Raw genomic sequence first — 144,179 nt, forward strand, 5'->3', positions numbered from 1 at the left:
AACAGATTTTGGCAAAACAAAATGGAATAAATATATTTAAAAAAAACAAGCTGCTTCCTCGTGCCTCCATCCAAACTGGTCCAATGTTTCTACAATTGGTTTTTTGTTATGAAGACTTGAAACCATGGATTGTGCCCTTATTATAAATTTTAAAAGAAACAAGGAACATACAAAACACACAACTAAGTGGAAACAATGAATTGCTGCTTATTTGACATACTTCACAATATTATGCATTAGACAAAGAAAGTGAGCACTTTGACATAAGGTATCAAGTCAATTAATCCAAAGATGCGTAGTGTGTGTGCAACTATACAACTGCAGTAGTAAAACAAGTTTTGTCATCTTAAAAAATTGACATTATCCCATTTCACGATAACAAGTGGAGTTTATATAGCTAAAACAGCATTTTACATAAAAGATCACACAAGTTTATGTAGTGTAAATATAGTGTAGAAAAATTCACAAATTACACATCTAATGCCAGTAACCCCAAAATTGATCAGTTTTATTAATCTCACTTATTAGTGTCAACAACCTGCTACATATTATGGTGAGAATTAAATATTTATTGTTTACTTGAAACAAGCATAAGGGCGCAAGAAACAAGCATAATGTGAATGGCACAGCTGGGTGCACAGGTAACATTGCCAAACATTCAACCTCATACATTACGGACACCTGATTTCCATCGATTCAAAAAAAGTGTACTCTCCATTAGCTGCAAATTACAGACCAAAATTTGCTATACTGTTATTTCTACAATCTTACCATTGTAGTCTAGTAAGTTAAGTGTTAGCAGTTCCATTAGTGTACTCTTTACATAAAATTAAAAAAGTTTATATATCAGAATACAGTATAGATTACTTCTAGATTCTAGGAAATCTCATTAACTACTTGGTAAGCAAAGGTTTTACTGCCACATTTGTTATATCTACTTTTCTCTTAATTAGCTGTAGCTTCAGTGCATTTAAACTGTGCCCAATGTCTTTGTCAAAAGGAAAATAATTAGTGAGCATTTTAACTGGATTATTTAACACTGCATTTTCATGGACAATATTCCCCAATGATCCATATTTTCTAGCTAATTAAATGTACATTGAGGAAATTCTAGCCCAAGCGAATGCTAAAGTGATCACTGAGAAAGAGGTTCAACCTAACCTTTGGAAGGCAACGCAAATTTAATGAAAGTAAAGACATACAGGCAAATTAACATAAAAAACAGACAAAATATAAAGAAAAAAATAATTAAAGACATAACGGAGCAACAAATCCATAAAGAGAACTAAGAAAGTATCAGGATCTTATTTCTGCTCTGCATAATTGTTCAGATCTAAGGCTTTTCTCCTTGTCAAACCTGGTCATTTCCAGGTATGTAGCCTGCATCACTGCAAGGGTTTGATTAGATACAACTTCTCTCCATGTTCACTTGTGAAGATAGGTGCCTTTTTGTAGTGTTCTACCAATTCATCCATGGTGTTAAATCGGCGTTGCCCAATACAGTACACTCCATCTATTAGCTGGACCTTGAAATGTTTGTTCTTCCCTGATGCTTTTAGTGATATTGAGAGGTCACTTGGCTGAAAGAAAAATAATTGGCTATGATCATATTGTTAACAGGAATATCAATCTTAAAATATTTACTCCAGTAAAAATATCCACCCATACTTTCACAATTACACTATTTAATCAGAATAAATTTACGTACAATCTAGGGGGTAGAAATTCATCTCAGGTAGTGGCATATGTTTCTCTGTTTCTATAACAGGTAGTATTAGATTGGCCACCCGTTAAATGCAGCACCTGAGATTCAGTTACATTGCAGCTTTTTACTCAATAGTAAATAATCTCGATTTCCCCTCCACCCCAAGTAGGATTGATGGTTATATTTTATAAAAATGACAAGTCAATACACCCTTTTTAAGCCTTGGCCTCTGTTGGCATAGCACTGATCTTTATCTTTTGAGAAGCACAATTACACTTTCAGATTAAAGAATGCTATGAATGCTTTATTTGGTTCTGCATATCATTAATTCTAGAGATCAGAATCTTACAGAAATCATTTTTGCATGTGTTTTTAAAGAAGCAACATGTATATTTGGGAAGCTGATCAAGCCTTTGGATATTCAAAGGTAGGTTGTAAGTGTGACAGCTGTGGTTAGACAGTCAAAATTCTGGGAAATGGCTCTGAATTTTATATATATTTAGATAAAGTTAAGCAAATATAATGAGCACGTTGTACTTTAAAAGTTAAATACCAAGAAACACTAAATGAAATATTGAATAGTCATAAAATAAACATGTGAAGGATTGGAAAAAAATGAAATTTAGGAAAGAGTCTACTTCAAAACAAAAATATTTGAACAGAAATTCAGCATATAAAATCACTGATACTTTTATGATCCAGCCCAAGGGAAAACCTTCCCCTCACAAAGCCTGCTGCTTCATGTGTGCCTGAGCCTTTGTTGGATCATACAATTCCTGCTGCTCATTCTAATTTTGTTCCTTCGCAATCCTCAGTAAGATAAAGTAAGGGAGTGCAGTGAGAAGTGAATTATTCTAACCTCTAATGAAGAAAGTGATATGGCTCTATCAAAACTATGTGACCTCTTCCATAGGCTCAAAGATCAGCTCTGCCGATAGTGAGCAGCATTTTAAATCATAGTGCCTGATTTTAGTTGAACAAGTTATTCATTAAAGCCCTCACTCTGGTGACAAGTGTTTGAATTTAATTCTAATAACACAATCCATATAGTTTTACTGATGTATAAAGAGTATGTACAAGATACACTGCAGGAACTCACCAAGGATCCTTAGACTGCACCTTCCAAACTATAACTGCTACCACTAGGAGGACAAGGGCAGCAGACACATGGAAACACCATCGCCTGGAAATTCCCCTCCAAGACACTCACCACCCTGACTTGGAAATATATCACCGTTCCTTCACTGTCACTGGGTCAAAATCCTGGAACTCCCTCCTTAACAGCACTGTGGGTGTACCTACACCACATGGACTGCAGTGGTTCAAGACAGCAGCTCACCACCTCCTCAAGAGCAATTGGGGATGGGCAATAAATGCTGGCCTAGTTGGCGATGCCCACATCCCATAAGTGAATTTAAAAAATCACAAAGGTGCTACAGAATAATGGTGAAATGTACAGAATCTGGCATAAACATTCAAACAACATACCACGCTCAAGTAAACCAAAGTTAAAAGCTGCAGGTAATATATGTACATGAAAATTAAATGTTTGCCATTGAATTAATTCTTTAGATAAACAAAGTTTGCAACAAAGATACATTCGCTTAAGGAGTAAAAATGCAACAGGAAACGTGGTCCAGTCGAGGTCAACAAGAGGAGTTAAATGAAATAGGCTTATAACGTTGCCAAAAGAGTGGTAAACCTAATGATTGGGAGGATTTTAGAATTCCGCAAGGGATAACCAAAAAATTGATAAAAGAGAATATGACAGTAAACCAGCAAGAGATATAAAAACAGATTGTCAAAGCTTCTACAAAGATGTAAAAAGGAAGAGATTAGCAAAAATAAACATGGCTTCCTGGCAGAGACAGGAAAAACTATGACAGACAGAAGACACAACAAATATTTTCAAAATAGTGGATATAGCAAGAATGAGAACTTAAAAGAAATTATAAGTAAAAAGATAATACTAGAGAAATTAATAGAACTAGAAGTTGACAAATTTTTGGACCGGATGGTCTACTTGAGGATTTTACAAGTAGTAGCTACAGAGATATTGGATACACTGGTTTTGATCTTTCAGAATTCCCGAGATTCTCAAGCAGTCATGGTGGATTCCAGGGTAGCAAACAACACCGCTATTCAAAAGAGAAGGGAGAGAGAAAACAGGGAACTATAGGTCAGTTAGCTTGTCAGCAGTAGTAATGAAAATGCTATCATCTATTATTACAGGCACTTAGAAAATAATCATCTGATTAAGCAGAGTCCAGATGGATTTATGAAAGGGAAAATCATGATTGACAAACTATTAAGCATTTTTTGAGGTTGCAATCAGCAGGGTAGATAATGGGGAGTCAGTGGCTGCATAGTGTAATTGGATTTTCGAAAAGGCATTCAATAAGGTGCCATGCAAGTCCTTATTGCACAAACTAGGGTTCGTGCAATTTGGGTAAAATATTAGCATGAATTGAGAGTAGGTTAGCAGACAAAAATAGAGTGGGAGTAAACAGGTCATTTTTGGGTTGGCAGGCCACTGCTAGTGGGTTACTGCAAAGATCAGTACTTGGGCCTCAGCTATTTACAATCTATATAAATGACTTAGATGGCAGAACTGAATGTAACATATCCAAGTTTATTGACAATACAAAGTTATGTGGGAAAGTAAGCTCTGAGTAGGATCCCAGGAGGCTTTAAAGGAATATTATCAGATAAAGTGAGTGGGCAAGAACATGGCACAATGAATATAGTGCGGAAAATTGTGAAGTTATCTACTTTGGTAGCAAAAAAGAAAAGCAGAATTTTTTTAGTAGAGAGAAATTGGGAAATGCTGACATTCACGGGGACTTAGGTGGCCTTGTACACAAATTACAGAAAGTTAACACGTAGGTACAACAAGGAATTATGAAACTAAATGTATGCTATGCTCCAATCCCTTTGAGTAAAGGTTAAGAATGAAGAAAAATAAAAGCAAAATACTGCGGATGCTGGAATTCTGAAACAAAAACAGAAAATGCTGGGGAAACTCAGCAGGTCTAGCGGCATCTGTGGAGAGAGAAACAGTTAATGTTTTAAGTCCATGTGATATAGACTCAAAATATTAACTCTGTTTCTCTCTCCACAGAAGCTGCTAGACCTGCTGAGTTTTTCCAGCATTTTCTGTTTTTGCCTAAGAATAAAGAAGTCTTATTACAATTAAAAATGGGCCTTGGTGAGATAAAACTTGGGAGAACTGTGTACAATTTTGTTCTCCTTATCCAAGGAAAAACGTAATCATTTTCGAGGAGTGCCATGAAGTTTCACTAGACTGATTCCTGGGATGAGGGAATTCTCCTAAGAGGAAGGATTGAGTAGACTAGGACTATATTTCCTAGGGTTTAGAAGAATGAGAGGTAAACAATTGCCCTTGAGAAGGTGGTGGTGAGCTGCTTTCTTGAACCGCTGCAGTCCATGTGATTTAGGTATATCCATTAGGTATATGTTAGGGAGGAAGTTCCAGGGTTTCCCTGACCCAGCAACAGCGAAGGAATGGCGATATATTTCCAAGTCAGGTTGGTGAGCGGCTTGGAGGGAACTTCCAGGTGGTGGTGATCCCACTAATACCTCCCGTGTTCTGTACTAATCCTTCCTGAAAATCAAATGCTTCCTTTTTCAAATTGTTAGGAAAATTACTTGTTCACATCCAAGCTTCAATTCATTAATGGTAGGAGTAAGGCTTCATCGTATATCATTTATATTAGGAAATTTTATCAGTTTAGGGAATCAAGGAAGATGGGATAGTGTGGGTATGTTGAGTTGAAGATCAGATAGGCGTGCTCTTGCTCTTATTTCTTATGTTCTATGGAAATATTTGGCAACAAGAACAAAATTCACTTAAGGGAGAGAGACAGAATTATCTTGATTAATTCTCTTTAAATCACTATGAAATTAAACAGTAAAATAGATTGGTAAATGATATACCCTGTACTAATATAGGATAATGGATTACTATAACCATTGATGAAAGGAGATGTGGAATTTGACAATGAAACTTCCTAACAATTTGAAAAAGGAAAAAAGGAAGCAAAGAATCAAAGCAAAGCAGTATTGGCTAAACAACTAGATTCAGGTATTAGCTTCTGATGGGCTTAAATTTAGGTTTTGTAATGGCAAGCTATGCATTTTAAAGCAGCTGTCTCCAAGTCAGAATGAATTAGAACTATAGGTACAAATAACCAATGTAATCTCAGAAGCTTAGGCACATGTAAATGTGCGTTGCTGACTGTGGTACCCATGTAAACAAAAAAATAACTGATGTGGCCTGAAAAGCCTCAGTACAGTGAAGAGCAAGGCTAAGAAGCAACAGCAATATTAGACCTCAACTTTTCTACAGCGAACAGAGAGAGGAGGGGGGTAACTGGTTGTAACTCATGGATTCAAATTCTTAGTTAATTTGGAATGGCAAAGTTCTAATCCACTTCTGTAGCTTTTGCAAAAACTGTAAAATTCTTAAAGGGGAATATTTGCAGTGGTTATGGGAAAAGAGCAAGGATATGGTACAAATTAAATTTCAAATAGCTGGTAAAGGAATGATGGACTGAATGGTCTCCTTCTGTGCTGTTTAATTTTATATCAAGAGACTAGGGAAAATCTTAAAAGTGATAAGTTTTCCTGTGACCAGGTGAAAGATGATGTTTGAAAACAAAAGAGAAGCAGATGCCAATATTTGCTTTGTAAGTGGAACGAAGAAAGAAAGTTGCTGATAAAAGCAAACCAATGAGATTTTTCTTTAAGCTAGGACATTTTACTCTCTGGAATACATTCTTTAAGGTGAAGCACAAGTTCCTACCTCTTTTAGTGGATGGAGACTAAGAGAAAAACATTTCATTTAAGCAAGCAATAGTAAAAATGCACGTTATAAAAAATCATGCAAACATTTGAGTGTAGGGAAATAGTAATGGACTTTTGTGTATACACACAAGAGTTACACAATGCAACAATGCCATCTGTTGGCAGATACTGGCTGAATATTCAAAAAGCAGAATACTGCAGATGCTGGAAATCTGAAATAAAAACAAAAAATGCTGGAAATACTCAGCAGGTTATGGCAGCATCTGTGGAGGGAAACAGAGTTAGCATTTCAGATCTGCAATCTTCATTCACCTTTTAAAAAAACATACAAAGTTTTGATCTCAAAATAAAAGAATTTTATTGGTAGGGGAAACCAGGAGCCACATTCACATGGGAAGCAAAGCTTTGGCATATAGTACATTTGTGTGCAGTCCAAATACCCAAATCATGAAAATGCCATGTGAATGCAATAGTCTAAGTCTGATGGTACTGTAAGGAGAAATCCAGGTTTGTCATGCAGTTGTACAACAAAGCATGAATGCATTTTAAGTTGGAAATGAATACCTCCTGCCTTTTTATGCCAATATATTTAGTGGTCACTTACTAACGACATCTCTGTGTTTGTAATTCGTGCTTGGTCAATGCACAAAGCTGAGCTAGTGACCTTAACGTACAAATATAAAATCCACAAATTTCTTTTACATAGCTTTCATTGTTTGAGAATTTATAATGGTTAATAATCATCAGTAGTAAATTATGGCAAGTAAATTTCAAATTAAAAATTGTCAAAGGCAAACATTACATTATATATGCTTATTATGATGGCTGAAGCATCACTACCAATCAACATCAAATATTAAAAACATTTTCAAATGCATGATCTATTAAACACTAGACAACAGAATTGTTATGGGAATGCAAATCAAAAAGTGGAATTGTTTGCCAAGCTGACAATCACTTAATAAAACAGAGAGAAGTGTTTGGTAAAATGGGATTTTTTTGTTTTTCACAATAGCAATTAACCATGGTATTAGTGCCCATTTCTTACCTATAAACTCCTTCAGCTCTACGTATCTACACCAATCACCACAGTTGCATACGATATGAATTTGCTCCTTAGCAATGGTAAAGGCGACACCAAAAAAGTTAAATTGCTGACTAGTAGTGCAACCTGATACTTACCGATGATTCACTATCTCTGACAAGAAAGTCACCGTCAATTCCTCTCTCGTTTAGAACCATTTCAGCCTGATGTCGGGTGACACTACCATAATACCATTCTTTTCCAGCAAATTTTCCTGTAGATGATGGGCCAGTATAGCTTATTTGAGGAGCATGTGAACTGTTCACAGCATGTGCATCATTTAAGATTACTACATAGTTTTTGGGAACAAGGCCAATTTGCCCTTTAGAATTTTGACACTTCCACCATTCTGGGTCATTCTCCGGTTTCTCAATGACATCCATAATTTCCCCTTTTTCGAAATTTAGTTCTTCCTCTGTGACAGAGCTGAATGGGTAAAGAGTTTGCACCATATGAAGGACTTTTGTGGTTTGCCCATTACTCACTGCTGCTCCAAGTCTGGAAGTGAAGAAGCCAGGTGAATCTGCGGTTGCCTCGTCAACTTCCTCCACCACATAATTAGATGGAAACCAACCAACTTGTCCATTGTAGCCACCTCTCCACCAACCATCACTACATTTTTCCATAACAGTAACACGTGACCCCTTCACTAGAGACAGTTCATCATCTCTCTCTGCCACGTATGCAAATTTAACATATGCTGGAATATTTAAATCATATATACGGTCAGAGCTTCCACCATTTGATGAGAATTCTGCATCTGTGCTTGGTGTAGGGGAAGCATCTCTTGCACAGGTTTTCCTTTTCGTTTTACCCAAACCTACGTAAAAATAGAAGGAATAAAAAAGATAAACTGCAACATGTAACAATGTGATAAACAATATTCTATTAAAAGAGCAATGCAACACCAGGATTTAAAAAAAGTCAAAGTTTACATTTAACAGAAATCATTTGAACATTTGATTGGCAACCACTGAATTCTCAGAGGCTTCTCAGATATAGAAGCACTCAAAATTAATGGTACTGCTCACTGAGGACTATATTGTGAAAAAGGTCAATACAGAATGCGATGTGCTGCTCACATTGCTTCCACAGACTTCAGAAATAATTTTTGGTTTTCAGATGTTTAATCAGCATAGAATTATAGTTCTTCATTAGCAAGTAGCAATTCAACAAATACTTAAGAATCCATTTAATGTCAGGATCCGAATATTAAAAATTGACTCATTGAAATGGTAATCATTTTAAAGTGTCATTTATCAGGCGTTCCTTAAAAGGCCATTGCCTTCCTCCAAAGCATTTGGCAAACTTAGTTTCTTCCAGCCCCAGTAACAAAACTGACTTTCCTTCCATATCCCTTTGTTAAATGAAATATCCTACATACTGTTTATTTGCATCTCTAACTATTTTTGCAAGGTCATTGAAAAATTAGTCAAAATATACTCTGTATTGACGTGGTTAATTTATAATGTTTGTGGACTAGTTCCAGCAGCCAACCAATTTACTTTTAACAGTACAACAATGTACATAAAATACAGAACAATACTAGAGGGCTCCAGACTTCTAGATTCAAATGTTAAATGTGAGATGTAGATTCCTCTCTCTAACCAAACAAGCATCGCACATTTTCTTGTGGTTATTCTGTAAAATGTTGTGCTTAAGTGGGAGGGCAGTGGTTGAATTTCTTAAAATACAATATTTTGCAAACAACAAATCTTTCCCAGGGAAAAGGCAATGCTGAAGTTTGGTATTTCAGCAACATGAATTTGTTTCTTAAATATCCTATAGATTAAGCAATAACTTTGACTCCCTAATCCCCAGAAAAGCCATCACCATCTCTCATCCCTGTTATTCTTTGTGGTACAGCCAAACCCAACCACTGCCCTAGGATCTCCCAGGCTCTTTTTCTCTATTATTGACTGGCTCCCTCCATCTCTCCCTCTCCATCCCCTTATCTCAATGTGATGTGCTCATAGAATCTTCAGCCTCTGGAACAAAGAAACAATCTGTTCAGCAGCCTTCCCTCCTTTTTCCCAACCAGTAAAAATTTCCCAAGTTTCCTCTACTACTTTGCTCTGAATGGCAGCACCCCTACCCATCTCCCAGACACCTGGCTTAAACTGAATGGGAAAGAGACTTTGCTAACTTTGTTCAATGCACAGTGCACCATATTCCAAGTTGTTAGTTACCAGCCTCAAACACATTCAATATTTTAGAATACTATATGAAAATATTCTGGTGTTAACAATCCCTGCAATAAAATCCTGCAAAGACAGAAACAGGAAGAATTTCTAAACAACCTACAAACGTCAGTGAAAGGGCTCACAATGTTCAAGTACAAACAGATTTATTATAATCCTGGAGTTAATTGTGAATGTTAAGAACTTCACAGAAATTCTATCTTGATATCCAAGCTTTCGCAAAGCAGTGCAGTTAATTGCGTCAGTTAGCATTCTGCTGTTTCCGCATACGAATCCTTGAAAGCGAATGTTTTTGTGATTGCGACTGACTGCTGGTTAGCATAAAAACACTGCTATTGTTGCTTCTGGAACAATCGTCGGAAACAGCTATAAATATCTTTGAACACATTCTCAAAGGAAGCCAGCAGAAATTCAATTATTTGACGGTGAGGAGAGAAAGTTCGAAAATCAAAAAGTAAAATAGTTATTTTTTTTTAAATTTACACAGAATGCTACAACTATGTTTGTGTCTTATCTTTCATAAGATAAGACACAAACATAGTTGTAGCATTCTGCTTAAGTAAATGACATTAGTTTCAGTCATTCATACCTATGGAATTTATGAAATTTACCACCAAAAACATTAAGTTAAAATATTAGCCACTGTCTGGTAATTTCAAAAAGAGTTGTGAAGTTGTTCAAGCTTTGAACATATCTCTCAGCCTCAATGTTGTCTTTCTGCTTTTTCACACCATTTTATTATCTGATCTAATTATATATTTCTCATGAATAATCAAGACAGTTACATTACTTTGTATTTTCATTGTACTTTAAATACAAATATGTTAATCCATATCAATGCAGATTCCAAAACGTATAACAGGAAAGGTAATGTTAATTAAAAGTGTTATAATCTATGTTGGTGCAAATTACCTTAGAATGATGTTTATGCAGAAGGTCTGCATTTTGTGCTCCAAGCATTAGCGAAGGAAATGTTCTCAGTTCTTATCTTCCAGACTCTTAGGGCAGGTACAGCACATGTTTAAGGCCCTACAACTTGCTTAATCCCAATGACAGGCTAAACATCTACCACATAGTTGGCCTTCTTAAATCTCGCACCAACCACTCTTTTTGCAAAAATGGCATCAACTGGCACTAAACTGTGCTGGTATAGATAGCTAACACTTGAACCCACTGAAAATTAAATTGAGTCTGCCCAACTACATTTCATAAAGAACCCTTACACCGTGCAGAGGCATCTTCAGTTCATCAATCTGGTCTAGGATTCAAACTCAGATCCTAAAAGGTGAGTGGGCAGCATTCTAATGCATGATGCCACCTCTGACATTTTTAATTGCTGACCTTGAATTTTAATATGGTCCCTTGAATTTTTCCAGTCATTTTACTGCTATATAGAATCTATACTATTCTTTTGTACTTATGTTCACAGGTGGTAGTAATAATCTTCACAATGCCTACATCCTATGTGGATAAGTCCACATCTGAGAAAATGAATAGTGCATATTTCATTATGAGTGAGCCGTACAACAAAGACTAGAGTACAAAAAGCAGCACGCTATAAAGAGAGATTATGGCAGTAGGCTCAGAGCTTTATGAAATTAAAGATTGATTTCCCGATAGGAGGGACAATTTTGGTTAACATCTAGTTGCATAGATTACAAGTAATCTGCCGTTTCTATATGGAATAACTATCTTGCATCAGAGAGATGATTTGGCTGGATGCAATATACTGCCATTATGTAGACTCAGCACTCTAAGAATTCACTCCTGGGACTTCTACATCCATTTTAAAAGCTTCCTGTTCATAGTCCCTTTTACAAGCCTTGATTTAAAGATTGCCTTTTTTGAGGAATGACAGATAAACACTTGACCTCTAAACAGAGAAGGACAGGGTGCCCCATTTCTTTGTCTGCTCAAATGTGTTTCATGTCATACTCCAACAGTCCATTAACGGGCATGGATAGAACATCTTTGGTGTCCCATTTTATTGGCAGTCACACTGTGCTACAAGTACAATGAACCTGTAGGGACACATCTATTTCAAAACCCAAACGGTCAATCGAAGAGTTCAACTCCGAGGCAACCCTAATCACCACCCAAAGAGACAGCACCAGATGCTGGGTGAGGGTTTTGAAGGGTTACATTAATCACCATAATTATAAACTTATTTTGAAGGAGGTCAAATATGAAATTCCAAAATCCATCATCTTTAATACTAGTGGAAGACTTTGTTCCTTTGGTGGGGTAATTAATGATTCTGTTCTATCCTTAATTTAACAAAGTTGGTGAGCTCCAGTAATATATAAATGTGTTTTTGAGCAAAAATGTTAATACAGAAATAATGTGAGCAATTTCAGCCTATCTGCCCCACACCTACCAGCAACAGCCATGGGCGGATCAACAGAAATTATTACACATATTACACTGTACTTCCAATGGAGCTAACTAGCCTCTGATACCAGTTGTGATGAAGCACCACACACAAAAATGCGACCTTTATCTTTCAAATGTTGGTCAACCCATGCGCCTTTCCAACATTCTTGTCCTTATTTTATTACTTGAGCAACTCTGGTACGATTTTAGTAAAACCAATGTCCTTAACATTTCTACACTCCCAAGCAAACATCAGATTCAATTGTATAGTTTGTTGTTACTAACAATTGACATCAAAAATTTAATGATATCTTACATTACATACATACCAATTAAAAGGAGTAGGCCATTCAATCCTTTGAACCTGCTCTGCTATTTGATATGATCATGGCTGATCTAAACTTGGCCTCGACTCCACTTTCCTGACCACCCCCCTATATCCTTTGACTGTCTCTCGTCAAGAATCTAACTCTGCCTTAAAAATATTCAATGAACCTGCCTCCACCGCTCTCTGGGGAAGAGAATTCCACAAACTCATGACTCCCAAGAGAAATTTTTTTTCCTCATCTCTGCCTTAAATGGGAGGGCCCTTATTTTTAAACTGTGTCCCCTGGTTCTAGTCTTTCCCACAAGTTAAAATATCCTTTCAGCATCCACCCTGTCAAGTCTCCTTATTATGTTTCAATAAAGTCACCTCTCAATCTTCTAAACTTCAATGGATACAGGCCCAGCCTGTCCAACCTTTCCTCATAAAATAACCCCTTCATCCCAGGGATCAGTCGAATGAACCTTCTCTGAGCTGCTTCTAATGCAATTATGTCCTTTAAATAAGGAGGCCAAAACTGTACACAGTACTCCAGGTATGCTCTCACCAATGCGCTGCACAACTATAGCAAAGCTTTCCCACTTTTCTGTTCCATTCCCCTTGCAATAAACAACATTACATTTGCCTTCTTAATCACTTGCTGTACCTGCATATTAACTTTCTGTGGTTCATGTACCTGGACACCTAGATCCCTCTGTAGCACAGTTTTGCATCTCTCGCCATTTAAATAATACTCTGCTTTTTTAATATTATTTATACATAATATATATTTTACATGTACACCTACTGTGAAATAGTGATATACACAATACACAAAAGGTTACAATATACTTTTTTGGCAAGGATAAAAGTGAAGATTTTTAAAGTGTTGCTTTCAATTCAAAATAAAAATGACTGGACTGAGAAAATGACAATAATCTCGATCTTAACTTGAAGTACAGACTTTAACATGATAATTGCACGTTATTTACTAAAAGAAACTTGTAATAAGAAATATATTTGCAAATGTTTGCTAATGAAAATGTAATGTAGGTTGTAACTGATACTGAAGTGCAAATGTCTGCAAACGGAATACTTTCAAACTTTAGTGATTTCTTTTCAGATACATACTTATTTTGTCACTATGAAAGTGGGTGATGCAGCAAAACACCCTTTTGTGACAGCAATTTTAGTGCTCTGGTGGTGATCAACTAGGTGAACAATATTTATTCATGAAATGTTTATCCTTGCTATTGGTAGAACAATTAAAACATTGATCCACTCATTTTTCCTTGGAGAAACCAAGGTGATATTGTGCAACATTTTGTTTCCTTTCTCTTAATTTCACAAAGCCAGAGCACAGGTACTAATTGTGCTTGAATTTTATATTGGTGGCTCAGTATTCAAGAAGCTATTGGATATCTATTGTACTGTTGGGGAACTTCAGTATCAAACTTTTTATAATCAGTTTTCAGCTTAGGCTGATAAGTGGCATGTAACATTCACGCCACACAAGTGCTGGGCAATGACCATCTCCAACAAAAGAGAATCTAAGCATCTCCCCATGATATTCAATGGCATTACCATTGCTGAATCCCCCGCTATCAACATCCTGGGGTTACCATTTACTAGAAACCGAACTGGAACAGCCATATAAATATTATGGCTACAAGGGAGGTCAAAGGCTAGGAATTCTGCACCCAGTAACTCACCTCCTGACTTCCCAAAGCCTGTCCACCATCTACAAGAGCTGAATGGCCTACTCTTGCTCCTAATTCATATGCACATATGTACAAGGCACAAGTCAGGAGTGTGATGGAATACTCCCCACTTGCCTGGATAAGTGCAGCTCCAACAACACTCAAGGGGTACAACTCCACCCAGGACAAAGCAGTCTGCTTGATTGGCACCCTATCCACCATCTTAAACATTCACTCCCTCCACCACCAACACACAGCGGCAGCAGTGTGTACCATCTACAAGATGCATGGCAGCAACTCAGCAAGGCTCCTTTTACATCATCTTCCAAACCTGTGAACTCTTTCACCTAGAAGGACAAAAGCAACAGATTCATGGGAACACCACCATCTGCAGATTCCTCTCCAAGCCATTCACCATCCTGACTTGGAACTATATCACCGTTCCTTCACTGTCACAGAGTCAAAATCCTGGAGCTCCTTTCCCCAACAGTACTGTGGGTGTACCTAAACTACATAGCCTGCAGCGGTTCAAGAAGGTGGCTCACCTTCACCCTCACCAAGGCAATTAGAGATAGATAATAAATGCTGGCCTAGCTAGTGATGCCCACATCTCATGAAAGAATAAAACAATCCTTTTTCTTTAACCACACCCAAACAATTAAGTGTTTGACTGTAATCACGTTTTACAGTAAGTTTTAAAAAAATAAAGAGTGTATTCCTATCAAACGTTTAACGATTCAGGCCACACGTAACAGTCAGTGGAGAGGGGCAAACCGAACTCCTTAATTTTTTTCGCCGTCTGTCCATACTTCTTGTAATAGTCCATCGTGTATTTCCTCAAACCCTCTGGTTGTGAAGTCAACTTTAAAGTAACTCACAGAAAACTCTCTTTAGGGTTAAATCAGAAGTATTATTTTGTTACAATCCCAGCTGAGGTTACCCCTGGGCAAGCCCGATCCCAGAGTGGAACCCTGCTTGATAGATCCTGGCTTTTATTTGCTTGTTTAGATACATGGAGAGGGGCTACTAAATAGAGCAGAGTCAGTTAATGAACTTTTAACAAAAGCATACAACATTTACTAAACAAGAAAAGATTAACTATATTACAATACTCCTTCACTCACAACTATATCTTTACAGGTAGATACAGATTTGTAAGGGTAACACAAGTTACAAAGGCTATCTTATATTCTAATGTTTCCAGTAGGTACACTGTCCATGTAAATCTATGGCACCCTGTGGTCAGACACACCACACTCTGAAACCAAGTGACAGGTGCCGCCTCAACTAGATGCTATGGATCTCTCATCAACTCCCCCCAGAAGCTTGTCACACCATGAACCAACCAGTCTCACTGAACTCCATCTTTCACATAAGGGTTTCCAATTGCCACTCTCAAAGAACTCGCCTTGGAATCTTCTCCCAAACTGACGCTTTCTCTCAGACACCTTCCGCAAGGGTTCCTCTCCAGGGTTTTGAACTCTCCTTCTGATGTTCCTCTTCCATGGGTCACCACATGCATTCAAGCTGTCTTTCATACAGACTCTCGCACTGACTCAGCCGTCAACAGTACCACTGCTTCACATAGCAGTGTGTCCATAGCAAAGAGTTGCAGACCTTCAGTTGTCTCTTGCAAGCTGCTCTCGCCTTAAATCGGTTTTCTGAAGCTTTTGTCTCTTTAAATCTAAAGCTTGGAGCCTTTCTTTCTGCCCCTTGCTCTTAACTTAACAGGACCCTTTCCAGGTTCCTGACCTTCCTTTGACTAGAAGGTCTGCTTGGGACTTCCTCCTGTTCCATTCCCCTGACTTTTAGGGTCTTTTCTTTAGCTTGGGACTGGCTATCTGTCCCCTTTTGCTCCAGTCTCTCCTGGCAGGTACTTTCAAAACCAACTGAACTCAAACAGCTTCCAAAATCTTGTGTGTGTGTATCTATGGGAGGGACCTGCCTCTCTGGACACCTGTTGCTAGGCAACAGCCCAATTCTTCTACTCTTTGTTTCAAATTGAGTTTTAGCTTCACTTTAAAAGGTGCTTGCATTTCTTATGAGGTTTTTAGCATTTGTAAAAACCTCATTGGAAACGTAAGTACCTTTTAAAGTGAAACTAAAGTTCAATTTAACCTTTCTTAATACACAGATACAGAAATACAAATCAAACAAACATTAAAGCCAAAACTCATTCTTAAAACCTACAAATACCAATATAACTTACTTAAGCTATCTCTATTTCCTAACAGTTTATTCAAACATTCAAACCCAGGGAATGGTCGCTGCAACTATATACACACACACGCACAAAAAAAGGAGGTAGGAAAGAAACGTTTTACAACTAGAAATAACAAAAAAACAAAGACATGGATATTAATTCACGTGAATGTTAGAGTCCAGAACGTCAGCGTTCAGTGAGGGTTCCTTCACGTAGCAGCTATAGTTCAGGCGGATTCAGCAGGAATTGCAGAATTCCTTCAAAATTGGTGATAGCGCAGCAAGATGAGGTTGGTCTTCAGAGATTTGGTTCACTCTACAGAGAATGATAGGAATCTTCTAGAGAACCAGACTTCGATGAGGTTTAGACTTGAGGCAGGCTTTGTTGTCAGCCTGGAGTTCAGCTTTAGTGTTGGCAGGTTGAATATTTTACAGCAGACTGCCCTGGGAGTTCAGGAATGTAACATTAAGACTTTCCAAAGGCCAAAGGAGCTTAGGTTATGTGGTTTTGCCTATAAATGAGTCAGTTTCAGGTAAACAATCAGATTCTAAGTCCCTGGTCAAAATCCATGGTTTTCCTTAGGAGATAGATGGTGGCTCTTAGCACCTCTGCAGGTACAACCAGTTTTGACGGCTCCCCCTTTGTTATTAGCCCAGGCTGAGGAGAGTCAGACCGTCAGCTGCTTCCTTGTTTTGTTGACCATAATGGGTCCGCACAATGATAGGTGAGAGTCTCTATAAGGATGAGGGTTGAGCTTTGTCCTGTAATTACTTCTGGAAGTTTCCAGAACTGTAGCCAACTTGCAAATCATGTGATCTGTAGCAGCCATGTTTTTGGTCCAGCAAAGTTAATTTTTTAAATAAGCAGAAAGTAAGGTTTGAGCTGAACAGTTTATGATCTCTTTCATGTCTTATGGGCATGACACATGTAACAGGTGTTTGGGTACAGTACAGATAAGCTTTAAGATTGCTTACTAGTTGCCATTTCAGCAGCAAAATAAGGAATGAAATAAATGTGTACAGCAACTTGTATTTGATTGGATGACTAGTAAGATATTCCATTACAAAGATGGCTAGTTCACTAGTAGTCAATTGTATTGATGTATGGTGAACAGAGACCTACCGAAATTTAATCTCCAAATCAACACATAAATGCCCCATCTTTTGCATTGACCCAGACTTAACTCTACAAGTCTTGTACCCACCTGGGAGACCAGATCCAAAGACAGCATTGGCTACTAATATTGTCTGACACTAAACTGGGCAAACATTCTGTTTGTCATTAACAGAGTTAACATTTAGAGTCCGTATGACTCTTCTTTAGAGCTCTGAAGAGTCATATGGATTTGAAATGTTAATGCTGTCTTCCTCTCCACAGATGCTGCCAGACCTGCTGAGTTTTTCCAGCATTTTTTTGTTTTTTAGATTTCCAACATCCGCAGTATTTTGCTTTCATCCACATTTCTAAAACTGTGTGGAGAAGCATTTTCTAACTTCTCTCCTGAATAACCTGACACTAATTTAAAGGTTATTCTTCCCAAAATCCTAAAAGCCTCAATCAAATTACCCCATTACCTTCTATATTGCAGGAAACACGAGCATAGTTTATGTATCTAACCATTGAAATTCTGCTAACATTCTGGTGAATCTGCACTGCATTTCTTCTGAGGCCAATATATCCTAAGGTACACTGCACAAAACTATACACAGTACTCTGGCTATGATCTAACCAGGGGTTTTTATAGCTGTAACTAGACACTCTCCCATTAATTTTCTAGCCCTCCATGTATAAAAGTTAGCATTCCATTAGCTCTTTTGGTTACTTTTTGTACCTGCCTACCACATTTTAAATGGTGTACATGAGCCCCCTAAACCTCTTCATAACTCCAGTGTTCATGATTTCAATAATACTAGGATCCATCCTTTTCTGATCCAAAATGGCTGACCTCACATTTACTTGTGTTGAAATCCATCTACCAGCTTTGCCCACTTAATCTATCAGTGTCTTTTTATAATTTGATGTTCCTGACTATATTGTTATGCTGACAATCTTTATGGCATCAGCAAACTTGGATATTTGACTTTTATTGTGTTATCCATATCATTAACAAATATGAAGATTAGCTGAGGCTCCTGGATAGGTCTGTCTGGGACACTACCAGTCAAACTTCATTCCAATTCAAATATATATCCATTAGTCCTGCTCTCTGTATTATACACAAGTCATAATTTACCTTCAATTACATGAGCTTTAATTTTAACGAACGGTTGCTTATGTGGGAACTTAAATACCATATAAACTATATCCATAGATGTACTCCCACCTATTATTTTAGTTACTTTGTCAAAAAATTAGACATGTTGGATATAACATACCTATTATAAAGCCATGTTAGCTCCATCTAATCAGCTCAAATTTTTCAAGTTCTCAGTCACTCTGTCCTTGATGATAGATTCCTATAACTTTCCCACAACAGATGTTAAAACTTTCTAGTTTCTCTCTCTTGCCTTTCTTAAATAGTGGAGTTACATTTGCAATTTTCCATTCTAAAGGTGCAGTTCCTGAATTGAGACAGCTTTCAAAGATTAACATAAGAACATAAGAAATTGGAGTAGGAGTAGACCATTTGGTCCCTTGAGCCTGCTCCGCTACTCAATACAATCATGGTTGATCTTCAGCTTCAAATCTACTTTCTCACCCACCGCCCCCCAATATCCTTTGATTCTGAGAGACTAAAAATCTATCTTAAATATTCTCCATGATGCAGTAGATGGAAAAGACAATGCCAAAGATTCACAATCCTTTGAGTGAAGAAATTTCTCCTTGTCTCAGTCCCAAATGATTGGCCCCTTATCCAGCCCCATGTTTCAATTTCCAAGTAGCTACCTTGTCAAGCCCATTTCAGAATCTTGTATATTTCAATGAGATCACCTCCCATTCTTCTAAATTCCAGAGAGTATAGGCCCAATTTACTCAGTCTCTCACCATAGGACAACCTTCTCATCCCAGGAACCAATCTACTGAACCTTTGCTGTATCACCTCCAAGGCAAATATATTGTGCTTTAAATATGGAGACTAAAACTGCATGTACTCCAGGGGCAGTCTCACCATAGCCCTATACAATTGCAGCAGGACTTCCTCATGTCTTCTACTCCAATCCCCTTGCAATAAAAGCCAACATGCAATTTGTAACTAGAACAACTTTGCACAATATGACTTTACAAAAACATGTTAACTGACTTACGTAGGTTGCTTGTCCATCTAAAATCTCATTAAATGCATGTTTCAAAATAAAAGTTCCCATTATCACCACAAAAAATATTTTAAAATATTCACTATAATATTGAAATTGCTGTACACAATTTCAATGGAATCTGATATTGCTCATTAGCCCTTTTAGCTGCAGCTGCAATTCTGCAACACTATTCAATAATACACAGAAGGCAAGTGTGGTGTATGGAAGAAGGAATAGAACATATGAATTAGGAGCAGGAGTAGGCCACTCAGTCCCTCGAACCTGCTCCGCCATTCAATAAGATCATGGCTGATCTGATTGTAACATAGAAGATAAAACGAGGAGGGAGTGGGATGGACAGCTCAGTGGGCTGCGTCTTTACCTTGGAAATCTTCTCAATGCAAAGGTGTGGGGTGGGGGGTATTACCAATTAATAAAATTCAGCTGGTAGTGGGAATGCTGAGGGAAGAGAATTTAAATCAGTGGACTGTAGGGGAATTGTGGCATAGGACAATCAGCCATTAGGGATGAGAGTGCCTAGTCTGGGGTGGTGGGGGGCAGCTAGAGAGAGTGCATTTGTAAGTGTAGTTTACTCTAAAAAAGAGATTATCGAGGGCAGAGTTAGAGGGAGAGGAAGCTGCAGCCTGTAAAAATCTGAAGGAAGGAATTGGCAGCCAGCAGGTGAATTAGAACAGGAAATCCAATGAGCAAAAACAGAGTTTGGAGGGGGGGGGGAACGACAGGGATACAGAGGTAGGGGAGATGCATCCTACAAGTAATTTGAGCCAACTGGGTGGTGGGTTCCTTTCATTGCAAGCCTTGTGGTTCGTGGAGGGGCCAGTGGCGAGAGAGTGGGGAAAAACAGACATATGGTCCACAATTACTGCTCAGATAGGAGGGAGTCCAATTAAAGGAGGAGTTGCAGTATTAGCTGCTGGCTTTATTCCTCTCTTTACATCAACCCAATGCTGGAAATCCCATTGCTTCTTTAGGATTTCAGCAACCAACATTAATTTATGCTGACTTGCAATTGTTTTCTTTTATCCATTATAGACCACAAACCTTTGGTGGCACTTCTAATTTGTTGGGGTTTGGGAGTCATTGAAAACTTGTTCAGTTGTGGAGGGAGTTCCTTTTTATGAAGTTTAGCTGGAGTTTTGTAGCTACAATGGCTTTTCATATTCAATCCTCTCTGTTCAGTGTTATTTAATATTTATCAACAACTTATATTTATATAGCACCTTTAATGTAATGAAACGTTCCAAGGCACTTCATAGGAGCATTATAAAACAAAGTAGACACCAAGTTGTATAATAGATATTAGGTCAGGTGACCAAAATTTTGGTCAAAGGAGGAGGTTTTAAGGAGTGTCTTAACACAGGAGACCAAGGTAGAGAGGTGTAGCAAGGGTATTTCAGAGCTTGGGTCTGGGCAACTGAAGGCACAACCATCAGCAGCAATTAAAATTGGTGATGCACAAGAGGCCAAAATTAGAGGCATGCCGATATCTCAAGAGCATTGAGTCTGGAGGAGATTACAGAGATAGGGACGGTGATGCTATGGAGGGATGTGAAAACATGATGAAAATTTTAAAATCAAGACGTTGCTTAACTGGGAGCCAATATAGGTCAGCAAGCACAGGGGTGATAGGGGAATGGGACGTGCTGTGAATTTTGGCTGACTTCAAGTTTACGAAGGGTAGAATGTGGGAGTGTGTTAGAATAGTCAAGCCTGGAGATATCAAATGCATGAAAGAGGGGTTCAGCATCAGATGAGCCAAGACAATGTTGGGCAATGTTGCGAAGGTGGAAATGAGTTTGGAAGCTCATATGAGGATCAAAGCTGACACCAAGTTGTGGCTTAATCTCAGACTGTTACCAGTGAGAGGATGGAGTCGACAGCTAGGGAACAGAGTTTGGAATGGGGACTAAAAGCAATGACTTCAGTCTTCTCAATGTTTGAATCTCACCAAAATAAAGTTTCATTCTGCCCCAACTTGTTTTTTTTTTGCCTCAGCAGTGTTTGGGCAGTTCAGTTTTGCCCATTGCTTACTTAGCGATTTTACTCAACATATCAATTGGGCTGTAACTTAAGGTGGTGTCCCATTTATTCCAATTGCTCACATAATGTTGAGAGTAGGACCTACAGGTGTGCTATCTTTGGAACCAGGCAATGTTTTCAAGATATTTTTCCAATAATGCTCCATCTTCATCATTACGTTTCAAGATGTGAAGAGTCCATACACTTCAATATTCCCTCCTAACATATCCATCTCAATCTAGAGATCACTCTGAAACACCTCCAGTACTTCAATGTTTCCCTTGTGTCTCCATAGCCACACAGCATGGACACAGTACTCTGACTTGAGAACTGCAGTTAAATATGATTTCCTCAGATTTGTGTCATACTAATCTAGCCATACAGCTTAATGTTCTATTTGCTTTTGCAGCAACTGGGACACCTCTAATTTCAGCTAAATAAAGCAGAATGTGGCACTGGATGTTAACATGCTAAACATTCCTAAATATCTGTCCATACCCAAATATTGCAACCTTAATCTCAAAACCGTAGCCCAACTTTTGCTGATCAGTCACAGGCACAAGGAACTGTTTCTTGAACATACAAGATAATTCATGTTCTATCACTGCATCGATGATTACCTCAAATCTATTTTTATAACATACAGGCCATCCAAGATAAACATATACCTCTAGTTTGTATGTTTACCATTTAACAGAAGAAAGCAATTTATATTTATACAGCGCTTTTAACAGAATGAAACTTCGAAGGCGTTTTACATGAGCATTCTAAAACAAAATATGACACCGAGCCACATAAGGAGATAATAGGTCAGGTGACCAAAAGCTTGGTCGAAGTCGTAGGTTAAGTGTTTTAAAAGATGAATGTGAAGTAGAGAGGCAGAGAGATGTGAGGAGGGTATTTCAGAGTTTAGGGCCTAGGCAACTGAAAGCATGGCCACCAATGGTGGAGCAATTAAAACCAAGGATGCTCAAGAGGCCAGATTTAGAGGAGCACAGATATATGGGAGGATTGTAGGGCTGAAGGAGATTAGATAATTGGGAGGGGCCAGGCCATGAAAGGATTTGATAACAAGGATCAGAACTTTAAAGTCAAGACATTGCTTGGCCAGGAGACAATGGAGGTAAACGAGAACAGGCGTGATAGGCAGACAGAACTTGGTGCGAGTTAAGAGGTGGACAGCAGAGTTTTGGATAACCTCAAATTTACAGAGGATGAAATGTGGGAGACCAGCCAGGTGTGGATTGGGGTAGTCAAGTCTAGAGGTCACAAATGCATGGATGAGGGTTTCAGTAACAGATGAGCCGAAACTGTATAATGAATGTTATTCTTTCAGTAATGTTGTACTTCTGACAAGCAGTTATAGGTTATGTTAGAAAATGTAAACTGTGGCTCAATGGTAACCAACTTAGGTGGTCACGAATTCAAGCCTCACTCCAGAGTCTTGACCACATAATTTAGGCTAGTTGTAGTACTCCGCTGTAGTACTGAAGGAGTGCTGCACTGCCAGAGGTGCCGTCTTTTGGATGAGGTGTTGATCCAAGGCTTTATCAGCCTCTCAGGAGGATCCTGTAACAATATTTCAAAGATGACCAGTGAGTTCTTCCATAAGTCCGGGACTATATTTATCCTTCAGTCAATAATAGAAGAGGAGATTATCCGGCCATGATTGCATTGCTGTTTGTGGGAGCTTGCTGTTTGCAAACTTGCTGTCACAGTTCCCACATTAGTGATTTTAAAAGTACTGAGTTGGCTTTAAAGTGCTTTGGGATGCCCCAATATCCCAAAAGGCGCTATATAAATGCAAGTCTTTCTCTTTTTACTTTTACGATTATAGTTTATCTGTAATATGGTAACTCTAATAAAGCTGGAGGAAAAATGCAAAACTGAAAATCGTTTCTGTTTGGTAAGGGGGAGGAACAGCCTGCAATAGTTATCGAAATGCATTCTGTTGGTGATGGAAAGGCATGTTTGTTCCCTTTACTCCGCCAACACTTGGAGAGCTTGATTTCAAACAATCAGGCATCACTTTAATGAGGCTGAATAGGGTCAGACCCACAATGCTTTGGTGGATCAGAGCAGGAGAAATGTGTAACTCTCCACCATCCTAGTAAACTAGGTTAAAGAATCCATTGGTTAAGGCTTTGTACTTGCCTAATGTGTCTTTGATGTTCTTTACAAGTGACCCTTTCTTTAAGCTGTTTTTCCTTTCTACATAGTTTGACGGAACATATCCAGTTTTGTTTGATGTATTTCTTACTCTCCACCAAGTTTTAGAGTCATCGAGCAGCCACAATCGCTCATTTTTCTTGATGTCAAGTTCTTGATCCTGCTGTGCTGTGTAATCCCACTTTGCTATTACAATAACTTCTTCTGTCATCTTTCATGGAATCCTTCCTGTCAGAGATAACATAGTTCAGCATTAAACAATGCATTATCCAGCACAATATTTCACCTTTGCCAACTGAACATCGAGGATTCTCTACTTTGCCAAAGTACAAAATGGAAAGAATCACATATGTGCATTTTTAAAAACTCCTTTCTCAATAGTATCCTTTGGAGACACCTGATCCAAATAGACTAGGAAGGTTAAAGTTCACATCAAGACAATAGTACTGATCCAGTCTTGAATCTATTTTCACTATTAGTTGCACATAATTGACTGAGGACAGCTTCTGCAATCATATAACCAACAATACTTTTATGCGACTGCCACATTAGGTTGATACAGTTTTCAAAATCCAAACTGCCCTATTAGCAACCAGTAGCTCTGAAAGACATCACTGTTGACCGTTAGCAACGAGTTCCAAATTGTTGCAATATAGAGAGCTTTGATATTAGATAAACACTTTTCTTTTAATACTTCATTTATTATATGAAAATATATACACTAGCCTCAAATTTTGCATTTTTAGTCACATTTATATTCAGTTAAATTTAGAATGTTGTTATCCAGTCGAATGATACACATGATCTGAGCCAAATGCATCTCGTTGGCAGCTCCAAATGAGGCAACACCACTTCCTACATTTCAGAAATTTTGAATCATCTTTCCATAGAAAAGATTTTTAAAATAAAAATTACTTTGAAATGTTGAGTTTTTAAAAAGCAAACTGTATCCACATAAATTAAAAAAGACAATGGAACCATATATGGTGAAAATGGTAATGCTCTAAACTTTCATATATAGTTTTCCCATAGGCTGTTAGGCGATTCACTAGGCTGTGTGAGCAATTGATAAGCACTCATACCCACTAACTTGGGAGTTTCTGGTCCTTCTGCACTTTGAAGAGAGGGGAAAAAAAGAGACAGACACAGGTAGAAAATTAGGTCCAAAGATGGTTTTGAAGTTGGTCAAGATTTTAAAACAGAAAGGTGTGATGGCAAGCTCTGGCCAGCCAGGAGAATGTGGGTGGTTAATTAATAGTTGTTTTGTTTCAATTAAGAAAGACAGCCCAATGAGAAGCGAGGCTTCCTAAAAAAAAACATGCTTTCTTGGCACTCTGATTATGCTGAGTCCAAGTGTAATACTTACACACCAGAACCGTCTAAAAATGAATACTGACAACATAGACACAACATTTTCCATTTGCTCCAATCTTCTTTCAAGTCTTATTTCCTCTTCCTCTGCCTGCTCCCCATTTCACTAGTTTCTGAAAGGTCCAAAATGAACCAAGAAAATTTCCGAATTGAAACTGAAAATGGAGAGTTCTAACAATTAGACACGCATCGTGTACAACATTATCCTTGCTAACATTGTCCAAAAACATGGGGACAGCTTCCAAGTGTATGCTGACAACACAAAGCTGCACCTCTCGCGGCCCCTCTACAGCCTCTATGCTTGCCTTGACATTCAAACTTGGTTGATCTGAATTTCTTCCAGTTAAACATCATCTTCAGTCCCTTCATCACAACTGATTCCATCCCATTCTCTTGTCATAATCTCAGGTTGAACCAGATTGTATGCACTATTAACATCCTATTCCTCCCCAAGCTGAACTTCCCATTCCATATCCTCTCCATCATATAAACCACCCATTTCCACTTTCATAATTTTGCCTGCCTTCACCTCTGCCTTTGTCTCAGCCCATCTGCTGCTGAAAGTCTCACCCATGCCCTTGTCACTTGCCTATTTCTAGCTAGCCTACCATTCTCCATACTCTGTAAAATTCAGTTCATTAAAAACTCTGCCATTGCACCATGTACACAAGGAGGCAAGAGAAGATAAACGTGGTGGTGGGTAGGACAAGTCCCTTCTTGGCCTCAGTCCTTCCTACATCTATAACTTCTGCCAACCCTACTAATTTTCTGTTTCAGATTTCTGTTTCTCCAACTCAGACTTCTTGCACATCCGTCCCTCTCTCCCTTTGCCCCACCGCTGCCAGATGCATCTTCAGCCACCTAGGCCCCACTGTCAGGAATTTTCTCCTCAAAGCACTCAACCGCCCCACATCCATCTCCCCAATTAAGGCACTCCTCCATTTTTATTTGGTTATACCTGGGTGAAGCACTTTAGGATTTTTTCTATCTTAAGTGCTCAATAAATGCAAGGCATTGTTATGCCTGCCCCAAAATCAGACTGGCCTTCAATTCTATCAAACAGACCAATTTATTTCTGAAGGGAGGCTTCTAAACACCAAGGTTAGCAATGAATATTAATATCTGACATCAATAAATCCTCCTAGAATCCTCTGGCTTTTAAAACCCAAGTTTGGCATTAAGCTAAACATCACTTCCTAGTTTACTTTATTTTCTTTCATTCTTTTCAACCTTGATGATGTACTACAATATGGGCCTTTGCCCATTATTGTGGTTTCTAGCTTTAAAAAGATCTACACCAATAGGAGTTCAGTTTAAGAATGAAACTTTAGATATATATCAATCATTCTAAATTCATATTATTAATAAAAAAAGACTTGCATTTACACAGCACCTTTCACAATCACTGGATGTCCCAAAATGCTTTACAACCAATTGTAGTCTGTTGTATTTCTGCATTTCCTACATGACATGAGATGTTTAGGGTTATCTGAGGGAGTATAAAACAATGTGAGGTAGGAATGAATGAGATGCAACACAACTGTCACCTTATACTGTGGAAGTTGAGGGAAGAACTCAAGAGGTGCTAATAAACCCAAGGACCAGCTTTTGAGGTGTATAGTTTTGCAGAGGCAAGGCAATGTATGTTTAGTTGTTAACCTGATAATGTTTTCAGCAGATTTCCCTCCACTGTTTATTATTTACATTTAGCTACTGCGTAAGTCGGAAGTTATATTTCACTATGATTGATCTATATTTTTGCTAACCAAGAAAGATCAGCGTTTATTTTTAGAAATTCCAAAAGCATTAATTGGAAGTACAGATTGAGTATCCTTTATCCGTAAATCCGAAAACATCCAAAAACCGCACTTTTTTTGAACCTCATCAACTTTTAGCGTGGGAAGTCTAGATGTTTGTCTGCACTGTTTACCTTGTGATTTTTATGGTGATCATGTTAAAAAGAAACTTATGACAGGTACTCTATTTATTATTCAGTGATGCATCTTACTTTTCTATTAATTTTATTTCCTTTAGGCTATTGTAGCCTAGGCTTAGACTAGTATAATATAAGTTTATATGCTGTATCTGAAAATTGAAATTATCCATAATCCAAAATGCAACTAGTCCCAAGGGTTTTGGATAAAGGATACTCGGCCTGTACTTCTGTGCAAACTGCGGTTGTAGCTCAAACTTAATAAGCACTTGGCAGCTTCCATAAATCACAGTCAAATATCTTATCAGAATTTCCAGTGGAATTCTTGGAGTTCAGTGTTAATACTACTTGCCAAGGGACTGCTCAATATTGAGAAACTTTTACAAGCAGAAGACATTACAGTATATGGGGACGTATATAGGCTAAAGACTGTACAAGAATACTAGTAAGTGATTGGATTTTACAAAAAGACACAATATTGCTTTTTCAGGTCAGCTCAGTATCTGACTCAAACAGAAACACATCACCATACAAGAGTCTCCACACCAAGCCACTATGCAATCCATGATTAGAATATCTTCGCTCAATATGAAGTGCATATTTTTTCCCTCCCTACACCCATTCCCCATAGGGACATACTTAATTTATCTAAATCCATACGGAGTCAAGGCCTAGGACCTCCAAGTGTAAGTAGAGGCGTTGCTGAAGTTCAATTGGGAACTACACAGGCCAACAGCACAAGTAAATCTCCTGCTTGTTGTCTAACCAGGACCACTCTACCTGTTATGATATTGGTTCAAAGGCCATCTGCAGAAACGTGGAAAAAATCCAGGCCTCCAGATACAATAAGCCAGGCTGGTTGATCAATCAGAAGCACTCTAGAGCACTGTGAATCAGGCTCGCTCAGATTATCAGATTACTAAATCTACTGCAGAAGGTTGTCTTCTAACACCAGGCATGTAATCTTGGAGTTGCTTCAACCCTCAAAAGACCTCATTATCTCTTCTCCTTCCAAATCTGAAGGAGGTTTGAGCCCTTGCTAAGCAAGCAGCATTTCATAGGAACTCGAGAACAAAATGGGGAGCTGCATAATTCAACATAAGCGCACTGCCTCAGAGCTTCAGCAGTAACAGCTTCTCCCTCTGGAATCAAAGAGCATTGTGCTTGGATATATAAAAGCATGCCCTAATTTCTGACCTGCAGAAAACTTTTCCCAACAGCTGTTACCCAAACTTTAAATAATCTCATCGGCTGTGCAGCAGACATCTGTTTTTAGTGTGCAAGACCTTATTTAAAGCAGATTATGACATGCTAGCAACAATTACATTCTAGATGTCCAATATCAATGCAACATAACAGATTTACTTATCACCAACAGATAATCTACTTTGGCAAAAATATTTGCCCATCTTGAACCTGACTTCCTTTATACAAGAAACTCTACAATCCATTCTGGACCTTAGGAACCAATCTGATTGGACCCTGGAGAGAGTTCACAGGACATCTGCCACTGTATGCGGATCCAAAACACCTCAAGCTAAGTTCTTAATTAGTGAACAAGCAATCTAGCTGTTAAGGGGTCTAAAAAAGTGAAGTAAAGATATTTTGCTTTCGAATTTAACTATATGTTTATTCTGGATGCACTACAAAGCACAGTCTATCTAAAAAGAATCCTAGACTTTGGCTTTATGTTATCATTACTGGGCTAGGGGAGCAGCAAAATGAGTTAGCCTGAGTAAATTAATAGTGAAGTTATCTGATTCATTCATTCATGGTAAAATGCACATCTCTTCCTAGTTAAATTTCTTAATCTATTACAATGGATAGAATACGCTTTGTTCTCCACAGAAACTTAGTGAAGCACCAATGGTTTAATTGCTTGGACATATGGTTTACAAGAAGTAACTGTACTCGTTATTTAACACAATTGTTACTTTTGTGAAATCTCATGAATGGAAACATTAGTTAACAACAATCAAATATATATTTACCTCAAAACAAAGGGCATTTAGTGGCGGAAAATGATGATGATTTTAAAGAACAGTTGGCAGATTTATTATGTATACTTAACATGGACTGGGTCCCCATTTTAGGCTTGGATAAAAACGCAACATTTAATGCAAGTTTATTTGTTTTACAACTGTGCCATTTTGCCTCAGAATTCTACAGCACAGAATTAGCACTACGTAATTCTGAATAATTCTCAAACCCAAAACTTAGAACAAAATAAAGAATACAAGACCCCATTCTAAACATTTCCAGCGGTACTGTGCTGATGTCAAACACTAAAGCTGAAAAACCCAATAGCTCCTTGGTTCAAGTAGGATTCTTTCAATAATACTGCAATTTGAGCACCCTCTCATCTGAAAAGTGTATTTCCATGTGGAACTTCAACAAAAATGGCCTGCACAACAGCATGGTAACTTCCGACGGTTACTTATGGCCCGAAACACTTACATGGCCGATATAATGGGCATAAGAAACTCATAAGTTCAGAGACTGAAATTTAAAAATTTGAATTAGATTATTTATTCTTATCTAACCCAGAATGAAGAAACCTTTTACAATTTGTGGGCAAATCAGATTATTGAGTAAACTTCGACTGTTTTGCTCAAGAGTCAATTCACTGAAACAGGACAGCACTGGCTAGAAGTTAGAAAGAAATGCTGGAAACCAACTTACTATCACTGATGAACAGAGTATCGCTTTTGCATACAAGAAATGAATAAATATCTAATGCACAGACAGCTGTCGATGAACTGTCAAAAATGTTCATAGGCTTCTAGACAATAAGCTTTCAAGCACAGTATTGTTGAGTGAATTACAGCAGAGTAGGTAGGCAAAATAACTAAATTTTAGCTCAATGTTCTAGTATCAAACTGGAATACCATCAATGTCTTAAATACATGGAAATCCTCAGGTTACAAAAAACTTGTAATTTATACAAAGAACGTAGTTTATCACATGGCAGAAAAATTCAAAATTGGAGGCTTACTTGGTACTGTGGCAGCCATTAACTGCTTTGAGGAGATGTGATTAGCAGCCTTTTGTCACAAGATGACGATGGTGGTGTCACACAATTTACAACTCTGGCTGAAATACATGAGAAACTACAAATGTAAACATGGAGGGCTTTTACTTTCAATATAAACTTTGCAAGAATTAAATTAATTAAAGGAAGATTTTTCTGTGTCGCTGTTCATCTTGTTCTCTCCTAAAGCAGCAGGCATGAAAAAGGGTAGAAAATCATAAATACAAAAGCTCGTAGATCTCCACAAATTACAGCAGCTAAACAGTGTAACATCCTTCAAAGACATTAGCCAAAGGATTTGCAGATAATGACCATCAAAAGTTAATTAAACATAAGATTTATAATAAATTCCTACATTCCTAATTTGTACTCTGGTTGACAAGAATTTACAGATATAATTGACAAGCAAATAATTAGGGCATTTCATAAAATACATTGCACAATGCAACATATTCACAGCCAAAATCAGTGATTTTTGCGTGAAATGGTAATCTGTTCCCCCGCTACCCCTTGCATTTCTAATTTACTCTCCTCCTTCAAGATTCTGTTTCACACTAGCTCCACAGGCACAACCCTTTGCACCTGACCCAAGTGTAACTCTTAATGTATGAGCCACCCAACCTGAGCCTGTTGCTGTCCTCAATAGCTCTCCAGACATGCAACTTTTTAATATAAACAGAAGTATAAACCTGGCTGTTCCACCACACCCTCAGTCTTCCTCACTCCCCCCTACCCAAAAGCAACTGATCACTCTCGATCACTCTAACTTAAGACAAGCTATTTCAGCACAGATCAGGGATTGAAACAGGATCATTTCTGATGTGTGAAAAAGCCCACCACCAGGTACATGTATCTATTGAGTTACTGGGATCTTCCAAAAATCCTGTATGGGTTAAAAGAATAATTATGGTAAAGAGCAGTACCAATAGGATTTGCAGTAGTTAAACATGCAATGACAACATAGCATTTAGGGTTGAATAGTAGTCTATAAAGAAAAATCTCAGACTTGGCTGTCAGGTTAAATGACAAACTGACAACTATTTTAATATAATTAAGGCACAGCTCCAATTCTGCATCATGCATCAGTGCATGGTAGCCTAAAAACCTCACCATGTCCATAAACTGACTGATTGCTAATGCAAAACAGCTAGCTACATAAGCAGTTCCAGAACTGCACTAACTACAAGGGTTTTAAAATCTGCATTTCAAAGTATTTTCTCCTGGCATAGAGATGCAAAAATTACTTTCTGCAAGCATCTGGGATCAAGGGAAATCTGGCCAACCTTGTTTTGGGTCAAGGCTAGTTTAGTTGACCTTGCTGAGTGGCAGCTTTAAAAGAATTCTAGCACAGAGTTGAGCTAAAGAAAACAACATATGACCAGCAATGAAGTATAGGTGGGGGGGATTGTTTCTATTGTTAGATTTCATTATTATTTGTTCATCTCAAGGCTGAGTTCTGTACAGGAAAACTAGTGTTGGCACTAACACTGCAGTCTGGCAGCCAACAGTCAGGATGCTACCTTCCAAATCCAAGACCATAGTTTTAGGGCAGCAACTTGCAACACTGAACAGCTAACTGTGGGCCTATTCAGCAAACAGGCTCACCAAATAAATTTTTTCTCTTCCTGAAATAACACACTCCAGTGCTAACCTAGGAGTTAATTTATCTGTTGTCTTCGGTTCCTGCACAAACTCCATTCCCTTGCCGCCAACTTCATCCATCTCCCTGGCAACTGTCTGAGACTGAATCAGAGTGCTCGTAACTTGGTGTTATGTCTCACCTCCTTCCTGCATAAGCTTCCAATCACATATCCATGCCAACACTAAGACCGCCTATTTCTACCTCCATAACATCATCCAACTCCACCTCTGCCTCAGCTGATACTTTCATCCATGCCTTCATTACTCCAGGCTTGATTCTTCTAACAAACTCCAGGCTAGCTTTCCACATTTCAACCTGCATAAACCGGAGGTCATCCAGAATTCTGCTGCCCATGTCCTAACTCAAACCAAGTTCCATTCACCTAACATCCCTATGCCTGCTGACCTAGATTGGCGCCTGGTAAAGCAGTGCCTAGTTTTTTAAAAAACTCATCTTTGTTTTCAAATTCTTCCTTAGCCTTGCCCCTCCCTAGCTCTAATCTTCTCCAGCTGCATAATCCTCCCGAGATATCTGTATTCCCCTAAATTCTGGCTTCTTAACCATTCCCAATTTTAATCACTCCACCATTGGTGGTCGTGCCTTCAGCTGCCCAGGCCTTCAGCTCTGAAATTCCCTTCCTCCACCCTTCTTTCCTCTTCAAAGATGCTCCTTACCACCTACCTCTGACCAAGCTTTTGGTCATCTGCCCTTAATACCTCCCAATGTGGCAGTGTCAAATTTTGTTTGACAACACTCCTGTGAAGTGCCTTGGGACTTTAATATCTTAAAGGTGTTATATATAAATACAGGGTGCTGTTATCAGCATAGCAAAATAAAGTTTTATGAACCCATGTAGGTTTGAACTCACTGCCGTCTGAAGTGTGATCAGGTCCATGTAGAGCTAAATATGCTCAATCTATTATTTTAATTACTCAAGCACCCAAGAACCATTTCAACCTAGAAACACAAGAAAAATAGGTTGAACAGCATGATACAAATCCATGTGGTACAGATCTACATCAAAAATAACCAGCAAACTGTTCTCTCTTTGAAATGGGGTCTGAATTAATATCTGGTTAAGAATTAAAAGACTATAAAGGTGATAAATAAAATAAAATAATAAAATATTTTACAGGGACTACTAGAATAAAAACTAGTGGTGTTAGCAGCACTTGGGTAAATCGAAATGGGCTCCAGTGAGTAACTGCACATGAACTCGCATTGCACTAGCTTTCTTTTCAAACTTTTGCATATTTTGCAAAAAGTTGATAACGCAGCCTCAATTGAAATGGACTTGTCCAGAAGACAACAGCTAAGAAAAGAATCAAAAACCTTGATTTAAATGAGGAAAGCCAGGGAAAGCCCCATCTTAAATTGGCCAACAGAAATCCATATAGAGAGATAAAAAATGTTTCAAAGATAATCTAGTGCATAGCTGAACAAAGCAAACTAGGAAAGTTCCAATCTCAGGCATGATGCTAAATTGGATCAGATAATTAGCCTCATTTCCTATCAGTTACAAAGTGACAAAAAATTCAACTAGGATTCCTGATCTTAACCCAGATATGCTGTGGGAGTCCTCTGAGGACAAGGTCAGACTCATCTTTGATGCTATTGTAATCAAAGAGGCCTTTCATGCCTGGTACCCACTCAACAACCAGCCAGCCATCCAGCCTCTCAATCTGGCTGGGAAACAAACTGAAAAATGATATCCAGGTCCTGCTGTTAAATTCGGTTCTGGTTCTTTCAATTTGCCCAACCTTAAGGGTAGGTGGTGGCATAGAGGCCCAGGCTCTGGGGCCACGGGTTTGAATCCCATCGAGGCAGCTGGTGGAATTTAAATTCAATTAATAAATCTGGAATTTTGAAAACAACTAGGCTCGGTAATAGTGACCAAGAAGCCCTTTTCGATTGTCGTAAAATCCCACCTGGTTCACTAATGTTCTTTAGGGAAGGAAATCTGCCATCCTTACCTAGTCTGGCTGCAGACCCATAGCAACATGGTTGGTTCTTAAATGGCCTCTCAAATGACCAAGCAAGCCACTCAGTTGTATCAAACCACTACAAAGTCTACAAAAAAGAATGAAGCCAGATGGGCCACCTGGCATCGACCTAGGCACCGGAAACGACAATGACAAACCCATCGTTGGTCTGTTAAAGTCTTCCTTACTAACATCTGGGGCCTTGTGCCAAAATTCAGAGAGCTGTCCCACAGGCTAATCAAGAAACAGCCTGACATGGTCATACTCACGGAATCATACCTTACAGATATTGTCCTAGGCACCACCACCACCACCATCCCTGGGTATGTCCTGTCCCACCAACAGGACAGACCCACCAGAGGTGGCAGCACAGCGGTATACAGTCAGGAGGGGTTTGCCCTGGGAGTTCTTAACATCGACTCCGGACTCCATGAAGTCTCATGGCATCAGGTCAAACATGGGCAAGGAAACCTCCTGCTGATTACCATGTACCGCACCCCACCCCCCCCCCTCCCCCCCCCAACAATCAGCTTACGAATTAGTACTCCTCCATGTGAAATGCCACTTGGTGGAAGCAGAGGGTGGCAAGGGTGCAGAAAGTACTCTAGGTGGGGGATTTCAATGTCCATCACCAAGAGTGGCTTGGTAGCAGCACTACTGACCAAGTTGGCCAACTTCTAAAGGACATCGCTGCTAAGCTGGGGCTGGGGAAGGTGGTGATCGAACCCACAAGAGGGAAAAACCCTACTTGACCTCATCCTCATCAACCTGTCTGCCACAGATACATCTGTCCATGACAGTATTGGTAGGAGTGACCACCCTACAGTCCCACCTTCACATTGAGGATACCCTCCATCATGTTGTGTGGTGCTACCACCATGCTAAATGGATAGATTTTGAACAGATCTAGCAACTCAAAAAACTGGGCATCCATAAGGCGTTGTGGGCTATCAGCAACAGCAGAATTGTATACAACAATCTGTAACCTCATGGCCTGGCATATCCCACACTCTACATTACAACCAAACCAGGGGGGGGGTCAACCCTCATTCAATGAAGAGTGCAAGAGGACATGCTAGAAGCAGCCCCCGGCATACCTAAAAATGAGGTATCAACCTGGTGAAGCTACAACATAGGACTAACAGCATGCCAAACAGCAAAAGTAGCATGCAATAGACAGAGCTAAACAATCCCACAACTAACAGATCAGATCTAAGACCTGCAGTCCTGCCATATCCAGTCGTGAAATGTGGTGGAGTATTTAACAAATAATGAGATGAGTAAGTTCCACAAATATTCCCATCCCCAATGATGCGGGAGCCCAGCATATCAGCGCAAAAGACAAGGCTGAAGCATTTGCAACAATCTTCAGCCAGAAATGCTGAATGGATGATCCATCTCTGCCTCCTTCTGAGGTCTTCAGCATCACAGATGCCAGTCTTCAGTCAATTTGATTCACTCCATGTGATATCAAGAAATGGCTGAAGACACTGGATACTGCAAAGGCTATGGGCCCTGACAACACTCCAGCAATAGTACTGAATATTTGTGCTCCAGAACTAGCTGCGCCCTTAGTCAAGCTGTTCCAGTGTAGCAACAACACTGGCATCTACCTGGCAATGTGGAAAACTGCCCAGGTATATCCTGTCCACAAAAAGTAGGGCAAATGCAACCCGGCCAATTACTGTCCCTTCAGTCTACTCTCAATCATCAGCAAAGTAATGGAAGGGGTAGTGGACAGTGCTATCAAGCTGCATTTACTCAGGAACAACCTGCTCATTGGTGCTCAGTTTGGGTTCCGCCAGGGCCACTCAGCTGCTGACCTCATTACAGCCTTAGTCCAAACATGGACAAAAGAGCTGAACTCCAGAGGTAAGGTGAGAGTAACTGCCCTTGACATCAAGGCCGTATTTGACCAAGTGTGGCATAGAGAAGCCCTGGCAAATGGGAGTTGGGGGTGGGGGGGAATGACCCTGCACTGGTTGGAGTCAAACCTTGCACAAACGAAGATGGCTATGGTTCTTGGAGGTCAATCTTCTGCCCCTGAGACCTGTCAATTTAACACCAGATTCCAGTAACTTCCTTGCAACTATCAGTGACAGATTGGCCAAGTTTTTGTACGTGAGATGATCACAGACAGTTTGCATAGATTTGTGATGGGTAGGTCATGTCTAACTAATCTAGTCAGTGGAGTGTCTATGGGTGCTGTCTATATGGACATGTTCAATTGCTCAGATTTCCACTGCTCGACAGCCTGTGCTAACATGTACTACAGCTCTCTACAACGGAAAATTGAAGAGCAGTGGTTACATGCAGAGACATAAAATAAGTGAAAGTCGCCATAGTCCCAGAGGACCATAGGCTGCTCTCTCATTACAGAGAGACGACTGGTGGTGAGTTTAACCTGGAGGGTCACCACACCTCAGGCGAGGGGCAAGGTTGAGAAGGCAGGGCCTTCATGGATGACCTCAGCCGGTACAGGAATTGAACCTGCGCTGTTGGCATCACTCTGCATCACAAACCAGCCAACTGAGCTAACTGACCCCTTAGACATAAAAAGCAGGGCGGTTTGAAGCACTGGTTAAATTTTAAGAGAATGAGAATAATAAAATTGGAGTAAGACAGATAAGGACACAGATTGAAAATCATAAGGTCCATCTTAAGAGCAAGATAAAACTAAAATTGAATTCTAAGACCACAGATTATAAATCAGGTTATCAAGCTTCCATGAATGACAAAAGTCTTGACTTAAAGAATTGAAAACTTGCCAGTTTATCCATATTAGATTCTAATCCCAGTAAATTTAAAAATCCTTGCTAAATTATATATTTAACAGTCATCTGAATATTAGCCTGTATTTCTCTTTGTGCAAAGGGATCACACAATAATGACTATGTATAACATGAAGTAGTCAAAATCAGCTAGCAAAATCAGTTGTGAGACACAACAGATTTTATTTAATATCAATAACTCAAGTGTAAGAGCAGAGTCAATAATGAGCATACCATTCTTCTGCACAGACTGTTATCATAACTCTCAACTATCTTAACAGGGAATAAGGTCAGTCCAAGTGCAGTGAGAATTTTTTTAAGGTCTCTATTCAACAAAGTAAGAATTAAGTTACACAAGGGCAACGTTATGAAAACCATTGAACATAAATTGATTCATAAGTCTATCTGTTTGCAGAGGGTTCCATTCTACTAATCTTTAGTCTACGTATTTTTGTCTATTTTGCTGCGGAATGTGGATTTTCAGAGTCACTTCAACATGTTGGAATGCCAGTCTGTTGACTTCAAATAAGTATAACAGTTGCCTCAAAATATTCAGCAAGACCAAAGGCTGATTTTGGCATGATATTGAACACACTGCCAGGAGCCAAATATTGTAACTGTATGAAAAACTTAGCATCAGAGGGGTGAACTTTTATACCAGCGTGTAACAGTTGTGGCACAGAGATGGATTTACACTGCCAAGTTCACAAAGTGGTGCAATGTGAGATTTGTTTTAGCACAAACTTAACGGTAGACAAAGAACGATAAGTGCCCTGCCAGAAGGAAAGAGAACGGGTTATGATTACTGTCACTTTCTAGTTTGTAGCAGACCCAGGTTTTAATACTCATTCCTCTTAATTCAAGGTTGTTTAACTTAAATTAACAAGATAACTTTGTTGTTAAAAAAAGTTCAAATTACCTGGCATAAGTGCAGACATAATGGCAGTTAAATGCCAGGCCCAAAAAAACCCTTCTTAAGTTGCAATGAGTAGAGAAATTTGGGGACTCTTCAGTATTAGGTATTTGACATGGCTTGTTAGTATTTCAGTTGAAATGGCATACTTATGTTGAATTGAGACAGATTAAAATAGCTTGTTACTAAGGCAGCAGCTATATAGTAAACAAAGAAGGACAACAGAAGGAAAAATGAAAAGATTAAGTAAGTTAAAAAAATTAGAAAGGCAAAGAGAAACTACAAAATTCAATTATCAAGGAATATAAAAAGAAATAGTGAAGTATTTTACAGACAAAAAGAGATGAAGTATCAGGCTAGGGATAGAGCTACTAAGGGATACACACGATAAACTAAATGAAATATTAAACAATTACTTTGCACTGATATTTACCAGGGAGAGTAACATGGTAGACACGATGTAAGAAGAGATTAAAAAAGAAATAGATACATTTAATATACAAAAATAGGGGGAGATCAAACCCATGAGGTAATATTATATATAAAAGATTCATTAGAAAAGGGAATGTCAGAATACTAGCAGACATTAAAATGTGATTCCAATACTGGGAGTGGAGGGATCTAGGGGTACAGATACACAAATCACTGAAGTAGCAACGCAACATAGTAAGGCCCTAAAAGTATCAAAGCACTGGGGAAATTTCAAGCAAGATAGAACTGAAAAACAGAGAAGTTATGCTAAATTTGAAGGGTATCTTGGTTAGACCACACAGAGTACCATTCACAGTTTACCTTAAAAATGTTAAATTTGATTTAAGAACTGATATAGAATGTTAGAACAGAGAAGCACATCCTCTTCCTATTTTCAATCTTTTTTCCTACCACCATCCCATCCTCCCACCCCACCCCCACAAGGGCCATCTTGTTCATGTTGTTCTTTCCAGTGTGCTTACACCCTTGTCCTGCTATTATCACATTCTGCTTTCTTACCTTAATGCCACTATCAGCACTCCTTCAGCCAGTACCACTACCATTAACACCCCTTTGTCCTTTTGTTCATGGCATCTTTGTCAATCTCCCCTTTGCTCCCACCTATCACTGGCCTTCTATCCAGCTTCACCTGCTCCACCCCCCCAATACAGTATAAATATCACATTTTTACTTCTCTTTAGCTCAGAAGAAGTCATATGGACTTGAAACTTTAACTCTGTTTTTGTCGCCACAGATGCTGAGTTTTTCAGCGTTTTCTGTTTTTGTTTATTATCACTGTCTTTCCCTCACCTTCCAGTACAATCTTGCCTGATCCATCTCTTAATAGCCCCAGGCTCCTAACTCTTACAGCTGACATACCACACAGTTTTTGTTGCTCTTTTATTGTTCTTTTTTAATTAATTTTCTCTTACTTCCTTTGCTTTACAAATCTCCCTTTTAAGTTTTCCTATTTATATTTGTTTTGCATTTTCTTTAAAAACATTTGCTTAGTAAGCTCTAAAACAGTTTCTTGGTTTTAAATTTGACCTAACATTCCCATAAAACCATGAATTTCTAGCCTTTGATTTGGGTCCTATCTTCTTTACTGAAATATATGCAACTTCTTCCTCTCTATATTCTTACACTGAAGCCAATTGTATAGTAGGTACTGTTTCCCAAATGTTCCCCTCATTTCAGGTATCTCACTCAATTCAGAAAGGAACTCTGTTCAGCCTACACAGAATCATAGCAGCTTACAGCACGGTATGTTAGATTGGTGCTGGCTCTTTGGATTCTGTGAGTAATCTTAATGGATATAGGAGTACTTGAGCTGGTTAATAGTTATGATGTCAATTGATAGAACAGCTATAGGAACTACATCACTAATAATAGATGTTCAACAAGGTCAGAATGCAGTAAAACATGAGTAAAAATATTCCATACACAAAACTGAAAATATTCGGAAAAAGACTGCTGGGAGATCAATAACAATAATTTATTAGCCATTAAATACATTATATAAATTAAACTTCCAAAAGCAACATAAACTTGGTCTAATTGATTCTGTTTCTACTGCACTCTATTTCACAAAATATAAATCTTAATTTCTCCTTACTTTTCCAGCCTTTGCAACTCTTCCCCATATTAGAGCACTCCACCTTTTTAATGCAATTTTCAAATATTTGCTTGATAACACTAGTATTGTAAATTGATATTTAATAACTTTTACTTGTTGATATGAAACATACTTTAAAACTGTGAAGCATATTTGATTCTCAATGAAATAATATAGGTTCATTCTACAGATTCATGATAAACAATATTTTACATAAACTAAATAATGTAGTTATTAGGAAGCTACAGCAGGATCAAACCAAATAAAATTATTGGGCTGAACAACTTTCAGAATTATAGGACAACAAAGCACAGAAGGCAAGCCAACTCTTTGAAAGAGCTATATAGTTAGTCTCGTTCCTCTGCCTTTTCCCCATAAGTCTGCAATGTTTCCTCTTTCAAGTATTTATCCAATTCAGTTTTGCATCTATCACTCTTTCAGGCAGTGCATTCCAGGTCATAACAATTCGCTTTGTACAAAAAGGTTTCCTTATGATGCATCTGATTCTTCTTCAGATCACCCCTCCTTCGATTTCCTTTTTTTGCTGTCATGCGTTTTTTGTTGCTAACACCACTGAATGCCTTCAGATGTTTTCTACATTAAAAACATTAAGGTAAGTTATACTAAATAGGCAATTTCCGAGAGAATACCCACAGCCACAAACGAAAATGACTCAAAACTCAAAATGGAGCACACAAAATATCAAGAAGGGCTTATCAATATTTTGTTTCTGCTGGGGGAAAAAAAACAAATAGTGGAAAAATACAAAAATCACTTGTATCAGTGAATTCAATTAGATTAGTTCAAAATAGTTATTTTTTTTTGTTTGAAACCACAAAAAGGCATTGCATCTTGAAAGAAGCTATACATATTTTATAATACATGCATTTAACTTGTCAATCTTCATGAAGCTATCTTCTTTTCATAAAAAATCAATTAGGTAATTCATCTGGATTGGCCTCTCTTTAGATCGATTACAGTTATGGTACAATAGCCTGGGTATCATGTTTCCCTCAACAACACATACAGCCTGGTAATTGAACAGGCTGGAAGCAGAGAAACATATGTAGTGGCAGTCTGCTCACAGTACAAATGGTGGTTTGGACGGCTAACAAAATCTCTGCTGTCTTTCAAAATGTTTAGGTTAATACTAACAGTACCTGTAACAAATGGATAAATTGTTAACACAGATAGAAATAAATATATATGTCCTGATAGCCATTACAGAGAAGTGTGCAGAGTGATCAAGGCTGGGACCTGAATTTTGAAAGGTATTGACATTTTGAAAAGATAGGAAACTAGGAAAAGGTGGTGAGATAGCTCTGTTAATTATAGATGTCATTAATAAAGTAATGAGAGCTGACCTTAGCTCAAAGGTCCAAGATGTAGAAACAGTTTGGGTTGAGATAAGAAATAGGTAAGCTAAGAGGTCACCTGTGGGAGTAATTTACAGGCCGTCTAACAGCAACCTCACTGTAGGACAGGGTATACAGGAAGAAATAAAGGGGGCTTGTGAGAAAGGTACAGTGATAATCATGGGTGATTTCAATCTACATGTACATTGGACAGATCGGAGTGGCAGAGGTAGCCTGGAAGATGAGTTCATAGAGTATTTTCAGCACAGTTTGTTACAGCAACAAGTTCTACAGCCAACCAGTCAGGCAATTCTTGACCTGGCATTGTGCAATGAGGCAGGATTAATTAATGACCTCATAGTGAAGGCACCCCAAGGTTGCAGAGATCATAGAACCATAGAAAAGCACATTCAATTTGAGGGAGAGCAGAGTGGATCTAAGACTGGTGTTTTAAAACTTAAAGAAGGGCAATTATAAGATATGAAGACAGAGCTGGCTAAAGTGAACTGGGGAATAAGGTTAAGGGATAGGTCAGTAGAGATGCAGTGGTAGATATTTAAGGAGATGTTTCATAAAACTCAGCAAAGCTGCAACCCAGTGAGAAAGAAAGACATTAGGGGAAGAATGCACGGCCATTCGTGGCTAACTACGCAAGTTAAAGATAGTATCAAATTGAAAGAAAAAGTGTACAATTACACACATTAGTGGCAGGTCAGGAGATTGGTCAGAATATAAAAAGCAGCAAAGAATAACAAAAATAAAATAATGAGGGAGAAATTAGAGTATGAGAGGAAGCTAGCTAAAAGTATAAAAACAGGAAGTAAGAGTTTCTACAGGTATTTAAAAAGATGAGTAAGTAAAGTGAGCTTTGGATCTCTAGAGTGTGAGAATGGGGAATTTAATAATGGAAACAAGGAAATGGCAGATGAATTGAATAGATATTTTGCATCTGACTTCACTGTAGAGAATACAAATAACATCCCAGAAATAATTGCAAACAACAGGTAAAAGAGAGAGAAGAACTTAAAACAAATATAATCATCAGGGTATGAGTACTGAGAAAATTATTAGAACTAAAAGCTGACAAGTCCTCAGATCCCCAGGATGGACTTCATCCTAGGGTCTTAAAAGAAATGACTGCTGATATTGTGGATGCATTGGGTTTAATTTTCCAAAATTCCCTAGATTCTGGAAAGGTCACATAAGATTGGCTATTTTTCAATGTGACGACTCTATCCAAGAAGGGAAGGAGACAGAAAGTAGGAAAGTGCAGGCCAGTTAGCTTAACATCTGTCATGGGGAAAATTATGGAATCTATTATTAAGGAGGTTATAGCAGGGCACTTAGAAAATCTCATTGCAATTAGACAGAGTCAACATGTATTTATTAAAGGGAAATCATGTTTGACTAATTTATTAGAATTCTTTGAGGAAGTAACAAGCAACAAGTAATAAAGAGGAACCAGAGGATGTGCTGTACTTAGATTTCCAGAAGGCATTTGACAAGGTGCCACATCAAAAGTTACTGCACAAAATAAGAGTTCATGGTGTAGGGGTTAAAGTATTAGCATGGGAGGATTGGTTAGCTAGCAGAAACGGAGAGTAAGCATGAATGTGCCATTTTCAGGTTGGCAAGATGTAACAAGTGGAGTACCACAGGGATCAGTGCTGGGACCTGAACTATTTACAATTTGTATCGACAATTTGGATGAAAGGACCGAATGTATGGTTGCTAAATTTGCTGTTGACACAAAGGTACGTAGTAATACAAGTTGTGAAGGGGACATAAGGAGTCTGCAAAGGGATATAGATAGGTTAAGTGAATGGGCAAAATTTTGGCAGGAGTATGATGTGGGAAAATATGAACTTGTCCACTTTGGCAGGAAGAATAGAAAAGCAGCATATTACTTAAATAGAAAGAGATTACAGAACTTAGTGTAGAGGGATCTGGGTGTTCTGGTACATGAATCACAAAAAGTTAGTAAGCAGGTACAGCAATTGATTCAGAAGGCAAATCAACAGCTGTCATTTATTGCAAGGGGAATGGAGTACGCAAGAGGGAAATTTTACTGCACTTGTGCGGGGCATTGGTGAAATCAAATCTAGAGTAGTGTGTACAGTTTTGGTCTCCTTTTTATACGAAACGGCATAACTGCATTAGAAGCAATTCAGAGAAGGTTCACTTGACTGATTCCTGGAATGAAAGGGTTACCTTCTAAAGAAGGTTGTTTAGGTTGGGTCTGTATCCATTGGAATTTAGAAGAATGAGAGGTGATCTTATTGAAACACAAGATCCTGAGGTGTCTCGACAGGGTGGATGGAGAGACTAGAACCAGGGGACACAGTTTAAGTGGTCTCCCATTTAAGACGGTGATGAGAATTTTTTTCTCTCAGAGGGCCGTGAGTCTGTGGAATTCTCTTCCCCAGAGAACGTGAATGCAGGGTCACTGAATATTTTTAAGGCAGTGATAGAATCTTGACTAACAAGGGAGTTGGAGTATGGGGGTAGGCAGGAGAGTGGAGTAGAGGCCATAATCAGATCAACCATGATCTTATCAAATGGCGGAGCAGGCTTGAAGAGCTGATTAGCCGACTCCTACTCCTAATTCGTATGCTCGTATGTAATACTTAATATTTAGCAGTTTTGAATTTCATTTGCCTAATTGCGCACTCAGTTGAAGGGCTTTAATAAATCTTTTGTTGCATCCTATATCTCAACTGCCTTCCAAATTTTATCGTTCCAAATTGGAGACATTGATATTTAGTATCTATATTAGATTTGATCGTTTAAAATCCCAGTGGACCAACAGTCAACATTATTTGACATTCAGAACAGCAGTGGCTCTACTAATTCTATTAGTTATAAAACCATCTCACAAATAGCCCCTGCTTCCTAATTTTTTTTTGAAACAATCTCTGATCAAAACATACACACTACCACAATTTTGATAACTTTTGGAAGAATTTCATGTGCAATTTATGAAATATTCTCATCACCCACATACTCATCTGTAACTAGTTAATGATTAAAGCAGGTTGCATAATTTATCACATGGCTAAAGGGTAAAAATTGATTTTTACTTTTCCAAATATTGATGACTGAATTACAATATGACTAGTAGGAAGTCTTAAAAAAAACACTTCTATTTTAGAAGGCACTGCAGATCCACGTAACAGGGAAAGAACTTCTCAGACCAGTCCTTCCACATATCAGAATCATGACAAGACTTTTGTTGGAATGCTAGCAATCTACAAAGAGTAAAACTGAAAACACATTTACTTTACCAAAGGTTGCTCATGGCATCTCAAACTTTAAAGGTGTGGAGAACAAGCAACATGGGTCTCTTCTGAGGGTCTGATAAGCAATACAAATTTAACATGGATTTTATTATAGAAAACAGAAACTGTGCCAGCATTATTGGTTGAAAACCCTCTCAAATTTCATAGTTTCAGCCTTTCAAATTTCAGCCTTTGCATCCTGACCAACATTTGTCCCTCAACCAGTGCCTAAAAATTGATGAAAACAAAGGCAAAATACAGCAGATGCTGCAAATTGGAAATAAAAAAATTAAAAAGCAGGGACATTCAGCTGATCAGGCAGCATCTCTTTAGAAAGGGAGGTAACATTTTAAGTCAGGAGTTAAGATTTACTGGGAATGGTAACATAGGGGCCATGTTACTGGACTGGTATTCTCAAGGCCTGGACTAATTATTTAGAGATACGAGTTAAAATCCCACCACAACATTATTTCTTTTAGAATAAATACCCTCTAAGCCTTATTGTGCACAATTTGAGTCTGATGCACTCTGTTTTTCTGCTTTGGAAGAGATATACATAAAAACACACATGTTGGCATGCAAGAAAATGGGAGGAGTGAAAAAGAGCAAAAATGTGACTAAGCAAGAAAGAAAAGACGATAAATTGAAATAAACCACCTGTTGCCACGGGAGAGCGGCATGAAAATGAAAGTGATGCATGCAATGAGTACAAGATGCATGTTGTTTTTTTTATCTTTCATAAGATGTGGCTGTCATTGGCCAGGCCAGCATTTGTTGCCCATTTTTAATTTCCCTTGGGAAGGTGGTGGTGCGCTGCCTTCTTGAACCACTGCAGTCCATCTGATGTAATAGCACTATTAGGAGGAGTGTTCCAGGTTTTTCACCCAGCGACAGTGAAGGAATGACAATACACTTACATGTTAGGATGTTATTTGGCTTGGAGGAGGGTTTGCAGGTGGTGGTGTTCCAAAGCACCTGCTGTCCTCGTCCCTATAGAGGTCGCAGATCTGGAAGGTGCTGTTGAAGGAGGCTTGGCGAATTGTTGCTGTACATCTTGTATGTGGTAAACATTGCTGCTACCTTGCGTCGGTGGTGGAGGGAGTGAATGTTTAAGGTGGTGGATAGGATGTCAACCAAGTGGGCCTCTTTGTCCGGGATGGTGTTGAGCTTCTTGAGTGTTTTTGGAGCTGCACCCATCCAGGCAAGTGTAGAATGTTCCATCACACCGCAGACTTGTGCCTTGTAGATGGTGGACAGGCTTTGGGGTGTTAAGTGTTGAGTTATTCACTGCAGAATTTCCAGTCTCTGAACTGCTGTTGTAGCCACAGTATTTATATGGCTGATTCAGTTCAGTTTCTGGTCAATGGTAACCCCCAGGATGTTGACAGCAATGGTAATACAATTGAATGTCAAGGGGAGATGGTTAAATTCTCTTGTTGGAGATGGTCATTGCCTGTCACTTGTGTGGTGTGAATGTTACCTGCCACTTTGCAGCCTAAGCCTGAATGTTGCTGCTGCATGTAAACATGGGTTGCTTCAATATCTGACCACTTACAGCATAACTCACATATCTAGCTGCATCTTCATAGGGAAATTGAAGTGTATAAAGTGCTTGTATTACTAACTACTGCCTCAACAAATAGAATAAGTAATTGTCTCTCCTTATTGTACCAAGAAGCCTGGTACAATAGTCATGGTCCTATATTTACAAGCCTATCTTTTTCTTTTTAAACAATAGATATGTCTCTAACAATGTTGTTTCCACACTGCAAATCTATATCTGTGTGGAGTGTAAAAATTCAATTTCCACAACAAAGCCCATGACATACTGTCACTACCACTGATGCATGACTACTAATTCCATTTAAACCCGAGTATATTGTGGATGAACTGTTTAATTTGTGAATGCACAGGACCACACATCCCAGTGCTACCACACAACTTTCCATCTCAGCACATTAGACCGCAGTCCCCAAATCCAAGTCTAATCCACAGTTCCAGGCAAGAACCTCAGCGCCTCTCAACTGTGGAACACGAGAGGATCAACAAACTGAGCCCTGGTGTATCCCACTAGGCACCAGATCTCTAACAACATGGATAAATGGAGGGAATGACCACCCGGTAGAGCGAAGACAGCAGATGGTTGTATGTGTTTTCTTTGACCATCACCTGAAAGAAACGGAAATGCAACCCAGCTCCATGGAGTTAACTTGCAACTGCCAATGGAAGCAGCAGAAACATTAGTGATCACAGGGTCAAAAGACAATAAAAAAGTAGAGGCAGACCTAATCAAACACACAGTAAATGCTCACTTCAAATTCTTGTTTAAAAATTGTGTCAAAATGTCAACACTCTATTCAGTTATACTGACTCAAAACATTAACTTGGTTTCTTTCTCAGAAATACTGCCAGACCTGCTGAGTTTTTCCAACATTTTCTGTTTTTATCCCCATTCACCTTAGCTGGTAAAGAGCTACAGATTCTGTGTCTATGTTCCCAACAACACCCAAACAATGCAACTTTAACCCGAAGAATCTTAATGGTGCACAAAAATACAGAAAACATTGATATTGTTAACTGTAGAACATCTGTAGGCAAGATACAGGAATTAAGGTACTTTGGAGACAGTGCCAATTGTAAAGTTTAAATAGCACAATGTAGCAGCACCATGATGCATCACCAGCACTGCAGAAACAAACAGTGAAATTAACTCTGCTCAACAGTCCAAGGATGGGAACATCCTTGATGCATCATTCATTAATGGTGGTTTTTTAAAAATTAAACATACACCATAATCAAAAATGTATAGAGTGACACATCCCACCTTTTTATATTTAAAGAATTCACATGAACTGCTTACATGATCTAAATTGGTAGGAGTACTTGGGGGACATGGAAATGCCTGACTGATGCCTTAGTAGCAGAAACGCAAACACATGATCATAGCCTAATAAAACAAACTTTAAATAAAGATTGTAAACTACGGACACTGGAAATGCTTCTAACAGTATCACCAGATTCCCAGCTGTCGTTATTAAAGCACTGTATCTACTTCAGCTTTTATTTCCTCTCCTGAATAGAAAGCTATTAAATTCATTAAGATGTTCCTCTATAACTCAGTGTAAAGTGAGTATTGTGTGGAAGACTAGGTGCATTCTAGCATCCTGAAGTCATAAAAGGCCTTTTCATATATTAAACCCTAAACTTATACTACAAACTGGTCATCTATTTACAATTTTGTGACCATATCCATCACAGCAAGAAATATGAGAGAAAGTACATGCATTAATACAAGGCCGTATGTCCTCAGAACAACCAGCACATGCCAGAAAAACAATTAATTTGTCCATTTCCTGCTGTTGTTCAGACAGGAATGTTGGCCAGCACACACGTGGAACTTTTAAAACCATGGAATCTTTTAGTCCTACTTAAATCACCAGAACGTGCAGAATGAGTTTATTTAATGTTTCATCTGAAAAATAATACTTCCGACAATGTAGCACTCTCAAGGTATTGCACTTCAGTGTTAGTTAGATTGTGTGTTTATTATAAGTTTTGGATCTGCCTAAGATACAGTATTCTCCCAGATACAGCTAGTTGCTCCTGTCAGAGCATCTTACATTCAGGGCTATGACCATAATGTCCAATTTCTAATTACATTATAGCATAACCTGAGGGTGCAAGAATAGAACCCGCTTGCAATCTGAACTATTATTCTGAACTGTTATTATGTCTTTTGCATATGTCCTTCTAACCTTTTCAAAGGTAAACTGAAATACTTGGTGAGATGAGGCCAGATACAAACCGTCAAAGATGTTTTATTTCACAGACAGCAGGCGAATGTACGGAGTGATTGTCAAAGCAAATTATCTTAATACAATCTCACTTCTCAAAAATAATTAAATAATAAACTACACACCTTCTCCGTTTCATGGTCTGTCTGAACTGGTTACTGACATGAACTTTCTGGCAGACGAGTTTAACCGCTAAAACTGATCACCTTACAGTTCAGGGACCCAGATCTATACCTCGCAAATTCTAGTTTAAAGCCATACTGCCCATTTGTCCTTCTATGTTCTCAGATTGGGAGCTGTGATGCTGATTTCCTCCCATCAACTGAAAATGCCTACATCTCCCTTTTTGTGTGCAAGTCCAAAGAAAACAACTCATTCTGTTCTCAAAATGAATGAGGGCTACTGAATTATGAGTAGGGATCAATCATCAGTGCCTACAGGTTTCGTAAGCTTGCACAAATTCTCTTTGTTTTAAAATAAAGAGAGAAAACTAGCTAGAAATATAAAAACAATAAGAGTTTTTACAGGTATTAAAAAAGGAAAAGAGTAAGTAAGGTGAGCATTGGTCCTCTAGAGAGAAAATCTGGGGAATTAATAATGGAAAATAAGGAAATGGCAGGTGAATTGAATAGATATTTTGTCCCTGACTTCACTGTGGAGGATACAAATAACATCCAAGATAAAAGTGTGAATCAGAAGGTGAAAGGGAGGGAGGAACTTAAAACAAATATTATCACCAGGGAATGGGTACTGAGAAAATTATTCGAACTAAAAGCTGACAAGTCCCCAGGTCCCAGGATGGACTTCATCCTAGGGTCTTAAAAGAAGTGGCTGCTGAGATAGTAGAGTCATTGGTACTAATTTTCCAAAATTCCCTAGATTCTGGAAAGGTCCTGTCAGATTTGAAAATAGCGAACGTGACTCTTCTATTCAAGAGAGGGAGCCAGAAAGCAGGAAACTGCAGGCCAGTCAGCTTAACATCTGCCATAGGGAAAATCCTGGAATCCATTATTAAGGAGGTTATAACGGGGCATTTAGGAAATCTCAATGCAATCAGCCAGTCAACATGGTTTTGTGAAAGTGAAATTATGTCTGTCTAATTTATTAGCATTCTTTGAGGAAGTAACAAGCAACGTGGATAAAGGGGAACCAGTGGATGTGCTGTACTTAGATTTCCAGAAAGCAACTGACAAGGTGCCATATCAAAGGTAAATGCAAAATAATAGCTCATGGTGGAGGGGATAACATATTAGCATGGATATAGGATTGGTTAGCTAACAGTAAGCTGAGAATAGACATAAATGGGTCATTTTCGAGTTGGCAAGAGGTGATGAGTGGAGTGCCACAAGGATCAGAGCTGGGGCTTCAACTATTTACAATTGATATCAATGACTTGGATGAAGGAACCGAATATATGGTTGCTAAATTTGCTGATGACAAAAAGATAGGTAGGAAAGTAAGTTGTGAAGAGGACACAAGGCGCCTGCAAAAGGATATAGGTAAGTTAAGTGAATGGGCAAAAATTTAGCAGATGGAGTATATGAGAAAATGTGAACTTGTCCACTTTGGCAGGAAGAATAGAAAAGCAGCATATTATTTAAATGGAGAGACATTGCAGAACTCTGCAGTACAGAGGGATCTGGGTGTCCTGGTGCATGAACCACAAAAAATTAGTATGCAGGTACAGCAAGTGATCAGGAAGGCAAATGGAATGTTATTGTTTATTGCAAGGGGAATGGAATATAAAAGTAGGGATGTGTTGCTACAATTGTACAGGGCATTGGTGAGACCACGTCTGGAGTACTATGCACAGTTTTGGTCTCATTTAAGAAAGGATATAAATGCATTAGCAGGTCAGAGAAGGTTCAATCAACTGGTAATTATGAGGAAAGACTGGACAGGCTGGGTCTGTATCCATTGGAGATAAGAAGAATGAGAGCAGATCTTATTGAAACATTTAAAATCCTGAGGGGATTTGAAAGGGTGGATGCTGAAAGGGTGTTTCCTCTTATGCAAGACACTAGAATTAGGGGACATCAGTTTAAGAATAAGGGGTCTCCTATTTAAGATGAGGAGAATCTTTTTCTCGCAGAGGATCATAAGTCTTTAGAACTCTCTTCCTCCGAGAGCGGTGGAGGCAGGGTTACTGAATAATTTTAAGGCAGAAATAGGTAGATTCTTGACTAACAAAGGTTACTGGGGGTAGGTGGGAATGTGGAGTTTAGGCCACAATCAGATCAGCCACAATCTTATTGAATGGCGGAGCCAGCTCGAGGGGCTGAATGGCCTACTCCTGCTCCTAATTTGCACGTATGTTTGTATGCTTACAATAATTCAAATCTCAAATTCCATTCTGTAAAGGAAAATTACCAAAAGTCCCAAAATATGACAGTGCTCAAGTCCTGCAGTGAAGCTTGAACCTGTAAACTGCCTCCAGTGAAACTGTTTCCAATTGTTACTTTAAAAGTCTGAATTTCATAGCAAGTTTTCCAGCCAGCCAAACTGAAAAACACACATTCACTAATACAGCTGAAAGTTAAGTTCACTGCCATCTGAATATTCAAGGCATACTGTTAGAAACTATACTGTCATTTACTTTGATTTTAGTTCACAGATAAAACTTTCACTTCATGAGGTTAGTTTCAAAAGCCTGGATTTTGCAGTGGTAGTGTCGGCACAACTGTCAACGCGCATCGTGAATACTCCACTGAAACTGACAGGCAATTTCAGGAGTCCACAGAATACGGCAGAAATTCAGAATTTGCTGTCAGTTATTCAACTTCTCCAGAGGATGCATTGTTGAGCCCACCCAACCCCCAAAATATATTGGCAGAAACTTTCGCTCTTAGGCAGTTCATCTCGCTGTAAAAGCCTTAAAAATGTTGTTGAATGAGGTGTAAATGGGTTTTTAGTGACGTACTAGCTCATAATTACTGCTAAGTACCCTCACTAGCACTTAAAAGTCAATATTATATTCATGGAATGTCAACTTTCTCCATAATATAAAAAGCCCAAAATTTAAAAAATATTTCATTTTTAAAAGTTTTATTTAGCTTCTTCCTTAATCTAACCATAATCATTAATTTTGCTATCTGAAAATATCCTTTACTCTTAATTAAGTGCTTTTAACTTTTGTTGTATATGTGTACGAATACTTCGATGCGAGTGTCTACCTGCCTGCTTGCTGACATCCCCTTGACTTGGCGCCAGATTTTAAGTGCCATCGGGGGAAAGGGAAAAACCATGTCACAGAGATCACAATCTTTCTGGGCAGCTTTCTTAGAGGTCAGCAGCAAGTGCCCTTGCTTCACCACTGATCATAAAATTTGAATCAAAATGTCTCAGATGATATGGAAGCAGAACAACAGTGAAAGCATTCACATTTCAGTCAAAACAGCAGTCTGCCTCTGCAGAATACTGGCTAGCTACTTTGATCAGTAATTTGATAATGCTCGATTCAGGCCCTTGGGCTGAGTTAGCCCGAGGGCTTAAGAGCTGTCTACACAAGAAAGCTTTCCTCAAGAATAAGTTGGCTCCATAAATGGATTTGACCCCTTTATTTCTATGGTATTAAATCCCTCATGAGAGCAACATATTCCACTTCTAAACATTTTCTCCCTTCCTCAGTTTCAATGCACAGAGCAGAATGACCTGGAAGTGAAAGCCATCTGAGGGGGAAGATTTTGCCATGTCACATAGTTCATTTATAGCTTACTCCTACATACCAATTCTGGGATTTATTTATAATAGGACATATATTACCTATGAGACATTCCTAACTTGTTATTAAAAAGAAAAAGATCAAATTTCTTGAGGACCTTCAGACAGGCTCAGTCTTGAAAGTATCAGAAAAGGCCTGTTCACTAGACACCACGGCTAAGATTTTCCAGTGTGTGCTTGTCAGCCCACAGTTTCCTGTCCATTAAAATGGATGGAGGGAAAACATGGGCTGGTAAGTACACAAGCCAAAAGCCGCAAGTTATTTCCAGAACCACTGGAAAAGTTTACACAGGAATTATTTGATTTTTTTCAAAAAAGTATGAACTTTTACAGGTTAAAAGGATTAATGACAATGATTATACTGTTATCAGATGATTCCTAATTGAAACATACTAAAACACGCTTCTAGATCAGATTTAATAAAGCGAATTACATCATCAGCACAAAGAACAGGTTCAGCTGGCAAAGTTAAAAGTATTCCCCAAAAGAAGTGTCATTTCTTAAATTTATATCTTCAAAATATATTCATATGCAGGTGATTTCTTAAATTTTAATTTGTCAACTTCAAAGGTTAACCACAAACTACAACAGTGTTTCCCAAGCATTTTCCTCAGTGAGACCCCATTTTAATGCCTTAGGCCTCATATGGCCTGGGGGAGGTTGGGTATGCAGTAGCTTCAGCTGCTAAGCAGATCTGGGGAGGGAGGGGGTGTGGTTTAAGCTCCTCAGCAGGGGGAGGGGGTGGAGAAGTTCAGCGTGATGGGAATTGTTTAAACTGCTGGGTTTTTAAAAAACACCCAGCTTTTTACATGCTTTTTTTGCAGCAGCAACCAGGTATCAAACATCTGTCCATTACAGCAGCTACTGCTGCCTCAGAGTATGCAACCCCACTAGGGCCTCGACCCACAGTTTGGGAAGTCCTGAACTACGATAAGAAAATTCTCTCCTTCACTATTGCTATTATGTTGCTTTATAAACCATTACACATAATTCAATTGGTTTTTCCAGGCTGCAAACTATGGCAAAAATAGAAAAAAGTTGAATGTCCACATAATTCCAGAAAGTCAACTTGAGTGTTTTCAGCCCAAGATGGACTCAGAAATTTAAAACACAAACTTCAGTGAGTTTCCAGGAATGCGTGAAACAGAAAGAGAATTAAGAATTTCTAGAACAAAAATGATGAGTTTCACACAATCCTCTGAACTGATATAAATTCTGTAACTAAAATATATCCTCTGTGACTGCATTTATCTCCCTCCTGCCAGCCCCAATCAGAAGCAGGGTCCCTGGCTGATTGTTTTCCCCTTCCTAGCCGAGATATTGAGCTCAATTTTAAAGTCCAACAGCCTTGCTATAAATACCATTCAGTGCAAATGAATATTAAATAAATCCACAAGTTATTTTATGTAGACTACTTCTGAAGAAATGGCATTACTTGTTTCCAAGTTTTTCCTTGCTTAGGACTCACGTACAATCTAATTTTAAAAGTGCACATTTTCCAATTGTACATAATGAAAAACAATGAATTAAATTACGCACATTCTTATTTTCATAAGTTGTCTGTTAAGCTTTATTTCTCAAAGGTCACAGACCTGAAAGCTTAACTCTGTTTCTCTCTTCACAGATGCTGTCAGATATGCTGAGCATTTCCAACACTTCGGAAGTGGTGGAAAAGAAAGGTGACAACTCCTCTGTTTCTGTCAGATCTGTTCCATTGATGCAACCTTCCACACCAGTGTTTCTGGGATGTCTTCTTTTTTTCCTCAACTGAGGAATCCCCCCACCGTGGTTGACTGGGCCCTCGACCATATCCACCACATTTCCTGCACATCTGCTTTCACCCCTTCCGCTTCCTCCAAGAACTACTATAGGATTCCCCTTGTCTTCACCTTCCACCCCATCAGCCTCCATTTTCAACAGTTCATTTTCCACCATTTCCACCACCTCCAGCACGACGTCATGACTAAACACATCTAACAGCTCCACCTCCCCTTTCAGCATTCCGAAGAGACTGTTCCATCTGTGACACTCTGGTCCACTCCTCAATCACCCCCAACACCCCACCCCCTCCCATGGCACCTTTTCATGCAAACGCAGGAGATCTAACACCTGCCCTTTTACCTTCTCTCTCCTCACCATCCAAGGCCCCAAACACTCCTTCCAGATGAAGCAGTGATTTACATGGCTGCATTCACTACTCACGTGGTCTCCTCTACATTGGGGAGATCAAACTCAGATTGGGTGACTGCTTTGCAGAACACCTCCATTCAGTGATCAAGCATGATCCTGTGTTTTTGGTGCTTGTCATTTTAATTCTCCACCTTGCTCTCACGTCGATACCTCTGTCTTTGTCCTGCTGTACTGTTCCAGTGAAGTCCAATGTAAGCTTGAGAAAGAGCCCCTCATCTTTTGAATAGGCACTTTACAGCTTTCCAGACACATCATGAAGTTCAACAATTCCAGCCCATAAATATTGATCCTCATTTTGTTTCTTTCCTTTGCACGTTTCAGTTTTTCTTTCATTTTTACTTTCAGGCAGCAGCACACCTGTTCGAGGCACAACTTTTGTTTCCTTTCTTACCCCATCACTATTCTCTTTGGCTCTAAGACTAAATCATAGACCTTCCTTTGTCCTTGTCCCGCCCATCCATTGCTCAAAATCTACTGCATCTCTAACTTTTCCCAGTTCTGATAGAACCATAGAGCCATAGAAAAATTACAGCACAGAAGGAGCCATTCGGCCCATCTTGTCCATGCCAGCCCGAGGACACCCACTTGCCCTTTCTAATCCCACCTTCCTGCACCCGGCCGATAGCCCTGCAGCTTACAGCACTTTAGGTGCAGATCCAGGTACTTTTTAAAAGAGTTTAGAGATTCTGCCTCTACCACCAACTTGGGCAGCGAATTCCAGACACCCACTACTCTCTGTGTAAAGAAGTTCTTCCTCATGTCCTCCCTACACCTTCTGCCACTTATCTTGAATCTATGTCCCCTGGTTCTCGAATTCTCCACCAAGGAAAACAATTTTATCCTGTCCACTCTATCTATTCCCCTCATAATTATGTACACCTCAATCAAGTCACCTCTCAGCCTTCTTTGTTCGAAGTAAAATAACCCCAACCTATCCAATCTCTCCTTGTAGCTACACTTTTCTAACCCTGGCAACCTTCTTGTAAACCTCCTCTGCACTCTCTCCAGGGCCATTACGTCCTTCCTGTAATGTGGTGACCAGAACTGCACACAATACTCCAGTTGTGGCCTCACCAATGTTTTATACAATTCCAACATTATATCCTAACTTTTATATTCTATACCTCTACCAGTGAAGGAGAGCATTCCATATGCCTTCTTTACAACCTTGTCTACTTGAACTGCTGCCTTCAGGGACCTGTGTACTTGTACGCCAAGATCTCTCACTTCATCTACCCCTCTTAGTATATTCCCATTTATTGTGTAAACCCTGTAGCTGTTTGACCTCCCTAAATCTATGACCTCACACTTCTCTATATTAAAATCCATCTGCCACTTTACCGCCCCCTCCACCAACCCAACTATATCGTTTTGGAGATTATGGCTATCCTCTACACTATCCACTACTCGGCCAATCTTTGTGTCGTCTGCAAATTTCCCAATCGTGCCCCCCCACGTTCACATCCAAATCGTTAATATATAACACAAACAGTAAGAGTCCCAACATCGAGCCCTGTGGAACACCGCCTGAGACAACTTTCCATTCGCAAGGGCATCCATCGACCATTACCCTTTGTTTCCTGTTACAAAGCCAACCTTTTATCCAGTTTGTCACATTACCCTGAATCCCATGGGCTTTTACTTTCCTGACCAATCTGCCATGTGGGACCTTGTCAAATGCCTTGCTAAAATCCACGTACACAACATCCACTGCACTACCTTCATCAAACCTTCTTGTCATTTCCTCAAAGAATTCAATCAAATTTGTGAGGCAAGACCTTCCTTTAACAAATCCATGCTGACCATCCCTGACTAGTCCATGCCTTTCCACGACAGTTAATGATGAAAGGTCATCGACCTGAAACGCTGACTGCTTCTCTCTCCATGGATGCTGCCTAGCCTGCTGAGTGTTTCCAGCATTTTCAGTTTTTATTTGCTTGTGTAACCTCTGGTTCTTTTGCCAAACACCTTAAATTATGTCCTCTGGTTACTAACCCTTCTGCCACTGGAAAGAGTTTTGCCTCATATATTCCATCAAAATCATTCATGATTTTGAACACCTTTATCTGATCTCTGAAGAGAACGATCCAATTTCTCCAGTCTCTCCATATATGTGAAGTTATTCATCCCTGGCATTATGCTTGTAAATCTCTTCTGCACTCTAAGGTCTTGATATCCTTCCTAAAGTGTGGTGCTTAGAACTGAACACAAACACTTGCTGAGGCCCAAGCAGTGTTTCATAAAAGTTTACAATAAATTACTCCCTTGCTTCTGTGCTTGATTCCTCTATTAATAAAGTCAAGGATCCCATTTGCTATTTTAACCAACCTTCTCAACTTGTCCTGCCACCTTCAAATTTTTGTGTACCCAGGTCTCCCTGTTCCTGCACTCCCTTTAAAATTGTACAATTTGGTTCATATTGCCTCGCCTCATTCTTTCTACCAACACATACTCGCATTAGATTTGAACTCTCATTTGTCTGCCGTTTTATCAGACTATATTTCTCTCGAAGTCTGTTAATATTCTCCTCATTGTTTACTACATTTCTAGAGTTTCGTATCATCTGTAAACTTTGAAATGATGCCCTGTATACTCAAGCCTCGGTCATTAATAAATCAAAAATAACAGCAGTCCTAATACCAACCCCCAGGTAACACCACTGTATACTTCACTGCATTCTGAAAAAACAATCATTCACCACTCGGCTCTGCTTTCTGTCCCATAACTAATTTGTATGCATCCTGCCAATGTCCATATAGTCCAATGGGTTTTCATTTTGCTAACAAATCTATCATCAAACATTTTTGAAAGTCCATATACACATTAGCACTCATCAACCCTCTATGTTACTTCAAAGAGCTCAATCAAGTTAGTCAAGCACAATTTGCCTTTTTTAACAAATCCATGCTGACTTGCAGTTATTTAGTCAATACTTTTCCAATTGATATTGTCCCAGATTGCTGTCTTTGAAAGTTTCCCCACCAATGTTAGGCCAACTAGCCTGTAGTTGCTGGGTTTATCCCTCTCACCTTTTATAAATTGGAATTTAAGGCAGGAAGTCGCAGTGTTTCCTGAGTACATTAACTTACAGCACAAAAATATTTCAAACTGTTACAACCTACTGTACCATTAAAATTCAAATTTGATTAAATTCTCTCTTATATAAAGAAAATCAGTCAAAATTATAGCGATGAACCCAAGACATATCTTACTGTAGCAAAATAAAATCACTTTAGTGCAATAATTCTGCTTTTCCTGGGCAGTTTAGCACACAGTATAAGATTTTAAAGTGAAAGGCAACCATGGTTTATACCACACTGCTGCAGTTAATACATAACAGACTTTTCTTTTAATTTTAACTCAAGAGTTATTGAAAAGCAAATAATTCACCAGCTCCACACATTTTTTGATACAGGTGTGATCAATCACAAGGGGTTGCAACTAAAACAATCTCGTTTGTTGTTGTCCCTTTCTGCTGTTAAACTCCAATTGGCATCTTATGTTGACAGCTCCTTACTAATTTGAACTATGCCAAGCAGGGAAATCACAGAACAAGCCTAAATTCTATTGCTCAATAACACAATGCACTGAAAGATCACCATAATATTCATCAAGTCTCTAAATAAGCTGCTGCCATAACACACACTGGCACACATAAAAATGTATTCATGACCTATGATCTGAATACAAATTTCACTGTGAATAGAAATTAAAGGTAAGTGTAAAGGAGAAATGTTTTCTAAAATTAAATATCTCAGTCAAGCTCAGCTAGCCCCAACAGCATTTTCACTTCATTGCCTTATAAATCCTGCAATCAGGCTAATGATCATTAAATTATTAATTTTCTACTGGAGTGATATTCGCCATGACAACTAAGAAAATTATTCTTCAATGTAAGATTCATCAATATGGGCACGATCTATTAACGTATAATTCTTTGCACCTGCTCATCATTTTGGAGCAATTAAGCTCCAAAACTCAACTTCCTGGAACACAGTATTTACTTCACAGCTATCTTTGTTCCAGTGTGAAACTTAAGACTGCTGTAACAACTCACTTAGAATATTGCACATATTATTGTAAAAATCAAATAACTGAAAAACTCAAATGTTTTGATAACCACATTATTTAGCTTAAAGTTATTACTTATCAAGGTTTGGTTTAATTCCAAGAACGTAAATTCTACTGTTCCTTAAGATAACTTAATTTCAGTTGCTCAGTCATTGAATGCTGGTTTACCATAGGTTACAATGATAGCTCTGAACCCATCGGCACAATATCATTGTTACACATTGCACATTATCTGAAGTACAAAAACTACAGATAGGTTTAAAGAATGGCACTGATAAACATCAGCCCTGTACTGTTTCTTTTTTTGCCCTGCTGTTGAGAAAATTCCCATTTTTGGCTATGGCTCTTCCTCAGCAGCACAGAAAAATAGTTGTCTAAAAATTTGGCAATACTAGTCTGACTGCCCAAGCCTTCATAATACTTCCTGTGCCAGCAATGAAGCAGTGTTATTTCCTGCAAAGATTTCAGGGCAAAACTAAAATATTTAAAATGTCCCAACATATTGTGCCCCAACATATTTCAAGAGAGCTTTAAAAAAATTCAATTGTATGTCAGCTGCTGCTTGGTGGTGCACAAAGACATTTTATTAAAGAAGCCACAGTACCCATAAGTGATCAGGAAAATATCAAGTACCCATGTGAGAATAAGTGACAAAGCTTATTGATTCAGACTGGTACCAGCCACTTTTCTTCCTAAAAATGCTGTTGATTTGCCTTTTGAACCACAATTCAGAGTATCAGAAAAGCAAAGTCAGAAGGCACATCTGGCACCTTTCAACTTTTGGAAATCTACCAAAAAGGTGGACTTCCTTTCAGTCATTTTTCTTTGACTCAGAACACATACAATGACAAACAGAAGCTAAGTCATAGGGTTTTAGGCTTTTATTTGTTGTTATAAATGGGGTATTATACTTTTTAATAGAAGTTTACCCTAATTCAGCTTTCGGAAACACTATATATCAGGTCACAACAATTGTTGGCAAGCACATGGTGTTTCAAGTTAGGCTCACAACCTAGGAACGGACCCCTCCAAGCATTTTGAACCAATGCTGAGAATGCAAATATTTCAAATTTAGCCAATCTTTCCATTTAATCAAAACTGTCTTCTAAGCTATTTGAAGGTTAGTGACATTTTAACTACAAAAGCAGCACAAATGTAACTGTTAATTTATATTAATGTTGGAAACTAATAGACATATATAATTAGGATATGGTTACTATTGAATTTGGTTGTGCTTTGACTTAGATGTTTATTCTCACATTAGTCAGGTCAGTAATATTTCACTCAAAACTTCACACAGATAACAATATCCTGCCTGACTTTTGCAATCAGTGGCGATGCACTGGTGCTCACTGAACTTGAAGAAAAGTGACCACAAAGATCTAGCAATCTCTATGAAGAGGATTTATCCTTTCTGACGTCAATATGATTCTGGTGTCAAGTCAAGGGAATCTCTAGGAATCCAGCAAGAATGTCATCAAAAAGGGTGAACAGCCAAACACATCAAAATATTCCCACAGGCAGCCAGCCAGGAAGTAAAGTGTACTGATTTTTTCCACTTTTAAATAAGATTTTAGACAGCAAAATATATCATTGGGGCATACACATGGGATTAAGGTCGAAGCTGAAATATCATAAACGAACACTTAAAATAATTTTTTTAATTATCAGAATGGATAAATTTGACATTCCACAAATATAGAATTAGTTTTTCAGGGGCAGTGAAGATGTTCAGCAGCAATGATGAATTTAGTACACCATTAAAAACCTAGTTACACCTCATTCAAAAAGGTATAACATTTTCAAGGGCTTTTACAGTGAGACTAACAGCAAAAAGGGAAAATTTTGGCAATTCAGTGATCTTACTCTGGGGCAACTTCATGGGTCCTATGGGAAAGCATAGAATCACTGACAGCAACTTCAGGGTTCCTGCGTTTAATTGCACAATTGTGGGCTCCAGAAGTTGTTCTTAGTTCTGCTGTCATTACTACTGTAATTCTGAAATAATACAAGCTGAAAGATAATGCTCCTTTTTCTTAATGTACATACAAGCCTTTGGGTTACCAAATAGTATCTCTTTATAATCCCTGGGAGATTAACAAAACTTCTTTTAGGCAATTAGATTTTATTTCAAGTGAAGATAGTTTTAAAACTAAGTACTAACAATATGAAATGTTTTATTTTCAGCTAGATACTTGTCATTAACCTAACATGACTTCACAAAATAGAATTAAGCTAGAAAACAGTGGCACTCCATACAAATCCATGACCCCAAAAATGTACTTTGTCACGGTTTTAAACGGCATTTGACTGAACATCTGATAACAATGCTTTTAATTGTTGAGATCTCAGTAGCAAACATCTGCACAAAACTGTACAGTAATTTCAACATTTACAATTTTTTTCCATAAGTTAAATCTGAAAGATGCTTATACTCCTGGAATCTCATCAGGCTATGAGTAAAGAGAAACTTTTATGATATCTACATTCCTAGATTGCAAGAGTTTTCAATTTCTTGACTGAAGGAAATGTTAATGCAGTCCACTAACTCTCAATGAGAAAATCTGTAAAATATATCAAAGGGAAATTCAATTACTGATGGAACTTGAACTGTAGGTGTTTATTTCTGAACAGTAAAATCTTACATTTGGAAGTGCTACTATCGCATTTTCTAGTTTGAGAAACCACACACATGCATAGCATTTAGCCATTAGATTTCTCTAATCTGCAATTTACCTGTCTAGATGCAGCACACAAAGCCACTACTTGTTTTACTGATTTAGAATGCAAGAGTGGAATGACCACAAAAGCTTGCGTATAAACAAGTCAATCATAATTTATCCTAAAACGACAATGAATTCTCAATGGATAAATGCACCAAATTATGTGGCACTGAGCCACACAGGTCAGTAACACTCAGGCTAAACCTCCAGTTTGTATGGAATCCACTTCAAGCTATACTGAAACAAATCAGGAATTGTTGCTCTCGATTTCTTTAAATGCAAATTTCTCCCATTAAGAAAATGCAAGTCTTCCCAATGTTTAACATACATACAAGCCTGTGGGTTGCCAAATAGTATCTCTTTGTAATCTCAGGTAGATTAAGAAGTAAAACATTTTTAAAGGAAATTTAAGATTTTATTTCAAGCCAGTTTTAAAACTAGGTACTAACAATATGTTTTATTTTCAGCTAGATACCTGACATTAACACTAACATGGCTTCACAAAATAGAATTAAGTTGGAAAACAGCAGCACTCCTCCACAAACTCTATTCCCTCATTATCGGTTGACTCCCACCCTAGGAACTGTCTGTTCACTATCTGTGGTCCTATTTGACCCCAAGCAGAGTTTCTGACCCCATATCCTCTACAGCACAAAGGCAATCTACTTAAACATCTGTAACTCCTGCCTCAGTCCACTGCTCATGAAGCACTCATCTACACCTTTATTACCTACATGTTCAACTATTCCAATATTCTCCTACCCTGCCTACCATCTTGCTCTTGGCATAAACTTGAGCTCATCCAAAACCCTACTGCCCACATCCTAACTTGCACCAGATCCTGTTTGCCCACCACCAAACAACACTTCAGAACTTGAAATTCTAATCCTCATGTTCAAACCACTGCAGAATCTCTCGCCCCTTTCTCTGTAACTTCCTCCAATTCTACAACTCTCCAAGAACTTTATGTTCCTCAACACTGGCCTATTACACTTCCCCAAATGCCTTCATTCCACTATCAAGTTATGACTTCTACTGCCTAAGCACTGAGCTCTCAAATTCCCTCCAGAAACCTCTCTGTCTCTCTCGCTGCTCCTTTAAGACCATCCTTCAAGCCTACCTCTTGGCTCAGTGTCAATTACACTCCTATGAAGTACCTTGGGAGATATATAAATACTGGGTGATTTCTGTATTGAGTTCCACTTTGATAAGTGACCACAGTTGCTAACTTACTCTTAGGAGAGTTTCCAGAGGCACATGTGAAACTAACTGTATCTCACCGTTAGAAAACTGGGGGGTGTGGAGAGGAAATTAAAGAGAAGAATGAATGGAAAAATAAAGTATGCAGGTGGACCAAGATGCATGGAGGGTTTAAAAATGGACATTTCTAGTAACTCAGTGGGCAGCTTTTCTAACAAGACAACATAAATACAATGAAATACAAAGTGGGTGGTATTTATTACACCATGAATTGAAACCACAGCCCAACCAATACTATAATATCAACAAATAATATTAAAAAATAAGAAGGAAGAGCTAAGCGTGAAGGAAGTTGTACTTTTTGGATGAATTTGTGGTGCTGTGCTGCTTTTGTCTCTTTTTTTCTGGGGATGCTCCTTTCTGCTCCGCTTCCTGTCTGATGGTTCTAGAAACCCTGGAATTGGAAAACTAGGAGCTCCGGGTTTCCCCACTGACAGTTGCTAACCCCCTCCCACCCCCACCCCCACCCCCAGCCCCAGCCCCCGGTACGCGATGATGCAGAGCCCCGGGGCCCAGCCCTGAAGCCGAGAGGCCGCGACCGCAGCAGCGGCACCGAGTGACCGCAACCGCCAACACTTACCTCCGGCCTCAACCACTCCGCTCCTCCTCTCGGCCGACTATATCTTCCGTTCTATTTCTTCTACCTCCTTTCCTAATCTCGGTGCCGTCGCCGAGCAGCCAGAATTCCCTCCTCCTCCTCCTCCCAATTCCGATTTGCTCCCCTCCCCGGGATCAGGTCAAATGGACTGCGCCAGGAACGGCCCGATGCGCAGGCGCGGTGCCGTTCATCCCCCCCCTCCCCCCCAAGTCAGGGTGCGCAGGCGCTGTGCCGTTCCCCTGGTCAGAGTGCGCAGGCGTGATGTTGTCCACTGGTTAGAACAAAGGGTGGGGGTGTATGGGGGGGTGTAATAGGTAAAGTCTTCATTCACCATTCCCTTTCATAAGGTTACTGCAAGCAGACTGAAGCACTCCACACTATAGCAAAAGACAACGCATTAATAAGTTCCTTATTCATATCTGATGTAAGTTGATGATTGGAGTTTCTGTTGCCTCTTTTCCTCATACTCCTTTATCTCTTGAACCCTACAAAGGGATGTGCAAATTTTCAATTTTTCATTTCTGAGGAAGGCTTAATGATGCTAATGACCCTGCTGTCAATTTCTAGCATTTAGCTTTTAAAGGAAGGACTTACGTTTATATGGCATGTTCCATGTCCTTGGGATGCCTCAAAGTGCTTCACAGTCAGCTTTTTTGAAGCACAGTCATGGTTTTGATATAGACCAACAAAGCTAATTTGCACATTGCAAAATCACACAAACAGCCAGGTAAACTGTTTTTAGTGACTTTGGCTGATGGATAAATGTTGGCCAAAGCACCAAAAAGGCTTTCTGTCCTTCTTCAATTAGTGCCATGGGATCTTTTACTCTCAGTTGAGAATGCAGACAGTTTAATGTCCCATTTGAAAGATAAGACTTCTGATAGTTTAGCATTCCCTTAGCATTGCATTTAAGTCAGCCTACAGGGTCAAGCCTCTAGATTGCGGCAGGAATTCACAATACTCTGACTCAAGAGTGTAATTGCTCAGCCATTTTTTTATTTTGGTATAATCATACCTGCCCACTCTCAATGTTGTGAGAAAGCATCCTAAGTATTGCATTGCCTGATGCAGTAACTGAGGCATGAAGTATAGTTTGTGACAGTGGAAATTTATGGGTGAGGCACTTCTGTGAAACTATGTCAGTCATTGATGTTTTTACAACACATCCTGTTATTTTAGTAAGTGTTTTGGTTAGATTTCTTTTTGTATGAATAAAAATAATTGAGCCAGGAACTCTTTTATTTGTTAGGGGATTAGATCATGGTGGAGGCTCATATCAGAACATTGTTCTCCCATTGAAAACAATAGATAGACAAGTGCACATGTGAATGTCATCCTGCCCAGGGCAAGACACATTTTCCTGCTCCCTCATGCTGCTGCTGTGAGTGAATGTGTTGTAAAAAAGTTTATGACATTGAAGAGAAAGAGTTTGATGCTTCATTTAGATTTCCAGTTTTCTTCAGAAGCAAAAGGCAATATAAACAAGGCTGTTGTACTGCTGTCAGCCTTTAGAACACCCAAGAACAACATAAATCAAATACAGGCTGTCAGAGGCAGAGGCAACTATGTTTTTGGCTACCAGTGAGCAGAATGTTACTGCCTGCTTGAAGAGGCCAGCAAAGCGATTTTGCATTTGCTGCTGGTATTGACCTTCCCTGCCATCAGCTACATGGTCACAAAAATAACTGTTTCAAGTATTGATGTGCATCACATGTAGGTGGCGAATTAACATGGTATCATCAGCCATAGATCAAACGGTTTTCATGGTACCAACCAACAAAATAGCACCTCCTGCACTTCTCTGAAAAGGAGCTTACAAGGAGTTTAAAACTGCTTGTACTAATTCGCTGTTTGTGTTCCTTATGAACAAATGAAATAAAAGTTATACATAATCACATCAAAGCTGGAGTTTTGAAATGTTACATAAAATGATCACTTTATTTATTGCTCTGATTCTGAAAGAGATAAATCACAAGCATTTTATAGCCTTGTTTATTTTAAAAATACTATCCATTTTGAAAATTGCTTTATTCCATACTTCTCCCCATCTCCATCTTTTGATCTTGCTGTGTAATGCACTGTTTCCATGACCATAAACAAAGTATCAATAAAACCTGTTCCTATTGTAATACCAATATTATCTGTGGTCAATCACAAAGAATTGTGTGGTTACAACACCTCCAGCTTTCCTCTCCCTCCCTCAAAGGAAGTGCTTGAGGTCAAAAGTTCACCATATAAGAAACCAAACTAGCATGACATTTTATCACTGTAACTTTACATTGGTTCATTAATTTTGCACTTTGTCACAAGATCACCCTAGAGTTTTTGTTTATTTAGTCTAGCAACGGTTCTCAAGCTAAGGTCCACCCATGGTGCCATGGTCAATGGGGTGGCGTGGTCAGGAGTAAAGGAATGAGTGATGGCCTGAGACGGGCTTAATGCGAGCTGAGGTGAGAGCAAAATGCAGCTATCTGCTTCACCTGGGAGGGGAGTGCACAAAGAGGAGCACTGAGGGGGGCACCAAAATTGCCAGGTAAACGTGCAGCTCCCAAGGTGGTAGGCTGCAGGTGAGTTCAGCTTTGTTTAAGAGAGGGGAGATTTTTAAATGTTTAAGTACCACATACACTTAAATTAATAATGCAAATTCACCCAGGGTACCATTTTCCCTAAGGCCAGGCCTGTTACCAAGTGTAACTATTTAAAGTGTTTCTTCTTTACAGTGCCTGAAGACTGCAGTAGCACATTGTAGAAGCTAACAGTTACCATATATTGCAAACAAAATAAATACAAATACTGATTAACTTTACAACACATTTCGCATTTTTGTCATTCTAGCAACTAAGTGCTTCTGCACAACACAGATGCCTCAAAAACATTGATCGGTGATAAAGTGTGAGCAAATTGCTTTAGAATGGAAAAACATTAAAATAATTTCATACTGCTATTTCAAGTATTTCAGCTGATCCAGTAGCAAAACACAAAGAACAGAAAATATGAGGAGAGTCATGTAGAATTTGGATTTATGAAGCTCAGTGATGGACAGCTGCAATATGTTGTATGTTTATGAATCTTATCCAACAAAGCAATGAAACCTGCAAAACTAAAGCAACATCCCACAAGAAAGCATCTGAAATATAAAGATAAGCCAAAAGTCTTCCTTGAATATAATAAAGAACAGTACAGTTGTCAAGAAAAAGCAAATGATGGAGATAACATCAGTTCCCGAAAGGACCCTAAAAGCATCCTAAAAGCATAACAGTTTTTCAGATTGCTCACAGCAAGAAAGCCCATTCTTTCCGAGAGGGGCTGATTCTTCCAGCTGCTGAAGAAATGTGCAAAGTGATGGCGAGTGAAGACACCGCACAATGGTTGAAGGCTATAACATTTTCTAATGGCACAGTTAACAGAAGAATTGAAGAACTTTCACGAGTTAAAAAATGCGAATTGACAGAAAGGCTTCATGATTGCAATTTGCAGTTCAGCTCGATGAAACAATTGATGTTGATAGTGTGGTGCAATTATTAGTTTAAGTCCGGTATGTTTGGGGGAAATTTTAGATTTTCTTTTTTGTCAGGCATTACCAGAAGGAACAATGGGTGAGGAAATATTCAAGTTACTGGATAATTTCAGAATCACAGAATTGTTACAGTGCAGAAGGAGGCGATTTGGCCCATCATGTCTGCACCAGCTCTCCACATGACCAATTGACTTAGTGCCATTCTTCTGCCTTCTCCCCATAACCCTGTAAAATTTTCCTTTCCAGATAATAGTCTAATTCCCTTTTGAATGCTTCAATTGAACCTGCCTCCACCACACACTCAGACAATGCATTCCAGACCTTAACCACTCACTGCACGAAAAACGTTTTCCTCATAACTCTTTTGTTTCTTTTACCAATTGCTTTAAATCTGTGCCCTCTTGCTCTCCTTTCACAAGTGAGAATATTTTTTCCCTATCTACTTTGTTCAGACCCCTCATGATTTTGAATACCTCTATCAAACCTCCTCTCAGCCTTCTTTTGTCCAAGGAAAACAGTCCTAACTTCTCCAATCGATCTTCCTAACTGAAGTTCCTCATCCTCATTCTTGTGAATCTTTTCTGCACTCTCTCCAGTGCCTTCACATCTTTCCTAAAGTGCGGCGCCCAGAACTGTACATAATATTCCAGCTGAGGTCTAGCTAGTGTCTTCTACAAGTTCAACATAACCTCCTTCCTCATGTATTTTATGACCCTATTAATAAAGCCCAGGATACTGAATACTTTACTAACTGCACTCTCAACTCATCCTACCACCTTCAATGACTTGTGCACATATACGCCAAGGCTGCTCTGCTCCTATACCCCTTATAGAGTTGTGCCCTTTATTTTATATTCTCTTTCTGCATTCTACCAAAATGAATCACTTCACACTTCTCCACATTGAACTTCATCTGCCACCCGCCTGCCCATTCCACCATCTTGTCTATGTCCTTTTGAAGCTCTACACTATCCTCCTCACACTTCACAATGCTTCCCAGTTTCATATTATCTGCAAGCTTTGAAATTGTGCCCTGTACACCGAAGTTTAGATCGTTAAAATATATCAGGAAAAGCAAGGGTCCCAAAACTGACCTCTGGAGAACTCCACTACAAATCTTCCTCCAGCCCAAAAAACATCCATTAACCACTACTCTCTGTTTCCTGTCCCTCAGCCAATTTTGCATCCATGTTGCTACTTTCCTTTTTATTCTATGAGCTATAACTCATAATCCTGTTGTGTGGCATTGTATTTGGAAGTCCATGTACATCACATCAACTACATTGCCCTCATAAACCTTGTCTGTTACCTCTTCAAAAAGCTCCAGCAAGTTAATTAAACACGGTTTTCCCTTAAGAAATCCATGCTGGCTTTCTTTCATTAACCCGCATTTGTCATGTAACTATTAATTTTGTCCCGAATTATTGTTTGTAGAAGTTTTCCCACCACCAAAGTTAAGCTGACTGGCAAGTACTTGTTGGGCTTATTTTTACACCCATTTTCAAACAAGGTGTAATGTTTGCAATTCCCCAGTCCTCTGGCACCATCCTCGAGCCTAAGGAAGATGAAAAATTGTGGCCAGTACTTCCGTAATTTCCACTCATCTTCATTTCTTGCAATTTCATGTAATCAGAATCACTCAAGTCGGGGAACTGTGTTGCTGTATGCACAGATGGTGCTGCCAACAAGACAGGCATTATGAGCAGTGTTTTTGCAAGAATAAGAGATGTAAACTGGCAGGTAATCTTGACACATTCTATGTTGCATCTCCAAGCCCTTGGTTAAAAAATAATGAAACCCAAATTATATGCTGATGCCAACACTGCTATATAATCAAAAGGGGTTGCTTTAGAAACTAAGGATGCTGGTTTCTGTTCTGATGCTATTTGGTTTATGCAACCTTGATATTCAATGACAGACAAGACCATCTGTAACCACTATGCTGCATCTCCTGCTGTGACCTACATCTCCTCAAATCCTTACAACTCGATTTTCTTCTGCGTTTGCCACAAAGAAAACTCTTCCCTAAGTCTTTGGCATTAATCCTCAAACTGGTAACTGCCCAGCTTATGACCATCCATCCATCTCAGTACTTCTGCAGTAGTTAATCTGCTCACTAACTCTGTCATCTGCATCTTTGATGCCCTTGTCCCCAGTAAAACCTGTACTCTTCCCCCATCTTGGTCACTGCGCCAATCTTCACTCCCTCCAGTCGAAGGGGAGAGCTTTGAGTGCATCTGGCACATAACTAGTTAAGGCATCTATCATTAGGTCTATTTGGATTGCATCATGCTATCAGGCCTCAATTTTCTCTGCCCAAACTACCCGCTTGATGAGTTATACAGTTCAAGGAGATCATTGACCTCTGTATGCTTCCAATCGCACTCAGATGTCTTTTCAGCAGGATAACAAATCAAGAGTTATGACCAATCATGGCCAGTGCACCATTGGTGGTAACTGAGAATAGCTTGGCCAAGTTCAGCTTAAACCTTTTGATGACAAGATTTCCAGTAGTCAAAAGGTCAGAAACACACATAAGATCTTTCAGTACTTTAGCACCAACAACTCTTCTCTGAATTGAAATTCTTGCTTAATAAATCATACCAAGAATGCCACGTGCCATGAATATGACAGGTTTTCATTTTCAATCAATAAAACGTAAGAGAATTCTTCTGCTTAGCTTGCAGTTGAGATTTAATGCAGCCAGACAGAACCAGCAAACAATGACAAACTGATAACCCTTGCACGGAACATTTGCCTGACTTTCTTCACCCTATAGTTCTCCAACAAAGTTATTACCATAATCACCTTCATCACCTCTCCATTATAAAATGGTTTCTTTTTCCGTACCAAAATCCACGTAGTTTTGTAACTGGATAGTCCTGATCACATGAAAAGTTGTTTCAGAACCATTTTTTTTATTGCGAGTGGATTTAAGTTGAGAAATTTCCTGCATTCTTTCTGCAAACTGAACAGTAATTTTCTGTCAAACTTCAGAATGCATATTTGAGATTTTTTTTTCAAATTATCTACCTTATTTTCAGCAAATGACTGTGCACAAAAGGCAAAATGGCTTCTCATAACTTTGCACAACTGAAAACTGAATTTTCCATTCATCATAAAATTTTGTCTAAATTTTGTTCAGTCTGGACCCTTTTTGACTGGAGGCTTCCGGGTACATCAGTCAGTTCTGCAAATGAACTGTTCACAGAAACAGTCGCTGTTATCCATTTTGTGGTGAAAAATTGATCCATTTGCAAATCTATATAATCCTTTAGTTTTTTATTTTCACAAGCCTTTCTACACCTGTTCTCCATGGTTGGATGCTGCTTGCCCTTTGCTCTGACTTGCCCCAGTTGGAATTGCCCATCACTAGCTAGGCTTGCATTCTTCAGTTGACCTGGAGTAGTCATTCGTCGCGCCGACTATGAAAATCATGTTGCTGGTGTTTCCATGGTGTTGAAGTTCAGCATTTTCACTCGTGTTACACACACACCAATTTAGCAAATACAATTAGGATTGTTCCGCTGGAGAAGCAGGGAGAAGCTTGTGTGTGTTTTCTGCTGGTGAGCTGCAGTTTCAGATAGTTAAACTCCACTTGTAGTCTTACATACTCTTGTAGATCCCTTAGCCCAGGGCTCTTGTCTAGATTTAGGTAAGTAAGGTATAACTTTGCTTACAGTTTTAATGGAGTTCATTTTTTTCTTCCAGATCTCCAGTGGCTCCTTGTGCATTTCCACTTCAATGTGCAATAATTGGGCCAGACAATCCAGGACAGAACCAATGTCTGGTATGTGGTTAGTTAACGGATTTCAACTGGGCAATAGTAGGGACATTTTGATTGCTCTCAAATTCTCTGAATCAGGAGGGAAGAATCAGCTAGGGGTCCTACTCCATCCTGTGACCCAATGATCCTGCTTGAAACTACATGTGTTTGTGTATCAGATGAAAGGATTCACATTGGATGTGATGTAACTTACAACTGAAGTGTACGTAAGATATTTCACAAATTTTAAAAAAGTAAGAAGTTCCAAAAACTGCTGTAAAAAATGGAGGCCTTTCATGTCTCATTGTGAGAGTCATTTAGTTTAGAAAATGTAATTGGTTTTGATATTGTTTGCTTTTAAATGTAAATACAGCATCAACTGTTTAAATAAGTCTGTGATGTATCTCATGGTTTTTGATCATAAATTTCACCAACATTTCAACAAAGTTGAAGACAAGAGAGTTAAGATTTATGGGAGACAGACAGGAAAGTGGACTTGCCACACCAGATCAGCCATGATACGAACATATGAAATAGGAGTAGAAGTAGGCCATTTGGCCTCTTGAGCTTACTGCACCATTCAATAAGATCATGGCTAGTCTGTTTGTGTTTCGAGTTCTACATTCCCATGTACCCCCAATAACATTTGATTCTCATGCCTTAAGTGACCCCGCCTTCACTGCCTTCTAAGGCAGAGAGTTCCAAAGTCGCACAACCCTCTGAGAGAAAAAAATTCTCCTCATCTCTGTTCTATAAGGGCAACCCCTTAAAACAGTATCCCCTGGTTCTGGACTCACCCACAAGAGGAAACATCCTTATCACATCTGCCTTGTCAAGACCATTCAGGATCTTATATGCTTCAATTAAGTCAACCCTCACTCTTCTAAAGTCCAGTGGAAACAAGCTCAGCCTGTCCAACCTATCCTCACAAGACAACCCGCTTATTCCAGGTATCAATCTAGTAAACCTCCTCTGAACTACCTCCAATGCATTTACATCCTTCCTTAAATAAGGAGACCAAAACTGCACACTGTATTCGAATTGCAGTCTCACCAATGCCCTGTATAACTGAAGCATAACATTCTTACTTTTATGTTCAATTCCTCTTGTAATAAACGATAGCATTCTATTAGCCTTCTTGATTACTTGCTGTACCTGCATACTAACTTTTTGTGACTCGTGCATGAGAACATCTAGATCCCTCTGCACCTCGGAATTCTGCAGTCGTTCTCCGTTTAAGTAATACTCTGCTGTTTTATTCTTCCTGCCAAAGTGAAAAACTTCACATTTTCCCACATTATACTCCATCTGCCAGATTTTTGCCCACTCACTCAACTTATCTATAACTGTCTGCAAACTCCTTTTGTCTTCTTCACAACACACTTTCCTACCTATCATCTGCAAATTTATCTATCATGCCTTCGCTCCCCTCATCTAAGTCATTGATGTAAATTGTATAAGGCTGAGGCCCCGGCACAGACCCCTGTGGGACCCCACTCGTCACATCCTGCCAATCACACAAAGACTCATTTATGCATGCTCTGTTTTCTGCCAGCCAGCCAGTCCTCTTTCCAGGCTAATATGTTGCCCCATTACACTATGAGCTTTTATTTTCCACAATAACCTTTGATGTGGCACCTTATCAAATGCTTTCTGAAATCTAAGTACATCACATCTACAGGTTCCCCTTTATCCACAACACATGTTACTCCTTCAAAGCACTCTAATAAATTGGTTAAACATGATTTCCCTTTCATAAAACCATGCTGACTCTTCCCAATTACCTTGAGCTTTTCTAAATACCCAGCAAAGATCGACTTTAACACCTTCCCCACAACAGACATCAAGCTAAATGGCCTATAGTTTCCTGTTTTCTGCTTCCCTCCCTTCTTGAAAAGAGGGGTTCTATTTGCTACTTTCCAGTCCAGAGTCTAGGGAATTTTAGAAAATTCTCTACTACATACTACCTCATTAGCCACCTCTTTTAAGACCCTAGTTCACCTGGACCTGGAGACATGTCAGCCCACAGCTCCATCAGTTTGCTCAGTACTGCTTCCCTAATGATTATAATTTCACCAAGTTCCTCTCTTCCCTCCACCTCCTGATTTACAGCTATTACTGGAATGTTTTTTTATATCCTCTATAGTGAAGACAGAAGCAAAATATTTGTTCATTTCATCTGCCATTTCCTTATTATCTGCTGTTAACTCCCCATTCTCACTCTCTAGAGGATTAGCACTCACTTTACCTCCTCTTTTCCTATTTAAATACCTGTTGAAACTCTTGCTATCCATTTTTACATTTCTAGCTAGCTTCCTCCAATACTCTAATTTCTTTCTCCTGGTTAACCTTTTAGTCATTCTCTGCCATTCTTTATATTCTGACCAATCATCTGTCCTGCCACTCATCTTTGCGCAGTTATATGCTTTTTCTTTAAGTTTGATGCTTTCCCTAACTTCTTTAGTTAACCACGGATGCTGGATCCTCCCTTTAGAGTTTTTCTTTCTCGTAGGAATATACTTATTCTGAGTATTCTGAAATATCCCCTTAAATGTCTGCCACTGTTTCTCTGTTGATTTACCTGCTAGTCCAGTCTCCCAGTTCACTTCATCTGGCTCAGTTTTCATGCCCACACAGTTGCCCTTATTTAAGTTTAAAATACTAGTCTTAGACCCGCTCTTCCCCATTTCAAACTCAATGTAAAATTCAACCATATTGTGGTTGCTACTACCTAGGGTGCCTTTACTCTGTCATTAATTAATCCTGTCACGTTACACAATACCAAATTTATTATAACCCGCTTTCTGGTTGGTTCCAGAACGTGCTGCTCTAAGAAACTATCTCGAAAGCATTCTATGAATTCCTCATTCAGGTTACTACTGTCAATCTGATTTGTCCAGTATATATGTAGATTAATGTCACCCATGATTATTGCCATCCCTTTATCACAAGCACCCAGTATTTCTTCTTGTATACTTCATCCTACATTGTGGTCACTGTTAGGGAGCCTGTAGATCACTCCCACTAGTAACATCTTTCCACTACCATTCCTCATCTCCACCCAAACCGATTCTACATCCTGATCTCCTAAACCAAGGTCATCTCTAACTATCACACAAATGCCATGCTTGATTAACAGTGCTACCCCTCCACCATTACCTAACTTCCTATTCTTCATGAAGGTCATATACTCCTCAATATTCAGGACCCAATCCTTGTAACCTTGCAACCAGGTCTCCATAATGGCTATCGGATCATATTTATTTACTTCAATGTGTGCCATCAATTAATTTACTTTGTTATGAATGCCACACGCATTCAGATACAGAGTCTTTAGTTTAGTCTTTTTGTTATCTTTGTGACATCTAGTCTTGATTTTTTGTGCATTCTTAGGTTTTTTTCTCTCTGTCCCTTCCTGCCATTTTCCGACCCACATTCCCCATATTACTATTTTCCTCTCTTATCTTGTCTCTACTCTTTGATATAGCACATCTTTCCACATTTGATCCCTTGCCCCCACTATTTAGTTTAGAACTCTCTCTATTTCCCTAGTTATGCGGTTTGCAAGAACACTGGTCCCAGCCTGGTTCAGGTGTAGACCATCCCAATGGTACAGCCCCCACTTTCCACAATACTGGTGCCAGTGCCCCACAAACTGGAACCCACTTCTCCCCCACCAGTCTTTGAGCCACGTATTCATCTCTCTAATTTTATGTACCCTATGCCAATTTGCAGGCGGCTCAGGTAATAATCCAGAATTTATAACCTTTGAGGTTCTGCTTTTCAATTTAGTGCCTAGCTCCTTATGTTCTCTATGCAGAACCTCTTTCCTAGTTTTACCTATGTCATTGGTATCTACATGGACCACGATGACTGGATCCTCCCCTTTCTACTGCAAGTTCCTCTCCAGCTCTGAGCAGATGTCCCAAACCCTGGCACCGGGCAGGCAACACAGCTGTGATCTTATTGAATGGCAGCGTAGGTGCGAAAGGCCTGTTCCTGGTCTTAAGTCTTATGTTCCTATGACTGCTCTGAAAACAGCATTTTTCTGACCTACAGATAATACAAGCAATTACAATTAATGATGTTCATGACTTAGTACAAATCAATAATGCAAATGGTGAAAATAGGGAAGACTCGAGGTAAACCTTGGCACTTTTGGCCAGTCAAAGTCATTTGGTACAAATCCCATGCTCCACAATTAAAAACGGAGATACAACAATATTCTTGTTATGTCACATTCGCGATTTCTAAATATCCATGTATTCTTTGTCTTATTTCTTGATCTTGAGAGGCCTTTCCTCATCCCAGACATTTCGTAAGTTCTTAATAATCCTCCATCACTTGCCAATTTACGGAAAAGGCTGCCACCTCAAGTCACTTAAAGGATTGAAGTGGATAACTTCTAGATTTAATGGCAAGTAAGTGTGGGATAATATATTACAACAATAACAAATTATTACTTTGGTTCCGAGCTGAAAAAAGACCTATGAAGACAGCATGAGCAAGTTGATTTTGTGGCCTTTCTCATACCTACACTCTTGTTTGTATGGGATAATGGTAACAGAAATAGTGGAAAATAGAGTGAAGAATAATGTTCACTCTAAGTTTCACAGTGGCACAGCAACCCCAGCTGCAGCTGGGCCCCGCGCAAAAAAAACTTAAAGCGCCCACGCACTTAAACAAGTACATAGAGGGTACCTTAGAAAACAATTAATTTAAAAAAGCAGCACTGCCTCTTCAATCTTACAATTCTCAGTAGCTCTTTCAGTTGAGTACTAGGATACAGAAAGGGACACATTATTGCTATATCACTTTGCTTTGTTTCAGGCAGAGCACATTTGTAATAAAAGCATGCAAATGAAATGCAAAAAAATGCTGCAAATAGAAGGTCTGTCAGAAAGTTGTCAAGAGTAAAATCATTTCATGATGTTTTGAATTTCACATTTATAGCATATCTGCAATGTTTGTATATCATGAGCACTATCAAAATTATTTTTAAAAGATTACATTAAAAAGCTACTCACAGCAGACTGCACGATGGTTTGCCTGGAGATAAATTTAACATTTCCATTTTCATGAACAGAACCCATTTGTAAGTCTCATTTAAACAATACTGCTTAAGTAAAAACCTTCTTGACAACAACAAAGTGGACATAAACTAACAAAACTGTGAAACTTACATAAGCTAGAGATAAGAGTTGAAAGGAAATTTGTATCCATCTTAATATTCTGTATCAGTATTGATCCATCTTTCCTCTAAGATCTATTAATAGCCTTTATTTTTCTAGTTAGGATGTTAACTAGGGCAGGGTGAAAGTTATTTTTGACATCAGATCCTGCTTCTGTTCCACAAAAAACCCAGTTTCTGTTTAACTGCATGCAATCATCCTGTGCTGTGTTCATTAACCTTGGTTTCTCATTTAAAATCCTTGGAACTGATTTTGTCCAGCATGGCCTCTTCAAATGATGTCACTGTGTGATTAGCAGCCCCTTCCCCAACTGGATGCCTGCTCTCTCCTGTTGTGAACCAGTTTGACAAGTAAACAGAAAAATAATTTTGAGATGTTGTAAGCTTGAAAAGCATACACAGTAACCCCCAAAGAGGCCATCCTGTAACCATGTGACCATGAGAATGAGGCCAACTGGTTTTTTCCCTTTCATTGCTCAAGATATGTTCAGCAGAAATCCCATTTACACCTACAAATGGTGTTTCTGCTGACATTACAGTAGTGGAGTGGGAAAGCCCAGAGGAATTTAACCCCCACCCCTTCATCACTTGTATCGTACAGCTATTTTAGGCTGAATTTTGCAGCAGAATTAGCAGATAGGTTAGTTTTAGGCATATAAGACCGCTCAGTGAGAGAAAGTCTATTGAAAGATGAGCAACTGACACTCAAGAAAGTGATAGATGCGTGTAGAAATGCCAAAGTTGTAAAATGTCAGTTAGAGCACATGTATGGCAGAGCAGACCAGGAGATACATTATGCTGAGAGACATTCTAGGTCGAAAGAGCAGAACAATCACGGACAAAGGGCAGGATGAAAATACTGCGGAGGATTTCATACAAAGGAAAAGAAGGTTTGCCCAGCATGGGTAAAGCAGTGTTTCAACCGCAAGAAAGTGAATCATTTTGCACACAAGCGTTTGGCCAGCAAAAAGCCAAACAAGCCTATGACCACTGAAGAGATATCAGCAGAAGAATCTGATCAAGAACTATACACAATACAAAAGTTTGGTTCCATCAAGTCTATAGGCGATGAAAGGTTTGTGACCATGTTACCATGATGACAGCAGAAGCAGAGTATCAAGTGAACAAGAAGTGTCAAATAGACATTGGTGCGTCATGCCACATCATGACCTTCACAGACCTGTGCAAAGTAGCTCAACATGATGATCCAAAAATGAAGCCCTCAAAAGTAAGACTGAGGCTATATGATGGCACAATACTCGTACTGAGAGGACAAATTAGCCTGAGAGCCCAATGCAATGGCAAAAAGGAAGATTTGGAGTTACAGATCATAGATTGGACACAATGGCCACTCATTTCAGCTGGTGCAAGTGTAAAGCTTGGACTGGTAACCCTGAATGTGCCAACAGAGGTTTACAACATGTCACAGCTGTTACTGACAGGAGGGGGTTTCATTTGTAACAGCCTTGATTTCTCCTCTCACCACGTACCCGTAAACAGAAAGGTGTTTTTGATTCTTGATTTCCCCCTTTTATAAGTGGTGGTGTATTTTCCCCAAGCCCTCAGTTCTGGAGTGATCCAATCCTCTATTAATAACTCTATAGCAAACTCGAGATAAGGTAAAATAAGAGGGGTAGTTTATTTTACATACGCACAAAATGCAGAAAGGGATTTTGCAACATCTACCCCTTATTGCATTCATAAAATAAAAAAGGGATAAGGGAAAGAAAAGGATTCAGGGTAAAGATCACAATAAAAATAAGAATTATGTTTTCATGTGAGTCCAGAGCCCAGAATCAAAAAGTCAAATGGTGTCTTCCTTCAGGCGTTAGTAGGCTGAAACTGTTGAAAAGTGATCCATTTTTCTAGAAGTGATAACTTCCAGATGGAAGAAGGCATGTAGAGTTGAATTAGTCTTCTTGGCACGGATACAAAAGTTCAGATATTCCAGTAGTACACAGTGTAGACGAGGGCCAGATAATTTAAAACCTGGACAGAGCCCTGGTTTTGTTGCTGCTCTGTTAGGTGGTAAATGGCAAACAGAGGCAGGCTGTTAGCCTGGAGTCCTGGTTCTCTTCTGAGGTTAAACAGTGACTGAAGATAAAACCCAAAAGCTGTTTAATTAAAGCAATTCAAACAGCTCAAGTCTCAGTCATGTGACAGGGTGATTTTGGGTCGAGCTATTCAGCTAACGAGGTCCCTTGTTAAAACCCGTTGTGTTTTGAGCAGGTAACTGTAGAACCATTAGCACAATGTTGGAGATGAGGAGTCACAAATAGCTCTGCCTTTGTTCATAGCTGGTTGGTGCAGACGTCTCGTCTACTATCCTTTGTGTTATCTTGGCTGGAATACTTTTGCAATGCAAGAGTGTTGCATTCCAGGGATTTGAGGTGTTAGCCGTTGTCCATTTTAAACTGCTCAGAAACTTCCAGAACGACCATTACGTGGTTGGTGGCTGTCATTTTATCAGTCCAGCCATTTGTCTATTTTAAAAGAAACAGAATTTAAACAAGAGTATATGGAAGAGACAAATTTCTTTTAGTTTTTTTTCTTCGTGCTGCCTCAGTGGGACAGAGCACACAAAACCATTGATGGCAGAATAGATCTTAGAGGAGTACAAAGATGTATTTACAGGGTTGGGATGTCTACAGGAGAATATCATTTAGAAGTAGATGAGAATGTAAGACAAACTCAGCATCTGCTGAGAAGAGTTCCAGCTGCCCTCAAATCAAACCTAAAAGACAAGATCAAGAGCTGGAAAAGAGGGGAGTAATCAAAACAGTGACAACTCCTGCAGACTGGATTAGCAGCATGGTAGTAGTGAAATAGTTTGGAAAGCTGCGAGTATGCTTAGACCCAAGGGATCTAAATACAGAGCTGAGGAGATCATGTTACCCCATGCCAACCATTGAAGGAATTTTACTGAAACTTGCCAAGGCAAAGATCTTTACTACCCTAGATGCAAAGGATGGTTACTGGCAAGAGAAACTCGATGAAAGCAGCAGCTTTCTAACAACATTCTGGACACCATTCAGGAAAAACCGATGGTTACGCATGCCATATGGCATTTCCATTGTTCCAGAAGAGTATCAATGCAGACAACATGAGATAGTCAGTGATCTTCCTGGAGTGGAAACCATAATGGATGATCTACTAGTCTATGGATGTGGAGACACAATGAAAGAAGCCATAGCTGAACATGATCAGATTTTAATGCGACTGCTGGAGAGAGCTTGCCAGGTGAACCTGAAGCTGAACAAGAAAAAATTGCAACTGAAGATGCCTGAAGTCAAGTACATAGGTCATGTATTGAGAGCAAAAGGTCTTTGCCCAGATCTTGACAAGGTGAGAACTGTGGCAGTGATGCAGCGACCAGCAGATGTGAAAGTAGTACAACGATTTGTTGGATTCGTGAACTACATTGCAAAATTTTTGTCTTATTTGTCATCAGTGTGAACCATTATGTAAGCTAACTGCCAGGAAATGCAGTGATACTGGGGAACAGAATAAGAAGCAGCGTTCACTAAAATCAAACAACTAGTGACAACGACACCAGTACTGAAGTACTATGATGTCAATGAGGAAGTCACCTTGAGATGTGACATCAGCAAGACAGATCTGGAAGCAATCCAAGTACAGCAAGGATGACCAGTCACATTTGCATCCAGGACACTAACGCTAATGGAATGACACTACGCTCAGATTGAGAAAGAGTACCTGGCTATTGTTTTTGATTGTAAGCATTTTTATCTATACCTGCTTCGGAGAGACAAAGTAACAGTGGAGTTCGACCACAAGCCACTTCAAAGCATTTTTCTCAAACCACTGCTATCTGCTCCAAAGTGTCTGCAAATAATGTTATTTTGTTTACAGAAATACTATCTGGACATGACATACAATCAAGGGAAACAGGTGTACATCACTGACCTGCTGTCGCAAGCAGTGCTCCCCCATGAAGAAAGTTGAGGATGCTGCAACAGAATGTGAAATCTTCCAGATTCAACATGAAGCAGCAGCTCGATATGATCTGGAAGTCATCAATCCAGCAGAGACAGTGGCTGGAAATTTCCAGCTCCTCACACCGGTAGGATCTTCTGGTCCCGCTGATGTGAATGGAGATTTTAATGGCTCACCGGCCCCACTGCGGGGAAACCTGCCACAGGGGGGCTGGAAAATTCCGGCCAAGGAATCTGACAGACAAGTGCCTTGCTCAAATCAAGTGAACTACACAATATTATGCAACTCTCCAAGCACTACAAGAAATAGTCATGAATGGGTGGCCTGAGTGCATCCAGGACACACTGTATATCAGGCATTCCTAGATGAATGGACAGCCTAAGATGGCATCTTGTACAAAGGAAATAGAGTCATCATCCCTAAGGAGATGAGAAGAGAGATGCTGAAGTGCACCCATGCAAGCCACCAAGAAATTGAATCGAGTCTGAGGAAGGCAAGAAAAGTGCTCTGCTGTCCAAACATGAGCAATGAAATCAAAGACCACATTGGCCAGTGCAATGTGTGTAACAAGTATCAAGCTAAACAAGTTAGAAAGCAGTTGATGACACAGACATCCCAGACAGACCATGGATGAAGCTGGGGACAGACCTCTTCACTCTCGAATGGAACTAGTTATCTTGTCACTATAGACTATTATTCTGACTACTGGGAGTTAGACCAGCTGACTTCAATGACCACAGGAGAATAATAGAATGCCTGAAAGCACACTTCAGTTGTTACAGCATTCAAGACATTGTGATGAGAGACAATGGCCCTTAGTTCATGAATGAAGGATTCAGCCATTTCACAAAGGATTGGGAAATTCAACACTACACATCATCTTTGCACTATCCCCAGTTGAATGGAAAGACTGAGGCAGCAGTGAAAATCGCCAAAGGTATCATCAAGAAATCGAGCAAACTAGCACAGATGTATACAAGGCAATCCTCGAGTGAAGAAACGCACCAAATGAAGGCATGGAAAGTAGGCCAGTCCAAAAACTAATGTCACATCACATACAAGCTACTCTTCCAATATCAAAAAATCCATTGAAACCAGAAGTAGTTACAGGAGTGAGTGAAAAAAATCAAGGTGAAATAGCAGAAAGCCAAATTTCAGTTTGGCAAGACTGCCAGACCATTGCCAGAGCTGAGCATTGGAGAGACAATCAGGCTGCAAACCTTCAATGCTCTCAACAGGAGTCAGCCCATGTGGAAACTTGGGACATGCTTAGAGAAATTGTCACCTTGATCATACAAGGTGGAAGTGAACAACCAAGTATACCAGTGCAACCACAGGCATATACGTACAACTAGTGAAGCTATCCCTTCTCAGTGCAAAGCTGTTCCTTCACAGCAATTGGCTGTACTGAGTACAGAACTCCCATCAATCCCAGAGATCCAAGTTGTCCCCCAGAATGGCAATGGAACCACAGCAGTTACCATGACAACAAGCGCCACGGGAATGACATTCCCCGGAGAGGGAATATCACCCAGATAAACAGCCAATGACAATGCGCACACATACCATTAAGATACCTGCATGATTTAAAGACTATGGGCAGAATTTTCTCCCCATCGGTTTGGGGGGGGGGGGGGGGGCGGTTGTGTGGGGGCGGATGGGAGCAGGTGCGAAGCTGATCGGCACCCTCGATCGGGTCCACGCCACCATTTTATGTGGGTGGGCCAATTAAGGCCCGTCCAGCGTGACGCACACCCGGAAGCGCTGAACACTCCCTGTGTGGGCTGGGGGGGATTCCCTGAGTCAGGGCACAGAGGTGTCTCAGTGAGATTAGTTTAAGTTTTAAACATCTACATAAAGAAATTAAAAACTTTTAAAACATGTCTCCTCATGTGACAGTGTCACATGAGCTGGGACATGTCAATGAATTTTTAAAAAATATTTTATTGAATTTTTAAACACTTCATGAAACTTCATCATGAATGAGTTTCCATGAAAAATGCCAAGGCCGCCTGGGCTCTTAGCCTGCCCGCCAACCTTAAGGTTGGACAGGCAGCTCATTTTGTTAGTTCAATTAGTTTTTAACAGGCCTTAATAGGCCTTTGACAGATCGGCGGGTGCGCAGAAAATCTAAATAATGCGCGGTGACGTCGGGACGCCCGCCTGACGCCACTGCGCGTCATTTTATGCATTGACAAGCGGGCCCTGCCCCCGCTTGCCGACCCGAATATTCTTCCCTATGTGTTGTTATAGCACAGCCGATGGTAAATGCTGAGCTGTTCAAATCCCAAAGGGATACTTGAAACAACTGCCACAACTTGTTTTGCAATTTGTATAAATTTTGAGATGCGTGCCCTGAATTGAGTACTAATAAGACCACCAAGTCTTATAAGTTTTTACAAAACTACATTAAATATTTATTAATAGAAGGAATGACTTTAAATACATACATAGATCTACAAATTACTACTATGCTAACTTCTAAATCCCCCACTCATTCTCACTCCCAGCTACACTTCCATTATGGCAGCAGTAAAACACATAGATTTTAAAAGACCCAGGCAAAGAACAAGTTAACTTCCAAGTGAGTTTTCTTAATTTCAGTCCTTTAAAGGTAGCAGCTTGAGGCATTGATGCTGAAGGCTTTTCATACCTGTAAGATCTTAAAAATGCCTTCCCTTACATACAGCCCTTGCTCCTTCTTTATACATATATTCCTCTTTGAATGCAAATAACCATTGTTTTACTATGTCTTTGGACTTCATCTGCCTGATAATAAAACCCGTTCATAGCACTAAGTTTTACCAGTAATCTTTGGGAAAAATAAACACACTGTTTCTAAACTTCACCTGGCTAGGTGACACATTTCACCACTCCTTTGAAAACAATCTGGCCTGGTTCATTTCAAAATACAAATGTTCCCTTGACACCTATGTCTCTAAACTTAATCATATTTATCGAATTAACATTTCAAACCTAACCTCTCTTCTTAGATCAAAGCACCCAGACTAGCTGCCTCTAACTCATAGGGCAGGATTTTCCCCCCATTGGGGGCGAAGATGAAGGGCGGGCACGCACAGGCTCACTTCCAATTGGGGGCACGGTGCCATTTTACGTGGGTGGGCCAATTAAGGCCCACCCAGCGCGACGTCTAGAGACGCTATGCGCTCCCTGTGTGGGCGGAGGGAATCCCAAAATCAAGAGTGCGCTCTTTCACGCATGCGCACAAAAGAGCGCACTCATCTCCCTGAGGCTAAGTGCTGTTCTGTGACAAAAATTAAAAATAAGAAAAAAAAATTCCTGACATGTCCCCTCATGTGACACTGTCACATGAGTTGGGACATGTCCATCATTTTTACAAAAACTTCATTAAAATTTTTTAAAACCTACATGAAACTTCATCCCACTTGTGGATGAGGTTTCATGCTTTTTCTAATTCCCGCCGGGGCTCCTGGCCTGCCTGCCTACCTTAAGGTTGGACGGGCAAGTCCATTTATTAGTTTAATTACTCTGTCAATGGCCTCAACTGGCCATTGACAGATCAGCGGGTGCATAGCTGATTTTGCTGCTCCCCCGCCTACCGTAAAATTTAAATGGGGCTTGGTGACATCGGGAGTTCCGCCTGACGTCACCACGCATCATTTTACGCATCGGCGAGCGGGCCCGACTCCCGCTCGCCAACGGGAAAATCCTGCCCATGGAGTCATAGAGGTCTAAAGCACAGAAAAAGGCCCTTTGGCCCGTTCAGTTAAATCTCACACCACGCACATTCACATATAGACAGAGAGACACATTCCATTATTTCCCTATTTTACAATAAATTCCTCTAACATTATGAGAATTATTACATCTTCTTAACAGTATGCAATGCAGGTGCAGAGACTGACTAATAGAATAAACAGTTGTTAATGCATGAGAACTGGGTGTATAGTGGGTAACTTGAGTAACTCACATTTACACATGATCGTGCATACAAATTTGTCTTGTTCGCTAAGAAAAAGGGAATGTTTGTATCTTTGTCCAGTATGAAAAGTGGAATGTTTGGGTTTGAAATGCAATCAGTTCTGCATGTCCTATCTGGCTTTCTGTAGTCATGTGACCTCTACTATGAGGCAGCTGTCTGGAGGCTGTCTTTTGAGATCAGTTTAATAAAGACCTACGATGAGAATGCACTGAGAAGTTTGGCTGTCTTTAAACATGAAAAATTACCACTCGCTGCATTAAAAAGTTCTTCCTCACAACTTCAGTGCATCTCTTACCCAAAACCTTACATCTGTGTTCCCCAGTCCTTGTACCACCAGCTAATGGAAACAGTGTTTCCTTGGCTACCATATCTAAACATGTCATTATCTTGTACACCTCTATCAAATCTCCCCTCAATCTCCTTTTCTCCAAGAAGAACAAGAAGAAAGCTTCTCCAACCTAACCATTCTGGTAAATCTCCATTCTGGTAAATCTTCTCAACACCCTCATATCCTTCCTAAAGTGTGGTGACCAGAACTGAATGCAGTATTCTAGTTGCAGCCTAATTGGAGCTTTATAAAGGTCCAGCATAACTTTCCTACTTTTGTATTCAATACCTCTATTTATGAAGCCCAGATCCCCTATGCTTCGCTAATTGTTCTTTCACTATGTCCTGCCACCTTCAAAAAGCTATGAGTTTACACCTTCAAGTTCCTCCGTCCCTGCATACTCTTTAGAATTGTGCTATTTAGTCTATATTGCCCCTGCCTATCCCTGCCAAAATATATCACCTTACATTTCTCTGTATTAAATTCCATCTGCCACTGGTCTTCCCATTCTGCTAGCCTGTTTCTGTACTGTTGTAGTCAATTGCTATCATCGTCACTGTTTGCCATACTTCCAAGTTTGGCATCATCCACAAATTTTGAAATTTTACTCTGTATTCCAATATCCAAGTAATTTATATGTCAAAAAAGCAGCGGTCCTAGCACTGAACATTGGCAGCACAACTGCCTACCATTCTCCAGTCTAAAAATGGGGAAATGTGGAATTCAGACAACAGTGTCCAGCACAGTTAGGTACTTGTTTGACCGGCACAGACTCGATGGGCCGAAGGGCCTTTTTGTGTGCTGTAGACCTCTATGACTTTATAACTGTATACATGTAGTTAAATGCAGAACTTGGGAAGTTGCTGTCTGAGATGCCCTGCTCCTCCTATCACTTCCCAAAAATGACATCTTAAAAATGGCTTCCTATTCAAATACAATCAATGGCATGAAGTTGCTGTACTTACCTCATATATACAGATTAATCTTGCCAGAAAAAGATGGGTTTATACAAACTATTATAAGTATCCTATTAAATATGTGATAAATCTTAATTATTGCCAAAAACATCTGATACTGAAAATTAACTTTTACAATTGTGGATCCTCATTCCTTTGGAGTTTAATTATTGTTGGAGAGTAAAGAAAACTGTAAGTACATTCTTCTTTATATTTTTTATCCCTTTTATCTCTTTATTTTGCTTTCTATACCTGATTTGTCATCAAATTCAATATTTCAATTGACACTTCCCTGATTTAGATTCTGTGCTTTTCATTAATGATTCTTCAATCTGACTGGTTAAGGAGATACACATTGCTTGTCCTGTTCATGTAGGTACCCAGGTACCCTGTAAAAGAACATTGCTGTTTTTTTTTTTGGCAAAAATATACTTTATTCACAAAATATCTTCAACAACATTTCAAACCATTTCAAAATCACCATCACAAAAGTACAATCAGGTTCAACTTTTACAACGTGTATCACGAAATGCATCAATACAATAAATGAATATTACAATCATTTGCAGACATTCATTTTGAACTGTACAGCCTGAGGGGATTTAAACAGTTCCCAGTCCCTCGGTGCACTGTGGCAGAAAGGTCTTAGGCAGCAACCCTTCCCCATTGCGCCTTTGCGGCGGCTGCCCCAAGCTTTAGTGCGTCCCTCAGCACGTAGTCCTGGACTTTGGAATGTGCCAGTCTGCAACACTCGGTTGGGGACAACTCTTTGCGCTGGAAGACCAACAAGTTTCGGGCAGACCAAAGAGCGTCTTTCACCAAGTTGATGATCCTCCAGCTGCAGTTGATGTTTGTCTCAGTGTGTGTCCCTGGGAACAGCCCATAGAGCACAGAGTCCTGTATCACAGAACTGCTCAGGGTGAACCTCGACAGAAACCACTGCATCTCTCTCCAGACCTTCTTTGCAAAGGCACAATCCACCAGGAGGTGATCAACGGTCTCCTCCCCACCACAGCCACCTCGAGGGCAACGTGCAGAGGGGGTGAGACTCCTGGCGTGTAGGAAGGACCTGACAGGGAGGGCCTTTCTCACCACCAGCCAAGCTACGTCTTGGTGCTTGCTGTTTTTGAATAGTTGGCTTATAGAAACAGTGCAAAGGCTCATAAGAAGGTTATGGGCAAGAACAAGTGTAATAAATGACAGGCCACATTCTATTTATGCTGATTGTAAAATCTAGCCCATTAGGGTTAGAGGTAGTTACTCTAACTGGTCAATTTGGGAAGTAAGTGGTGTTCCACAATCATTTACACCAACAAATTGGATTCAGAATTTGGAAGTACTTCAGTTTCAAAATTTGTGGACAACACCAAATTGGGGAGGGGTGTAGTTAATAGTGAGGCAGACTACAACAAAGTACAGGAAGATATTAACAATCTTGCAGAAAGGGATATTGTAGAAAGGGATTGTTGTTGGAAAATGAGCTACAATACAGATACATATGAGGTAGTACATTTTGGTAGGAAGAAGGAGGCTACATAGTCCTTGGAAAATATGTTTCTAAATGGGATAGAGCAAAGGGGCCTGGGGATACAGATACACAAATCACTGAAAGTAGCAACATAGGTTAATAAGTCCATTTTAAGAAAAACAAACAATGCACTGGGGTTCATTTCTGGAGGGATAGAACTGAAGTCACAAGCAAAGATGCATTTAAGGGGAAGCTAGGTAAACACATGAGGGAGAAAGGAATAGAAAGATATGTTTATGGAGTTAGATGAGGAAGGGTGGGAAGAGCTTAAACACCGGCATGGCTCTTTTGGGACAAATGACTTGATTCTGTGCTGTAAAAGCTATGTAAAAGATGGTTGGTGGGTTGGACTTTGATGTCAGTGTGACAATAAGGTGGATTGTATGATAAAAGAGTTGTTGGTTGTCTCTGTCCTTTGCATGTTGCAACAGTAAAGGGATGATAAGAAGAAACAATTAATAGTATATGCATTCAGGGCACTTTGTAACACCCTTCATGTCTGATTTCTTCCTCTCCTGCACACAGGTACTTCAGATGCTAAAACTTAAATTTTGAAGTGACTTTCTACAAGGTACTGAATACAGTCAGTCCTCTTACAGCGAGGGCACCTGGAATTCCAAACTGGGAAGCTCTCGTGCAAGCTGGAGCTCTCTGCTGCTGCATCGTAGAATCTGTCTGTTCTGCTATTGTGATGCTTCATTTTGCTTGTGCTGCACTCCTAAACACTTCCATAACTTCACTTTTATTCCTGGATTAGCAACACTTTAAGATCCTGCTGCCAATTTTTAAATACTTGCAGCAGTGCTCCCAGATTCCAGCCAAGTGTGCATAAGCTTGGCCCAAGCCACATTGCAGTACTTGCCTTAAATACTGACTGCAACTCCCTATCCTGCAGCTATTATTCCAGTTATATTGTAGGGTAGGTTCTGCAGGAACAAGATCCACTTTAAAATAATCATGCATGCACAGGCTTATATTTTGTGTTATTTTAATAATGGCAAGCATTGAATATTTTTCTGACTCTGCTATACTCTCCTTTGGGGAAGGTCCACGAAAGCCAATCCCAATGTTGGCAAAACTGCCTCATCAATACAGAGAAGGGATGGAGCTAACTTTGTGCTGTTTGATTGAATGATTGCTGCATATGCAGCTAGTGTTAATCGTGTTGTTAATAGGCTGTGCATATCAGCAGAGGGTCCAAAGCCATATTTTGCTAGCACCACTTAAAGCTAATCTGCACTACCAAAATTTAGCTTGCAGCTCTTGAAGGGGAAGTGTATTGCATCTGGAGCAGGTGCTGAGTCATACCTGAAGTGGATCTGACCTAGGAAACAGTGAATGATGGCACAACATAGGAGAGAGTAGGCAAGACTCTGGGCTTGTATACTGCGCTAGAGGCATAGGTGAATGGGGTGGAAAGGAATGCCCTGCATTTTCACAGGGTCAGGAGACTCTTCAAACACACACTCAAAATGCAGTAGGAGCAGATAGCCGTGGAGATCAATGCCAGCAGTGCAGAGCAATGAAGAGAAGTCATGGACCCTGGTACTTCTCCTGTGTCCGGGCTCTCAGGTGTGGCTATGCAACAGAATTTTTAAGAGGCCAGAGAACGAAGACTGAATGATTCACAATTGTATCTGTTTTGTGATTGTTTCATGTATAAGGATTGCAGTCTTCTTCAGTATCTGTCTCTGTGACAGGCTTTATTGAACTGCTGTAAGATGTCTGCCTCCAGAGGCAGCCTTATGGCATAGTCACATGACTACAGAAAGCCAGACGTGACACTCAGACTGGTTACATTTCAACACCCAAACATTCCCCTTTTCATATCAAACAGAAGATACAAACTTCCCTCTTTTCCTAGCGAACAAAATACACCTATGCATGCACAATCCTGTGTGATTGTGAATTACCCAAGTTACTCGCTATACGCCCGCTGTTCTCATACATTAACCACTAATTGTTCTATTAGTCAGTCACTGCACATGCATTGCACACATGGGGCAGAATGGTTCCAAATTTGCACGAAGTGTGGTAGCGGGTGGGAAAAGAACGGTTTTCTCGCCGGCTGCAATGGCGGTTTTTGTGCTGTATCATCCCAATCCCACTTTATTAATCATGCATTCCTGGGAAACATGTCATTTCGATGGTGGGCGGGCTCTTATTTGCCCGCCACACCATCACCTCGCCACTTCATTTTGCCGGGTGCAATATTTAAAGTGCGGCTGCTCACACATCTCTCAGTGCTCCCAGCTCAGGACTGCTGCACAGAAGATAGGGCCCCAAAAGGCAAGAAGACTGCAGCCCCGTGATTCAGTGACGCATCCCTCGAGCACCTTTTGGATGCCGTGGAGACCCGCCATGATGCCCTCTACGCCTGCTCTGGCCACAAAAGGGCCAGCAACATTACTTGGGAGGCGGTGGTCAGTACCAACGCCCTGCAAAAGAGGACAGCCACTAGGTGCTGCAAGAGGATGAATGATCTCCTCCATTCCACTAGGTAAGTCACTCTTCTCACCACTTCCAACTCAGACAATCACAAACCCATCACACATCCGCAGGGATCTCACTCACTGCCAGTTCAAGGGACATCACTATTCACTCTCTCACACACGCCTTCATTGTCCTCATCCCGTCCATGGACATCACCCACACATGCCAGCCATACTTATCATCTGGCCTAGCAGGCGTCCTCTTTACACTCGGCCCATCTGTATTCATACAGGACAAGCTGGCACACAAGAGGGAGAAATCGCAGACTGGTGGAGGAATGCGTGAAATCAAGTCCTCATGGACTTTAAAAATAGAGTTATCCAGCTGCCAGGTGAAGATCTGGACCATTCCTGTGCTGACAGTGAGGTTGGCAGTGCTCTACCAAGTGAGGATCCAGCTGTGCAACATCCATCAGACACTGTGAGTCACTTCCCCTGTTCCGCAGTCCCTTGCCATGCACTAATTATCTCTCCTTGCTTTCACAGGCACATCTGGGAAACAGCCAATGGATTCCACGACCCAGGGCCTCCAATCAAGCCCCGAAGAAACCTCTGAAGGAGGAACCTGAAGACACCTTCATTGAAGATTCATCACAGTGCTCACCCACACCCTCCACCAGCTCAGAGACACACACCTCGGTGGGACCTTGCTTTAGAGCAGCCTCGGGATCACAATCTGGTGAGCACATCGCACTATCTGATCCACAGCAGACAGCGGCAGGGACTTCCCAGGTCTCCAACATTCGAAGGACTGCTGGAGACCAGAAATCTGCTGAGTCAGAGACAGATGACGAACCTCTAGACATGTTCATACCTCAGTTGCTGGAGCTGCAAAGGCAAGCTCGGGAACATCAGGAAAGGATGGTCGCTGCATTCTTCAGATTGCAAGACACAATGGAGGAGTCCATCCGCCTTCAGGCTGGGGTGATAGCACGGGCATACCAACTCACCGAGGTCAACACTGATGGGATGGCGGCCACCATGGAGACATTGGTCCTGCACTGCTGTGTGGGCTGAACTCCATCGCTGATGCCATAGTTGGCATCCGACAGTGTGTACGCAAGAGGGGTGTGGGACAACTCAATCTCACTGCAGTTTCCCCTTCTCCTCAAGGAGTCAGCCTGGGGCCGTCAGGCACTCATAGGAAGGAGGACCAGCAGCTCAACCCCCTGGAGCCATCTACCCAGGTGACTCTGGGAGTGATTGGCCCATCCGAATCCCCTCTTCCTGTGACTCCAGCAGCTTCAGTTCCACAGTCCGAGGAAGGTGCCACTCCCACACAGCAGGACCCCAAAAGCAGGCCGGGGCCCTCCAGGTCTCAGCCCTGCAGAGGATGCCTGTCAAGGCCATCACAGACAGGGCATGCCTGTCAGCAGACAGCCTCTACCTCCACTGTGGATGTTGGAGAGCACCAAGACGTAGCGGCAGGGTTAGGAAGGTTAAAATGATGTAGTTGCACTGCCTGGGCATGGTTATTAATCACGTACATAAGTGTACATGTTCACTATTGTAAATAAACTCCCAAGAATGCCTATGGCTTTGGCTCCTTGTTCTGATGAACAGTGTCCATGTCACTCAGATGTGAAACCTTGGTTCCCACGCAAGTTAAAGGCAGGTGTCTCAGTCCAAGGGCTCTTCTTCCCTGTGCTTTGTGCAGCCTTCAGACCAAAGTGATGGCCTGGCCTCACACTCCGTGGAAACATTAGTGATGCCTGCACCTCAACAGTTCTTGTCATTGCTGCCAGAATGTTGTGGGCAGGCATCACAGAGTTCAGTCATTCTCTCTGTGTGCTCTCAGCACCTTTAAGGTGGGGCTGGGCCCCATCTCATCAGCATCTGTGACCAGTGACGCTGTGTTCCTGAAGGGGTCAGGTGCTGAAGGCTGACAAAGGATCAGGCGCATTTAACGTTTCATGGCCGCGTTTCTATGATATGGCCCTGATCACAAAGCGCAAGCGAGCTGCCCTCAGCCAGACAGGAGTCAGACATTCATAGAGGCTATGTGAAGATCTATGGAGTGTCCTCACTGCATGTCATCATCATCCTTCTGGAGTTGAGCAACTATTAGGGCCTCCACTGCATCTCCATGACAGGAGTCTTATCACAGAGGGTATGTGTGCTGCCATCAGCCAGACTAGAGTCAAACATTCACAGATGCAATGTGAGGATCTGCATGTCATCATCATCGTCCACAAATCTAGCAGCTAGGAGGGCCTCCCAAGCGCCTCTGCCTTGTCTGGCCAGTGCGATGGCCTCACTGCCTTCATCATCGCCTTTGTGGACCTCCTCACCCTCACCCCCACTGACGTCCTGCTCATCGGAGGAGACGTGCAGCTCCCCCATCTCCTCCTTAGCCAGTTACTCTGCCGTTGCAGTGCCATGGTGCAGTAGGCAACGACGATGCATGACGCCCTCTGTGGAATATATTGCAGGACTCTGCCAGACCGGTCCAGGAGCTGGAACCTTATTTTCAGCATCCCGATAGTTTGTTCCACCAAGTTGCGAGTTGCAGCAAGAGCCTCGTTATACCTTTGCTCGGCTGCAGTCTGACGCCGCTGCACGGTTGTCATCAGCTACGTCCTCTGTGGGTAGCCCTTGTCTCTGAGCAGCCAACCCTGCAGCCTCTGGAAGACGTCAGGGATCTGAGACCTGGTAAGGATGTAAGAGTCGTGGACACTCCCTGGGAATCATGCGCACACCTGCAGGATGTGTTTGTGGTGGCTGAACACCAGCTGAACATTCAGCTAGTGGAAGCCCTTGCAGTTGATGTAGTTGACCACTTGTTGCCACGGAGATCTGAGCGCCTCATGAGTGCAGTCAATGGCACCTTGTACCTGCGGGAAACCTGAGATCTGGGCAATCCCAGCGCTCTTGCATCCTGACAGTCCTGGTCCCTGTCAAAATGCACAAAGTTGTGTGCCTTTGCAAAGATGGCATCCATGACCTCATGGATGCATTTGTGGGTGGAGTCTTGCAATATCCCACAGAGGTCACCTGTGGAGCCCTGGAAGGATCCACTGGTGTAAAAATTGAGCATTGCGGTCACTTTCACGGCTATTGGCAGTGGATGCCCTCCATATCCCGTGGTGCCAAATCCTGCATTAACTGGCAGATGTGACCGACCAGTTCCCTAGACATTCAGTCTTCGGCGACACTGGTTCTCGGTCATCTGCAGGAATGAAAGGTGGCGTCTATATACCCTGAGTCTAGCTAGGTGCCGACCAGCAATAGCTCACGGTGGCTCTTCAGTGGTGTGTGCAGGAGCCCCAGATGCCCCTTCTTCCTGAGCGTGCAGCTCCTACCTCTGCTCAGCCAGGTGCCTCTGTCACTCTCTCCTCCTTTACTTCCACTCTCTGTATGCCATGAGGCATACAGCTAGGTCACCAGGCTCCATGCTCTTGTCCTCCTGCAGGATGAAAGGGAGAGTCACGTGGGTTAGCTTGGGTGTACTAAGAACTTCTCTTGGTTAAGTCTGAAGGCCCCTTACCGCATACCAGATAGTGCTGGCCACCCTTTAGATGGCCAGAGTTTAATGCGCTGCATGGCTGCCCAAAACCCCACCCACCTCTGCCCCACTCCACCTGACCGATTGGCAGCAGCTTCACCCACTGGACTGCATGCTATGCTCCTAACCCGCACTGTGAGGCTGCACTGTTAGCTTGAACCAGAGGGGAAACTAGTCCAAAGCTGAATGATGCTGAAAATAAGGTTCCAGTTCCTGGACTGGTCTGGCGGAGTCCTGCAATATAGTCCACAGAGGGCATCATGCATCGTCGTTGCCTGCTGCACCATGGCACTGCAACGACAGAGTAACTGGCTGAGCAGGAGATGGGGGAGCTGCACTTCTCCTCCGATGAGCAGGATGTCAATGGGGGTGAGGGTGAGGAGGTCCACAAAGGCCATGATGAAGGGCCTGTGAGCGCCTCCACCAGTGTCTGCTCCATGGCCAGCTTTAGCAAGGAGATTGTACAACGTGCCCAGTCATCCAACTGCCACTAAAACACTCATTAGCTTTCAGCCTGTGTCCAATGGATGAAATGTTCAGGAGCATTTGGTGGTGTTTTCATGCCTCTGCATTGCTTGAGCGGGCAGATAAGCTAGAGGGCCGACTCCAAACATGTCAATGAGGCTGCATCTGTCTTGTCTCAGCTGCGGAGGAATGGCCACTTTATAAAAGGTTTCCCTAATGTGTGGCCGCTTCCCTCACCCCCAACCCGCTGGTGCATGTGCACTACCATCAAACACACTGGAGCTCTTGACCCCCCAACATGCGTGAACTGCAGTGCAGACCTTGCCCCCCCAACTCGCCTCAACCACAGTGCAGCCCTTGACCCCCCAACTCGCCTCAACTGCAGTGCAGCCCTAACTCCTCCCAACTCACCTCGACAGCAGTGCAGCCTTGCCCCCCTCAACTTGCCTCACCCTCAGTGCAGTCCTTCCTCCACAAACTTGCCTCAACTGCAGTTCAGCCCTTGCCCTCCCCCACAACTCACCGCAACTTCAGTGCAGCCCATTGTCCTCCCACCAAGTCGCCTCAGCCTTGAAGTCCAACAGGCAACCCTGGCGAGCACTGTGCAACCTTACTGAGCACTCACCTCGAGTTCTCCTCAAAGTGCAGCCTGCCAAGTGCATGCCTTACATATGCTGTTGTGAAACACACACGCCAACATGTTCGGATGATCCAACATGTGGGGATGATTCCGGCTTATAATGATATGCAGATGTATTACAATGAGGCTCCCAACGTCTGACGATGGGAAACGTGGCCTGCCATTGACAGGCAGAGCAGACAATTGCAAACTGGTTTCACGACATTGTGAAACAGATTTTTGGCCTTTCGCCATATTGTCCGCTCACGCCGCCAAACATGCCCGACGCCAGTGGGCATAGAAAATTCTGCCCATAGTCTTTAGATCATGCAGTTCTCTTAATGGTGTGCGTGCGTGTTGACATTGGTTGTTTGCCTGGGTGATGTCCTTTGTCGGGAGAGTATCTTTCCATTGGCCCTTGTTTCGTTGATGACTGTTGTTGTTCCATTGGAGTTGGGGACACGTGGATCTCTGGGATTGATGGTAGTTCTGTACTCAGTACAGCTGGTGAGATCACTGCTTGCTGACCAGCCGATTACAGCGAAGGAACAGCTCCACTCATGTTTACACATGGGCTGACTCCTGTTGAGAGCGTTGAAGGTTTGTACTTTGACTGGCTCCTCATGTTTTTCCATGGCTACATATTGATTCTTCAAGGAGTTTTTCAAGGTCACAACTTCTTTGCATGCCTTTTCTGCCTACCGTTTTGCCTGGCTGTCCATCTGATTTTTCAACTCCCGCTTTGAATTGCCAACCTGTGGAATTATGGGTCATTCTTTCCTACTAGTACCTTAGTGTCTCTGAAGTTTGTTTGTTCTGATCTCGCACAGCTTGGTTAAAGACTTCAGTTGATCAAACATTTTCAAAGGTATATACTCAGCTGGAATCTTGCCATTCAAATCTTCCAGTTTAGCTCTGATGCGTGCATTTTCCTGTAGAACTGCTTCATTTACTTTCTGCTTGTGCATTTCCTTGCACTGAGGTGGTCGGCAATGACCTTACATATTGTCTCACTCACTCTGGAATCTTTTGTTTCCCTTTCTCTGTTGGCACATTTAGGGTTATCAGTCCAAGATTTAGACTTGCTTCAGCTGAGTTGAGTGGCTGTTCCATCCCATCTATGATCTGGAACTCTAGATCTTCCTTCTTGCCATTTCATTGGGCTCTCAGGCTAATTTGACCTCTTGGTATGAGTATCGTGGCATCATACAGCTTCAACCTTACTTTCAAGTGCTTTGTTTTTGGATCGCCATGTCGAGCCATTTCACACAAATCTGTGAAGGTCATTATGTTGCATGACGCACCAGTGCCTATTTGGCATTTCTTGTTTGTCTGATACTCTCCCTTTGCAGTCATCACGCTTAACAGGCACAAACCATTCGTTGCCTATGGACTTGACTGAATCAACTTGTTGTATGGTATATAGTTCTTCATCAGATTCGTATGCTGGTATCTCTGCTGTAGCCATCTGTATCAGCTTGTTTTGCTTCTTTCTAGCTAAACAAGTGTGCAAAATGATTCTGCTTCTTGCAGTTAAAACGCTGCTTTCCCCATGTTAGACAATCCTTCTTTCCCTGTGCATGCTGTCCTCTGCAGTATTTGCATCATACCCTTTGTCTGCCATTGCTCCACTCTTTTAGCTCGGACTGTCTCCCAGCATAATGCATCTCTTAGTCTGCTCTGTCATACAGATGCTCCAGCTGATGTATCACAACTTCTGCATTTCGACACGTCTATCGTTTTCTTTAGTGTCAGTTTCTCATTTTTCAATAGGCTTGCTCTCACCGAGGCGTCTCTCATGCCTAAGACCTATCTATCTTTAATCAGGTCATCTTTTAGCTGTCCAAATTCATATGATTCTGCCAGCTGCGTTATTGCAGTCACATATGTTCAGTGGTCTCGTTTTTGCCCTAAACTCTAGTGTTGAATACATGTTGTTCATATGTAACATTCACTTAGGTTTCAAAATGTGTGTTCAAGATGTTCAAAATTTCTGCCATCTGTTTTCTCTGCTCATCAGTTAGATTTAGGGTGGTATACACTTGGTAGCAGTCCTTCCCCAGCAGTGTTAACAGTGTGGCTACTCTTACCAGTTCAGGCTTGTTCATTAAGTCTGTTGCACTCTCATAGGTTTGCCATTGTAAATGGGAAAACTGCCAGTTTTGCCATGCATCACTTTTCAATTTGGCTGGAGATGGGATTGGAAAATTTACAGCAGCTATTTTACTCACTCAGTGATTTACTTGCAGTCTTTGTCTGTGTTTGCTTTGTCCTTTTTCTGCAGTTCAGTGCTTTTCCTTTGTCTTATTTTTAGTAGCTTTCTGCAGATTTGAGCCTTTCTGTGTGCCTTTCTAAGCTCTGTCTTCTCTGTAGCCAGTATTTTAAGTGCAGCTTCTTTTTGTCCTTTTTCAGCAGCTTTTTTGCAGATGTGAACCATTCTGTGTTCCTGGATTCTCAGTGTCTTCTCTGCATAATTTCCAGGGTTCAAAAATCTATTTTTTCTTCACTTCCTGGCACCATGGGTGGAATCGTCCGTGCCTGCTGGCATCGGGTGTGTTCGACGGTGTGAGCAGACAATATAGCGAGAACACCAAAAATCGGTTTCACGACATCATGAAACCAGTTTGCCAACGTCCGTTCAGGCAGTTGATGGCGGGCCACGTTTCCTGCCATTGGATGTCGGGAACCTCATTGTAATGCATCTGCACATCGTTATAAGGTTATCCCACTGAATTCATCCCCCCACACTGGATTGTCCGCTAGTCATGCCGACGTGTTTCACAACTACACATAAGTGACGTGCACCTGGTGAGCTGCAATTCGCTCGGCACTTTGAGGCCTATTTGCCCATCTTGTTTCGGGCAGCACTCGCAGTTATCAGCACCAGGCTTCACAGACAGCACCACAGCACTTTTAGGGGGCCTCACAGGCAAGTCTCTACCTACCAGGCCAGCTATAAGGCTTGGGTGGCTTTGTACGGCTGCTTTGTAAGGTGAGGGCTTGCTTGGGGAAGGGGGAGTAGTGGTCTCAGGCAAGGGAAGAGGCTGCAGGGTGAGGGCTGAACTGAGGAAAGGAGCTTTCCCAGGGTTTGTGTGGGGGAGCAAGCAGATCTGTGCAAGTGGCCTCAAGATGGTGAGGGCTAAGGAGGCAGCCTCCAGAGGAGATGAGGCCAGATGGAGATGCGAGGGTGTGTGTGAAAGAATGAGTGGTGATGTCCCTTGAGCTGGCAGTGAGTGAAATGCCAGTGAATGTGTGATGGGCTTGAGTCTGTGAGTTTAGAGTGATGAGATGGTTGCCTTACCCTGACAGCACGGATGAGATCATTATCCTCTATCTGCATTGGATGGCCAACCTCTTCTGTGCAGCATTGGCACTGATCACCACTGCCATCGCCTACCAAGCCGAAGTGGTAATGTTGCTGCCCCTCCTGGGGGTAGAGAACATCACAGCGGGCCTCCACGACATCCAAAAGGCACTCAAGGGATGCATCATTAAACCTGGGGGCTGCAGTCACCTTGCCTTTCATGGTCAGGTCTTATTTGCAGTGGTCCTGGGCTGGAAGCATCGAGAGGTGTGCGCGCCACTGTACTTTAAATGTGGTACCCGGCATGATGAAATGGTGAGGTGACAGCGTGGTGGGTGAATCGGAGACCGCCCACCAAGGAAATGTCGTGTTTCCCGGGAATGCATGATTAATGCAGCGGGTTTGGGACGATAAGGCATCGTTTTACCCACCCATTACTGCACTTAGTGCAAAGCTGGGGCGATTCCGTCCCAGGTTTCATGTATGAGAGCAGCAGTCTTCTTCAGTGCCTGTCTCTGTGAGAGACTTTAATGAACTGCTGTAAGATGTCTGCCTACAGAAGCAGCCTCATGGGCATAGTCACATGACTACAGAAAGCCAGATGTGACAATCAGACTGATTACATTTCAAAACTCAAATACAAATACTTTTTTGTTCGCTAGGAAAAGGGGGATGTTTGTATCTTCTGTTCAGTATGAAACGGGGGTGGTTTTGGCTTTCGAAAATGCAATCTTACTGAGTGTACTACCTAGCTTGCTGTAGTCATGTGACTCTGCCATGAGACAAGCGTTGTAAGCTGCCATTTCTTACCAGTTCAATAAAGCCTCTCATGGAGACAGATACCAATGAAGATTGCTGTCTGAAGGCTCTGCTGATTATTGCTTCTCACTACAATATAATTGCAATATCTACTATGCAACACAACTTTATCACAATATTTCAATACCTCCAACCCCCACCCCCAAATAGGTTCCAAAATTACAGGGATTTGACTCACCATTTTTCAAGCAGCAGCACTCACAGTTAGTGCTCCTGCTTCTCACATTCGGGCAGGTTTGTGATGTCCTGGCAGGCTTTTCAAAAGAAAAATCAGAATTACAAAGCTGCCCAAAGTTCAGAAGCAGCAGCAGCAACTAGTGAAATTGACCTGACACTGACAGACCGGCTTAAAAAATATCGGAATTCAGTCTGACAGATCCGGTTTTTTCACCTGGTCTTTCAGGTCTGTAGCTCTAGCTGCTCAGCGTGGATGACGAGAAACTGTTTGAAACACCAAGCCCGGGCCCAAGTCCCCCCCATCCCAGATCCTGGGCCCTGGCGTTTGGCAATGTCTGCAGCCCTCTCTCCCGGTCCCTGCAGCCGCGTAACCTGAGAATACACCGCTTCAAGAAATTCAAGAAATGAATGGTCAAGGTCATTGAATGTATCTTCAAATGCCATATCTACCACCAGCCACCCACTCTGCTCAAATCACCATAATGTCATCACTCATCTACCAAAAATCTCTTATCAATCAGGACTCATACTGAACATTTGTATGTTTCACCCCACCTTCACACACTTAGTACTGCTGCAAGCCTCACACCCACATCTCACCTCTTGCCAATACTACCAGCTAATCAACCATGACAGCCACATCAACCAAACTGATTGCACAACAGTCACTGACACACTTCCCTGTCTTTTGCAGATCAAGGTGAAACACAACCAGAGGAAGCAGGAGATAACTGGAAGGTCTGCCATCCTGTCCTCATGCCCATGGAGGAGATGGTGCTGGCTATTATTGGCAAGGCCATTGCTATGGACAACAACAGGATTGAAACCATTGAAGATGATGATATCCTAATCCCTAATTCTCCTTCACACATCTACATCCCTCTTATTCCACACTTTCTTCTGATTTACAAGCTGCAATGATGTTAGGCATGCACCTTTAAATACCCCCCCCACCCCCACGCCACCGCATCACAACCTTACCCTTGTGTCTTTTTTCTTTCAGATACCGAAGGGATGCAAAATGGCCAGGTAGTGGAGGAACACCAACAAGAGAGCAATGATGAAGACAGCATTATAATTTGATTTCACGCTCATGGCCACCAGCTCAGATATTGACACTTTGCATATCTTAGAGGATAAATTAAAGATGGGACCTGCATGTGCTAGGACACCAAGTGCAAGTGAACTGAAGGGGGACAAGAATAGACCAAGTGTGAGCTTGCTGCAGAGGACTCAGATGAAGAATTCAATCGGCGGACTGCAGAATAAGGCACAACAAATGCATTGAGAATCCTGCTGGAAGGCCTGTGGTCAATGTCAAGAAGTCAGCACAGAAATGGTGATCAACTTCTTTCACATTCTTCTGGACCCAACCATGATGTAACTTATTGTTGATGTTGCAGAGCTCATTGCAGCACAAGCTGCAACCATCCAACTTCTGAGTGCTGCACTGAAGCTCAGACTGATGTTATACAATACTAGCATGCAAGCTCAGACTGATGTTATACAATACTAGCATGCAAACTCAGACTGATGTTATACAATACTAGCATACAAACTCAGACTGATGTTATACTATACTAGCATGCAAACTCAGACTGATGTTATACAATACTAGCATGCAAACTCAGACTGATGTTATACAATACTAGCATACAAACTTAGACTGATGTTATACAATACTAGCATGCAAACGTAGACTGATGTTATACAATACTAGCATGCAAGCTCAGACTGATGTTATACAATACTAGCATGCAAACTCAGGCTGATGTTATACAATACTAGCATGCAAACTCAGACTGATGTTATACTATACTAGCATGCAAACTCAGACTGATGTTATACTATACTAGCATGCAAACTCAGACTGATGTTATACTATACTAGCATGCGAACTCAGACTGATGTTATACAATACTAGCATGCGAACTCAGACTGATGTTATACAATACTAGCATGCAAACTCAGACTGATATTATACTATACTAGCATGCAAACTCAGACTGATGTTATACAATACTAGCATGCAAACTCAGACTGATGTTATACAATACTAGCATGCAAACTCAGACTGATGTTATACAATACTAGCATGCAAACTCAGACTGATGTTATACTATACTAGCATGCAAGCTCAGACTGATGTTATACAATACTAGCATGCAAGCTCAGACTGATGTTATACAATACTAGCATGCAAACTCAGACTGATGTTATACGATACTAGCATGCAAACTCAGACTGATGTTATACTATACTAGCATGCGAACTCAGACTGATGTTATACAATACTAGCATGCAAGTTCAGACTAATGTTATACAATACTAGCATGCAAACTCAGACTGATATTATACTATACTAGCATGCAAACTCAGACTGATGTTATACAATACTAGCATGCAAACTCAGACTGATGTTATACAATACTAGCATGCAAACTCAGACTGATGTTATACAATACTAGCATGCAAACTCAGACTGATGTTATACAATACTAGCATGCAAACTCAGACTGATGTTATACTATACTAGCATGCAAGCTCAGACTGATGTTATACAATACTAGCATACAAACTCAGACTGATGTTATACAATACTAGCATGCAAACTCAGGCTGATGTTATACAATACTAGCATGCAAACTCAGACTGATGTTATACAATACTAGCATGCAAACTCAGACTGATGTTATACAATACTAGCATACAAACTTAGACTGATGTTATACAATACTAGCATGCAAACGTAGACTGATGTTATACAATACTAGCATGCAAGCTCAGACTGATGTTATACAATACTAGCATGCAAACTCAGACTGATGTTATACTATACTAGCATGCAAACTCAGACTGATGTTATACTATACTAGCATGCGAACTCAGACTGATGTTATACAATACTAGCATGCAAGTTCAGACTAATGTTATACAATACTAGCATGCAAACTCAGACTGATATTATACTATACTAGCATGCAAACTCAGACTGATGTTATACAATACTAGCATGCAAACTCAGACTGATGTTATACAATACTAGCATGCAAACTCAGACTGATGTCAGCATGACTGTGGTTTACAGTGTGCAAAGTGTTTTGCAGAGAGTCACAGCAGCAGCAACAGATTACTGGCATTGCTGCGGCGCTGTCTCAGGAGATTAGTAGTGTTCCATGAAACACAAAGCTAGGGCTAGATTTTACTTGCCCCTGCCGGGCATGTTTTCAGCAGGAGGACATGTAAAATGAGGAGAATAAGGTGAAGTAAATGCCCAGCCTATCACCTTCCCGCCCACCCCCGAGCTCACCCCTACTGAAATCGGCAGCCTGCCCACCATGTTTAAAAATTAATAAAGGGTCAATTGAGCTTGTTAACAAGCCAGTTGACCCCGATAATACAATGCCCATGCCATAATGTGGGTGGGAGTGAGCAGACTGTCTAAAAAAAGGCTTTAAAGGGAGGGAAGGAAGTGATGTACTGTCTATGGGGGTGTCCTTTGCACTTTGGGGCATTCCCCCCTCCCCCAAAGATAATACCCCACTTCCTTGCTACCCACCTTCTCTCCGAAACCTATCCACCACTCCCCTCCCTAAGCTGGCCAAATCCTTCCCACCCAATAACCCAGACCTACCTGATCACTCCAGAATCTATTGGGCCTTCTTCTTGGGACTGATTCCATTACTGAGCTCTTGGTGCTGTCAGGTCTGCTGGAGCTGGCGGCCAATCAGATTGGCTGGCAGCTCCTGAGGGCTGGACGCCTTCCCCAGTGAGGGGCAGAAGTCCCACTGTTAGCCAATTTAGCCCACCTACAGCGCATTGTGGATGCAGGACAGGCTTGCACGGAGCAAGTCGGTTTCCAGCCAACATTCTTGCTGAAGGCATGAGTCTCTGCCCCCCCACCCCCATAAAATGCTGTGTAGATACAGCCCCATAAAATGCAGCTCCTAGGGACTTCTCTCTGGAAGACATTTGTCTCCCCATTCTTGTCACTTGCTGTTGCCTGTCAACTGGACAGCAGAGACTACTGAAATGAACAGAAAATGCTGGAAAAACTCAGCAGGTCTGACAGCATCTGTACAGAGAGAAACAGGGTTAATGTTTTGAGTCTGTATGAACCTTCTTCTGTTTCTGTTTTTATTCTGTTTTTATCTCAGACTTCCAACATCTGCAGTATTTTGCTTTTACCTTAGCCATGACTACTGCCCCCCCTTGCTGATATGGTGCCATCTTCCAGGCCCAGAACTGTTTGAGGTTGTTTTTCAAGGCCACCTGCAGTCTTCTCCACTGAAAATTAGCAGCCTTTTGCCAGTTATGGTACCACGAATTGAGTTGCATGCGTAGGAGCACTAGAACATTCAAAGGCACACAGAAGCCAGGCACTAATGTAATGCACAAGATTAATTAGTTGATTTTTGAATGCAATATGATATGATTTCATTTATAAATTTGGAATACTCATTTTGTAGTGGTTCTTATTTTTCATTGTGGCCAAAAAGATGTGGTGATGGTCAGTGATAAAGGGGAGGGAAGGTGTGGGGTTGTTGATGAATGGGGAATTGGGATTGTGATGTGGTTCTGGTATCACACTCAAATCATTCTTCATGGATAATTGGGCAGAAAGGGGCTGCCAACGTTGCCTCCTCCCTTCCTCTTCCTCCTCTTACTCTTCCTTGTGCTTCTGCATCTCAGCTTCTCATCTGATAGATGGTGGCAAGGGCAGTGCCTTGATGTTGATGAGGTTGTGCAGCATGCACTCTGCTGAATACAGTGGAACTCCTCCAGAACAGTCCATGAGGTGGAACCCTTGTTTCAGCACGCCACATTTCATATGGCAATATGACCTCTACTGTATGCATACTGCGCATATGTGTGTGGGCTGCACCCTGAATTCATTAGCCCTGTGATCAGCAGAGTGTCCTTGTCACTCAGTATCCATCTGCTTCTTGTGGTGACTCAAATGCAGCTGGCACAGTGGGCTGCTGCAGAATGAAGGCCCCATGATTGCTGCCAAGATATCGAGCATGGACCTGCATGATTTGCTGTGGAATCACTTTCAGCTCCGGCATATGGGGCAGAGTTGGATTGTAGGCCCCACAACACGATGTGCATGCAGTCAATGTCATGTCACCCTGCAGCATGGGGAAGCCTGAATTCCTAAAGAAGCCCTGTGCTTGCTCTGCCTGTTTTTCTCTGGAAAGACAAAATTAAATGTAATTAGCTCTCAATGAATAAAGAGCCTCAGTGACCTCCTTTACCAAATAGAAGCTAGCAATCTGTGAGGTGTTGCAAATATCTCTATTTCCAGCCTGTAAGGAACCAGACGCATAAAAGAACATAGCCACGGTCACAGCCGCTGGAAATCCAGTCCTTGCCAGCTCTGAGGCTGTGGTTGTGGCTGTAGCCTGTGGCAATTTTCAGTGAGGACAAAGTTACTGAAGAACAGGTGTCTCCCACGTTGTTTCTCACTTAGCTTCAGGTAGGAAAATTGCTCCCTGAACATGCTGTGCAGATACAGCCCCCTGAGATTTGCCCAAACATGTGCACGTTTTGAAGCTCTAAGGACACTGGTAGCACCCAAAAATACAGTACTAATCAGTCCAATATCTTGCCCTACATCCTTGTTCAGAAAAACATCCACCATAACTGTCCCAGCTGCACAGAAGTGAATCCCAGCTATGTTTTCAACTACCAACCACAGAAGCACTGACCTTTACAATTAAAGCTTTTAAAGTGTGTTCCAAATGTACGGAGGCCTCAAATTTCCTCTGATTAAAGAATGGAAGAATTTTTAGGCAAGAGTCCATTTTAATATCACAGTTCAGAGTAACAAGGGACATCTTTGGTTATCGATCTATATTTTGCTGCTAGTTTAAAATGTTTTCAGATGTTGAGTGAAATATTACAGCTTCTTCAAAGTCACCTTAATTGTTCATGCGTAAATACAGCCTAAATTCTAAGATAGATTTCTCACCTTAGTCCAAGCCTAGTTTTCCACAGAAGAACAAAACAGCCCTCTTGAATTTGGAGCAGACTATGAAGAACCCACATCAGACTAGGGGAGAAAGAAATTATGGCTGCTGAATCTAGGATATGTACAAGGGCCAGTTTTCCAATCCCAGTTATGATAACGTGCATTGAATTGCATAATGATCAGTCGCAGTGGGTTTTCCAAGATCGCCTCATGAAAAACTGCAGATGGCAGCATATAAATTGACCTTTGAAGCCTCAAAAAATTCTTCCAAAAATGGGGGTCGACTTATACGCCGAGAATAAAATGTGAACCATCGGTGTAGGTGGTCGCCATTTTGAAATATGAAAAAATACACAACTCCATTTATTCAAATTAAATCAATGTGACATGTTTTATTGAATGAATTAATTCTACAAGGATGCCTTTAACCGCAATCAAAACATTTTAAAAACTGTTAAATTCATCGTCTTTGCCATTGGATGCAAAGAGTTCTTCGAATTTATGAGTCACTTTGGCTATGGCATCTTCGTAAGTATTCCACTGTGGATCAGATTTGATGTTTTCAGTTTCAGAATCATTCCTCCACAACAAACCATCTTCGTCTCCATCCATTGAATTTGATATTTGGCCTTCTTTGAATGCTTTGATAACAGTTTGTACATTAATAGGATTCCATGACTTGATGACAAACTCACACAAAATATTAAGCAGGACAGTGTGCCTATTTCCACCCTTTGTGAAGGTTTTTTCTGTAATAACCAAACACTTATTCCATTCAGCAAGAACATGACCCTTGAATGGCTTTTTGAGGGACATATCCAAAGCTTGAACTATGAACATTAGACCCTCTTCTATAATTACAATTTGAGTGTTACTTCTTCACAGGCACCTGTTGATTTAATCGGTTATATGGGATCTGAACAGGTCCCACACTAATAAGCTGGGCTCTTTGATATCTATTCCACACATTGGCTGGGATTGGGTAGGACCCATTGCTGGCGGGACAGAACACTTAGCAGACCAGCAATAAGTCCATTGACACTCGGTGGGAATTTCCAGTCCCACCTCCACAACTTCAGTCTATCATCATCCATTGAACCATTGTCATGGACATGCATAAAAACTTCTGCAGGGAATTTGCTTTTCAGCATGGTTTTATGTTTAAAAACTACTATGGTCTTCTGTTTTGTTCTGTCGGCCATGTAGGCTGGTACCACCGTGAATTTTTAAAAATTCAGTCATGGGGTATGGGTGTCACTGGCTAAGCCAGCATTTATTGCACATCCCTAAATGCCCTTGAGAAGCTGGTGGTGAGCTGCCTTCTTGAACCTCTGCAGTCCCTGTGTTGTAGGAACACCCACAGTGCTGTCAGGGAGGGAGTTCCAGGATTTTGATCCAGCAACAGTGAAGGGACGGTAATAAAGTTCCAAGTGGCTTTGAGGGGAGCTTCCAGGTGATGGTATTCCCATGTGTCTGCTGTCCTTGTCCTTCTAGATGGTAGTGGTCATGGGTTTGAAAGGTGCTATCTAAGGAGCCTCTCTGAGTTCCTACAGTGGATCTTGTAGATGGTGCACACTGCTGCCACTGTGTGTCAGTGGTAGAGGGAGTGAATGTTTGTAGATGGAGTACCAATCAAGTGGGCTGCTTTGTCCTGCTTCTTTGTCAAGCTTCTTGAGTATTATTGGAGCTGCACTTATCCAGGTAAGTGGAAAGTATCCCCACGCTCCTGACCTGTGCCTTGTAGATGGTGGACAGGCTTTGGGGAGTCAGGAGGTGAGTTACTCGCCACAGGATTCCTAGCTTCTGACCTGCTCTTGTAGCCACAGTATTTATATGGTTAGCCCAGCTCAGTTTCTGGTCAATGGCAATCACCAGAATGTTGATAGTGGGTAATTCAGTGATGGTAATGCCATTGAATGTCAAGGGCCGATGGCTAGATTCTCTCTTGTTGGAAATGGTTATTGCCTGGCACTTGGCACTTTTCAACCCAAGTCTGGATATTGACCAGATCTTGCTATATTTGCACATGGGCTGTGAATCTTGTCTTCTCATGTCCTGTGGTTTTCATGAGAACTGTTTTTGAACCTTTCCACTCTATGGTTCAGTTATTGGGCATATCAAAACTCATGGAATTTTCATCCATGCTGCTGATGTGTACTTTGTTGATGAATCTTTGGAAACTGGTAATCTTAGCATTGAGGTCTCACCAGGGACCTCCCTGTTGAATGAGTGATAGGGATGTGGTGTATTGAGCAGCATTAGAGGCTGGTGAGGCAGTGAGTAGGAGATGTCATGTGAAGATGCATTCACACACCTTGACCACCCATGTAAGGTTATTAGGCTTGTGGCACTGCTGCCAGGTCATTAGGTCCAAATACTGGGAATTGACCTCCCTGGTCACCTGCTCCCAAACCCTTCTGAGGGTTATACTTGAGGGACTCCTGGCTCCCTGTGGGTCTATGGCCTCTTTCCTCCATGGCCTCCAGCACCATGGGTGCAGCCCTGGAGCAAAGCTATCTCTATTCTTTTTGTAGCACATGTGTGATTTGTTTAAGTGCAAGAGCCCTTTAAATTTTTTTGTGCAACCATGTACTGAAATTTTTGGCTGCCAGCTGCGCAGCTTAGAAGGAACAATGCTCTACAGCCTTCTCGCCACCCTGGTTCCCTTGTTTAGAATTGCAGCAATAGTATTCAGCAGCAGCCTCCTGTCATTCAGTGCAGCTTCACTTTAAGAGGGACAGAATACCTTTAAGAATAGAAGGTTGGCTGTACTACTTGGTCTCAGTACATCACTGTTTGGTTCCCTGCTAAGCACAGAGGAAGCCATCAGCATGTGAGATGCTGAACTGTACGTTATTCATGTAAATCCGGCGGCAGCACCAAATTTGCATGTTGCCCACCTCCAACAGAACCAGCGGGGTCAGGTTTTGAATTGTGAGTCCTGTACCCAATTAACAATGCAAACAAATTTTTATCCCATTATATGCCCATTATCTCATTGCTTTTTGTGGGACCTTGTGTGTGCAGTTTGGCTGCCATGTTTTCTTATTACAACAGGGATTAATTTCAAAATTTGCTTCATTTGTAAAGTGTTTTGGGACATCCTGAGGTCATGAAAGGCGTTATATAAACATAAGTTTTATTTTACACAATGGATAAGAATCTGTGGATAGGGACAGGAAAACAATAAAGTTTTCATTGAGTGAGGCATTAAACAGTAGTGAGAATAAGAACTTAGGGGCTGAATTTTGAGGGGGTTGCAGTGGCCCTAACGGCACACTGGAAACCTGAAGAAACCCCACCTTGGCCAGTCCAGGGAGTCCCAATGGGATTCTGTGGCAATCAGACAGCAAATAAGCTGCCATCAGTTCTCCTGTCCCTTTAGGGGACAAAATCCCACCTCCAAGAGACAACGGCCAATCAGAGGGCTGACAACTCTTCAGTCCCAGCAGTGCAACCCCCACTGGGAGTGGTGGCCGCTGCTGGTACTTCACCTGGCCCAGAATTGCAGCATGGACGCGGCCCTCAGGTCAAGATAAGTGGGTTGGGGTTGCCAGGGCCAGGCAGGCAGGATGTGCGGAGGGCGCCTGTGGTTGGTGAGGGCTGTTCCTGCAGGTGCAACCCTTGATGCCAAGAGGGTGCTCTATGGGGCACAGAATGCCCTATCAGGAGACCCTGCCAAGGTCACAGGGAGGCTTCCAGATTTTACTGGGTAGGCTCCCCCAAGAGCCCATACCACAAGTTGCCAAAATTGGCTTAATTGGCTACTTAAGGGCCTCAACTGGCCTCTGGGCAGAAAGGCCAATCTTGACCTTCTCCGCTGCTGAGAGAATTCCACAATGTCGGGAAGGCTTTCCTTCCAATTCTCCGGCTCCTCCCCTCTCCATCTCCCAACCCTCTCCCAAGGGCCCCATTAAATTCCACCATAGGAATGGGAAAATGCCATTCCTCCAGAGAGGATAGAGAAATGATGTCCCTTGGCTGGGGAACTTAGAGACACAGATCTCAAAAGAACAATGATTCAGTAGCATTGATTTCATGTGGAGGCAGTGCTTATGGTTTCCATGCATATCATTCTTATGTTGCAAAAGTCCACTATACACACCTAGAACATGCTGCAGGAAGTTTCTAATGTCATGCAGAACATCCTGGAGAGATTGATGGTATAGAAGGTTTCTGCCACAACAAGGCATCAGGAGGTTTTCAGCACATTGATTGACCATTAGCTCAATAGATAACTTGACGGTCAATTTTAACATGACAATTTCATAGGGTTTCCAAGACTTAATTGTAACTATTTGGCCTGAGCTGCATCTTTGCGTCTAAGCCAAGCACCAAGCAGTGAGCTGCAAAAAGTGATCACAAATGCTGCTTTCTCTCAACTTAGCAAAAATACACCTAATTCTTCAGATCCCTCGAATGTTTTATCCTCGAGTTGAAGTGGCATTGGACAGGAATGCATCAAGAAAGTAACGACTGCCACTTTAACTGACTGCCACTTTAACTAACTGCTCATTTCATTATGCTAACTGAGTTAAAGTTGAGACTGCAGAGTGTATGGAGGTGAAATTGTTTTTTGGCAACTTGTGGTATGGGCTCTTGGTGAATTAGTAGCCTGTTTTACTATAGTTGATTTTTGATTCATTGGCCATAATGGAAGGGAAAATCAGACAGTGCGTAAATTTGCTGCTGATTTGTTATGAGCCAGTTTTGCGCTACTGACAAAGACCAATCCCACTCCTTACAAACTTATCCAGATCTGTACAAATCTGCAGTTGTTTAAACTGTTAAGCCTTGATCTTAATTGGGAGCATAAGTGCAGCATGTGAGGGCTGAACTAAGATGCAGGCTTGCATGGCCATGAGAATGTGATGCCAGATCATTTGATCTCCCTTTAGGTTTTATTTTAAAAGATTTTAGGACCATTTGGGTTTGAGAATGCTGAATCCTGCCCAATCCCAACAGCAATAATGTGAAGGCTGACACGTAGAAACAGGATTTTGGGCAGCTGGAGGCAGTAGGGAACAGTTCCCAGCATTAAAAGGAAAGTTGAATGCCTGGGAAAGCTGCCAAATAATGAAACCAGTGGAGGGTTTTAAAATCAGACCTTCATGTTTAACTATGGCCTGAATCGATTACAATAGTAATATGTTTGGTTTGAGACGTACAGAAAGTAAAACACAGGAGAAGTAATGGTTTTACTTATTGGATATGGTAGAAGAATGATGAGCTCATCCTCTTTTGCAGTTGACTAAAATGAAACGCTCTGTCAATTTGCATTGAGTACAGACCAGGAAAGAGCCAGAAAATTACGATTTTGTTAAGCAGATGTTTACCTATGGAATGCAAAATGTTTTTTATGGCCTAATGGTTGCACTATATAGCTCGCAAAATTGGATTACTTAAAATAATGGATTTATACAGAAATACCATGTTGCATCGAGTACATTTATTGATCTTAAGTTTCTTAAAATCCCTTAATTTGAGCATCAAATCATGCACCGGGATTCTAGTTTTCATATTTATATATTAGGACCCAGGTTTTCACCACAATGAAGAGGCTTTCTGTCATGGTGAAAATGGCGGATGAGCCAGGAATCCTAAGTCCCACCCCCAAACATGGCACTTCCTATTTTTGCAGGAGTGGTTCTGGAGTCGGGCCGGGGATCACTCATGAGCAGTTTATGGAGGCAGCTGCTCATTTAAATCCCCAGCTGCCTCCACTGAAGTAGGATATTGATACACCAGGGGCAGAATTTTACCGTCGGCGAGCGGGGGGGCAGGGCCTGCTCGCCGACATATAAAATGATGCGGGATGACTCCGGGCGGCAGGATGAGGTTTCATGTAGGGTTTTAAAAATTGTATTAAAGTTGCTCTGTAAATTATGAACATGTCCCAACTCATGTGACTCACATGAGGGGACACGTAAGGGATTTTTCTTTTCTCTATTTTTAATATTTTTAAAAGTCGAGGCGATCTCCCTGAGGCTGCACTTAGCCTCAGAGAGATGTGCGCTCTTTCGTGCACATGCCCGAAAGAGCCCACTCTCGATTTTAGGGATTCCGCCCCCCCACCTGCAAAGGGAGTGCATAGCGCTTCCTGGTGGATGTCACGCTAGGCGGGCCTTAATTGGCCCGCCCACGAAAAATGGCGGTGTGTCCCGATCGCTGGCGGCAATCAGCTCCGCACCCGCCCGCGATTGGGTCAGACCCTGCCACCTCTTTGCTCATCTGTGTCTAAACTGCCTGTTTGACTCCCTCAAGTCCAGGATCCGCCATTCTTATAGTACAGAAATGGTAGCAACAAAAGTCACGAATTACATCCATGTGCTCTCCACTGTGTTCCATGTAGCTGATCACACCGTTCTTCTACAACTGTTTTCTTCCATAGACCAGCTCCATGGCAATGCTCACGTTGCTGTCTATTTAAGTGTATTCAAGCACAGATCCAGAATTAGCTTCTCATTTTGCTTCCACACTGTAACCTCAAGGATCTATCCTTAGTCCCCTATTCTTTTTTAGCTACATGCTACTTCTGTGACATCATCCACAGATATGCGATCAGCTTCCACATGCACTCTGGTGACATCCTGCCATATCTCAGCACAACCACTATTGCCCACTTTGTGCTTTCAGACTACTTGATTGATATCTAGTCTTGGGTAAGTCATAAATTCCTCCAGCTAAATATTCAGAAGGACAAAGTCATCAGTGTTGGTACGCTGGCCACAAAGTCATTCTGCTGCCACAAATTCCACCATGCTCCCTGACCTTCATCTCAAGATGAAAATAAACTATTGGCAACCATGGGGTCCTGTTCAATGTTGAGTTGGACTGAATATTTCCTAACTTTTCCATCACAAAGACTGCTTAATTACACTCAGCAAAATTCCAACTCTGCCTCCATTTCCCTTTTTCTTAAAATGGAATTACTCATTTCGGTGGAAATGTTTTTAAGGCAGTCTGAGTGAAAGATATCAACATTTTCCCAAAGCAGATAAATGGATTTCAGAAATTGCAAGCTCTGAGATTCAAATTTCCAACTACACCAGTTAGGGAAAAAAGAGGCTTCAATCTTCTAGTACGTCAAGGAAAGGAGTTCATTTGACTGCTCCATGTCGAAGGTGAATTTGAGTGCAGGATGGATCCCATTAAGACATGTAAGGAAATTATTACATGCAGCTTTTGTTTAAATATAGCAAATATATCATCCACATGTCATAAATATGCGAGAGGTAGGAAGTTAGGTGTCATTGCATCGAAGACATGTTTATCATGGAACTCAACAAAGATGTTAGAGAGCTGGGCCTAGAGGGGATCTCATGGCAGCACGAACTATTTGGGCATACATGGTGTCGTTAAAACTGAACTCAACTGCGCGAGTTGCCAAGTTCATAACCTCAATGAATATTCATTCACATAATGGTGGCAGGTCTAGGTCATAAGACTATAAGACGTGGGAGCAGAAGTAGGCCATTCGTCCCATAGAATCTGCTCTGCCATTCAATGAGATCATGGCTGATCTGATAATCCTCAACTCCACTTTCCTGCCTTTTCCCCATAACCCTTGAATGCCTTATGGATTAAAAATCTGTCTATCTCAGCCTTGAATATGCTTAACGACCCAGCCTCTATGGCCCTCTGTGGCAAAGAATTTCACAGATTGACTACCCTCTGAGAGAAGAAATTCGTCCTTATCTCTGTTGTAAATGGGTGCCCCCTTACTCTGAGATTATGCCCTCTGGTCCTAGACCCTCCCTCAAGGGGAAACAACCTCTCAGCATCTACCCTGTCAAGCCCCCTAAGAACCTCATATGTTTCAATAAGGTCGCCTCTCATTCTTCTAAATTCCAATGAGTAGAGGCCCAATCTACTCAACCTCTCCTCATAAGAAAGTCCCTCCATACCCGGGATCAACCCAATGAACCTTCTCTGGACTGTCTCCAATGCTATTGTATCTTTCCTTAGATAAGGGGACCAAAATTGTTCACAGTATTCTAGGTGTGGTCTAACTAATGCCTTGTATAGTTTTAGCAAGACTTCCCTATTTTTATACTCCATTCCCTTTGAAATAAAGGCCAACATTCCATTTGCCTTCTCTATTACCTGTTGAACTTATATGTCAGCTTTTTGGGATTCATGCACAAGGACTTCCAAATCCCTCTGCAGCCTTCTGCAGTCTTTCTCCATTTAAATAATATTCAGCTCCTCTATTCTTCCTGCCAAAGTGCATGACCTCACATTTTCCCACATTATATTCCATCTGCCAAGTTTTTGCCCACTCACTTAACCTGTCTATATCCCTCTGTAGACTCCTTGTGTCATCCTCACCACTTGCCTTCCTGCCTATTTTTGTGTCATCCCCAAACATGGCGATAGTACATTCACTTCCATCATCTAAGTCATTAATATATATTGTAAATAATTGAGGACCCAAGACTGATCCCTGTGGCACTCCACTAGTTACAGGTTGCCATCCTGAAAATGCCCCCCCCCATCCCAACTCTCTGTCTTCTATTAGTTAGCCAATCCTCTATCCATGCTAATATACTACCCCCAACACCATGGGCTCTTATCTTATTAAGTAACCTTATGTGCGCCATGGTATAGTGCTGCAGTGCAAATATCTATGGCTTCCTTAAGTGGAACATTGGTGAATAGGCTGGCAATGGTAAATGAGCACATGGACACAGCTACTTGTGGGGAATCAACAGAGGAGCAGTGGGGGTGGGGGGTGGCATTCAAAAAGGAAATGGGGAGGGTACAGGCTCAACATGTTCCCTCTAGGGTGATAGGAAGGAGTAACAAGCCCAGAGAACCATGGAACACCAAAGATATTCAGGATACGATGAGAAGGAAAAGAGAGGCTTTTAGCAGGTACAAGGGGAGCAAATCAGCGGAGGCATTAGTGGAGTACAGAAAGGGCAGGGTGGAGCTTAAGAAAGCAATTAGGAGAGCAAAGAGGGGATATGAGAAAGCTCCGGCTGGTAAAAGTAGGGAAAATCCCAAGATATTCTATAAGTATATCAATGGGAAGAGGATAACCAGGGAAAGAGGGACCAAGGGGGCAATCTATGGGTGGAGCCAAAAGACATCGCTAGAGTGTTGCATGAATACTTCACATCTGTCTTCACCCAAGAGAACGAGGATGAAGGCATTGAACTCGGGGAGAGAGACTGTGAGGTTCTTAAGCAAATTGATATAGGGAGTGACAAGGTATTGGAGGTGTTGGCAGGCTTAAAAGTGGACAAATCTCCTGTTCCAGATGATTTGTGTCCCAGACTGCTGAGGGAGGCAACGGAGGAGATCGCAGGAGCTCTGACCCAAATTTTTAATTCCTCTCTGGCCACGAGGGAGGTGCCAGAGGACTGGAGAACAGCTAATGTGGTTCCGTTATTTAAGAAGGGTTGTAGAGATAAGTCAGGGAACTACAGGCCACATGAGTCTCACATCAGTGGTAGGGAAACTATTGGAGAAAATTCTGAAGGAGAGAATCTATCTCCACTTGATCAGGGAAAGTCAGCATGGCTTTGTCAGAGGGAGGTCATGCCTAACAAATTTGATTGAATTTTTTGAGGAGGTGACCAGGTGTGTAGATGAGGGTAGTGTAGTTGATATAGTCTATATGGATTTCAGCAAAGCCTTTGACAAGGTCCCACATGGGAGACTTCGAAAGAAGGCAAATGCACATGGGATACAGGGTAATTTGATAAGGTGGATTCAAAATTGGCTTAGTTGTAGGAGACAGAGGGTGATGACAGAAGGATGCTTTAGTGGCTGGAAGCCAGTGTCCAGTGGCATACCACAGGGATCTGTGCTCGGTCCCCTATTATTTGTCATTTATTTAAACGACATAGATGACTATGTGGGGGGTAGGATTAGTAAGTTTGTGGATGACACAAAGATTGGCCAGGTGGTTAGCAGTGAGGTTGAGTGTCTTGGGCTACAGGAAGATATAGATGAGATTGTTAAATAGGCAGATAAGTGGCAGATGGAATTTAACCTTGAAAAGTGTGAGGTGATACACTTTAGAAGGAGTAATTTGACAAGGAAGTATTCAATGAACGGCATTACACTAGGAAGTTCTGAGGAACAAAGGGACCTTGGCGTGTGTGTTCATAGACCTCTGAAGGCAGAGGGGCATGTTAGTGGGGTGGTGAAAAAGGCATATGGGACACTTGCCTTTATCAATCGAGGCATAGATTACAAAAGTAGGGAGGTCATCTTGGAGTTGTATAGAACCATGTGAGGCCACAGCTGGAGTGCTGTGTGCAGTTCTGGTTGCCACATTATAGGAAGGATGTGATTGCACTGGAGGGGGTGCAGAGGTGATTCACCAGGATGTTGCGTGGGATGAAACATTTAAGTTATGAAGAGAGGTTGGATAGACTTGGGTTGTTTTTTTTGGAGCAGAGAAGACTGAGGGGCGACCTGATCGAGGTGTACAAGATTATGAGGGGCATGGACAGGGTGGATAGGGAGCAGCTGTTCCTCTTAGTTGAAGGGTCAGTCACGAGGTCTACATAAGTTCAAGGTGAGGGGCAGGAGGTTTAGGGGGGATGTGAGGAAAAACTTTTTTACCCAGAGGGTGGTGACGGTCTGGAATGCACTGCCTGGGAGGGTGGTGGAGGCGGGTTGCCGCACATCCTTTAAAAAGTACCTGGATGAGCACTTGGCATGACATAACATTCAAGGCTATGGGCCAAGTGCTGGTAAATGGGATTAGGTAGGTAGGTCAGGTGTTTCTCATGTGTCGGTGCAGACTCGATGGGCCGAAGGGCCTCTTCTGCACTGTGATTCTGTGATTGCTATCAATATGCAAGTCCTTTAACGTCTTCACGTCTTCACAAATGTGGCAGAATCTTTCACCGTGTATCTGGGAAACTTGTTCAAATCTGGTTGTAACAATTCGCCCAACCATTTGGCCAATTCATGTTGTGCAGACCCAGTCATAAGATAGGATGTAAAGGGACATCACTTTTGTGTGTTTTGGGCAGCCCACACATACGCAGATGCAGGGTGAGAACGAATCCTGTCATATATATCACGTGGCAGCTCATCACTCTTATGCGTCCAGCAAAAGTTTTTTTAGCTTACTTTCGAGCAAGGCTCTCCAATCATGTTGAGTGGCAGGTCCAATGGATATGAATTTGGACCCATCATTAAGAATGACGTGCATATCATGCAAACTCTTGAACAGGCCTAACGCTGCCATTTTCGGCCTTGGAAAGTGCCCAGTCTACCTCAGGTTACCCTGGAAGGGTAAGATATCTCAAAAATTTGAGCAACAGGTGAAACTAGCTCTTTCACGCTGCTACTATGTAGTAGCAACACGAGTGGTATTCGTCACTAACAGGATGCTGCCATCAAACCAAAAAGGCATTTTGCCTATCACACAAATGAGTCATATGGCACATGAATTTCAGTGCCAGTGTGATGCTGGGTATGTGAGCTGTGAGTCTCAAAGACTGGTGGATCATATCAGACAGCACATCACTTCCGCTGTTTGCAATGGACAAGGTACAGACCAACCAGCCCACGCTTGCAAAACTCAAACACAATGTCCAACATTAGATGTGATTGGATAACATTTGCTAAATAATCCTCAGTGTGCTAAGAATTACGCTGACAACTGATTCAAGATTGTCAGTAGGGCTTGCAGTGTGGCGCATTTGCATGTACTGGAAGCTACATATTAATACACAGGGCCTTATTCTTTGCAGACAGAAAGAACATGTCCACACATTGTGCCTATTTCAGTTAAATAAAATAAGTGAAAGCCATTCGCTCATTCATTCCTCAGGGCAATTCCTTGACCAATCAGAGTCAAGCTGCCTGATTTAAATTTCAAACAATGTTTGGTAGTTAACTATCAGCTGCCATCAACTGGTGCATTCTCCATGGCAATGCCTCTACCAATCAGAGCCCACTTGCCAACCAGTCAGCACTCTCTGCTCATACAGTATAGATTTGTTGTTTTCCCTTACATTGTATTCTTGTAAATTGTCCTGATGAGTGCAACCAGAAAATGTCTATTTTTTCAGCAATATACAAAATAAGATCAAAGTGCTCCTTGCCCTCTCTCAGAATGATAATTGGCTCATTACAGCCTTTGATCCTAAAAACACGCTGTAGTCCAGTTGGATTTGGGCCAGCTGGCAACTCAGTATAATGTTAACTACAGACCCCAAAGGTGCCCTCCTAAGTTTGTCGGAGAGCAGTGAAGCAAAATTGCACCATTTGATAAATACATTTAAAATGTTGAAGTTTATATCTGTCTACATTTAGTGTTTTTCTGATGACTACTCCTACAATAGATTTTTTGCATAGAATTACATAGAGTCCACAGCACTGAAATGGGACATTTGGTCCAACTGGTCTATGTCAGCGTTTATGCTCCACCTGAGCCTCCTCCCACCTCAGTTCACCTGACCCTATCACTGAATCCTTCTAATCCTTTGTTCCTCATGTGCTTATTTAGCTTCCTGTTACATACATCTATGCTATTAGACTCGACCAATCTTGAACTTGGGAATCAGAAGTACAATTTTGAAATTTGATAGTAAGTGCAAGTTGTGGGAATGGGGATAATGGTTAATTCCTTTCTTCTGAAAATTAACCCTAGTGCTTTGCAGTCTTACTGTGTCACTACTTTTAGTGATTTGTGTATCCAAACTCCTAAATCCCTTTGCTCATCTACTCTATTTAACCTTTTATTATCCAATCTGTACTTGGCTTTCTTATTTTTCCAACCTAAACATAACACCTCACTCTTATCTATATTGAAATACATTTGCTAACTCGTTGCCCATTCTGTAATTTTGTAAATGACTTTTTGTGTTTTTGCTGTCTCTGTCAATATTAACTATAACTCCGCCAATTTGCTGTCACCTGAAAATTTTGAAATTGCTCTTCCAATTCCTGGGTTCAAATCGTTTACGAATCGACCAATCCTTCCCACCATTTGCTAGTTAACTCCACAAACAGTTCTGTGTTTTTGTGTGTTCTCTATCATCACATTAACTCTGTTTTTAATTGATCGAGCAACAATTTTGCTATGAAAATGTACCAGAAGAGGAAATTGTTTGATATTATTTTAGGATCCATAGGTGTCAGAATGGGTTTGGTAAATTGAATAGAGATTGATCTGAAGTTTTGTTGAAACTTTGTACATAATTTACATCCTTAGGCTGAATTTTCACGGAAGGAAGGCAGTGAAGCCCTGAAAATATTAGCACGGGCATTGTGTCAATTCCAAGGTGCCATTCATGGCATTGGAAAAATTCAGCAGGGTTGGGGGTGGGGGAGCACAGGGGCAGTACAGGAATCTCACTATCATCCCATTTGAGGTCAATCAAACTTGTAAAAAGCTCTTTAGAAGTTTGTAAGGGCAGAAATGTCTAATTTTAAAAGGGTTGGACAAGTTACTGCATTTTCAGAAACTGATCACCTGAAAGGAGGCCAGTACAGAGTGGAGAGTCAGCCATTGTTGCCCGAGCCAAGGCATCACCCCAGCTCCATAAGAGGATCAGCAGAGGAAAAGGGGACTGGGCATTTTGTAATTAGGTGCCCTTGGCACTGCACAGGTAGCAGTGAGAGTGGGCACAGTACCCAGGCTTTGAACAGGCTTGACAACCCCTGGTATCACAGGGGCAGAAGCGCAGGGGGTAAGGATGCCAAGGACAATTGGGTGACCACTTGCCCAGAAGGAAGGCACCAGCTGGGAATGGGGGCACAACTATCAGATTTTGGACACAGTGACAATGTGAGGCAACACCCTTCACAGGAAGGGCAGGACCCTGGGCCTCAGGAGGGCACAGGAGAGGAAAGGACAACAGAAGGGCAATGGAAGCCAGACCCTCAACACAGGATCAACCACTGAAGACGGAGCTATCTGAAAATGACCGAGAACCAGAGACACAGGAGGCTGAGAATCTCCAGGTAGATGGTCGCAAATACCCATACCCTTGTTGACGAAGACTTCACGCCGCACAGCACTGGACGCCATGTCCTGCCAGTGGCGATCAAAGTCACTGCAGCCTTGAGCTTCATTGCTTGTGACTCCTTCCGAGGATCAGCTGCGGACCTTAGCAGCACATCAAAAATAGCTGCCCACCACTACAGCTCCCTGGTCACTGATGCTCTCTTTGCCAAAGTTGGACAGCACATTCATTTAACAACAGCCATTTCCTCACAGAGGGCATTGAGTTTTTCCTGCCTTGCTGGATTCCCCTAGGTGCAGGCCAACATGGATTACATCAATGTAGCCATCAAGGCACCCAGTGACCGGCCAGTGAAATCCATCATGAGGAAGGGATTCCACTCCCTCAACATCCAGCTGTTGGCTTCTTCCATGTGTGTGCACTTTCCTGGAAGCCTGCCCTGACTCCTTCATCCTTCACTTGACCAGGCTGCCTCAGGTTGTCACTCCAATCTCCAAAATGCATGGATGGATGCAAGAGGACAAGGGAAAATCCTTGAAAAGATGGCCCCTGACCCCTATGTGGGAGCTCCAGACAGAGGCACAACCAATACCACCTATGCAGCAGCCCAACCATTAAGCAGCCCATTGGGCTTCTGAAGATGCAATTCTGGTGTCAGGACCAGTTGGGTAATGTCCTCCAAAACCCACCTGCAAGGGTCTTAGTCATTGTGGTCTGCTCTGCTCTCCATTGTATGGTCCACCACAGAGGTGTGGACACTGAGTATGCGAGGCCTTGGAAAGAGACAGCTCATCAGGGAAGGAGCAGGAGCAGGAGGAGGAGGGAGATGACGCTGAGCAGAGAAGTGCCCCTGCTGCATGACAAGGTACTCTCGCCCTGTTACCCTATGGGATTGGAACTCCCTCCTCTCTTTCATAGCCTCCAGCAGTGGATTTAGGTTGGCATCAATGAAGTGCGAGTCTGCCCTTACCTAGGTGCCAGGCCTCCAGCTCCATGTGACATCACGCTTCCCCTGGTAAAGTAGAAGGCTTTGGCACTAACTGCAGATCTGTCCTTTAGGACAACCAGCAGCTTCAGTGATGGCTTCCATGGGGTATCGAAATCAGTCTCACACTTCATCTGCCCCACATCCATTCTTTCCTTCACAGGCTCTAAATAGACAGGAAATGTGTTTCCATATCAATTCAGGGCTCAGCCCGTTGAAAATCTGAACTTGAATCGATTTTTCACTGGAGGCAGGTTTCTGACCCAAAACAGACCTGGCTCCTTTTTCTCACTTCCGTGGCAAAAATGCCGTCACTTTCCACAGGTTTGTTGCTGCTAATGATCAGATACAGACTTTTCTTTATTCATTCATGGGATGTGGGCTTTGCTGGCTAGGCCAACATTTATTGCCCATCCCTAATTGTCTTTGAGAAGGTGATGGTGAGCTGCATTCTTGAACTGCTGCAGTCCCTGTGGTGTAGGTACACCCACAGTTTTGTTAGGAAGGGAGTTCCAGGATTTTGACCCAGCGACAGTGAAGGAACAGCGATATATTTCCAAGACAAGATAATGAGTGGCTTAGAGAGAAACTTGCAGATGGTGATGTTCCCATGTAACTGCTGCCCTTGTCCCTCTAGGTGGCAGTAGTCCCAGCTTTTTCCTACCTGGGAGCAGTGCAGAGGCAGGTTGGGAGCCAGGAGCATTTCAGTTTCTGAAGGATCTGAGTGGAAAAAAACTGTGGCATTACAGGAACCAGTGGTAACTGGTAAGTGCTTGATTTAAGGGAAAGTGCGTTAAAAATCAGCTTAGGACAAAGGAGTTAAGGTAGATCTATAAATAACAAGAAGTAAAATTTTAAAATAAAAAAATATATAAAATAAAATAATTAAAAGAAAATAGTTAAAATAAATAACTAAAACACATAGCTGTGTAATTAAGAAACATATAACTTTCAGTTGTATTTGTGGGTGGTGTTAGCATTTAATAAACACACTAAATTGTAGTATACATAGGAATTATTCTAAATTAATTAAGAAAATAATTAAAATAAGTTAGTAAATTAAAATAAATTAGCAAATAAATACTGTAGTAAACATTTTATATAAAGTTTAAGGTACGTCAGTGCAGCTCGGCCATATGGAATGTACATCTTGCGGGATATGGGAAGTTGTGCAGGCAAAAAGTACCCTCGATGACCACATCTGCAAGATGTGTCACCAGCTGCAGAAATTTGAGCTCTGAGTTGTGAAGCTTAAGCAGCGGCTGGAGTCATTGTGATGCATCTACAAAGCTGAGGATTACATGGATAGCACGTTTAGAGAGGTGGTCACACCGCAGCTAAGTAAACAGGCAGAGAGGGAGTGGGTGACCGCCAGAGGAACAGGCACGTAGTGCAGGAATCCCCTGAAGTTATCTCGCTCTCTAACCGCTTTTCCATTTTGGATATTGGTGGGCGAGATGGTTCCTCAGAGGACTGTAGCAAGAGCCACGTCAGTGGCACCACAGGTGGCTCAGCTGCACAGGAGGGCAGGAGGAAGAGTGGAAGTGCTATAATAATATGGGGATTCCATAGTTAGGGGAGCAGACAGGCATTTCTGTGGCCATAGACGTGACGCCAGGATGGTATGTTGCCTCCCTGTTGCCAGGGTCAAGGATATTACAGAGCTGCTGCAGGATATTCTTTTGGGGATGAGGGAACAGCCAGATGCCGTGGTCCACATTGGGACCAATGACATAGGTAAGAAAAGGGATGAGGTCCCTGAAAGCAGACTTTAGGAAGTTAGGAAGGGAATTATAAAAGAAGGACATCAAAAGCAGTAATCTCAGGATTATTACCAGTGCCACATGTTTATGAGCATAAGAATAGGAAGGTTGAGCAGTTCAACATTTGGCTGGAGAAATGGAGTAGGAGGGAGGGCTTTAGATTTCTGAGGCATGGGGATTGGTTCTGTGGCAGGACTAGGGCTAATGTCCTCGCAGGGAGGTTTGCTAGTGATACTAGGGAGCCTTTGATCTAGATTGGCAGGGGGATGGGAACCTGAGGGGAAATTCAGAGTGCAGAGGAGAAAAGCCGGCAGTGGGAAGTAGTGAAGTATCCACCGATAATGAGGATATATTAGAGAATAGTATCAAGGTAGACAGAATACTTAGAGAGTTTGATAGAATCAGAGTAGGCAATACTAAGTCATTAGATGGGGTCAGAGTAGGGGGAAAGTAAAAAAAAACCTAAATCAGGGCTAATGTGCATGTATGTGAACGCACGGAGTGTGGTTAATAAGATTGGTGAACTGCAGGCACAAGTTGACAAATGGAATTATGATATTATTGCTATAACAGAGACCTGGCTCAAAGAAGGGCAGGACTGGACGTTAAATATTCCTGCGTACAAGGTGTTTAGGAGAGACAGAAAAGGAAGAAAAGGATGGTTTGAGGGTGAGGAGGTGGGGGGCACCGGGGAAGCGCCAATATTGATTAAAGATAGCAATATAGTACTGGAGAGAGAGGATATTCCAGAGGAATCTCTCTGGCTAGAGGTAAGGAATGAAAAAGGTACAATAACATTGATTGGTGTAGTATATAGACCACCAACTAGTGGAAGGGATGGGGGGAAATAAATTTGCAAAGAAATTATGGAGAGGTGCAAGAAGTATAGAGTGATTGTAATGGGGGATTTCAATTATCCAAATATAGACTGGGGTAAGAATAGTACAAAGAGACAAGTGGGGCAAGAGTTCCTGGAATGTGTTCAAGATAGTTTTCTACAGCAGTATGTTTCCAGTCTAACAAGAGGACATGCACTTTTGAAACTGGTTCTGGGAAATGAGTTGGCCCAAGTGGATCAAATATCAGTGGGAGAGCCTCTAGGGGGCAGTGACCATTGTATCATAAGGCTTAGATTAATCATGGAAAAGGACAGGATACAATCCAGAGCAGGGATAATTAATTGGGGGAAAGCCAACTTCAATGGGATGAGAATGCATCTGAGTCAGTTGAGTTGGAATCAAATGTTGGCAGAAAAGACAGTGACTGAACAATGGGCCACCTTCAAAGAAAAAGTATTGTAGGAAATGTCAAGGCATATTCCCTTGAAGGAGAAAGATAGGACAAATAAATCCAGAGCACCATGGATGACAAGAGCGATAGAGGTAAAGATGAAAAGGAAGAAGTGCGCGTACGACAGATGTCAGGTAGAAAATACAATGGAGAATCAGGCTGAATATAGAAGGATCAGAGAGTAAGTGAAGAAACTAATAAGAAAAGCAAGGAGAGATCATGAAAAGAGGCTGGCAGCAAACATAAAAGGGAATCCCAATGTCTTCTATAAGCATGTAAATAATAAAAGGGTGGTAAAAGAAAGAGTAGGACCAAATAGGGACCAAGAAGGGGACTTGCATGTGGAGGCTGGAGAAATGGCAGAGGTGTTGAATGAATACTTTGCATTTGTCTTTACAAAGGAAGAAGATGTTACCCAGGCCGAGGTGAGAGAGGAGGTAACTGGTATACTAGAAGAACTTATAATCAAGAGGATGGAGGTGTTGGAAAGGCTATCTTTACTTAAAATAGATAAGGTACCAGGACCGCATGAGTTGCATCCAAGGGTACTGAGGGAAGTGCGAGTGGAAATTGCAGAGGGATTAGTGATAATCTTCCAGTCTTCCTTAGACACAGGGAGGATGCCAGAGGACTGGAGAACTGTGATTGTTACACCCTTGTTCAAAAAGGGGTTCCAGAATAAAGCTGGCGACTACAGGTCAGTCAGTTTTAACTCAGTGGTAAGGAAACTTCTGGAAACTAGAGTACAGTATAAAATCAACAATCACTTACACAAGTGCAGGATAATTAAGGGAAGCCAGCATGGGTTTATCAAGGGAAAATCACGTTTAACTAACTTGCTCGAGTTTTTTGAGGAGATAAGTGCAGACTCGATGGGCCGGATGGCCTCCTTCTACACTGTAAAGATGCTGTGATACTGTGCTTTGGAAGGTGCTGCCTAAGGAGCCTTAGTGAGTTTCTGTCGTGCACCTTGTAGATGGTGCAGACTGCTGCCACTGTTTGTCGGTGGTGGAGGTAGTCAATGTTTGTGGATGGGGTGCCAATCAAGTGGGCTGCTTTGTTCTGAATGGTGTCAAGCTTCTTGAGTGTTGTTGGAGCTGCACAAGTGGAGAGTATTTCATCACACTCCTGACTCGTGCCTTGTAGATGATGGACAGGATTTGGAGAGCCAGGAGGTGAGTTATTTGCCACAGGATTCCTAGCCTTTGACCTGCTCTTGTAGCCACAGTATTTATATGGCAAGTCCAGTTCAGTTTCTGGTCAATGGTAACCCCCAGAATGTTGATACTGGAGGATTCAGCGATGGTAATGCCATTGAATGTCAAGGGGCATTGGTTAATTTGTCTCCTGTTGGAAATGGTCATTGCCTGGCACTTGTGTGGCATGAATGTTACTTGCCACTTGTCAGCCCAAGCCTGAATGTTGTCCAGGTCTTTCTGCAGTTGGACATGGACTGCTTCAGTAGCTGAGGAATCACGAATGGTGCTGAACATTGTGCAATCATAAGCGAACATCCCCACTTCTGACCTTATGATGGAAGGTCATTGATGAAGCAGCTGAAGATGGTTGGACCAAGGACACTAGCCTGAGGAACTCCTGCAGTGATGCCCTAGAACTAAGATGATTGACCTCCAACAACCACAACCATGTTCCTTTGTGGTAGGTATGACTCCCACCAGCAGACAGCTTTCCCCCCAATTCCCACTGACTCCAGTTTTGCTAGGGCTCCTAGACGCCACACTTGATAAAATACTGCCTTTATGTCAAGGACAGTCACTCTCATCTCACCTCTGGAGTTCAGCTCTTTTGTTCATGTTTGAACCAAGGCCGTATTGAGATCAGAAGCTGAATGACCATGGCGGAACCCAAACTCAGCGTCAGTACAGGTTATTGCTAAGCAAGTGCTGCTTGATAGCATTGTTGACAACCCCTTCCATCACTTTACTGATGATCGAGAGTAGATTGATGGGGCAGTAATTGGCCAGTTTGGATTTGTCCTGCTTTTTGTGTACAGGACATACCTGGGCAACTTTCCACATTGCCAGGTAGATGTCAGTGTTGTAGCTGTTCTGGAACAGCTTGGCTAGGGCGCAGCAAGTTCTGGAGCACAAGTCCTCAGTACTACTGCTGGAATACTGTCTGGGCCCATAGCCTTTGCCGTATCCAGTGCCTTCAGCCATTTGTTGATATCACATAGAGCGAATCAAATTGGCTGAAGACTGGCATCCCTGATGCTAGGGATCTCCGGAGGAGGTCAAGGTGGGTCATCCGCTCAGCACTTCTGCCTGGAGATCGTTGCGAATGCTTCAGCCTTATCTTTTGCACTGATGTGCTGGGCTTCTCTATCACTGAAGATAGGGATATTTGTGTCAACTCCAGTGATTTGTTTAATTGTCCACGACCATTCAGGACTGGATGTGGTAGGACTGCATGTCTTAGATCTGATCAGTTGGTTGTGGAATTGCTTAGCAATGGCTGCTTATGCAGTTTGGCACGCAAGTAGTCCTGTGTTGTTGCTTCACCAGGTTGACACCTCAGTTTTAGGTGTGTCTGGTGCTGCTCCTGGCATGCCCTCCTGCACTCTTCATTGAACCAGGTTGATCCCTTGGCTTGGTGGTAATGGTAGATTGAGGGATATGCTGAGCCATAAGGTTTGATTGTGGTTGAGTACATTTCTGCTGCTGCTAATGGCCCACAGCACCTCATGATACCCCATCTTGAGTTGCTAGATCTGTTCGAAATCTATCCCATTTAGCACGGTGGTAGTGCCACACAACACGATGGAGGGTATCCTCAATGTGAAGGCAGGACTTCATCTCCACGAGGACTATGAGGCGGTCCCTCCTACCGATACTGCCATGGGCAGATGCATCTGCGGCAGGCAGGTTGGTGAGGATAAGGTCAAGTATGTTTTTTTGTCTTTTTGGTTCCCAGGACCTACCCAGGGATGGTGATGGTGGTGTCTGGAACATTGTCTGTAAGGTATAATTCAGTGAGTATGACTATATCAGTTTGTTGCTTGACTTGTCTGTGAGATAGCTCTCCCAATTTTGGCACAAGCCCCCAGATGTTAGTAAGGATACATGTACATCAGGGAGTTGCATCTTATTTTTCTAATCAATCTCTTCTTATTGTGGAGTACGGTAATTTGCAATTTTTTCAACACAAAGTGATCACAGATCAACAGGTTTTAAAATGGCATCCTAAGAATCTGAATTTGCAGCAATTCTGCGTTGATCCTCATCGTTTTGCTATTTGGAAGAAGGAGATGCGGAAATGGAATAAAAGGTTTCAACAGCTTCAGCATTTGAATCAAGTGATTGTTGTGGACATTAACCTTTACACAGCTGAAACTGAGAACATTTGCACAATGTTGGAATTTATTGAACGTGTGAGCTGGTGGGAGTCATTATTCCGATAGACTGTGGATGGAGTGTGATGAACATGATGATTCACCCAGTTCTGATGCTTATCCTGTGTCAGTTCATTGTGCTGGGAATTTTGATTCATTAAGGATGGCATATTTGAAAACAGAAGCTGCAAATGACTATGCTGGTGAGAGGGCTAAAATGATGGTATAAATGTTACCTAGAGAGCTCCTGGCAGAAAGACAGAGAGAAGAAGCTGGGGGGTGTAGGAATGTGGATTCACACTCCCCATACATCTCAATGGCTTGGGTTGTTTGTGGGCTCAGCACATGATGAGTTAAAATAGCTTTCTATGGGCTTGACAGGGTAGATGCTGAGTGGGTGTTTCCTCTTGTGGGGAATCTAGGGCGGAATTTTATGGCAGCGGGATTCTACGGTCCTTCCAAAGTCAATGGAGTTCAAAATGGCTTGCTGCCTCTGCCTCGACAGGGCCATAACATTCTGGCCCAAGAACTAGGGGGCACAGTTTGAAAATAAGGGGTGTCCCATTTAAGATGGAGATGAGGAGGATTCTTCTCTCAGAAGGTCATTAATCTTTTGGAATTCACTACCCCAAAGAGCAGTGGAGGCTGGGTCATTGAATATATTCAAGGTTTAGTTAGACAATTTTTTGATCTACAAGGGAGTCGAAGGTTATGTTGGAAAGACAGGAAAGTGTGTTAAACCCATAATCAGATCAGCTATGATCTTATTGAATGATGGAACAGTCTCGAGGGGCCAAATGGCCAACTCCTGCTCTTATTTCTTATGTTTACAACATTTGTGAAGGGTGACTGTGAAGTATGAGTGTGAAATGACACAAATATGAGGGTGTGTCAATGTTAGCTGCTCATCTACAGATGTGAGGAGGTGTCTGACGAGTGATGAATGAATGGAACTGCAAGGTATGTTGATCTAAAGAGTGTTGTGCAGGGGAATGCTGGGAAAATCAGAGTGTGGGAGTTGGAACCTGAAAATGTTATACCACTCACCCTTCCTGCCCCACTGAGATCCTTGAAGCTCTTGGGACACCAGCTTCAAGAGACCATACTTCTACTGATCACTTCCATGGCCAATTCCATTCACACCTGCTTGTTGGAGCAGGTCCTCCTGTCCTTGGGAAACATCACCTCTCTTCAGTCCTTCAAATCCCGCAACAGGAACTCCAAGTAAGAGTCAGAGATCCTGGGGCAGCCTCCCTAGGTCTCCTTTCCATTCCTGTGATTTCAGAAGCCTCAAGAAACAATGTCCAGTTCAGCCGTTCTGATCTCACCAAGGTTTCTTTTTATTATTCATTCACGGGATGTGGGCATGGCTGGTGAGGCCGGCATTTATTGCCCATCCTAATTGCCCTTGAGAAGGTGGTGGTCAGTTGCATTCCTGAACCACTATAGTTCTTGTGGTGTAGGTACACCCACAGTACTGTTAGGGAGGGTGTTCCAGGATTTTGACCCAGCGACAGTGAAGGGATGGAGATATATTTCCGTTCTGTTGAAGGGTCGTGTGGACCCGAAACGTCGACTCTTTTCTTCTCCACCGATGCTGCCAGACCTGCTGAGTTTTTCCAGGTAATTCTGTTTTTGTTTTATATATTTCCAAGTCAGGCTGGTGAGTGGCTTGGAGGGAAACTTACAGGTGGTGGTGTTCCTGTGTGTTTGCAGCCCCTGTCCTTCTAGATGTAGCGGCCGTGCATTTGGAAGGTGCTGTCTAGGGAGTCTTGGTCAGTTCCTGCAGTGCATACACAGGGTACACACTGCTACTACTGTTCGTCGCTGGTGGAGGAACTGAATGTTTGTGGATGGAGTACCAATCAAGTGGGCTGTTTTGCTCTTGATGGTGTCGAGCTCCCTTAGTGTTGTTGGAGCTTCACTCATTCAGGCAAGTGGAGAGTATTCCATCACACTCCTGACTTGTGCCTTGTAGTTGGTGGACAGGCTTTGGAGAGTCAGGAGGTGAGTTACTCACCACAGGATTCCTAGTCTCTGACCTCCTTTTGTAGCCTCAGTATTTACATGGCTAGTCTAGCTCAGTTTCTGGTCAATGGTAACCCCCAGGGTGTTGATACCGGATAATTTAGTGATGGTAATGCCATTGAATGTCAAGGGGCGATGGTTAAATTCTCTCTTGTTGGAGATGATCATTGCCTGGCACTTGTATAGCACGAATGTTACATGCCACTTGTAAGCCCAAGCCTGGATATTGTCCAGGTCTTGCTGCGTTTGTACAAAGACTGCTTCAGTTTCTGAGAAGTCGCGAATGGTGCTGAACATTGTGCAATCATCAGAGAATATTCCCACTTCTGACCTTATGATGGAAGGAATGTCATTAATGAAGCACTGAAGATGGTTAGACCTAGGTCACTACCCTGAGGAACTCCTGCAGTGATGCCCTGGAACTGAGAGGATTGACCTCCAACAACCACAACTATGTTCCTTTGTGGTAGGTATGACTCCAACCAGCAGACAGTTTCCCCCCCAGTTTCCATTGACTCCAGTTTTGCTAGGGCTCCTTGATGCCACATTTGATCAAATACTGCCTTGATGTCAAGGACAGTCACTCTCACCTCACCTCTGTAGTTCAGCTTTTTTGTCCATGTTTGAACCAAGGCTATAATGAGGTCAGGCGCTGAGTAGCCCTGACAGAATCCAAACCGAGAGTCAGTGAGCAGGTTAATACTAAGCAAGTGCCACTTGATAGCACTGTTGATGACCTCTTCCATCACTTTACTGATGATCGAAAGTAGGCTGATGGGGGGTGGTAATTGCCAGGTTGCTTTTGTCCTGCTTTCTGTGTACACGACACACCTGGTAATTTTCCACATTGTCGGGTAGATGCCAATGTTGCAACTACACTGGAACAACTTTGCTCAGGGCACGGCAAGTTCTAGAGCACAAGTCTTCGGTACTATAGCCGGCATATTGTCAGGGCCCATGCCTTTGCAGTATCCAGTGCCGTCAGCCATTTCTTGATATCACATGGAGCGAATTGAATTGGCTGAAGACTGGCATCTGTGATGCTAGGGACCTCCAGCAGAGACCGAGATGGATCATCCACTTGGCACTTCTGCTTGAAGATTGTTGCAAATGCTTCAGCCTTATCTTTTACACTGACATGCTGGGCTCCCCCATCATTGAGAATGGGGATATTTGTGGAGCCTCCTCCTCCCGTGAGTTGTTTAATTGTCCACAACCATTCATGACTGGATGTGGCAGGACTGCAAGGCTTAGATCTCATCTTCTGGTTATGGAATTGCTTAGCTATCACTTGCTGCTTATGCTGTCCTGTGTTGTAGCTTCACCAGGTTGACTCTTCATTTTTAGGTATGCCTGGTGCTGCTCCTGGCATGCCCTCCTGCACTCTTCATTGAACCCAGGTTGATCCTCTGGCTTGATGGTAATGTTAGAATGGTGGGTATGATGAGCCTTGAGGTTACAAATTGTGTTCGAGTACAATTCTGCTGCTGCTGATGGGCTCACAGCGCCTCATGGTTGCCCAGTCTTGAATGACTAGATCTGTTCGAAATCTATCCCAGTTAGCATGGTGGTCATGCCACACATGATGGAGAGTATCCTCAATGTGAGGATGGGACTTCATCTCCACAAGGACTATGCTGGTCACTCCTACTGTCACAGACAGATGCAGCTGAGGATGAGTTCAAGTAGACTTTTCCCTTGCCACCTTCTGCAGACCCAGTCTAGCAGCTATGTCCTTTAGGACTCGGCCAGCAGTGGTGCTACTTACCACTTTTGGTGATAGTCATTGAAGTCCCCCACCCAGAGTATATTCTTCACCCTTGCCGCCCTCAGTGCTTCCTCCACGTAGTGATCAACATGGGGGAGTACTGATTTGTCAGCTGAGGGAGGGCAGTACATGGTAATCAGCAGGAGGTTTCCTTGCCCATGTTTGGACTGATGTCGATGTTGAGGACTCCCAGGGCAACTCCCTCCTGACTGTATAGCACTGTGCCACCACCTCTGCTGGGTCTGTCCTGCCGGTGGGACAGGACATACCCAGGGATGGTGGTGGTGGTGTCTGGGACATTGTCTGTAAGGTATAGTTCCGTGAAGATGACTATGTCAGGCTGTTGCCTGACTAGTCTATGAGACAGCTCTTCCAATTTTGGCACTAGCTCCCAGATGTTAGTAAGGAGGAGGGTCGACAGGGCTGAGTTTGCTGTTGTTGTTTCCAGTGCCTAGGTCGATGCTGAGTGGTCCATCAGGTTCCATTCCTTTTAGGCATTTTAGCGGTTTGATATAACTGAGTGGCTTGCTAGGCCATTTCAGGTGACATTTAAGAGTCACATGTAGGCCAGACCAGGTAAGGACAGCAGATTTCCTTCCCTGAAGTGCATTAGTGAACCAGATGGTTTTTTACGACAATGGTTTCATGGTCATGAATTAAAATGGGATTTGAACTCGGGTCCCCAGAGCATTACCCTGTGTTTCTGCATTACTAGTACAGTGACAATACCACTATGCTGCCACCTCCCCATATTCTCTTTAACTAGAAACCTTTCCTTTGACGGTAGGGCTCATCATTCCGCTCCCCCTCTGTGATGGGTTGGGAAACCCAGAAGTGGGATGTTAATACTGTGGCTGAGTTAAACAGCCACAGTAAAATTTGCTTCAATGGCAAACAGGTTCCTGACTCACTACTGACCCACTATTGGCCAACTGCGTGCAGGTCTTATGTTAAGATTTCATCCATTGTCTTTGTTCTCTGCAACAAATGACTAAATCACAAAATACTATGTGACAAAGGTCTACTTTTCCTCTTTGTGCTCCTCGACCTGTCTGCAGCCTTTAACACAGTTGACCACACCATCCTCCTGTAATGCCTTTCCACTGTAATCCAGCTGAGTGGGGCTGCTCTCACCTGGTTCCATACTTATCCATTTAATGGTAGTAAGAGAATCATCTACAATGGCTTCTCTACCTGCTCCCACACCATTAAATCTGGTGTCTCCCAATGACCTATCCTTGGCCCCCTCCTATTTCTCATCTACATGCTACTTCTTGCTGACATCATCCAAAAGCATAGTATTAGTTTTCACATGTATGCTGATGATAGCCAGCTCTACCTCAGCACCACCTCTCTCGGTCCATCCAGTGTCTATAGATTGTCCGACCACTTGTCTGATATTCAGTACTAAATGAGCACAAATTTCCTCCACTTAAATATTGGGAAAACTGAGACCATTGTCTTGCATCCCCGCACAAACTCCATCCCCCAGGCACCAATTCTATCCCTCTTTCTGAAAACGGTACGAGGCTGAACCAGACCGTTCACAACCTTGATCTCATACTTAACTCCGAGATGAGTTACTGATCACGGATTCGCACCATCACTAAGACTGCCCATTTCCACCTCTGCAATTACACCTGTCTGCACCTTTGCCTCAGCTCATCTGCTGCTGAAACCCTCATCCATGCCTTTTGTTACCTTTAGACTTAACAATTCTAACTCACTCCTGCCTCCCACCTTTTACCCTCTGTAAACTTGAATCCAAGAAAACTCTGCTGCCCGTGTCTACACCAAGTCTTGTTCATCCATCAACCCATGTGCTCACTAACCTACACTGGCTCCAGGTTAAGTAGTTCCTCTAAGTTCATGGCATTTCCACTCCCTATCTCTGTAATCCCCAGACCCACAACATTTTGTGATATCTGCACTCTCTAATTCTGGCCTCTTGAACGTCCTGATCTTAATCACTCCATCACTGGTGGCCATGCCTTCAGCCGCCTGGGCCCTAAGCTCCAGAATTCCCTTCCTAAGGCTGGATTTTTGCTGAGTCAGGGTGACTTGGGAGCCCTTTAAAAAGGGCAGACGGGTTTCGATTCCAGGATTACCGACCCCATTCCTGGAATTTCAGGTTTGCAGGAGGGCCTTTCCAGGGTGTGGGCTGATTCGATTCACGAGCCTGCACCCTGCACTCCCGACCTGGCTGGCTCCATTGAGGGGATAGGCATGTCCTGGTCCTCTCCATTTTTCATGGAGTTGGGCCAGCCTTTTAAAGAGTTGTGGTTCATGACACCTCTGCAATGAGGGAACCTTTTGAAAGGTAAGTTCAAAAGGTTCACTTAATGCCTCCCATGCCAAGGTGTGCCCTCCACCCAGCCCCCCATGGCCCCTCATGCCCCATATCCCAATATAAGCCCCCCACACAACCCTTATGGCCCCTCATGCCCCCCATTCCAAGAAATGCCCCCCAAAAAGATCCTATGGCCTCTCATGCTCCCCATGCCAAGCTATGGCACTTCAATGCCCATTCACCCACTGTAAAACGTATTGCGCCAATGAACTCTATAGTGGCACTAGGACTGGTTAAAAAAAAACTTAAATAAAAAAGTCATTCATTGATAACTTTCCACTCTCTAAAAAAAAAACTCCTTTCTACTACAGGCCAATAAAAGTGCCAATCATCCAGAGCATTTAAAGTATCAATAGCAGAAACTGCAAGCACTTGAGGCCTTTTAATCTTGTGTAAATAAACATTGTGAAATTGACAGCATAGATCAGAGAGCCAGAGTTATCAAAAAAACAATGTTTTCCCTGGGGCTCAGGTATTTCACAGGTTAATGGATTTCTGTACTCTCAGCCAAGCCTCATTATGTATTATTGGCTGAGAACCCAGACATAGAAACATAGAAAATAGGAGCAGAAGTAGGTAATTTGGCCCTTCGAGCCTGCTCCGCCATTCAACACGACCATGGCTGATTCTCTATCTCAATGCCATACTCCCACTTTCTCCCCATACCACTTGACACATTTGGAGTCTAGAAATCTATTTCCTTCTTAAATATTTACAGTGACTTGGCCTCCACAGCCTTCTGTGGTAGAGAATTCCACAGGTTCACCACCTTCTGAGTGAAGAAATTTCTCTTCATCTCAGTCCTAAATGGCCTACTCCATATCCTGAGACTGTGACCCCTTGTTCCAAACCCCCCCACCCCAGCCAGAGGAAACATCATCTCTGCATCCAGTCTGTCCAGCCCTTTCAGAATTTTATACTTTACAATGAGATCCCCTCTCATTCTTTCAAACTCCAGTGAATACAGGCCTAGTCGGCCCAATCTCTTCTCATACAACAATCCTGCCATCCCAGGAATCAGTCTGGTGAACCTTTGCTGCCCTCTCTCTATGGCAAGTAGACCAAAGTAGACCTTTCTTAGGCAAGGGGACCAAAACTGCACACAATTCTCCAAGTGTGGTCTCACCAAGGTCCTGTACAGCTGCAGTAAGAGATCCTTGCTCCTGTACTCAAATCCTTTTGCAATGAGGGCCAATATACCATTTGCCTTCCTAACTGCTTGCTGCACCTGCATGCTTGCTTTCAGTGATAGTGTACAAGGTCACTCAGGTCCCTTTGTACATCAACATTTCCCAATCTATCACCATTTACACAATACTCTGCCATTCTGTTTTTCCCAGCGAAGTGGATAACTTCACACTTATCCACGTTATACTGCATCTGCCATGTATTTGCCCACTCACTCAACTTGTCTAAATTGCCTTGAAGCATCTTTACACCCTCCTCACCACTCACATTCCCACCTAATTTTATGTCGTCAGCAAACTTGGAAATATATAGATTGATATAGATATATAGATATATGATATAGATTGTGAATAGCTGGGAGCCAAGCATTGATTCCTGTGGTACCACAAAAGTGACCTCCTGCCACTCCAAAAAGACCCTTTTATTCCTACTCTATGTTTTCTGTCTGTTAACCAATTCTCAATCCAGGCCAATATATTATCCCCGATCCCATGTGCTTTAATGTTGCACACTAACCTCTTATGTGGACTTTATCAAAAGCTTTCTGAAAATCCAAATACACCGCATCCACTGGTTCTCCCTTATCTATTCTAGTAGTTACATCCTCAAAAAACTCCAGTAGGTTTGTCAAACATGACTTCCCTTTCATAAATCCATGTTGACTTTGTTTAATGCAGTTGATGTTTTTTAAGTATCCTGTTATCACATCCTTTACAATAGACATCAATTAGAGTACTAATACAGGGAACCCCAGGGAAAACATTGCTTGATTGACAGCTCTGGTCCTCTGATTTATGCTGTCAATCGCACATTGTTTATTTATACAAGATAAAGGGGCTTGCAGTTTCTGCTATTGATACTTTAAATGATGTGGATGACTGACATTTTTATTGGCCTGTAGTAAAAAGGGGTTTTTTTGAAGAAAGTGGAGAGTTATCAATGAATGACTATTTTTTCAAGATTTTTTTACACATCTTACTGTCACTATACAGTGTTTAGTCAGTGAATGGTCATGGAAGTGCCATAGCTTGACATGGGGGGGGGACATGAGAGGCCATAGGGATTGTTTCAGGGGCTTTCCTTTGCATGGGTGCATAAGGGACAAAGGGAGTGGGTCGGGGGTATGAGGTGGCATGGATGAGGCATAGGGAGTATGTGAGATCAGGTAGGCAGTAAGAGGGGTGAGGGCCGGAGGGCCTTTCTGTTTTTATTATAATTGGGATGATGTTCCATAGCACCAAAGTGGGCCTTTTAAACAGCCCGCCCCTCCACCTGGCAGCCCCTGTGGTTGCCTCCAAAGTTTTTCCCGGGTTGGCTGGCCCGACTGCAGCCCACACCTGACCCCCACAATAAAAATCCCATTCTTGGGGGCACTTTCCCCAAGGCGGACGGGCCGAGCCAGGAATTTTCCCGGCTCCCGCTAAACCCCTCAAGAATGAAAATCCAGCCCTAAACATCATCTTTCTATCTTGCTTTCCTCCTTGAAACCTACCCTTTTGACCAAGCTTTTGATCATCTAACCTAATATCGCCTTTCGTGGCTCAGTGTCATATTTTAATAATGCCGCTGTGAAGTGCCTTTGGCTGTTTCATTACATTAAACGCGTCATACACAAACATATATATAAATTATACACGCGCACATATACGTTGTTGTTTGCAAACCTGGTGTTCTCTTTGACTCCAAGGTAAATTTTTAACTACATATACCAAAACAGCCTACATCCACCTCCATAACACCCATGGGCATCACCAGCTAGGGCAACATTTGTTGCCCGTCCCTAATTGTCCTTGAATTGAGAGGCTTGGTCAGCCATTTCAGGGGGCAGTTAAGAATCAACTACATTGCTGCAAGTTTGGAGTTGATTGTAGGTCAGATCAGGTAAGAATAGAAGATTTCCTTCCCTAAAGACCATTAGTGAACCAGATAAGCTTTTACGACAATCAATGATAACTCATGGTCACCATTACTGAGACTAGCTTTCAATTCCAGAGATATTAACTGAATTTAAAATTCGACCAGCTGCCATGATGGGATTTGAACTCATGATACCAGAGCATTAGTCTGGGCCTCTAAATTGCTATTCAAGTGACATAATCTCCCTTCCATGAAGGCAGCTCAAGTGAAAGTGTTTCAGCTTCTTGTCATGACGTTGATACACAGTTTCCCATGTGCAGTTTTTTTATTCATTCACAGGATGTGGACTTCACTGGCTAGGCCAGCACTTATTACCCATCCCTAGTTGCCCTTGTTCAGGGGCAATTAAGAGTCAACCACATTGCTGTGGGCCTGGAGTCACATGTGCCTACCATTGTGTCACATGTGCAGACCAGGTAAGGACAACAGCTTTCTGTCCCTAAAGGGCATTAGCAAACCAGATGGGTTTTTACAACAGTTGATAATGGTTTCATGGTCATCATTAGACTTTTAATTCCAGATTTTTAAAATTGAATTCAAGTTCCACCATCTGCCATGGCAGGATTTGAGCCCTGGCCCCCAGTGCATTACCCTGGGTGTCTGGATTACTCGTCCAGCAACAATACCACTACGCAATCGCCTCCCCTCCCCCCCCCCTCCACTCCCATCTTGGTGTGTGCCAGACTACTGCTCTTCAGTTTGGTAGGCAGACTCCTCTTTGTTTCCAGATTGATGTTTAAAGTCTACCAAAGGCTACACATGCTTTGGCAATTCTTGCATGTGTGTCATCATCAATACAGTGTACACAGCTCAAGAGCGTTTGCTGCCGAGATAAGTGAACTTATCCACTGCTGACATGCTCTGCTGATGAACTGAAACATTGAGCTCCAGATAGGGCTTTCCTAGAGTAGGCTGGTACATTACTTCAGTTTTCCTCCTGCTGATCGTTGTTGCAAGTTAATGGTCTGGGAACAAAATCAAGCTTCAGAGATGCGCAAATACAAAAGCAAAATATCGCAGATGCTGAAAATTTGAGATCAAAATAGAAAACATTAAAAGAGCGCGGAGCGCCCCCCGCCGGCCAATTCTATCTTCTCCTTGCGCATGCGTGGCATCGGCCTGGCGCTGGGTCCGCTGGCGGATAAACCTGACTGGACGAAGGAGGCGCAGGCGCAAACAGGTGCAGCGGGCCGGGAGAAAGCGCGCAGGCGCAAACAGCTGCAGAGGGCCGGGGTGAAAGCGCGCAGGCGCAAACAGCTGCAGAGGGCCGGCAGAAAGCGTGGAACCCAGCGGAGAGCCGGGACGGAGAGGAGAGAACAGGACAAGACAGGACACGAGGCCGCAGTCAGCTGAGGGAGACGGGACCGCCAGTAATCCGTCGTCATGTCCGTGTTTCACGATGAGGTGGAAATTGAGGATTTTGAGTATGATGAGGAGACGGAGAGTTATTGTTACCCGTGTCCGTGTGGGGACAAATTCATCATCAGCAAGGTAGGAGCGGCTGAGCTGTTATAGTGAACTGCTTTCAAAAAAATACACTAATATAACCCAGCCACTAACTGGTATCACAGCTCTAACCGATCAAACTGAAATCAGTAACATCTCCACCTCACAAGAACTAATTGGTGCTTATGAATTGACCCTCTAACATAAGGTCGCCGCTGTGTGAGGCCTTTTAGTTAGTGGGTAATTGTAATAATTAAGGCTCAGTGAAGGATACCATTTAATCAATATTGCTAGAGGTGATTTACTGGACCGTGTATATTATACAGGAGGCTCATTGTGACTGATATTTATGAATTATGGTTATTGGGGTGTAGCAAAAACTTCTGATGTGGTATTTGATTTTTTTTTGGATGATCTGAAGTTGATGGAGGATAGAAAGCTGCCCAGAAGAGTATTGGAATAGCTGAACTCGGAGGTAACGAATATATGGATGAGGATTTCAGCATCAGATGGACTGAGGCAGGGTAGTGTAACCGAGGTGGAAGTATGCGATCATGACCGAGAAGTTGTGAGCATTTAGTTCAACCTGAGACATTGTCCAGGATTGGGGATAAAGTTGGTGGCAAATCTGTATCGTTGATAACGGGGGCCCTGCACGATGGCAGGAAATTGAGGGAGAGATTTGATATTTGTGGTACCAACATATTGTGTTTGGAGGCTCAAAGGTCAGGCAGTTGAGAGTTTGAGAGTGCATATGTAAGTGATTTGAATGCTTTTCCCAGGGTGGTCACAGGAAGGGCTTTGTAGTTTGTAACAAGTACAAGGAAGTGGTTGGTGATTTTCCTGTCGGTGACTAAGACCACAGAGAGGTTATGAGAGGTGGTGAAGTTGAGGGGGGAGGTGAGGTGGTACACAACAAGGATTTTAAAGGAAGGGGGACAGGATAAGATGCTGGAGAAGTGGACATTAGACTGACATGTGACTTTGTGATAAGGCCATATTGTTGCGGCAGTTTGGAGCAATGGTGCAAAGTAGAAAGAGGCAACGTGATACTTGTGGGTGAAGAAAGGAGGAAAATGATTTGGAAATCCCAGTCTAAATCACTTTACATTTAAGAGTAAGGATGCGTGGACACGGATGAGATCAAACTAGTCCACAACACGTACCTGTCCCCTACCATGTCCATAATTGTGCGCAAAGAATGGTCATGAAGGAAGAATCATCGCCCCAGCCTAAAACACATTTGAGATGTGGAGTAAAATTGGAAGGAAAATGAATATAACTTTGTTTTGATATCTTGCAGGAAGATCTGGAAAATGGGGAAGAAGTTGCAACATGTCCGAGTTGTTCTTTGATAATCAAAGTCATTTATGATAAAGTAAGTTGACATTTATTTGAATGATGTGCAGACCAATGTCTTGCCTTTTAATTTGATATTTAGTATTTGACAAATTTCTCCAATTGGAGAATGACTGATTCAGTAGCCCAGCACTATTTGATGTGCTATTGATCTCAGATAGATCTCAATGTAGATTTGTTCATAAGGCATATAAAACATTGCAGTGAAAGTCTTCTAGAATCTTACAAATTTATGGTATAGAAGGAGGCCACTCAGCACATCAGGTTTGTTCTGGCCAAAAAAGAACTATCCAGCTGCATCCCACTTTCCAGCTCATGGTCCATAGCCTTGTCTTTTTCGGCACTTCAAGTGCATATCCAAGCATTTTAAAAATGTGACAAGGGTTCCTGCTTCTACCACTCTTTCAGGCAGTGAGTTTGAGACCCCACCACCCTTGGGGTAAAAAGAAATCCCCCTCAATTCCCCTTTAATCCATCCACCAATTACTTTAAATCTATGCCCCCTGTTTTTGACCCCTCTGCAAAGGTAACTAGATTGTCCATATTTACTCTATCTAGGGCCCTCATAATTTAATACACCTCAATCAAGTCACCCTCAGCCCCCTCTTCCAAGGAAAACATCTCCAACCTATCCAAACTTTCCTCATATCTAAAATTTTCCAGTCCTGGTGACATTCTTTTAAATCTTTGCATCCTCTCCAGTGCAGTCACGTCCTTCCTGTAATATGGTGATTAGAACTGTACTCGAGCATTATTCAAGCTGTGGTATAACTAGTGTTGTATACAGTTCTAGCATAACCTCCCTGTTTTTGTGTATTATGCTTCAGTTAATAAAGGAAAGCATGCCATATGCCGCCTTAACCACCTTATCGACCTGCCTTACTACCTTTAAGGATCTGTGGGCATACACTTAAAGATCCCTCTTCCTCCACACTACTCGGTATCCTTCCATTTGTTGTGTATTCCCTTGCCTTGTTGCACCTGCCCCCAAATTTAAATTCAACTAAAATATCTGGAATATAAAGCTAGTCTCAGTAATGATGCCATGAAAGTATCATTGATAGTTATAAATACCCATTTGGTTCACTTTTGTCCTTTAGGGAAGGAAATCTGCCATCCTTACCTGGTCTGGCCTATACATGACTTCAGACCTACAGTAATATGGTTGACTTTTAATTGCCCTGTGAAATGTCCTAGCAAGCCACTCAGTTCAGGGGCAATTAGGGATAGGCAACCAATGTTGGCCCTGTCCACATCCCATGAAAGAATAAATGGGGAAAAAAAAATAAGCTTTCCTTCTCACTGTTAACCACATGGCTAATTTGTTTTGTATCATTTGAATCTACAAAAAGTAAGGGACCAAGTATTGAGTTCAGTCGATTCTTACTGGTAATAACTTTCCAGTCGCAAAAGCACCTGCCATCCATTACCCTTTGCTTCCTGCCGTTAAGCTAATTTTGGATCCAATTTGCCACTCTTCCTTGAATCCCAAGGGCGTTTACTTTTTTGACCATGTGACACCTTAACCTTATGCTGTCACAACGATTCTCTGATTAAGCATATACTCAATATTTACTTGGAGGGAAACCTTGTCTGAGTTTTTTTTTCTCACCATTTGCACTTAAATGTTCATAACTTTTGAGTCTGTTTTTCATTGGTGCTGCAACAGAACAAGGAGGAGAGAGCTTCTGGGATATAAATTTCTCAGCTGTCAACATTATGCTAGCTTCTGAAATTCTTATTAGATGGAGGCTTAGAGGCAATGTAGTCTTTTGACTACAGTGGCTTATCTTAAATCAAGTTCCCTATTTATTTCATTGTATTCAAGAACTTTTAGCCAATGCTTTGGGGGTTGCTTTCAATGATTTGTACTTTTTCATGAAAGCTGCAGATAAGTGATCACAGAATTGGTACGGTGCAGAAGGAGGCCATTTGGCCGATTGTGTCTTCACCGGCTCTTCGAATAAGCAACCTGCCTCATTCAATTCTCCCGCCTTCTCCCTGTAACCCTGCACGTTCTCCTTTTCAGATTACAGTCTAATTCCCTTTTGAATGATCTTGTTAATTTTGCAAATCTTTGCAAGTGCATGCTATCATTAAGTCCACAGTAAATATTGCATATTTAAAATGTTTATTTGAAATCTTAATGTGTTTTGCTTCAGGATCAGTTCATGTCTGGAGAAGTAGTGGAAATGGTGACTACAGATAAACTGGAAAAAATTAAATGCTAATAGCTAGGACTACACAGCTCTGACAAATGCATGAGGCATCTTCTACGAAGGAGTGACGACTAAATCATGAATCAGGATTTTCGTGGAGATGAAATTTAGTTACTACAACTAAGTTTGGAGCTGTAGTTTACACAGTATTTGAACTTGTCTCACTGGCTTCTGATTTATTCAGTTAAATATGCAAATTACAGACTAAAACCTGTGGTAGAATAAATCAGCGAACCATCATTTGTTCAAAAGCAAAATACTACTGATGCTGGAAACCTGAAATAAAATCAAAAATGCTGGAAATATTCAGAGTTAATGTTTCAGTTCTGATGAAAGGTCATCGCGACCTGAAACGTTAACTATTTCTCTACACGTATGCTGCTTGACCTGTTGAGTATTTGCAGCATTTTTTGTTTGTATTAACCATCATTTGTTTCATGATTCCTAGAAGCTGCTTTAACGTTTCACCCAGCACCCATCTTGTGCTGGGTAAAGCACGAGACAAACATTTGGGATTCTCCGTAAGAAAATCAGAAAGGATGGTGCATGTAATTTGCTTTTCTTGTTTCTGGCTATCGTTGCTTGGGATTGAAGAGCTCTTGCTGAATAAGCTTTCCACAGTTGTAAGCTTTCAGTTTGAAACTGATATATTGCCAACTTTCGTATTCTAAGCAGGAATATGTAACTAATGCTCTGAATTGATTTGCTTGCGGAGAATTGTTTTGAACTGTTAGTCCTGAGGATGTTGAAGAGGTGTTGTGCAATGTTGTATCTAACATTTAAAATAGTTCTGAAACATCAAAATATAGAATATTGAGAACTCTGTTAATTGTATAATCCTAGTGTGATTAATTGCTAATGGTTGTTATTTGGTATATGCAAACTTCCTTTCACAAATATATTGACTCCATAAATTGATAATATTGAGGATTCAAGTGACACTCTAGCATGGTTAGAAAAAGCCTCAACTGTTGGGACTACCTGCATTTACTGCTGCATTTGTCTTTTGTGGGTTCCTGGCCTGCTGGTGTTTGCAGTAAATTATAAAAACTCTTTTGCAGTTGATCCTTTACACAGTATGAAGTAGCGTAATGGTCCTTTGGATGGTATACTGGAGATCACGCCAAAGAATAAGTTGATTTAAAATGGTCTTGGCCACTATCACTACAATTCTTCTAATTTAATCTTTGACCATTTTAATTAGTGAAATTTTCTTGTTGATGTTCTGTTGGCCAATAATTGGGGATTGTTGCAATAGTTGAAAGGAGGTTTGGTTCTTAATTTTGATTGATCTGAAGTGAAAAGATGGATGGACAAAATCAATTTTGAAGCAGACTTTACTTTTGTTGCATTTATCATTGTAATTTTCTTTTAGCCGTTTCTGTTTATAATGAAATATTTTATTAAAAGTTTTTTACTTTTACTTACCAGTATCTGAGTTTATTTGTGCCTGAAAGATGGTGCTAATTAAATACATAAGTTTGCAATGTACTTAAAGGTGAGGAAAAAATTGGCCCTGTTGTAGGGTTCCCTTGTATTAGGAATGCTCAGCTCCTCATTATCGCATCTATGATTTGGCTCGGTAATTGCAATTGGGTCTATCAAGGCTTTATTGTGGCTCTAGCAGAATGAATCATACATGTGGAAAGAAAGACTTGTATTTATATGGTGCCTTTTACAACCACCAGACCTCCCAATAAATACATTATTACAGTCAATTAAGTACTTTTAGCATAGTTACTGCTGTTAAGCAGGAAACACAGCATTCTGACAAACTGCAATGTGATAATGACCAGAATTTTTTTTAGTGATGTTGATTGAAAGATTAATATTAGTCAGGATACTGGGGATAACTCCCCTGCTTCTGAAATAGTGCCATGGGATCTTTTACATCCACCTGAGCAGGCAGACGGGGTCTCATCCAAATGACGGCAGCTCAACAGTGCAGTATTGTGTTATTGTATTGGATGAGAAATTAAACCGATGCTCCATCTGCCTGCTCAGGTGGATGTAAAAGATCCCATGGCACTATTTTGAAGAAGCACAGGAGAGTTATCCCTGTGTCCTAGACTATGTTTATCCCTCAATCAACATCACAAAAAATAATTTGGTATTATCATATTGCTATTTGTGAGAGTTTGCTGAACACAAATCGCCATTTTCTACATTGCAACAGTGACCACATCTCAAGAAGTGTTTCATTGGCTGTAAAGTGCTTTGAGACATCTGGTGCTTGCTGAAGGCACTATATAAATGCAAGTCTTTTTTTTCTCTTTTGCAGCGCTCCCTCAGTACTTTTATAAGTTTATGAAATTTTGTGCTCATGTCCTGACGTGGAGCTGGAACCAAATACCTTCTGACTTGGGCGAGAGTGCTACCAACTGAAAATGGCTGACATAATCGAACAACACTTGATGATGAAGTTTGGTATTGTGCAGTCCAAGCCTCTGGACAGCAGGGCAGTGTGGAAGGTTTTGTTCAAAAATCCACCATTTCATTCTGTTAACGATCTTACACTTATACCCTTTTCCTTATAGTTCTGTGGTGCAGGAATATTCTGGCAGTAGCCAAAACTCAGTAGCTTCTCCCTGTCTAGTTTCAATCAGCCATTCCTTTACAATCCTTTAAATCAATTCTCAAGTATCTAACTGATAAGTGATAACAGTTGATGAAGTCATGAAGTTAAGCCCATTTAACGGTTAACGAGGTATTGCATACATCCTGATTGGCTCAACTCTGTGTAACTTCAGTCAACTTAATAGGTTACGAGGTTTGGCTAACAACTCATCTTAATGCATCCATCCAGAAGAGCTGTACACTCAACACACATTCTGTACGTCACATCTCTTTATAATTCCAACCCCCGCCAGCATGGCCTAAGGGCTCCAAGGGTACTCCGTTTCTTCCTTGAACAGAGCCCAACTAGTCCTTATCCATCCTACTTTGCATGGCTGAGTTTGTTCTCACATTGAAGAACATCACTCACTTTATCCCACCTTCCAGTTCTTTGTCTGTAGCCTTGCAGGTTACTGCACCTCGGGTGCATATCACAGAATCTCACAGTGCAGAAGAGACCTTTCGGCCTATCGAGTCTGCACCGGCACGTGAGAAACACCTGACCTACCTACCTAATCCCATTTACTAGCACTTGGCCCATAGCCTTGAATGTTATGATGTGCCAAGTGCTCATACAGGTACTTCTTAAAGAATATGAGGCAACCCGCCTCCACCACCCTCCCAGGCAGCACGTTCCAGACCGTCACTACCCCCTGGGTAAAAAGGTTTTTCCTCACATCTCCCCTAAACCTCCTGCCCCTCACCTTGAACTTATATCCCCTCGTGACTGACCCTTCAACTAAGGGGAACAGCTGCTCCCTATCCACCCTGTCCATGCCCCTCATAATCTTGTACACCTCAATCAGGTTGCCCCTCGGTCTTCTCTGCTCCAACGAAAACAACCCAAGTCTATCCAACCTCTCTTCATAACGTAAATGTTTCATCCCAGGCAACATCCTGGTAAATCTCATCTGCACCCCCTCCAGTGCAATCACATCCTTCCTATAATGTGCCCAGAACTGCACACAGTACTCCAGCTATGGCCTCACCAATGTTCTATACAACTCCAACGTGACCTCCCTACTTTTGTAATCTATGCCTAGATTGATAAAGGCAAGTGTCCCATATGCCTTTTTCACCACCCCACTAACATGCCCCTCTGCCTTCAGAGATCTATGGACACACACGCCAAGGTCCCTTTGTTCCTCAGAACTTCCTGGTGTCATGCCGTTCATTGATTTCTTCCTTGTCAAATTACTCCTTCCAAAGTGTATCACCTCTCAATTTTCAGTGTTAAATTTCATCTGCCACTTATCTGCCCATTTGACCATCTCGGCGATATCTTCCTGTAGCCCAAGACACTCAACCTCACTGTTAACCACCCAGCCAATTTTTGTGTCATCCTCAAATTTACTAATCCTACCCCCCACATAGTCATCTATGTCGTTTATATAAATGACGAATAATAGGGGACCGAGCACACATCCCTGTGGTACGCCACTGGACACTGGCTTCCAGTCACTAAAGCATCCTTCTGTCATCCCCCTCTGTCTCCTACAACTAAGCCAATTTTGAATCCACCTTATCAAATTACCCTGTATCCCACGTGCATTTGCCTTCTTTATAAGTCTCCCTTGTGAGACCTTGTCAAAGGCTTTGCTGAAATCCATATAAACTATATCTACGCACCTGTTCACCTCCTCAAAATATTCAATCAAATTTGTTAGGCATGACCTCCCTCTGACAAAGCCATGCTGACCATCCCTGATCAAACCTTGCCTCTCCAAGTGGAGATAGATTCTCTCCTTCAGAATTTTCTCCAATCGTTTCCCTACCACTGACGTGAGACTCATCGGCCTGTAGTTCCCTGGCTTATCTCTACAACCCTTCTTAAATAGTGGAACCACATTAGCTGTTCTCCAGTCCTCTGGCACCTCCCCCGTGGCCAGACAGGAATTAAAAATTTGGGTCAGAGCCCCTGCAATCTCCCCCCTTGACTCCCTCAGTAGTCTGGGACACAAATCCATCCGGACCTGGAGATTTGTCCATTTTTAAGCCTGCCAATACCTTGTCACTCCCTATGCCCAAGTGGTTTTTTAAAATGTAATGAGGGTTCAGCCTCTACCACCCTTTCAGGCAGTGAATTCCAGACCCCCATTACTCTGTGTGTAAAAAAAAATACTCCCCTCTAATCCGTCCACCTCTTAATTTAAATTATTTTCCCTGGTTATTGCCCACTCTGCTAATGGAAATAGGTCCTTCCCAAGCACCCTATCTAGATCCCTTATAACTTTATACATCACAATTAAATATTCCCTCAGCTTCCTCTGTTCCAACGAATACAGACCCAGCCTATTCAGTCTTTCCTCATAACTTAAATTCTCCATTCCTGGCAGTGTCCTCGTAAATCTCATTAGAACCTGTTCGAATGCATCACATGCAGCGCTCTAGGTGTAGCCATCTAGAACTGGTGTTCTGTACAGTTTTAGCATAACATCCATGCTCTTATATTCTATGCCTCAGCCAATAAAAGAAAAAGAATCCTGTATGCCTTCAAGACCACTTTATCTACCTGTCCTATTGTTACGACCAGGCGAGGAGAGGTTGAATGGCCCCCCTCTTTGATCTCTTTGTTTGACTGCAACAGGATTTTTTGTTTGAAAAGGATATACTTGCCAATTCAGTAAGTACTTAATTGTTTAGGCACTATGATCATAAAATAACCAGTAGGACAGATTTTCTTGAGTTTAACAAAGAGAGTGGTTAGCTTTATTTAAACTAATCTAATAAAATACTCAACGACTTTTGTGTGTGTGCACGCACACATGAAGTTCACACACAAATACATATTACAGAGTGAGGGAGGATAGTTTGGCCAAATTAGAGTCCATAA

At 41.6% G+C, this 144,179-nt stretch overlaps 2 protein-coding genes across 4 annotated transcripts; one reads left to right on the top strand and one right to left on the bottom strand.

Annotated features, from left to right (window-relative positions):
* Positions 1–481: 481 nt before the first annotated feature.
* Positions 482–62,766, bottom strand: LOC144682821 (cytoplasmic protein NCK2). Of its 3 annotated transcripts, XM_078545579.1 has the most exons (6): positions 62,543–62,684; positions 32,688–32,776; positions 30,142–30,239; positions 23,828–24,070; positions 7,715–8,436; positions 482–1,580 (listed from the first exon to the last, which is right to left on the bottom strand). In XM_078545579.1, the coding sequence occupies exons 4-6, from the start codon at positions 24,051–24,053 to the stop codon at positions 1,386–1,388; spliced, it is 1,143 nt and encodes a 380-aa protein (XP_078401705.1). In that variant the 5' UTR covers positions 24,054–24,070; positions 30,142–30,239; positions 32,688–32,776; positions 62,543–62,684; the 3' UTR covers positions 482–1,385. The 3 variants fall into 3 exon arrangements, with proteins under 3 accessions (XP_078401705.1, XP_078401704.1, XP_078401706.1); XM_078545578.1 differs by lacking the exon at positions 32,688–32,776 and having other exon boundaries at positions 62,543–62,766; XM_078545580.1 differs by lacking the exons at positions 30,142–30,239; positions 32,688–32,776 and having other exon boundaries at positions 62,543–62,712.
* Positions 62,767–134,938: 72,172 nt separating this feature from the next.
* dph3 (diphthamide biosynthesis 3) lies at positions 134,939–140,153 on the top strand. The gene is made up of 3 exons (XM_078545581.1): positions 134,939–135,197; positions 136,456–136,530; positions 138,674–140,153. The coding sequence occupies exons 1-3, from the start codon at positions 135,090–135,092 to the stop codon at positions 138,740–138,742; spliced, it is 252 nt and encodes an 83-aa protein (XP_078401707.1). The 5' UTR covers positions 134,939–135,089; the 3' UTR covers positions 138,743–140,153.
* Positions 140,154–144,179: the final 4,026 nt, after the last annotated feature.

The sequence above is a fragment of the Cetorhinus maximus genome, chromosome 7 (assembly GCF_964194155.1).
Source record: "Cetorhinus maximus chromosome 7, sCetMax3.hap1.1, whole genome shotgun sequence".
Lineage (NCBI taxonomy): Eukaryota > Metazoa > Chordata > Chondrichthyes > Lamniformes > Cetorhinidae > Cetorhinus > Cetorhinus maximus.

Excerpts from the sequence above, each read along its gene's own strand:
- dph3 (XM_078545581.1), top strand. The coding sequence starts at position 135,090 with ATGTCCGTGTTTCACGATGAGGTGGAAATTGAGGATTTTGAGTATGAT. Across the intron at positions 135,198-136,455 it reads ACAAATTCATCATCAGCAAG|GAAGATCTGGAAAATGGGGA; the intron begins GTAGGAGCGGCT and ends GATATCTTGCAG. Across the intron at positions 136,531-138,673 it reads TCAAAGTCATTTATGATAAA|GATCAGTTCATGTCTGGAGA; the intron begins GTAAGTTGACAT and ends GTTTTGCTTCAG.
- LOC144682821 (XM_078545578.1), bottom strand. The coding sequence starts at position 24,053 with ATGACAGAAGAAGTTATTGTAATAGCAAAGTGGGATTACACAGCACAG. Across the intron at positions 8,437-23,827 it reads GAACATCAAAGACACATTAG|GTTTGGGTAAAACGAAAAGG; the intron begins GCAAGTACAAAG and ends ATTTTTACGTAG. Across the intron at positions 1,581-7,714 it reads TCAGAGATAGTGAATCATCG|CCAAGTGACCTCTCAATATC; the intron begins GTAAGTATCAGG and ends TTTTTCTTTCAG.